Here is a 112,964-nt window from a genome sequence, read left to right as displayed (position 1 = left end):
TGGCTGAGGAATGTTAACAATGTCATGGGGTCTTTGGTAGAAGCAAAGCGCAGGAAAAAGATAATCGCGAGGTTTTCATGGGGTGAAAGCCACAGGGTCTGGCAAGTTATATAACTTGGAAGCTCCTTGGTGCACATTTTAGTTAAGTTAGGATTATCTTGTGTGTGTCGTCGGGGTTGTGATGTGCGTTCCAAAACTAAGACAAATGAGAAAAAGTGGAGAGATGATGAGTTGTAAGACTTTTTCCGTGGGGTCTCAAGTTTACTTTTAGGTATTGTTTATTGTGGTCTGTTGTTTGTGTCTGATGAGAACAGACGAACATGTTAGCATATTTTGAAACATATTGTCTTTTGGATCTCCTCAACATTAACCATCATCATGACTATCATGTTAGCATATCTTGAAACGTTTTCGTTTAAATTATTCAACTTTACATAAAAAAAAGAGAGAGAGAACACTGCAAAGAAAGTCTCAGATTGATTGATTGTTTTTTGGACAAAAAGAAAGAATAAAACAGATGAACAAAACATGATACAAAACTCTTTATGTACTCCTAATTTTATCCTCACTCACAAACAAAGTTTCATACATTTTGGTCTGAACCAAGATGTGCATTCTTTACCTCTTTGTCACATCCTTGGTTCAGAGTCCTTCATGTAATTGCACAAAACTGTCTCCCTCTTCAATTTTGGAGCTTCTTTTTAGCTTCCAATGAACAAAAAAAAGAAGTTTGTTGTTTATTACTCAGAATGAGAAATCCATGTGCTCATGTTCAGGTGTCCTGTAAGAAAAATCCATTGTCATCACTAGATCTTCGTTTGACTACACTTGCTCGTTGAACCAACCTCACCAGCTGTTGCACCACCTCTGACATTGGAGGCCTGAACTCTGGCTCCGGCTACAATTAACAACAAAAAGAGAAGAAGATGGTTACTTCACCAAAACAATTTCATTTTCTTAGAGATGGTATTAAGTTACCTGAATACAAAGAGCAATGATATCCGCAAAAAGAGACAGTGACTTAGCTGGATACATGCCATTAAGCGAAGGATCAACCATTTTAGACAAAGCATCTATATCATGTAGCTGCGGTGTCGCCCATCTCACTAATGATTGCTCTGCTCTCGTCCTCGAGCTATCAAACACACACACACAAAGCAAAGAAAACTGAATCAATGGCTCTTTTTGTGGGTTGACATTAGATTAAAAAAAAAAAGGAAAAAATATAGAACCTGTCAAGAGGCTTCCGACCAGTTAAGAGCTCAAGCATGACTACTCCAAAAGTGTACACATCACTTTAACAGTATAGATCCCAGACAATGCAAACTCTGGAGCGCTGTATCCAAATGAACCCACCATTTGAGTCGAAACCCGTCTCTCAGTGTTAGGATTCAAAGCAGCTAACCCACAGTCTGATAAGTGAGGGTTTAGCTCTTCATCTAGCAATATATTCGCTGACTTGAAGTTCCTATGTACAACTGAAGGCAAGCAAACCTCATGCAAGTACTCCAGAGCTTTAGCAGTCCCAAGCGCCACTTTAACACGCGCGTTCAAGTCAAGTTCATGCTTCTATCATCATTCAAGTGAAGCATATCGTCTAGATTCCCGCTGCCAACGTACTCATAGACCAGAAGACGTTGGCCGTGCTCGTGCAGTATCCAGCCAAGGGAACAATGTTCGGATGCCTCAATCTCGACATGTTGGAAACAGCTTCTAGGAAATTATCTTCTTCTTGTAACGAAAGCGCTGCGTTATCAATCTTCTTGATCGCCATTACCTTTCCATTGGGAAACTCTGCTCTGTAGACACGGCCTAGAGATCCTTCACCGATGATGTTTTCTTGGCTAAAGCTGTTTGTTGCTACTTGGAGAGAGGAGACGGTGTATGGTGAAGCAGTGATTGGAGATCTCATTCTGCTTATCTTCATTACCCGGTCGACCGTTACTTTCTCTGCAGGCGAAGACTTCAAGTCTTTAACCCTCTGCTCTTGCACTTGGTTGTTCCACTAAGTGGTAGACTTCTTTGAGAAGCTCTTTTTGTGCTTCCTCCAACTTTCTTTCTCTTCTTATGAAGGCATAGGTAAAGAACAAGTGCTATGATACCAGTAACAAACAGAGAACCGAAGACTATACCAGACTACTACTCCACCAGACAAACCCTTTTCAGAAGACTTTCCTTTAGCTTTAGGGCTGGTTTTGGGTTTCTTAGAACCAGAAGGTTTCCCTTTTTTGTCAGGTCTTTCTGGTTGAGGAGATGCAGGGGCATTATCAAAGGAGTTGCCATCATAGCTGTTACATATTGGAATGTGAAGGCATAAAAAAAAACTGAAAGAGTACTCTAAAGTAAAGAAGTAAACAGATTGTTATTGAGAACTTACATTAAGGTCTTGATAGAGGTGAGCTCTTTAGGTATGGATCCATTGAAATGATTGTTTGCAACATTTCTGCCAAAGAAAACATATAAGGATGGGGAGACAACACATTCGTTGCTTTTGTCTATCTAAAATTGAAAAACTTACAGAGTTGTCAAAGGCAAACCGGAGAGTACATCAATGGTACCTGTCAACTCATTGTTCTGAACATAGCTGTCAAGAATGAAGATATCATCATAATTATGAATCTCTTTTTTGCACTTTTTGATTCTTGTTGCAACAAAGAAAGTTTAAAAACACTCACAGAACGGAAAGTTTAGACACTGTACTCACAGAACTCGGAAGATCGCCACTGAAGTTGTTGTGAGAAAGATCCCTGAACAAAGCAACAATAAGATCAATGGCCGACTGGAACCAGAGATATCATTATCATAAAGAGATCTTACAAGGTTGAAAGTGAGTTATGATCAGCAAAGATATCTCCTATCGACATTGAAAGTGAATTACCACTTACATTCCTAGAAAACAACAATTTCAAAACGTTAATATACAAGAAGACTAATTATGCTAAGCCTCACAGTTTAAAAAGTCAAACTCACATGTAAGTAAGAGAAGCCATAGCAGATATGGAGTATGGAAGGCTACCACTTAAGTTGTTTCTCGCCAAGTTTCTGCATTGCATTTTCTTTCAGCTGTTAGTTTAAGACTGTACACTGAGACTAAGTACTATAAAGAATCAGTACAGGCTTGTGAGATTCGGTGGCAGTTGATATGGAAGTGTGTCATGGATGCTGTTTCCGCTAACATCCCTGTATCAAAGTGAAAGAAGTCTAATGTTATCAAATCAAATCCTCATAACAGAACAAAGATAACACAAACAAAAAACAAAAGACAGTACAATTTCTGAGTGACATAAGGTCTGAGAGCAAGTATCCAAGAGTGCCAGAGACTCCTGAATCCGATATGTCTCTGTTAAAACCCACAAGGGAAAACAAGAACATTACAAGACACTCAAGAATCATCATCATCAACCAATGCCAAAAGTGAAAAGAAACAAAAAAAAAAAAAAAAAAAAAAGGTGGTTTCTTTTACATAGAGACAACTGCTGAGCGCTCACAAGTAATCCCTTTCCATGACTCTCCACATGGATCACCACCTCCATTCTTCCAATTGGTTAGCTGTGAAGGACTATTCAGTGAAGTATACAAAACCTGAAGGGCTTGAACTGCAATAACACCAATGAAAAGAGAACAAACAACTCATGAGTCCATAAAACCCCAATCAAGGATCTTTCTTCAAGTTTACAACTTTATCTAAAGTCATCCACTTTCAGGAAGACACAAAGAAACCCAGAAAATCTCAGGTCTCAAATCATAAAGATCTCTAAAGAGACGATCACAATGAGGTAAAAGCAAGAAAAGGTAAAGTCACAAAAGTCATAAAGCTCAGTACTTTACCATCAGATGGATCAGTAACACAGTTCACAACGGAGAATCCAGAGATCGAAGAGAAGATTAGAAGCAAAACAGGGAACATAGCTCTATCTCCGGTAGCCATTGAGTGTCGGTGGTGATCACATTACATTGCAGAGAAACGTTGCCATGAAAGCTCTAAAAGGGGAAAGCAAAAGTAAAGAGAGTGACAGAGAAGAAGAAGAAGAATAGTTACAGTGGGTAGTTAAAAGCGTCGCAATTAAAGAAAGGTATATGTAGTGACTAGAGAGAGAGAGAGAGAGAGAGAGAGAGAGGGAGATTCCTAGCTTCGTTGAATTAATGAAGAGAGAGAAGTTATTATTATTTTTTAATTCAGGTTCATATTAATTTGATAAAACTTAGTTTAAGACTTCATTAGGCAAGATTTAATGATGATTGTATAAGTGTTCTCTTGTTTTTGACACTAAGTATTACACTAGATGTCAAAAAAGTATTACAGTATATAAAAATATGAGATGAAACTGTTGCTGAAGTTCTTGAGCTGTTGATGATTGATAGTATCTGACTATTGACCGGTGTTTGTGTCGGTGTGAGTTTGGAATTTTCTTTATATTTTTTTGTCCACATTTTGGAAGAATTAACTTTATTAAGCGTTTTAAAAGTGAAAAAGTTTAATTTTTGGGGAATAAAAAAAGCTAGCAAACATTTGACTCGCGTTCTTTATGGGCTCTATTTGCCTTTCACTCTCATGTTTAGTTGGCTTTCTCCAAAGCTCTTTCTTAATCTCTCTCTACCTGTGCCCACGCCTTTCTTATACTACACTTTTATGTTTCTGTTCGACCACGTTAACGAGCTAATTCCACACACGTTTGGTCACCATTTGTTTGGTACATATCGCTGTCTCTCATTATGCAGTATTTTCGAAGTTTGAATACCATTTATGTTTTCATTACCAAATCGTATTCGGTTACCAACCAATCAAAGACATTATACGACCAGGATAAATAAATAAATATTTTTTGACGTTGTGCATGCGTTTCTTTTTCCGATATATCATATCTTAATGGTCGATGGTAAGAACTAAATGGATTTGTAAAAATTATAAATTTAATATTGACAGAATATACACAACTAACTCTTAGGTGTAAAATCCATGATAAAAACTAAGAAATGTTACTTAATTTAACTGAAAATGTTAAGCAAAAAGGTTAAAGATAGCAGGATCAAACTATATTTGAATCAGAATTATTATTTTTTAAAGAGGATAAAGAGTGCTATAATTGCAACAGAAATGAAAACGACATGTATATTTTACAAAGAAACGTGGGATAGTTTCCAGAAAACGACTAATAATAGAATGCAGAGAGTGAAAAGTATTGTCCACTCATGAAAACACGAATATTGTGTTACCTTTTGGCATGTTCTCGTGTTATATTATTTTTTGTACTCTTATGAAAAATATTATTCCTCTCTCAAGATATATTTTAATTCACAATGAGTAAATATATAGAGATAAAAGGATTTATATTTAAAGCTGAAAGTGAAATCATATGTGTGGTTCCAATCTGGCTAGCTTATAAACCTGTTCAGCTGTTCTTGTCAGCGAAGAAGAACGAACATCAATGATTAGTTAATGGAAATAACTTTTCCATTTTTATTGATAATTTCATTATACGTTTTATATGTTTGTTAAATTTTATATTGAAGTTTGAATTTGAAGGATAGAGTTGTATAATAATGTAACATCCGATCTAATGTGCAGATGTAAAGCTAGGTTTGGTTTTGATTTCACTTTCAAAGAAAAGCAACACTAGTTGTCAAAAGTTTTTTTTTTGTTGAATTAATTTAACATTCTTAAAAAAAATATGATCTTGCCAATATATTAATTTCGTTGGACACAGTAAAACATATATGAGTTTCATATTCTATTGTAGTTTTATTTTATTTGTCACATTTATAGATTTTTTTTTAAGTCCCCAACGATTAATTAGACAGTATAACTAAAGAAACAGTTCTTATTTATCTTTTTGTATATGTCTTTGGAAGAATCAAGATTATCTCGATGGAGACTTTATTCTATTCTATGGAATGAAATCCCGTGATCTTGTTTCGATTCTTTCAACGTAAATATATTGAAATAGCGTAATTTCTGTCATAATCGAGCAAATAAAATACTAGTAATACAAAGTGTTGCTTTGTTTTGATGCAAGACTTCAGATGTATATTCACATGTATAAATTAATTAGGTGATGAGTAGTTAAGCCACTCATGTCAAACAATTGTATATGTAGCAAGCCAAATTAAATTCACATTACACGCAGGGGCGGACTCATGCCTACGCCAGGTGTGGCACGTGCCACAGGCTTCTTATAAATAATCTTGTTGAAAGGTATCGGCAATTGAGACTTCTTAGCTCTTCTGCCTTTAATGGTTGAGTGGTGCCTCATGTAACTCAAGTTCGAAACTTGAACTTGTTTTTGTTTTTAGACTTTTTTTACACACTTTGTTATATTTAGTCACCCTTTTGTAAAATAAATGTTCACTTCTCCTTTGTTTTTGTTATCTAACAGAAATGAATTTCTTTTCTTCTTTTATTTAATATTGGTTTTTACCTTTTTTAAAATAAAGTTACTTTATTTAAGTTTTATTTTAACAATTATTTTTATCAAGTTTATATTTTTCAACACTTAAACTAATACAAACTAAAATGAATACACGTTTTCATAATAAAATTATATATAATATTTATTTTTTAATATTACTGAAAATTATTTAGCACTATAAAAATATTTATCTCTTTTATATGACTCGTTTACAATAAATATTTATTTTAAAATGTAATTTTATAAAATATAACATAATATAACTAAACATATATTTTAATGAATAAATTAATTTATAATTAATGTATGTATATATATATTGTGCCCCATGTTAAATTATTTTCTGGATCTCCCCTGATTACACGTTTCATAAGTAAACCTTCTAACGAATTATGTTTGGAACTTTCATTTAGTGTTAATGTATCCAGGTGAATTCTACCAGGAATCACATTTAATGTTTGTATTTTCTTTGTTTTTCGCGAAAAGGTTACTAACTTAAAACTAACACAAGAAGAAAAATTATGTAAAATACATTGTTTTCCGGTAACGTAGAAACGAGTAATTGTATGTTTGTTTGGAAAGAAGTAATACGAGGTGTTGGTGTTGGTGTTGATGATTGAGTCTCTTGGAAGCTGTAGGTCTTTGCCCGGTGCTTCAAGGTTTAGGGGTGCTTTTCTCTCCGGGAGCTCACGGTAACCGAGAGCTTAGTCTACTCATACCTCTGCGTTGGACCATCGACCGCTACGTTACTTCCGGTCGTTCTCTTTGATCTTTCTTCTTCCGTTTAGAATCAGAATTTCTTATAGGTGCTCTGTTTAGTTTAATTACTGTTTTTCCGCTACTTGTCTTCTTCGTTCTTCTGTAAAAAATTAAAAATTTGGTATAATAAAGTTAACATTTTACCCAAAAAAAGAGAAGTAATACGAGTAATCTGTAAAATACTCATGTCAAAATGTAAAACCCTAGTGCTCATCAAAAATAAAAAAACCTTGTGCGATCATTTGCTTCCAGCTTCGAAGGATATGAAAATTTGTCAATCATAATATGTAACTCGGGCTATCTGGAAGGGGCCTTATTGGACCTCGGCCCAAAATAAATTGTTTGGTCACAAAACCGTTTTTAGAACTTTCTTTTCTCAATTTCGCAACATGTATCATGTCCGAAAAACTTCAAACCAACTTCGGACTATACCAATAAATTAGATGTGATTCTCATCATAATTTGTGAAGTCTGGAAAATATTTTAACAAATATAGAACATTGAAGCTAGTGGTGTTTGTTTAGTTGTAATGCTAATCGAATCTTTTGATATCATTTTCTATATGTTACCGAATCAATTGGTCTTTGGTTATTATATCAGAGTATATAGTGGGCTCCATATTCGAATCCAAAAAATCCATAAAAACATATTATGTGGTCGGGGCCACTGCTAGGCCATGTATTTTATTTACAAAATGAATGACAAGTTGCTAAAGTCTAATTCCAAAGAAATATTCAATCATTCAACCAAATCTGTTTAGTGGACTATGAAATAAGACACCAACTTCTTGAATAATTTTCAGCATAAAAAGCTAGGCCAAAATAATAGTGTTTTCTGCCACCACTCGCACGCTCAGCGCGCTACAAACATGTGCGTGTGTGTGTCCCCACGTTAAACGCATGTCTTACCAAATCTTGAATACTACAGTACAGCCTTAATATGGGCGAAGTTTTTGTAACATTTTCGGCCCGTTACAAAGTCTTTGTTCGACTAACCCCGTTAGGCTTATAGCTACCAGTCAATAAATTCTCACTAAAAAATAACACAAAATATCAACATCAACGGCCGGAATTCGCCAGAACAATTGTGCGTTCTCATTATAAATAGAATAATTATTTACACAAATAATACTAACACGCTCTCGTTTTCATTAGTTGACCCTTTTTAACCCGATAACTCTCTCAGATAGAATTTTTGTCACAAAAATATAAGTGTATATTTAAACCTCAAAAATTAAAATGACCAAAATAACATTTTTTATTTTAAAAATTTTAATTTTTTTAAATTTGAAATTTTATCCACAAAACCCCACTTCTCAATTCTAAATCCTAAACTCTAAATACTAAACCTTAAACCCTAAATTCTAATATCTAGATTAATTAACCTTAGGAATATAAGTGTATATTTAATTGTTTTGATAAAACATTTAAATCTATTTTGGTCATTTTTATTTTTAAAATCTATATTTGTGACAAAAACTTTTTTAGATCTATTCTAGAGAATTTCTCTTTTAATTATGAATTAAAAATATTTATTTATGTATCTATTAAAATAAAAACATTATTAATTATAACCACAATTCAATAATAAATCAATCAATATAATGCAAAGGATTATAAAATTTACCCAATTTTTTTATAGTTTTACATTAGAAGTCGAAATCACCATCAATTTTAGAGTATTTAATGATTAATGAACAAAGTACACTACCCGTAAAATAACATTATTGAAAGAGTGAGCTACACAATGCATGGCACAAGACTGTAGAAGAAGCAAACCAGAGAATGAATATCAATGGATTCTTTAATATAGACAAAGAGAACCACTTTCCACAATTAGCAGCCCGACTCATAAATAAACAAATACGAAGAAAAAGTTGTCGGTTTGCTGTCAACATCACAATTGATTTAAAGCTTAATCACAAAGGAAGATTCAGAATTACTAAACTGATTCTTTTCAAATTGTTTATTAGTAATTAGGTGAACGAACGTAAAGTAGCCTTTCACAACGGCACTAAAGAATTAAAAAGAAAAATATAATAAATAAATATAAATTGATAGCTTTTGGCAAAGCCAGTGAGCGTCACCAAGCAAAACTCTGGCCGTATTCTCTCCCTCCCATCTTCATCTTCGTCTTCTTCTTCCTCGCGACTGTATGATCTCTTTCATCACCCACTCCCTTAATAACTGCTTCTCTTATCAGTTCCCTCACCAACATTATCTCAAAGCATCATCATCATCACAAAATTTTAATAAAAAATATTCTGAAAAAAGTAACCTTTTTTTTTAAAATATTTTGGTTAGATTTTTGAGGCTTACGTTGTGTGTTTGCTTGTAACATAGCCACTGAAGAGGTTAAAGAGCAAGAAAGTTCTTTGCTTTTTAGATGAATCTGGAACTGATGGCTTGTTACACTCCTCATCTCTAGGGTTTCTCTCTGTTTCCTTCTTCCGTGTGAAAGTTGTAAACTTTTTCTCCTTTCTGGGGTTTTGAATTGGTCAAAGCTTTGACAATCTTCTTGTAGCTTCTTGAGATTGTTTCATGTCATTAATGCTTTTGCTGCTTCTTTGTAAATTTTTACAGGTTGACATCTTTTGGTTGAAGAAGCAAGGATATAAATAGATGGCTACACTTGTGGACATTGGTGTATCAGCTGGGATAAACATCCTGAGTGCCTTCATTTTCTTCGTAATCTTTGCAATTTTGAGGCTCCAGCCCTTCAACGACAGAGTTTACTTCTCCAAATGGTACCTCAAGGGTTTAAGAAGCAGTCCTACCCGTGGTGGCGCCTTTGTGCAGCGCTTTGTCAACCTTGACTTCAGGGCTTACTTGAAGTTCTTGAACTGGATGCCTCAGGCTCTCAAGATGCCTGAGCCTGAGCTTATCGATCATGCCGGTTTGGATTCTGTTGTGTATCTCCGGATTTACTGGCTGGGGTAATGTTTCCAACTGGAAATCAAGAAGCATAAGAGTTACTATTATGTTATATGATTCTTTCAACACAAAAATCTCTTATGTGTTCTTTATATGTGCAGGCTTAAAATCTTTGCTCCAATAGCAGTGCTTGCCTGGGCAGTTCTTGTGCCGGTGAACTGGACAAACGACACATTGGAGTTGGCTAACCAGCTGAGGAATGTAACTTCAAGCGATATCGATAAACTATCTGTCTCAAATATCCCAGAGTATTCAATGAGGTGCGTTAGACCTTACCACCATCTTGGGTCTTTTGTAAAGTTTTGAGCTACAACGTTTTGACTTTTTCCAGGTTTTGGACGCATATAGTGATGGCGTATGCATTTACAATCTGGACTTGTTATGTGCTGATGAAAGAATATGAGACAATTGCTAACATGAGGCTCCAGTTTCTTGCATCAGAAGCTCGCCGACCTGACCAGTTCACTGTAAATACTCTTTTTCGTTTATTTTCCTTGGTTTAATCTTTACAAGTCGTGTACAGCGATCTAATATCTTTGGGATTTGTAATAGGTTCTTGTCAGGAATGTACCTCCGGACGCAGATGAAACTGTTAGTGAACTGGTGGAGCATTTTTTCTTGGTCAATCACCCTGATCATTACTTAACACATCAGGTTAGTTCCTTTAGAAGTGTTTGAAATACAGTTATTAGATGCTTCCTCGTTTCTTACTTTTGTCTGCAAAACAATATGTAGGTTGTATGCAATGCAAACAAGCTCGCTGATTTGGTGGAAAAGAAGAAGAAGCTGCAGAACTGGCTTGATTATTACCAGCTCAAATACTCTAGAAACAACACTGGGAGAATCATGGTGAAGGTACTTGATATCAAATCTCAGTCTTGATATAGTTTATTTTGTTCTGTTATCTTAATTATCTTGATCAACCAGCTTGGCTTCCTTGGGCTATGGGGACAAAGAGTGGATGCAATCGAACACTACACTGCTGAAATAGACAAAACATCAAAAGAGATTGCTAAAGAAAGAGAAGAAGTGGTGAATGATCCCAAGTCCATAATGCCAGCAGCTTTTGTCTCCTTCAAAACTCGTTGGGCTGCTGCCGTCTGCGCTCAAACCCAACAGACCCGGAACCCCACCCAATGGCTAACCGAATGGGCTCCAGAGCCTCGCGATGTCTACTGGCCCAATCTCGCTATTCCATACGTCGCTCTCACCGTGAGAAGGCTGTTGATGCACGTCGCTTTCTTCTTCCTTACCTTCTTCTTCATCGTACCAATAGCTTTCGTTCAGTCTCTTGCTACCATCGAAGGGATTGTGAAAGTTGCACCCTTCTTGAAAGTCATCGTCGAGGAGTAAGTCTCTTCACATTCTCTGTTCTTGAATCTTGACTGATACATTACTATTGGATGCAGTGAGTTCATGAAGTCAGTGATACAAGGTTTCCTACCTGGTATAGCACTGAAGCTGTTCCTCATCTTTCTACCGTCCATCCTCATGATCATGGCCAAGTTCGAAGGCTTCACATCGATCTCATCCTTAGAGAGACGCTCGGCGTTTCGCTACTACATCTTCAACTTCGTGAACGTCTTTCTCGCCAGCGTCATCACCGGAGCTGCCTTCGAACAGCTCAGCGCTTTCCTCAACCAGTCCCCAAACCAAATCCCCAAGACCATAGGTGTTGCCATACCGATGAAAGCGACCTTCTTCATCACTTACATAATGGTCGACGGCTGGGCAGGAGTAGCCGGAGAGATTCTGATGCTGAAGCCTCTGATCATGTTCCATCTCAAGAACACGTTCTTGGTCAAGACTGATAAGGACAGAGAGGAGGCGATGGATCCAGGAAGCATTGGTTTTAATACCGGTGAGCCGAGGATACAGCTTTACTTCCTTCTCGGCCTTGTCTACGCTCCTGTCACACCGATGCTTCTTCCTTTCATCTTGATCTTCTTTGCCCTTGCTTACATTATGTATCGTCATCAAGTAAAGTTTCTTCTCTTGCTACTTACATACTTACCTTCCTTCAGTTTTTGGTTTTTGAAGGTGGTTCTTGTTTCTTGTCAGATCATAAACGTATACAATCAAGAATACGAGAGCGCTGCAGCGTTTTGGCCAGACGTTCACGGACGTGTCATAGCGGCGTTGATGATATCTCAGGTGCTTCTCATGGGTCTATTGGGGACTAAGCACGCCGCGTTAGCTGCACCGTTTCTCATCGCTTTGCCTGTGCTCACCATCGGTTTCCACCGCTTCTGCAAAGGCCGTTACGAGCCGGCGTTCGTCAGGTACCCTTTGCAGGAAGCTAAGATGAAAGATACGCTGGAGAGCGCGAGGGAGCCGAACCTGAACCTGAAAGGGTACTTGCAGAGTGCTTACGTTCATCCGGTTTTCAAAGGAGGTGAAGATGATGATGATGATGATGACTATGGTGATGATAAGCTGGGGAAGTTTGAGGACGAAGCTATAATTGTTCCCACCAAGCGTCAGTCCCGGAGGAACACTCCTGCTCCTAGCAAGATCAGCGGAGAGTCTTCACCGTCTCTGCCCTTTAGTGGTAAAGAAGTCTAGAGAGGCATTTTTCAAAAAGAGATGGTTTTACAAGTATATATATACATATGGTACTTTCTATATGTACATAGAGAGAGATAAGAGGATATGTGAGCTCAGTGTTTGCCTATGCATGGTTCACGAAAGACCTTAAGGGTTCTTTTGTGTTGCGTGCAACTTCAAATCTTTGTAGTCTTTGGACAAACCCATTTTTTTTACCATCAGATGAATGTGTCTGTGAAAGCAGTTTATGATCGTTACTAACGAAACTGGCAGAGCTGTTAGGCTATTTTCTTGACAAAAGAGTGATAAATAAGACAAAAACAGAACAATAACGTACATATTGACAACTAAACTATTGACAGCTGAGTGGCAACAAAGATAATGTGTTCAGTGCTCATGTGATGAAATTTTAAATAAAACAACAATCATAAAGTTGAAATCCAAAACAACCTTAAAAGGGAATAAGGGAATGTCACAAGAGTTGAAATTAAAAATTATATATATATTGAAAGCATTTAGAACCTACAATAGTTACTCAAATTCTCCACATAGTCTACAATGGTGCGACAAAAACTAGGATGCTTAAGCCCTCCCAGTCCTTGAATATAGACTCTTTTGACAGTGTTCCTCTCAATATTGTAGAACCAAAAGCAAGAGTTCCACGAGTAGACAAGTTCCCCAGTACGAGTCATTCCAACAAACTTGGTAGACACGAGTATCTTCTCCTCCAAAGGAGACGACAATACATAGCTATGCTTGGACCATTTATGATTTCCAGCATCTTCTAGTACCCACAACACAAGTTCTTGTTCAACCCGATGTGAACCTAGTTTATCTTTGTAGTTGAACAAAGTTGAATGACCAGTATAATAAGCACTAGGCTTTGGTAACATGTCTTCATCTTTGTTAATAAAACTGAACTTCTCTGACCTAACATCAAAGCAAACTATCACAAAAGACCCTTATACATCACCATCCTCCTTAAAATTGAATTCGGGTTCGAGCTTTCTCCACAAACGTTTTCAAGACTCCAATGTCAAAACCCAATAAGTAATGGGTGTAAAGAAGTTCATGTTCATATTCATACACAACACTTTGAACTGTTTTCCCATAGGATCATAGCCTAAGTATATTCTCCTGGGAGTGTCTTTTTGATATCTAGGCACTTTGGGTAATGCTCGGAATTTTCCCTTGGCAAGGTTACAAATCAGATGAAATTTCAGACGGGATTCTCTCTTTTCTTCTCTCCCCCACCGTTCGCCGTTCACTCGTCAAATCCTCTTTTGTCTTCGATTCCGGTGGCCGGCGGAGGGTCTCTACCCGTCGGTGACCACCCCATTTTCTCCCGTGTCCAGCCTCCTCCCTGTTAAGCTCTCTCTCTTCCCTTTTCCTCTTTGCGTATCACCTCTGGTTTTCGAGGATAGCGGTCGGATCTGTCGAACAAAAAGGTTTCTGAGCATGTACTCAGCAACCCCGGAGTGATAGCGAGGTTGTGGGTGGTCGGATCTAATCAGGAGGCGTCGATTTGTTGGTAGATCTAGGGTTTGACTTAAACGGATCTGGGTCAGATCTGTTACGGAGGTTCACCGGAGTGGATGAGTGTCGCTGCCTTCTCTCCTCTGGGTTGATTTCTGCCTCCTCTGTCCTCTCCTGCCTCCTCCTTCGACTGCTTTGTAAAGAACTTCCCCATCTAACCTTCGGTCCAAGATGTAAAGGCGAATCAGAGGCATTTGCTGGGGAATTCTTCTCCGTATTGATTTCTAAACAACCACCATGGCGATTGGGTATGTTTGGTCCTGTCTATGTGGCTTGAGATGGCCATGGGTTTCGTACCGTTGCTCTGTTCTATCTCTGGTCCATGTGACGGGTCTTTTATCGTTTTTGCCTGCTGATGGGAGCTCTAGCTTCTTCATACTTCAAAGCTTCAGAAGAAAGGAGACCGCTTGTTTCCTACCGACTCGATGCTTAGAAACTGGAACCTTTTAGTGCTCTGCTCGTGTGTGGGGACCGGAGTCGAGCCGATAGAACCTCCGCTTCCTTCAGCCAGTACTCACCAATGCTTATTCTATTAGCTCCCTCGCGTTGTGTTGGGTCAACAGGGTTCTGGCTCGTTGCCTTTCTGGAGTGTGTGCAGCGTCTGGAGTGGACTTTAAATGGTTGTGGTGGCCGGACCAGGACTTGGTCACTCCTGCTTCGCCTGTCCTCCGTTTGAAGTCGCCTTTGGGACGGTCCGCGGTGCCTCGGACTGTTCTCCGGTTGCCTACTCTACTGATCCCTTCTCTTGTTACAGGTTCCGGTAATGAGTTTCATGACGTGATCTACTGGAGCTTACTGGTTGTTCTGATATCTTAAACTTGCTAAGCTTTAGTCATATATCTAGAGATCGTGGCTAAACTTTCATTGTTCTAGAGAGTCTTTTTTACCTTTTTTTGTGGCTCTCTACAGCATCAAAACTTTGATTAGCCTCTTAGATATCTAGGATTTGATTCATCAAAACCTTGTATCTCCTTGTGTCATTTTGATTAATGAAAATTCACGTACTTATCAAAAAAAAAAAAAAAAAAAAAAAGGTTACAAATCACCTGCGCTTCTTTTCTTCCCCATCCCAGAATCAAGACCAATTCACATACCTGTTTACAGATATAAGTTGAATGGTTAAGAAACGTAGGATAGGGGATGGCCACAAGAGAAGAGTTATCGTCTGGATTATGAGGCTGAGGTGAAGTGTAGAAGAACAACTTGCCATCAGTTACGAATGTGAAAAGGAGCCGTGGACGAGTCAAAGACTTGGTCAAAAACAGCTCAGTAAAATCAGGACGACTAAAAATGGATGCCCAGTATTTTGATAAGCAACTAAACCTAGCTATAGACGTTGCCGGGACTCGAGAGAATATCTCGATAAGTAGATCATCAGGAATTGTCTTTGAGTATTCTCTTACCGAGTTTAATGATTGTGTTTCATGTCTGGATGTGCTTAATATTAGACCCTCTGGGAACTGATGATCCAAACTTTCCATGGCAAATTTTGTAAACCCTAGATGGGATCGCTTCAAAGCTTTAAGATGAACCAAACCCTTCGGCTTTTTTTTTTACCGACTTTATTATATACAAGAATCATAAACAAGATCGCTTAAGGCCCAAGACATATTAGGTCATAGCAATCCTGAATGGGCTACATAAGGCCGATACATACGAGGTGACAACGTGTTATGATTTTGCATGGCCTCTCTCACTCTTGGCCATCTCCCTCACTTCTGTTCTCCCTTGTATACACTGTTTTTGTACATGTTCACTCTTTGTTTTTGTTTTTTTTTTTTTTTTTTGACATCGTCACTCTTTGTTTTTTGAGTCGATTACCATTTAGGACAATTTAGGAACTGGTAGTAAATCTTTCTAATTCCAAAATTTTAGCACCCCTTAAAATAAATAAAATAATTTTAAAAGTTTTTGAAATTATAATTTCTATTAAAATAAATATTTTTAAAAAAATTAGGGCAATTCTCCATAATAGTCATTTTAAAGTTTTTGTCTCCAAAATAGCACTAGAAGGAGAAAATCACAAAAATAACATTCATTAGTAGACAAAATATCCATAATACCCCCAGTTAATAATACAACTAACAAATAAAAAAAGAAAAGAAAATGATTCTTCTTCTCTCTCGACAACGTTACGAAGAATCACCTCCTCCGACGAATCACCTCCGGCGACGAGCTGTTGATAATCTCCGGCGACGAACGTAACGAGATGTGTATCGGTATGCTTTAATCGTTATTATCAATGTTTTATGAAGAAAAGTTCAATTTTACTTAGGGTTTTCGACTTGAAATTTGGGGGTTTCAGTTTGTTGTTCTCCAGATAACACATTTGAACTTGTTTTGTTGTTTGAATCAAACAGAAAAGGCAGAATCAGAGTCGCAAAGAAGAAATTTCAGGAAGCTTTATTTACAAATAAATTTGGTTTACGGAAGAAGACGAGTTTGTGACTTTGCTTTTGGTAAGCGATTTTGAATGTTTTATGTTCATATTTCTTCTCTTATCAAGCTTTATTTATTTCATATTCAGATTTTTGACAGTGCTCGTGTGGAGTGTTGAGGAATCTCGTTGGTGTTGAAGAGATCAAGAGGTATATGATTGAAGAAGACGATACGATGACAACTTTCATTAAGCTTATTGGATCGAAGGAAGAGATTGTTCAGGTAAATTCTATTGATCTTTTGTTAGGTATGTGTTTTAAAGATGAACAGAAACGTGAGGTCTTTGTTAGACAAGGAGGAATCCAGGAGCTAGTAAGTGAATTATCAGATCCCAATCTGTTGTCCTCTTCCAAATCTAAGGAGACAGCGTTAAGGGCAATCGATAAGTTATGTTTCGGATCGCCCGGTTGTTTGAATGCATTGATGAGTTGCAAGTTCTTGGATCCTTTGCTGTATCTTCTAAGCAACAGGAGATCTCCGTTCAAGAATCAGCCTTGAAGGTTACGTCTAGGCTCTGTAGCTTACCAGAAGAGGTTAAGAGATAATGGGAGACACTCGCTTTATGCCTGAGTTAGTTAAGTTTCTTGACGCTGGCTTTGAAAACTGTGTGTGAGATGAGCCAGAAGAATTGCTTTGTGTTCCTCAGTGTGACTATGATGAGTTTGCTTCTGAAAACTTGTGCTTTTTAAGCTTAGCTTTCTCAAACAACAGATTGATTTTGATTTTTCCTTTAGATTCCACTTTTATATCCCTGCTGGCATATTCATTTGTTGTTTGTTCGCATCTATTGAATGTTTAGGGGAGCAGATCTTTATAGTTAAGTCAGGTGATATGATAATGTTTGAAAATTGTGTGCGTGAAATGAGCCAGAAGAGTTTGCTTGTATTCGTGAGTGTGACTGAGATGAATTTGCTTGGGAAAACTTTTGAGATTTTTTATTTTGGTTTTAGGAAGGCGTTTCATAGTTTCAGGATAGCTTTCCAGAAACTCTGATACTATTTGAAAAAATTTTTTGGTTTGGTTTACGTAGGACAGGGACACAATGGGAGTTTCAATACCTTAATTACTAGCTCTGCCTGAGCTCAAGTATCCAATTGGATCAGAGCCAAAGTGATTGAAGAACATGACCAATTTTGGTTTGGATCATCGCCTCCTCTCAACGTCATCGGAAAAAAATCAAATGCTGAAGCGACGAGCACCGATCAAAAGTTTTGTTCTCCGCTCTCTGAATCTGAGATCTACATAACTTCTCTCATTTGTATTTTTATTGAACACCTTATGGTCACAAATAAAGTTTATTCCAAAAGAAGTAGCTTGAGAGTCTAATATTGTTATTCCCGTTTGTTTTTTCTTGGAGACAAGTTCGGATAAAGCTTTGAAATTTAAAAAATCCTTTTTTTCTTTCTGCTCTCAAAATTCAGACCTTAATGACATTTGGTTTATAACTTGTCTCCATTTATTTGTGAGATATGTTATTAAGTTGCATGACATTTGGTATACAATAATGCACTTTTGCTGTGTGAATGAATAAAAATATGGTATCATTATAAAACACACGTGTTATCTAGGATAGCTTGTGAAATTTTCAGGATAGGTTTCCAAAACAAAATCGTGTAGGGAATGTTAGACGGTCCTTGTTCAGGATGGCTATCCTGAATTGGAACTTAATCGTCCAAAACAACAAAAACAAAACAACATAATCAAAATCTAGAAAAAATTCATTGGCTATAGAAATCACCAAATGGAGGTCATTGTCTACAAAACATGGAACACATATCAAACACATAACATAAAAATATGATAGCTTGAAGCATTTTCAATAATTATATCAAGAAAGTGTTAAATGTGGTATCATTATAAAACACACGTGTTATCTAGGATAGCTTGTGGAACTTTCAGGATGAACTTCCAGAAAAATAAAATGAGTGTGTTTTCTTGCATAAGTATGTTTTCGAAGAGAATCAAAAGCGTGTAAGGAATGTTAGACAGTCCTTGTTCAGGATGGCTATACTGAATTGGAACTTTATCGTCCAAAACAACAAAAACAAAACAACATAATCAAAATCTATAAAAAAATTCATTGGCTATAGAAATCACCAAATGGAGGTCATTGTCTACAAAACAGGGAACACGTATCAAACAGAGAACATTAAATAGGATAGCTTGAAGCATTTTCAGTAATTATATCAAGAAAGTGTTAAATGTGGTATCATTATAAAACACACGTGTTATCTAGGATAGCTTGTGGAACTTTCAGGATGGGCTTCAAGAAAAATAAAATGAATGTGTTTTCTTGCATAAGTATGTTTTCGAAGAAAATCAAAACCGTGTAAGGAATGTTAGACGGTCCTTGTCAGGATGGCTATCCTGAATTGGAACTTAATCGTCCAAAACAACAAAAAGAAAACAACATAATCAAAATCTATAAAAAAATTCATTGGCTATAGAAATCACCAAATGGAGGTTATTGTCTACAAAATATGGAACAGTATCAAACAGAGAACATGGAAATAGGATAGCTTGAAAGCATTTTCAGTAATTATATCAAGAAAGTGTTAAATGTGGTATCATTATAAAACACACGTGTTATCTAGGATAGCTTGTGGAACTTTCAGGATGAGCTTCCAGAAAAATAAAATGAGTGTGTTTTCTTGCATAAGTATGTTTTCGAAGAGAATCAAAAGCGTGTAAGGAATGTTAGACAGTCCTATCCTGAATTGAAACTTAATCGTCCAAAACAACAAAAACAAAACAACATAGTAAAAATCTTTAAAAAAATTCATTGGCTATAGAAATCACCAAATGGAGGTCATTGTCTACAAAATAGGGAACACATATCAAACAGAGAACATGGAAATAGGATAGCCTGAAGCATTTTCAGTAATTATATCAAGAAAGTGTTAAATGTGGTATCATTATAAAACACACGTGTTATCTAGGATAGCTTGTGGAACTTTCAGGATGGGCTTCCAGAAAAATAAAATGAGTGTGTTTTCTTGCATAAGTATGTTTTCGAAGAGAATCAAAAGCGTGTAAGGAATGTTAGACAGTCCTTGTTCAGGATGGCTATCCTGAATTGAAACTTAATCGTCCAAAACAAAAAAAAAAAAACAACATAATCAAAATCTATAAAAAAATTTATTGGCTATAGAAATCACCAAATAAAAGTCATTGTCTACAAAACAGAGAACATAGAAATAGAATAGCTTGAAGCATTTTCAGTAATTATATCAAGAAAGTGTTAAATGTGGTATCATTATAAAACACAAACAAATTGCTACATTACAGAGATCACGATCTTAAAGTGTCATAAAGGTAACAAGAGAAGAAAAAAAGTATTGAAAAGAAAAAGACTAAAAATACGATGGAGTTTAACAGATGCAAAGACAGAAGCTATATGAACTAAATCCACAAGCTTATTGCATACTATAAAGCTGGTCCAAATAGAGTTGTTGGTATGGAACTCACTCATCCTTATACTGTTGGATTTCACCTTCAGGAAAGTCTCCAGATGGGAAAAACTTCACGATAGGGATTGTAGGCGGATCAGTTTGTTGGGGCTTCTTCCTGCAAACATAAGCAAGAGACTGATCATTAAAGCAAACAACCAAAAGTGGCAAATCAAATTAAAAAAAGACGTAGAAAAACCATTACTTACTTGCTTTTATTCTTGTTTTTCTTCTTCTTTGTAGTTGAAGTCTAAGCTTAAAACAAACAAGAAGTAACTTATTAATCAACCATACACTCATGAACTCATCCATTCTCAATCTAAACCATAAGGCTATACTTTAAGTCTTAGAAAGCTATCAATAATCTAAACATTTAAAGACACCAATTTTCTACAACCTAATTAATCAGTAACACAGAGAGATATCAAAAGGATTTTTTTTTCTTAATGGGTGATTGAATTTGAGACGCAAAAGAGCTCAAAACTATGTGATCAGTCAGAACACTAAAAAAAAGTATTCACCTTTGTTTCCTTCTTCTTCTTCGTCGTTCTCCTCTTTTGCATTCTCTGAAATCTCGAGTTTCTTCGAAAGTTCAAACTCCAATGACTGTATGGTCCCAGATCCACATTAGACACATCTGGATTATAGAGTGCCTCGGATGCAGTATCTGGTTTTGTAACCATTTTCACAATTGACTTTTCACACAGAAATCAAACACGTTTAGCTCAATTACAGATAGATGGCGGAGATGATTACAGCGGAGATGATTACGGCGGAGATGAACGACGCCAGAGACGATCGACGCCTGAGACGATGATGGACAAGATGATCGATGCCAGAGATGATAAAGGCCGAGATGATTCATGCTGGAGATGATTGACGCCGGAGAAGAGACGAGCTGTCGTCGTGCTTTCGTGATTTCAAATTTCAGAAGAAAAAAATATAATTAGAGAAAGAAAGGGGCATAAGAGTAAATGATCCTCTTTAATGAAACCTATTTTTGTGACTTTGGGCCTTGAGTGCTAGTTTGGGAACAAAAACTTGGTTTGGGGCTATCTAGGCCATTTTCTCAAAAAATTATCCCGCGCTGTTATTGTTTATTCCTAGAGTTGAACCCGTGACTATCTGAATATTTTTTTTCACTTTATATTTTTTTGTACCAAATCGTATAATATATATTTGTAAATTAAAATGTATTAACTAATTGTTAGTATAACATTTTAAAACATACAAGTTTATTTAGTACTTTGAATAATTATATTTTTGTTATTTTAATCGTTTATTATATCACAGTGTTTCAAAAATTACTGGTATAATGTTTTCATATATATATAAGTCCAATAATTGGACTTATATATATGAAAACATTATACTAATAATTTCTGAATGGATTATTTTATATTTTATTTATATATTATTTAAATTAATTATGATATTTGGTTTTTATTTTATTATTTATTACTAATAAATATCAGAAAACATTTAATACGTTAAAATGAAATATATTAGGAAATCTATTGGAAAATCTATTTTGGTTTAGATCCGATCAATGAAATCTATAATTTAAATTAGGAAAATACAAACATACTTAAATATAGGTTCAATAAATATCTCAATGGCATGTCATTGTAAATAAGTGGTAAAATTAAGGGATAATCTAATTTTGTACTCCCTTTTTAATAGATTAGATTTGTTATATTAATCGTTTATTATATCATAGTGTTTCATAAATTATTGGTATAATGTTTTCATATATATAAGTCCAATTAGTTAATTGGACTTATATATATATGAAAACACTATACCAATAATTTCTGAATAGATTATTTATATTTTATTTATATATTATATAAATTGATTATGATATTGAGTTTTTACTTTATTATTTATTACTGATAAGTAATGGAAAACATTTAATATTTTAATACAAAATATATTAGAAAATCTATTGGAAAATCTATTTTGGTTAAGATTTGATTAAGGGAATTTATAATTTAAATTAGGAAAAGACAAACATACTTAAATATAAATTCAATAAATATCTCAATGGCATGCCACTGTAAATAAGTGGTAAAATTAAGGGGTAATCTAATTTTGTACTCCCCTTTCAATAGATTAGACTAGATTTTGATCCACACGCCCGCGCGGTATATTTCTTAAAAAATATGATGCTATTTGTTTTTTATGTCACTATTTAGGGTTGGGAAAAAAACTCGAATTCGAAGAATCGAACCGATCCCAATCCGAATAAGTTGTATCAAATGCGAACTGAAATTGATTAAATATCTGAATTATTCAAAATTTTGGCATTTGAAGAACTGAAACCTAATACGATCCAAAACGAAGTATTTATATACTTATACATATTAATTATTTTAAGATTTAATATATATAAAAACATCCAGAATATATATGATACTTTTAAGTTCGTTTAAATGCTTGAAAATATAAACAAATAATCAAACATAAATATCTAAAATAGTTAAAATATACTCAAAACTCCAAAAATACTTAAATAATTATAAATTGGTTATCCAAATCCGAACCGAATCCTCAAAGATCTAAACCGAACACAAAATCCGAAACAGATCCGAAAACGAACCCGAACGCCCACCCCTAACCACTATTATATATCTTATATGTGTCATCATAAGTAAAAAAATATGTGTTATCATATAATTAATCGTATTTTATACGCACCATCAAATACGTTTTCTTATAATTAATAATATTTTATACGTACAATCATATAACAATCACATATATTATATTTTAAATTTCAATGTGAAATATAAAAACCATAATTTAAGTGGGTGTTTGAAATTGAGCTCTGTATTGTATTTTTTTTATATATATTGAAAATATTTTTATAATGTTTATTGAAAAATATGTTAGTAAAAATCAAATTTTGAATAACTGTATATTTTGCGTACTAGGTAAATCCTATATGAGCTTTATTCCCCTTTTAATAGATTAGATTAGTCCCAGGTCACGACATACTAGGTAAATCCTATATGTTGTTGTAAAAGTATGGGGAAATTGTGTGTTTATTAATGAATCAGAAGGTCCCTTTATATAGGGATTATAAAGTATAGAAATATGGAAAGAGTACAAAAACCCAATCCAACTAGAATTAGGAAAACTACTAAAACAGAGAAAAGGAAAACTAGGCCTATGGCCGACTCTGAACTTCCATGTGGCCGACTGGGCTTTATCTTCCGGTCTTGGTTATGGGCCATCCACTTAATGATTTATAACACTCCCCCTTGGATGCCATAACCATATGGGTTTGTAACATGCTTAATGTTGCCTCATTAAAACCTTTTCAGGAAAACCAAAAACCCAATGAGGGAAAAATGGAAACCGTGGTTAAGGAAAAAGAGTACAACACATGAAACTCCCCCTGATGAATGCATCACCGAAGATCCTTCAGTTGGCGCATTCCTATCTGATATGTAAGGTTCTTGAATGTTGAGGTTGGCAGAGACTTGGTGAAAATATCGGCTGAATTGTCACTGGACCGAACTTGAACCACTTGAATTTCTTTAGCCTTCTGCAGGTCGTGGGTGAAGAAGAACTTGGGCAAGATATGCTTTGTCCTATCTCCTTTGATGTATCTATCTTTGAGCTGAGCTATGCAAGCTTCATTGTCCTCATAGATGACTGTTGGTGCTTCCTTTCCCACGGCTAAACCACTATCTACTCGGATGTGGTCGGTCATATTCCTCAACCATACAAGCTCACGGCTTGACTCATACATTGCTATGATCTCGGCATGGTTGGAAGATGTGGCGACAAGTGATTGTTTTGTGGACCGCCAACATACTGCAGCTCCACCATGTATAAAAACATATCTAGTCTGAGATCTAACATTATGTAGATCAGATAAGTATCCTGCATCAACATATCCGACCAAACTCTCCTTTGGCCGGTTAGTATAGAACAAACCAAGATCTTTTGGTCCTTGCAGGTATCTAAACAGATGTTTTATTCCATTCCAGTGCCTCTGAGTTGGACAAGAGCTAAATCTAGATAGTAGATTCACGGCAAAACAAATGTCTGGTCTAGTGTGGCTAGCCAAATACATTAAAGCTCCAATGACACTTAGGTATGGCACTTCCGGACCGAGTACTTCCTCGTCCTTCTTCTTTGGTCCAAACGGATCTGTCTCTGGGTCGAGAGACCTCACGACCATAGGACTCGAAAACGGATGAGCCTGGTCCATATTAAACTTCTTGAGTATCTTTTATGTATATGCCAACTGATGCACAAGGATTCCATTGTTTACATACTCAAGTTGTAGTCCCAAACAGAACTTAGTTTTTCCTAAGTCTTTCATATCAAATTTTTTCTTTAGACATTCAAATGTTTGGGAAATCTCTCCAGAGGTTCCTATGATATTCAGGTCGTCCACATATACCGACATGATTAAAAAACCCTTGTTGTCGAATTTCTTGATAAAAATACATGGACTTATTGGATCATTCTTATAGCCCTCTTTCACTAGGTACTCAGATAATCTATTGTACCATATTCGACCTAATTGTTTCAAACCGCACAAGGCTTTATTCAGTTTAATGCAATGCTGTTCTCGAGAACCTTTCTTATCTTTGAGCTCAATACCCTCTGAACTTTCATATAGATTTCATTATCCAGTGGACCATACAAATATGCAGTCACTACATCCATTAAGCGTAAATCTAAGTTTTCTTTTATGGCCAGACTGATTAGAAATCGTAATGTAATTGCATCCACCACATGGGAGTAAGTCTCCTCATAGTCTATTCCTGGTCTCTGTGAGAATCCTTGTGCAAAAAACTGTGCTTTATATCTCAATACTTCTCCTTTCTCATTTCTCTTCCTCACAAAGACCCATTTGTATCCCACTGGTTTGACATCTCTTGGTGTCACAATTATAGGGCCAAAAACGCCTCTTTTCCTTAATGATTCTAACTCCATGTTTATAGCTTCTTTCCATTTGATCCAATCTGATCGTTGAGTGCACTCATATATGGACGTGGGTTCTAGATCCTCATTTATATCCATGATCTCAAGTGCTACCTTGTATGCAAATATATCATCGATGTCGATATCTTTTCTGTTCCATTGTGTTCCAGACATTATATAATTTGATCGAGATCTCTTGATTATCGGACCTGGTGTACCATGAAGTTTAGCATCCCGAACCTCATTGTATGGCACAATTGGTCCAACCGGTTCAGTTGTTATGGCCGGCCCACTCGGCTCGACCAGTTTGGTCGGCACGGCCGGTCCATCAATGTCATGGACGGTTTCCTTAATGCCCTCGGATCCAGCACCTTTCTTGGACTTCCGAGGTTGCTTATCTTTGGAACCAATCGGTCTACCACGTTTCAAACGTTGTTTCGACTCTGTAGCAACTTGGCCTTGTCCTTTCTGGACTTCTATTCTTATTGGTGCATTACAAGCTGGTATGTATGACTTAGTCACTCTATTCGGGTCAGCAAATGAATCTGTCAACTGATTAGCTAGCTTTTGTAGATGTATAATATTTTGGACTTCCATATCACATTCTTTAGTCCGAGGATCTTGCCAAGATATTGATGGTCGAGACCATTCTATTCCTTTTACCAACCGGCTGTTATCTCCCCCTAAGGTCGGATATGTGGACTCATCAAAGTGTGAGTCTGCGTATCTGGCCTTAAATAAATCACCCGTGGTTGGCTCAAGATACTTTATAATGGTTGGGGAGTCATATCTAACATATATTCCCATCCTTCTCTGTGGTCCCATTTTAGTTCTCTGTGGTGGAGCAATTGGAACGTAAACGGCACATCCAAATGTTTTGATATGGGACACGCCTGGCTCATGACCCGTGAGTAATTGGGATGGTGAATATCTATGCTCACTAGATAGCCTGATGCGAATCAGTTCTGCTGCATGTAATACTGCATGTCCCCATGATGATACCGAGAGTTTAGACCTCATGAGTAATGGTCGGGCAATCAGCTGTATGTGTTTAATAAAAGACTCGGCCAAGCCGTTCTGTGTATGTACATGTGCCACGGAGTGTTCCACACTTACCCCCATGGACATACAGTACTCATTAAACGCCTGGGACGTGAACTCACCAGCATTGTCTAGACGTATAGTCTTTAAAAGAAAATTTGGAAAATGTGCTCTCAGTCTTATGATCTGAGCAAGCAGCCTTGCAAATGCCAAATTTCGTGTGGATAGTAGGCAAACATGCGACCATCTGGTCGATGCATCAATCAGGACCATGAAATATCTAAATGTCCCACAAGGTGGGTGTATTGGTCCACATATATCTCCCTGAATCCTTTCCAGAAAATTTATGATTTCCTTATTCACTTTGGCTGGTGATGGCCTAGTAATGAGTTTCCCTTGTGTACATGCTACACATGTGAGATTATTTGGGACAACTCCTTTGAATGTGTGCCCTTCAGAATTCATCATCAATTTTTGCATCATACTAGTACCGGGATGGCCAAGCCAGTTATGCCATAGAGTGAAATTTTCGCAGGCATTAGCCTCGATCATACTAATCTTTGCACAGTATAGAACAGTAGACATTGCAGGTGTAGTTTCTAGGATCTTTCTATTGACTTGTGTGATCAAAATAATGTTAAGGAACTCTTTACTTCATTTTTCCCATGTTTCAACGTGGTAACCATTTAACCTTATGTCCTTGAAACTCAATAAGCTCATTTTAGAGCTGAGGGAATATAAGGCTGGCTACACCCGCAATAGTATGTATATTGGCACTTTGCATTGTGAGATTTATGAAATATCTTTTGTCTCTAAGAATTGTGTGACTTGATCCACTATCCACCACAAGTATACTCATCTCATCTTTCATTCTATATGTAATAAGATTTATAATCTCAGAGACTTTTATAAAACTTTAAAATAAAACTTCATATTATAAATTCAAAACATCAATAGTAATGAAAAAACACAAAGCAATCATAAGACAATCAAACAAGATGTCGAATTAGTTATTAAGACAATCTGAAGTCTCATGATCCATAAGGTCATCCTTTTCATGGTCGAAATCATCAACAGCATCATACCCGTTATCATGAACCATATGGGCTTCCGGGTTCTTGTTCTTAAGGCTCTCTTGATAGAGTTCACATAAATGCTTAGGGGTTCTACAATTCTTGGCCCAATGGTTACTCATCCCGCACCTGTGACAAATGGATATGGTCGAGTAAGAAGGCTTGGATATGCCGCCTTGACCGCGGCCAAAAGTGCCTCTTCCACGGCCATAACTGGAACCACGACCACGGTTATTGTGGTTTCCATACCCACGGCCGTATGAGTAGTTGTCACGGCCACCACGTCCCTTGTACCCACCACGGCCTCTGCCGTGTGATCTTCTTTCATTATAGACGTGGTTGCTTTCTTTGGGATCTTTCTTTTCTTGTTCAGCCTTGTTGGCTTCTGGTAATGGTGCTGATCCGGGAGGTCTCATCTCACTGTTCTTCTTCAGGAGTTCATTATTAGCCTCGGTCAGATGTAGGCACGAGATCAGATCAGTGTATGTGGCGAAGACTCTCTCTCTATACTGATGTTGCAGCAACACATTTGTGGAATGTAATGTGGAGAAGGTCTTATCAAGTAACTCTTTCTCGTTACTTCTTCTCGACAAAGTCTCATCATTGAAACTATCTTAAACAATATGGAATTGTATTCATCCACAGACTTATAGTCCATGAATCTGAGATTCTTCCACTCATATTTAGCCTTTGGAAGTAGCACCGTTTTCTGGTGATCATATCGCTGCTGTAAAGCGGTCCAAAGGTCTAGTGGATTCTCCATGGTAAGATACTGATCTTTTAGACCTTCAATGAGATGGTGGCGTATTATACTTATCGCCCTATATCGATTCTTATCATTCTCATTGTTGCCCTTGATGATAGTATCACTGAGTCCTTTTGACCTCAGGTTGATCTTTGTATCTAGCGCCCATTGCAAGTAGTTATCTCCAGAGAGATTCAGGGCATCATAGTCTAGATTTGAGATTTTCGACATCTGAATCACATTATCAATCAGATTTAGGGTTTCATAATGTGATCATTCGACCATAAGACAAACAAGAATCTCGGCCATAATCAAGTCTTATGCGGCCATAAATCAATCAATAGTATTGACTATATAAAATCTACTTAGACCATGGTGCGAACAGTCCTAGTTTATGATTCTATATGTAACGAAGAGATTAGGCCACACGGCCATATAATGTCATGATGCAAAACTACACAAGTTATGAAATCTATATATCATGCTGGTCAAGAATGCAATTAATAATATCATTCAGCTTTATATGTTATGCAAAAAAATCCTAACAATCGGTTTTATTATGCAACAATATATACTAGGGTTTCAATTTAAACAATGAGCAGCCGGTTTTAGCATTATGAAATCAAGGTTTCAAGGCCTTTCGGATTTAAATTCGAGATTAGATTATTCAATCAATCTATCAATCCTAAAACCTCAGATCATCAATCATTCAAACAAGAACAATTAAAACCGGATTCAAACTTTAGGTTTAGGGTTTCGATTCCAGAAATTAGGGTTTCTTAAGTTCAGATCAGAACAATCAATAAAACAATCAACATGTTCTAATGAATCGATTTCAAACTAGTGGTTATAAGATGATTAGTTTTAAGGTATAGTTTTTTTTTTTAGGGTTTCATCAAGAACAATCGGGTTTCCATAATAATGGATTAGGGGTTTTAGGGTTTGATCATTATGTTCTCAGATTAATCAGTATACCTTTGTTTTGTAGGGTTGAACCGGACCACCAAAGATGAACGGACGAACCTCGAGCTGCACATGAACGGACGCGAGTTGGTTTCGGACGTCGGACGCGAACGGGGAACGCCTAGGAGCTGAGCTGATCGGATCGTCTAATGCTGGTGGCTTGGTTGGATTGCTTCACCGTGTGCTAGGGCTTTCACCGGAAAAAGGAATTTTGGATTGCCAAGTAAAAAGGAAATCCGGCTAGGGTTTTGCCAGAAAAGGAAAGAGCCGTGGAGGCATCTTGGTCGCCGGTGAGTTAGGGTTTTTACTGGTCGGACTTTTAGCTTTTGATTGCAGAGAAAAATCGTGCTGATAACGTGTTGTAAAAATATGGGGAAATTGTGTGTTTATTAATGAATCAGAAGGTCCCTTTATATAGGGATTACAAAGTATAGAAATATAGAAAGTGTATAAATACCTAATCCAACTAGAATTAGGAAAACTACTAAAACAAATAAAAGGAAAACTAGGCATATGGCCGACTCTAAACTTCCATGTGGCCAACTGGACCTTATCTTTCGGTCTTGGTTATGGGTCATCCACTTAATGATTTATAACATATGTGTTTTATTAAGGTTGATCCATTCTAGATGACATGACTTATCAGATCCTAAACAAGATTCTAGGTTCACTTCACCTGACTTATATGAAATCTGATCTCTTAAACTTTTCATTGGCTTGACTTGGTTCTTACTTCTTGAATCAATAATTGTTACTTTTCTAGTTTAGTCTATATTCTGAAAAATCCAAATCTGCGAAAATGATTATTCTTGTATTAAGCAAGCACCTTAAACAAACAGCCCCATAATGTATCCATATATATCTGGATAGCGTGCGTGCCTCCATTTAAATGTTGTGAAGCAGTCTCTATTTCTTTTTTTTTTCCTTCAAGGTTTATAATCGGTTATATAGTCTACAAATTATATTAATTTCACAGGGATATTCTCGCTATATTTGCCATATTATTTGGTGTCATGGGAGAGTAAACACATACATTCTTTATCAAGTATCTTGATTCCCACTTGTGATAATTTTTCTTTCTTACGTTGTGTATCGCCATCAAGTAAGTTTCTTTCATGCTACTACTTCCTTTCTTCAGTTGGGTTTGGTTTTGTTTTGAAGGTGATTCTTGTCTCTTCATGGTTATTACAAATTTTAAGGTTTCATGAGACTGAAGTCTAATGCCGGTAAATTAGAATAAAAACCTGTGCCTGATACAACAAAAATTGAAACTATTTTCTTTTCTTTATAAACGAACTTGAGTACAATTAAACAGGAACTTGAGCTGACTTGTCTCTCATTACTCCTCATTGACTTGACTGGTCAAAACCATTTTCTTTGTTTGTTTTACCATCAGATGAATGTGTCTGCGAAAACGATTTACAATCGTAAGTTCGTAACCAACGAAACTGGCAACGCTGTTGGCTATTTTCTTGACAAGAGTGATAAATAACACAGAAAAAATAACAGCTCAGTGAAATCGGCCGGGACAATGAAGTATAGATGCGCAGTATTTGGATACGCAGCGAAACATAGCTATAGACTTTAAAGGGGACAAGATAGAATATACCGATAAGCAGATCTTCAGGCATTGGTGAGTCTGAGTACTCTTTCACCTCTTACAGCATCTTTAAAAGCTATTAGGATCAAAATCTCAGCTGAGTTAAACCTTACATACTAAAAATATCTTATTTCAATGAATTACATTTTCACTTCCTAATTAATGAGTTTGGACTTGATCATCTCGAACAAGCCAACAGACTAGACTAGTGAAGGAGAATGAATTAAATTTGGACATCTCAAACGACCGCTTTCTTCTTTCTATATATTGTATGTTGCGGAGGAAAAACCACATGTACACACATAATAGCACCACATGGGGCAACCTTGAAGCGTACGGTAGCGGTTAGAATTGTCTTCAAGGCATATATATTTGTTCTTTTCTTATTTATAGTCTTCAAAGGCATAGACAGTTATCGACTCAATGAATCATTGTTGTATGTTATTTACAGGAAGCTAAGATGAAAGATACACTGGGGCTGCGACAAATCATACTAGATGAAAGATACAAACACTGGAGGTGCGAAAAATCCAAACAACCCTCAAAGGAACAATGTCAGAAGAGTTAAAAAAAAATCCAAATATAGTCTTTAAGTAACAATATATGAAAAAGCCTTTTTGAACACGCTTAGATAAACTTCATATTCTCCACATAGTTTACAAAGGTGTGACAAATTCTAGGATGTCCAAGCCCTTCCATTCCCTGGATATTGACTCTTTTAACAGTGTTACTCTCCAAATTGTAGAAGAGAAGGAAAGAGTTCCACGAGTAGACAATTTCACCTTTACTAGTCATTCCAAGCAACAACTTTTGCCTACCCATCCTGTAGTGCCTCATAGGAGAAAATACAAAGCTACGCTTGGACCATTTATGATTTCCAGCATCTTCTAGAACCCACAACTCAAGTTCTTGTTCAACCAGACAACGTGCACCTAATTTACCTTTGTAATTGAACAAAGACAAAGAATACCACATGTCTTCATTTGTGTTTATAAAGCTAAACTTTTCAGACCTGACGTCGAAGCAAACTACTATCTTAGAATATTTTCGGAAGTAAAAAACGCGGTCTATGCATATATCACCATTTATTTCACCGTTGTTCACAAAATGGAACTTGTGTTCGAGCGTTCTCCATAGACGTTTTCCAGACTCCAATGTCAAAACCTGATGAGTGTTGGGTCTTTCATCACGTGACCAGGTCATACACAACACTTTGAACTGTTTTCCCAACGGATCATACCCTAAATACATCCCTCCCATCTCTGTCGGGTTACTCTTAGCCTTCACTTTGGGTAAGTTTTTTTCTTTTAGAAGCACTTTGGGTAAGGTTAAGAACTCTCCCGTGGCAGGGTTACAAATCACTGGCACCTTTCTTTTCCATCCCTGAAGCAATACCAATCCACAGACCGTGCTACATATATCACTTGGAAAGTATTCTGGAAAAGACGTATTATAAGGGGAAGCTACAAGAGAAGAGTTATCGTCTGGATTATGGGGCCGAGGTGAAGAATAAAATAACAACTTGCCATTAGCTTTTACTGTGAAAAGGAACCGTGGACGAGTCAAAGACTTAGTAAGAAACAGCTCAGTGAAATCAGAACGACGAAGTAAGAATGCCCAGTGTTTCGATACGCAACGAAACCTAGCTACAGACTTTCCCGGGAAGCTCTTGTGCCTTTCAACTGAACAAACAACACATTGGAGTTGGCAACAAAGACAAAGGAAAACATTGTGTTCAATGCTCATGCGAAGCAGTTTAGATCAAAAACTATCACCAAGTTGAAATCCAAATTAACAACCGTAAAAGGAACAATGTCACAGGAATACAATCACAAGTAATAATACATGAAAGCCTTTTGAACACAGTTAATATAGAGAACCGTTTTTTCAAAAAGAGATGGTTTTACAAGTATGTATGCATATGGTACTTTCTATCTGTACATAGAGAGAGATAAGAGGATACATAAGCTCAGCGAGGTACCACAATGGGGGAGTTTCATAAAATATTTGTGCTTTGAAAGAGACCTTAGGGGTTCAGCAGTGTTATGTGCACCTTCAAATCCTTGTAGGCGTTGGAAAAATTATGGTTTTTTCTCGAGAAAACTGTTTATAATTGTTACCATCAGATGAATGTCTGTGAAAACTGTTTATAATTGTTACCAACGAAACTGCCAGAGTTGTTGTCTATTTTCTTGAGAGATGAATGATAAGACAAAAACAGAACAATATGTACAAAAACTATAATAAAGTTGTGATCCAAACAAGTCTGAAGGAAAAAAATGTCACAAGAGTTAAATAATCCAAAATATAGTGCCAAGTAAATAATAAATAGAAAGCCTTTTAAACACAGTTATATAAACTTCATATTGTCCACATAGTCTACAAAGGTGTCCATAAATCTAAGATGATCAATCCCTTCCACTTCAATATTGACTCTTTTAACAGTGTTCCTCTCCAAATTGTAGAAGCAAACGCAAGAATCCCATGACCAGTAGACAATTTCACCTGTACTAGTTATTCCAACAAACATCATTTGCGTAAGTTTCTCCCACTCCAAAGGTGACAATACATAGATATGCTTGGACCAGTTAAGAGTTCCAGCATCTTCTAGAACCCAGAACACAAAGTTTTGTCCATTCTGAAAATGTATACCTAATTTACCATTGTAGTTGAACAAAGGAGAAAAACCAAAAGACTTTGGTAACATGTCTTTATCTTTGTTAATAAAACCTAACTTCTCGGACCTTACATCGAAGCAAACTATCACAAAAGATCCTTCGAGCTTAACCTCGAAATACAAAATACCATTTATGCATATATCACTGTGTTTTTCACCATTCTCCTTAAAATTGAATTCGGGTGCGACACTTCTCCACAAACATTTTCTAGACTCCAATGTCAAAATCCAATGAGTATTGGGTATAGAGGTGTTCATACTCAAACACAACACTTTGAACTCTTTGCAGATAGGATCATAGCCTAAGAATATTTACTTGGGAGTGTTTTTTTTCTTTTCTAAGCACTTTGGGTAATGTTTGGACTTTTCCCTTGGCAGGGTTACAAATCAGCGGACATTGTCTTCTTTTTGCTCCCTGAATCAAGACCAATCCGCATACATGTTTACAGGTATAGGTTGGTTTACGGATAGAATTTGGTTCGAGAGCTAACGTAGGATGATAAGGGGTGGCTACAAGAGAAGAGTTATCGTCTAGATTATGAGGCTGAGGTGAAGAGCAGAAGAACAACTTGCCATTAGCTTCTATGGTGAAAAGGAGCCGTGGACGAGTCAAAGACTTGGTCAAAAACAACTCTGTGAAATCATGACAACGAAGTATGGATACCAATAATTTTGATACGCAACGGAATCTAGCTATAGACCTTGCTGGGACTCGAGAAAATATTTCCACAAGTAGATCATCAGGGATTGGTGGGTCTGAGTATTCCCTTACCGAGTTTGATGATTGTGTTTCATGTCTGGATGTGGTTAATACTAGAATCGCTGCTCCATATTTTTCATGGTAGATTTTATTATACCCATAGATGGAATCGCTTCAAAGATTTAAGACAGAACCAAACCCTAGATAAACAGGCTTTCTAGTAGGCCCAAGACATACTGTCAGTGATCCGAAATGGGCTTAATAAGGCAAGGTTACGTACAAGGTGACAACGATCCCTAGTGACCTTTATTAGAAGAATCCCGAAGTTAGTTTTCACGACCTTTCCGTTCATTAGACGATTCCTAGTAACTTTCGAGCCGACTTTGAACAATGTCACAAGAGTTGAAATCCAAATACAGCCTCAAGTAACAATATATAAAAGCCTTTTGAACACAGTTACATAAAATTCATATTCTCCGCATAGTTGTGAAGAGTTGTATAATGATGATTAAACTCTTCTAGTCCTTGAATATACTCTTTTAAAAGTTTTCGACACCAAATTGTATAAGGCAAATTGTATATACTTTTAATAGAGTATATTATAACGCCCTGACCGTCCACAGCTAGTGGTGGCTAATGGGCCACCACGTCCACTCTCTCGGCTCGTGAGCTCCATCGCGTTCCAAAGGTCGGTCTGTTAATTTTTCTGAAGGTTCGAAATTATTATTTGCTAACCATGCAATCACCACATGAATTTTCTTCGTGCTTTGGCCTCACTCACACAGTATCGCGAATCACTTTCCAATAGGCCACCTATCCACTACAAGAAAACACGCCGAATTCCGACGGAGGTTCCGACGGACATCAATGTTGACCAATTTCTGACGAAAACCAAAAATTTGAAGTCGTCGGAATTCCGTCGGCCATTTTCGACGGAATTCCGACGAAACATGGGTCGCCGGAATATACCAACGAACTTCCGACGACATTCCGATTAACAGTACAGTCGTCGGTATTCCGTTGGAATTTTCCGACGAATTTCCGATGAACCATGTGACCGTTGCCGACAAATATATATGACCGTTGTATAGCCGTTTGAGATTGGAAAATACCGACGGAAAGTCGTCGGAGGGCCGTAAGCAATTTCCTATAAATACAACCCCTCCTCATTCAACTCATTCACACTTCATTCTCTCTTCATTCTCTTTAGTCATAACAATTCCATGAAAATCATGTCTTCAGAAGTTTATTATCGTTCGTGGATGGATAAACCTCATTTGGATCCGAACACCAATTTGCTTACTGAAGAATACGTTCAAGGGATTGGAGAATTCATGAGGCTTGTTCAACAGCAACCGGATGCAAAAAGTGGTATGTTAAGATGTCCCTGCTCTACTTGCAATAATAATAAGGTTATAAAAGAATTTGATGTTTGGACTCATTTGTATATGAAAGAGTTTTCACGTAATTATAAAGTTTGGTACCTTCATGGGGAAACTGGTTATGAATATGGTAGTACTGGCGAACCTCAGCCTGTTAGTGAACTTCAGCCTGATATTAGGTTAGAAGAATCTAGAATGGATATAGATTATGGTGTAGATACTGAGCAGATGGTACATGATCATTATAGAGGGGAAGAACCAAATCCCGAATCTAGGAGATTTTTTGACATGTTGGATGCAGGAAAACAACCTTTGTATCAAAATTGTAGAGATGGTCATTCAGTCTTATCATCTGCAACTAGATTAATGGGTATTAAGACAGACTATAATTTGGCTGAAGAATGTATGGATGCGATTACTGATTTTGTCAAAGGTATTCTACCTGAGGATAACCTTGCACCGGGTTCATACTACGAGGTTCAGAAACTTGTTGCCGGTCTTCAACTACCGTATGAAGTGATAGATGTATGTATTGACAACTGCATGATCTACTAGAGAGCGGATGAGACACGGAATGTATGCAAATTTTGTGGGAAACCTTGTTATCAGGAGACGAGGGGAAGAGTTCCGATCCCATTCAAAATAATGTGGTATTTGCCTTTGACGGAAAGATTGAAGAGGTTGTATTAGTGTGAGCGCATAGCAAAAGCAATGAGATGGCATGCAGAGCATTCCACAAATGGTGAGATTAGACATCCTTCAGATGTGAAGGCTTGGAAACATTTCCAGTCAACATATCCAGAATTTGCGGAAGAGAGAAGAAATGTTTATCTTGGATTATCTATTGATGGTTTCAGCCCATTTGGAAAGCATGGAAGACACCGTACAACTTACGGCCGAGCTTGTGCATGCGACGAGAGTTTTTGTTTCTCTTAATTCTCGTCCCCGGGCCAGATCATCCTAAAAGATCACAAGATGTGTTTCTTCAACCACTGATATATGAGTTACAACAACTATGGGCGCATGGTTTTGAGACATACGATGTTTCGTGCAAAGAAAACTTTCTGATGCGAGCAGTACTTATGTGGACAATAAGTGACTTTCTAGCATATGGTATGTTATCTGGATGGACAACACATGGGAGGCTATCATGTCCATATTGTCAAGATGACACAGATGCTTTCCAACTAAAGAACGGAAGGAAAACGTGTTGGTTTGACTGTCACAGACGATTTTGACTGTCACAGACGATTTCTACCACCTGATCATCCATACCGCAGGAGTAAGACTTCATTTACGAAGAACAAGCAGGTGTTTGATGCTCCACCTGAGGAAGTTGGTGGGAAAGATTTGTTGAAGCAGTTTAGGTATTTTGATGCAGAAAGGACGCCAGATGTAGGTGGACATGAAAACATTCGAGTCAGTGCGGTTGGAGAGCTACATAACTGGCACAAAAAGAGTATTTTCTGGGATCTGCCATATTGGGAGAGTCATCTATTGCGGCATAATTTAAATGTCATGCATATTGAGAAGAACTTCTTCGACAACCTGATGAACACAGTCCTTAACATCCAAGGTAAAACGAAGGATAATTTGAAGTCAAGGTTGGATTTAGTCGATATCTGTGATCGTTCTGAACTTCACGTTGATGAGAACGGTACGGCCCCTTTTCCCATTTATCGGCTGGATGGTGCTAGAAAAGAAGAGTTCTTTGATTGAATTATAGATAAAGTGAAATTTCCTGACGGATATGCATCGAATTTGGGAAACTGCGTTGATAGAAGCGAAGGAAAGTTTACTGGCTTGAAGAGTCATGATTGTCATGTAACTATGCAGCGCCTCCTTCCGTTTGCTTTTTCAGCATTATTGCCACGTAATGTTCATGAAGCAATTGCAGGTATCTTATATTTTTACAATTTAATTTATTTTTATATTTAACAATTATGCTTATAAAAACTTAATACTTACGAAAATTATGTCTTTTATCTATGTAGGGATTAGTGTTTTCTTCCGCGACTTATGCAGCAGAGTAGTGACTGAAGAGGGTATTAATAATTTGAAGACAAACGCAGACAAACGCACCAGTCAGCATGTGCAACCTTGAGAAGATATTTCCTCCATCATTCTTTGATGTAATGGAACATCTTGCTATTCATCTCGCAAGAGAATTAGAACTTGGTGGTCCTGTGTAGTACAGATGGATGTATATTTTTGAGCATTATATGCATCATCTGAAGAAGATGGTCAAAAATCAAAGCAGGGTGGAAGGATCTATAGTGGCACAGGTGATCAATGAAGAAACTGCAATCTTTGCTGAAAATTATTTTCCACCAGAAGTGCATACAAAACACCGAAGAAACTGCTCGGCATGATGATAGAGGGGAGAGAGCAACATATCATGTTGCTGTCCCAAACATGTTCAAGGAAATAGGACGACTTAGTGGAAAATTCATGAAGCGGAGACTTACGGACACTGAGCACGCTCATTTGCAAACATAGTTGCTCACCAACTGTGAAGATGTTCTACAATATGAGAGGTAAAAATATTTATTCATTTATTGTTAGATTAATATTCAATAAATTTATTTCATATTGATAATATTTTTGTATATAATGTATATATGGCGGAGTTGCGTATGACTCACAGGCATGCAACAGAAGATGAGCTTCGACAACTTAGAGATAACGGATTTGCTGCGTGGCTTCGTAGTTATGTGAGTCATATATCATATTACCCTATGCAAATGATTAGTTTAAATTTAATATAAATTAATTAACTTTTCAATCATATATGTTTTTAATTTATAGGTGAATGATGGTTTGGCCAGAGGTCTTGTGTTCGATGATTGGATACGCGAATTTGTGCAAGAACCAAACTATGTGGTCAAATCATATCCTAAATTTTGTAAGCGAGGATATGCATTAACAAGGAAAGGTCATTCTAAGACAACATATGATGCTGGTGTTTCATCTTCTTCCGGTGACGATGTCTACTACGGCAACATAAAAGAAATATTGGAAATCCAATTTCCTGGAATGGTTGGATTGCGTTGTGTAGTATTCTATTGTGATTGGTATGACACCACCCCAGATAGAGGAGTGAAGATTGATGCGTTTGGTGTTACATCAGTTCATTCGCGGCGGAAACTTCAATATTATGATCCCTTCATTCTTGGTTCGCAAGCTGATCATGTATGTCAATCTATTCATAATTTTTTACCAATATAATTAATTAATGTTATATATTTTACTAATACTTGTATAATTGATATGTATAGGTGTGCTACATCAGTTACCCTCGGGTGACATACAGAGACGATCCATGGGTTACTGTAACGCAAATCAACCCAAGAGGACGAGTGGATGGAACTTCTGATGATGATGAACCATTGCAACCAGAGTCTACCAGCAACGCCCAGGCAGTTGAAGATTTGTAAAATGTTCAACTCGTTGAGAATTTGACTGTGTTTGGACATGATGCTGTTGTACATTCGGAGCCAGAAGCCGAGGTTGGGGAGTTTGATGAAGATTCAGAAGATTCAGATTAGTTTTTTTTTTTTTTATTGGTCTGTCGGAAATCCCTCGCAATATACCGACGACATAGCGACAACATTGGGTTTCATTGAAATTTGGAAAGGTCGTCGGTAATTCGTCGGAATATACCGACGACATGTGTTTCTAAAAAATTTCAATCATAAAAATCTATAAATTTAGATGCCAAAACTATGAAAATAACACATAATAAGTGTTTAGTATTAGATCGCAACAGTTCAAATATAACAACTCATTAAAATATTTATGTATGCATATCATTGTTTTCACAACATCTCATCTTAACATTCATATACTTATACAATCATATTCATATAAGCTTACACTACAAAAAAATGTTGTTGTGTAAAATCGTGTTATAAAACATTTTATTGTTAAATCTTTATGCAAATACTATATATATTATCAAAGATTTTGATTTTGCATTTAGAAACTTGAAATCAACACCCTAATCACTAAGTCGTCGGAATTCCGTCGGAATATACTGACGGACACAGTCCGTCGGAATATACTGACGGACACATTCCGTCGGAAATTCAATTTGCCCGGGAGAACCAAACCGCTTGAAAATTTTTGCGAATCAGCATTTGGTATATTTTAATTATACCGACGGAATGCCGACGAACCCGTGTCCGTCGGAATCTTCAGATATAATAACCCTTCTTCTTCCTTCTTCGTTATTTCCACCTCTCTCTCTCAAAAATCCTCTCTCTCACGGCGATTCCTCCCTCTACACCGGCGATTCCGGCCATTATCCACCTCCCTTCACCGGCGAATCCTCTTCTCACCCTCATATCTCTTCCCCAAACCCTAAATCATGTAAGAATCATCCCTCGCAATATACCGACGACATAGCGACGACATTGGGTTTCATTGAAATTTGGAAAGATCGTCGGTAATTCGTCGGAATATACCGACGACATTCCGATGAACTTGTCTAGTTCGTCGGAATGTCGTCAGTATATTCCAACGAATTACCGACGACATGTGTTTCTAAAAAATTTCAATCATAAAAATCTATAAATTTAGATGCCAAAACTATGAAAATAACACATAATAAGTGTTTAGTATAGTATTAGATCGCAACCGTTCAAATATAACAACTCATTAAAATATTTATGTATGCATATCATTGTTTTCATAACATCTCATCTTAACATTCATATACTTATACAATCATATTCATATAATCTTACACTACAAAAAATGTTGTTGTGTAAAATCGTGTTATAAAAACATTTTTATTGTTAAATCTTTATGCAAATACTATATATATTATCAAAGATTTGGATTTTGCATTTAGAAACTTGTAATCAACACCCTAAACACTAAGTCGTCGGAATTCCGTCGGAATATACTGACGGACACATTCCTTCGGAATATACTGACGGACACATTCCGTCGGAAATCCAATTTGCCCGGGAGAACCAAACCACATGAAATTTTTCGCGAATCGCCAATTGGTATATTTTTAATTATACCGACAGAATACTGACGAACCCGTGTCCGTCGGAAACTTTAGATATAATAACCCTTCTTCTTCCTTCTTCTTTATTTCCGCCTCTCTCTCTCAAACATCTTCTCTCTCACGGCGATTTCTCCCTCTATACCGGCGATTCCGGCCCTTATCCACCTCCCTTCACCGGCGAATCCTCTTCTCACCCTTATATCTTTTCCCCAAACCCCAAATCATGTAAGAATCATCACAAACCTTGTTTAATCTCAATTGTTTAGGGTTTTGGAAGTTAGATCTCGGATTTTATGTTGTTTGATTGAAAATTTTAGGACTGAATGGATAGTTTAGGATATATAAGTTAGGATTGTTGTTTGGATTGTTGTTTTAGTTTTTTTTTGAATTAATAAAACGTTTTTAAAACGTTTTTTGATTTTTAAAAACGTTTTTTAATTTTTAAAAGTGTTTTTTTGATTTTTAAAACGTTTTTTGATTTTAAAAACGTTTTTCAAGTTTCCAATAATAAAATATGTATAATAAAACGTTTTTATAATTTTTTAAAATATTTAACAACATTTTTCTACATTTATAAATTTTTTATAATTGTGTATACATATATATATATATATATATATATATATAAATCATGTATAATAAAAAATTTTAAAATTGTTATTATTTTTTATAAGTTTCCAGTAATAAACTATGTGTAGTAAAAAATTTTAAAATTTTTAGTTTTTTTAAAATGTTTATAAAACCTTTTGTAAATATATAAATGAAAACATTAAAAATAGAAATGATTTGAAAAGATTTTTGATGTATTGATTTTTTTTTAGGGCCGAGGATGAACCCCGCCCCGCAGCCCGTCTTTGACGTAGTTCGGTGAGCAGTTCCCGTGCATCGGGATCGTCTCATGAACAAAACTCGGTTCCCACATATATTCCCGCTCCAGCTCCCGCTGCCCCTCGCGCTGCTGCTCAACAGGATCCGGGGGTCATGCCAGTTGAACTATTGGTTCAACAACCAGGTCGAGAGCATCTCCTGGTTCTCCAACCTAACCCACGACGAGGACATAGCACTTGGTTAGTATTTTTTTTATTTGTAGCATTATGTTTTTTTCCATTAATTAACTTGCTAACTTGTATTTTTTTTAAAGGTTCATCAAGTCGAAAAATGGCATTGGCAGGAGCATCAACCAGATGATGTACTCCATGCTCCGTTTTGGATATTCAAAGTGGAGTGTGATCCCTTTCGACGAACGAGAGTTGTGGTTTCGTCAGTTTGCGGTATAGTAACTCTTCATTTTTTTAAAGTTTTTACATTTTTTTAAATATATTTACTTATTAAATTATGTTTGTTTTGTAGCAAGAGTTCAACTGGCACTCCGATCTCACGGAAACAGTCCGTAAGAAATTCAAGGAAAAGGCCATGGACTCTTATACGAAGCAGATAAACGCGTGGAAGACAGTTTGGCAGAAGAACAAGAGGCCACGGTTCATCAACGGGACGGTGTGGGAGCAGTTGATAGCTCATTGGGAGAAGGAAGAAACTGTAGAGACGTCTTCTAGGAACTCCAAGAACCGGAAGAGCGATCGTGGCGGGAAAGGTATGTATGTGCACAACCTCGACGCTTGCTCTATGTCTACTAAGGAGGATGAACTTGTAAGTTTTTTTATAATTTTTTGTCTTTATATTTTTTAAATAAATATTTTATATATTCTTTGGCTAATAATGGCGGGTTTTTTAGATCGAAGCAAATGACGGTAATCCCGTTGATCGTCTCCAACTCATTAAGGTGGCTCACACTAACAAGACGACGGGTCAAATTCAGGCCCCGTGATCAAAGGTGTCGTTGATTTGGTGGAAGCTGAAATAGTATCTCAATCTCAGCCTCTCTCTGATGACGGCGATTCTACGGGAGCTTCAACCAACTTGTCTCTATTGCAAATAAATGAGATGGTTAAAAAGGTAATTTTTTTTATTAATATATTTTTTTTATAATGTCGATTACTAACTTGTCCCTATTTACTAACTTTAAATATTTTTGTAGGCGGTTCCTAAAAGGAAAGGAGGCCGTTTAGTTGGGTTGGCCCGCCGTGCTTCTTCGTATCCGGCATCTTCTTCGCAAGTTCCGTATGCCGATCCCATGATTCTCGAAGAGCTACATGACAAAGATGAACGGATTGGGGCATTGGAGAAGCAGAACACCACTATCCTTTCTGAGAATGCCACTATCCTTGCTGAGTTGGCATCCCAGAAGAAGTTCAACACCAAGATAATGCAGAAGCTAGATCGTTTGATGTCTTCTAGTTCTTCTTAGTTTTTTTCGGCTTTTTAAAACTTTCTGAATGTTTTTTTTTCTATTTCGGTTTGTATGAATTTTAAACTTTCAGAATGTTTTTTTTTCTATTTCGGTTTGTATGAATTTAAATTCTATAATATTATTAGTTTTAAATTTCTGATTTTTTTAATTTTTTAATTAATTTTTAATATAAAAAAATATATAAAAATGTAAAATTAATTCGTTTTTAAAATTGGTATATTCCGACGAATTCTGGGCGTCGGAATATACCGACGGACAACGGTTCCTCGGAATATACCGACGAACCAACATCCGTCGGAATATACCGACGAACCAATATCCGTCGGAAATTTCCGACGAACCAATATCTGTCGGTATATTCCGACGAAACAATGTCCGTCGGTATATTCCGACGCCTAGAATTCGTCGGAATATACCGAGGAATCCACTCCGTCGGAATTGTCCGAGGAACATTTCCGTCAGTATATAGTTTTTCCGCTGAACTCTGGTCTCGTCTGTCTGCATCGTAATATCGTCGGAAGTTCGTCAGAATGACGTTTCTCGGTATTTGTCAGAAAGTCGTCGGAAGTTCTGACGAAATTACGACGAAATTTTTTATTTCCGACAAAACAATACCGACGGATAGGTTCGTCAGAAATTCGTCGGAATCGGTCTATTCCGACAAATTTCTGACGATTTCGGCCATCAGAATCCCCCTGTTTTCTTGTAGTGATCCTTCCATTACTCCAGTTCAAGCACGCTTAACTCTGGAGTTCTAAACGGATGTATGACGGAAAAAGTAAGTCAACTTTGGTGACATAGATAGCCAAATCAATTCTTTTAAGCCTTTCCATATATCACAACTCGGGATGTTACAATTCACTCCCTTTCAAAGAATGCAACTCCCTCGCTGCGCACCACGACAGGTTTCAAGACGCCTTTCGGGCCAGACCGAGGTGGCTAACCAGCACTGATACCACTTGTAACGTTCCGACCGCCCACGGCTAATGGATCACATATGCCCACCCTCTCGACCCGTGGGCCCCATCCCGTTCCAACGGTCGGTGCGTTAATTATTCGGAAAGCTCGAAATCATCGTTTACTGACATTGCAATCACCACCCGACTTTTTTCCATGTTTTGGTCTCATTCGCACGGTATCGCGAATCACTTTCCAATAGGTCACCCATTATTTCACTACTGCAGTCCAATCACACTTTTAATTCTGGAGTTATAAACTGACGTGTGAAAGTATATATTCAAGGAACAATGTCATAAAATCGAAATCCAAACAACCTTAAAAGGAACAATGTTATAAGAGTTGAAATCCAAAATATGAAAGCCGTTTGAACACATTTACATAAACTTCATATTCTCCACCGATAGAAAGGTGTCAAGAATTATATCATGATGCTTAAACTCTTTAAATCCTTGAATATTGACTCTTGTAAAAATATTTCTCTTCAATTTGTAGAACTATACGTAGAAAGGCTTTGATGGATCGTTGTATACAATCACCACACAATTTCACTTGTACTAGTTATTCCAACAAAGGAGGTAATTCGTATATATGCTTAGAAATCTATAATTTAAATCTAACAAAGTTTATATTTTCTTAAATATTATTAGAATTTATATATAATTAATTTTTACATATAAACTAATAATAATAAGTTTGGATATTTTGGCAATGTGAATGCTAACATACCTTCAAATAATGTTTCCAGAAACCATTAGTTGTTTCTGTTGACAAATCCATCAAAAACAGCAAGAATGATTTTTTTTTAAAAGGGCTTGCTATTAAATACTAGAAAGATACAAGAGAATGGCTCAGCATAGTGTTCAGAATAGAAGTGAAACAAATTGCAAGCAAAGCGCAACATAATTATAAAAGAAGGACAACGAAAAGGTGAAGAACTCAATGGTATTTGACTCTTAGTTGGAAGAACGAGCATGAGCAGTACCACCTCTTCCACGCCTTCCTTTTTTACTGATTGTAAACCATGCCATATCCTTTAGTTTCTGAGAAGGCTTTAAGCAACGATCACCACGTGATCTATGAGCCATATCCAAACTACAAGATCTTGAATTCACCACCAAATTGAAACCAAATTCATCTGGCACTTGCGAATTAAGATAGAGGATCTGACGCTGAAGTTGTAGATAACGGCAGTGAGGAGTTGAAGACAAAAAGTGAGTTAGTTGAAGACGCTGAACCAAACGGTAAGAATGTTTTACAATTGAATATGGTAATAGCTTTTAACTCGCTTTTTGAAAGCGCGAGAGTTTTTGGTTTGTCAAAAATATATAAAGTACACATAAAAATTATACATGTTTTATATATTTTAATCTTTCAGTATGCATAATTTATATTTCTGCACACATAAATAAAAAAATTATATTTATGCATTTATATTTTTGTTGTTTTGATTATAAGTTTTTATTAATATTATAATATTATTTAATTTTTTAACCATCACTTAACGTTTTCATTATTTTTAACTAAATTATTTAGATTAGATGAAAGAAATATTTTTAATATCCGTTTTGGATATGTGGTTACATCAATGAACCCAGTAGCTTGTATATAAACCGGTTAGATATAATGAAAAACTGTTAGTTAAAATTATGTTAATATCTTGAAAACTGCTATCAACCCATATAGGTTTTTAAAAAATATTGAATTTAACTTTTGATTTTTATTTTATTTTACGTGCATAACATTGAATAAACTATTTTATTTTTAATTCTTTAATTTTTGGAAAAAAAAATACTCAGCCACCAAAAGAGGATTGTGATATTAAATTAGATGATGTAATTTCAAAATTAATCTTAAAATATTCGTTATTTAATTATTGATTATCTTAATTTTTTGTCATGGTTACTATTTTGTTATAAAGATAGAGAAATTGCCACAAATACCACATTAATAGTACCACTTTTCATGTTTACACTAATCAATTTTATCTTCACTTTTAATGAAAGGTGAAAAACACTTATAACCCTAGGATTAAGTTAACTAATCTAGACTTAGCAGGGTTTAGAGCTGAGGGATGAGATAAAATTTTTGAAATGTAAAATTTACGATTCTAATAAATATATAAATACATACTTAAAAAATATTAAAAAAAATTAAAAATAGTTTCAAATATAATTTTAGATTTTCAATTTTTTTTTTGAAAAATATAAAAAAAAAATTAGAAAAAATAAATTCAAAAGAAAAAATTTATAAAAAAGTTCGAATTTGGAAAAGTATAATTCGAAAACATAAAAAAAATATTTTTATTTATTTATTTATTTAAATAATGATTTATCATATATAGAGAACAAGGGTATAAGAGTTTTTTGCCACTTAATGAAGAATGTATTTTTTGAAAATGTCATTTTAGTGAAGAATGTATTTTTTAAATTTCCCCATAAAATTATTCAGATAAAAACTGAATGTAAAACAAAATATAAATTCCATATTTATTGTATTTTATAAAAAATGTGTATTTATATTTTGCCTTATATTTTATGTTTTGTATTGTATTATATGTATATATATATATATACTATTAAAACAGTGTCTTGTCTTATAGTACATATATGTATATATTAAAATTTATTATGATTTTTATTTATGTCCGGTTTAGTATTTGGATTGAATTTAAAAACATTGGATAAATTAGTTTATGGAAAATTCTCTCAAATAGCTTTTTTAAAATTTTTTATCACAAAAAATAGCCTTCAAAAAATAAAATGACCAAAATAGCTCTTTTTATTTTAAAAAATTTAATTTTTATTTTTTATTTTTAAAAATTTGAACCCTTCCCCATAACCCAACCCCTTAACTCTAAACCTAAGTCTTGGATTAGTTAACCCTAAGTTATAAATGCATATTTACCTTTCAATAAAATCTCTTTTGGTCATTTTTCTCATTGAGGATTTATTTTGTGAAAATAAACTAAAAAAGCTACCTAAGAGAATTTCTTTTAGTTTACTTCAGTTTTTACAATGTTTAAAATATAATACTTTAGTTTTAGTTTGAATTAATTGTCTTAAAAATCTTATTTTTATCTACTAACGGATTTAATTTAAAGTAATATATATCTTGGTCTGCAAGTTCATAACTTTTTGAGAATAATATAATGAAGAATCTGTGTTGGAAATCTCACATTATTAAATTTCTGATCATGTACTCCACATAATCGAAATATAACATATTTAAATATAATTAATGTTGTTAGTCATAAATATATGAATGACTAGTTTAACCAGATGACACATACATAACCAAGACACCAAGTAGTGCTTAAATGTTTTATTTTTTCGAGATACTCATTAATTATCTCTCTTATCAAATCCATCACAAAAGGTAAGAATGTTATAAAATCCTTATTTTTAGCCAACATACTGTTATACCCCAGGGTCTCTGTGTGAAATTATCTTCCCGACTATATATATTTCCTACCAAATAAATCTGTTGAATATTTAGTTTTGTTAAAGAACCATGAAATCTACTTTGTTTTTGGTTTCTTGTGTTTTCATGTTCCTCTTTCTAAGTCACATCCAAGGTAATAAGCCAGTTTTTTGCTTTCATCAAATTATTTGTCTAATAAAAAAATCAGTATTCAGTGTTAACATGTTTAAAAACTATGTATGTTTTTTAGGCCATTAGTTTTAGAGTAATGAAGTATTAATTAATTAATTTAAAATAATAGTTTCACTATTTACAATACATATTTTCACGTGTATATGACAGAAGTGGAGGGGGTGAGGCCGATGGCCCAGTGCCCAAGGAAACAGATATTCGGCGGTGGAGGTTGCGGGAGCGATGGAAACAAAACGTGCATAAAAAGTTTTGCTAAACAAGGAGGTGATAACTGATAAGCCTATTAGTTGCGAGTGTGACGATATTGTCGACGAACATTTGTGTAGATGTATTTTTAATTGCTAATGTTTTTTTAAATCACTACAACTAATTAATATTTGAAATAAATTGTATCAAATGTTGTAAACATTTCTGATGTGGATCCGAATGAGAAAGATGATAAGATTATGATGTCCTAAATCTTGAATTATTCTATAGTAAATTGTACTATGTGAGTTTTAGAGATTCTCATCGCATCTTTCAAAACTCTCTGTTTATGGAATTTTTACAAGGGCAAAACCACCTTTCTTGGTTCCAAAGGCATCAAGCAATTGCAAGAACAGGTTATCTTCTGTAATGAATAAAATGGGAATCTCATCTTTTACCGGAGACCATCACGTTTTTCTGTTCTACTGAATTTAGACTACACGGCGGTTTTAGAGTTACTTAAGGTTGAAACACTTGTCATGTGCTTTTTCTCTTCTTAGTCCACGCTGGCTTACAGACGACAAGTGTTTTAGTTCTTGTCACACAAAAACAGAGTCATGAGCGAACAGAGAGATAGAGAAAGAGAGAAGTAATGAAATGAAAGGGGTTTTGTCACTGATTAGCATTTTTCTGGTTCTCGTTTTGTCTGGGAGATGCAGTGATGCATACAGCAGGAATGATTTCCCCAAGGGTTTCTCTTTCGGCTCCGCCACTTCTGCTTATCAGGTTCCGGTTTCGATTCCCAGCTTCTTCCATTTCTTCTCCAATATTTTATTATTCTCTGAAAATGAAATGTTTGTTGGTTTCTGAAAGTGGGAAGGAGCTGCTGGTGAAGATGGCAAAAAGCCTAGCGTCTGGGATACTTTCCTTCACTCTCGTAAGCTTTGTCATTTTCATTTTTTTTTTTTTGGTGTTTGGATCCTCAAGAAAATAATTCTAATTGGCAGGTAACTTAGATAATGGAGACATAGCATGTGATGGGTATCACAAGTACAAGGTTCTTTCTCTTCTTTTTTTTGAACACAATATCATTATCATAAAAGGAAGAGTTAGTTGGGAGTTATAAAAACTCCATCAACCACCAAGTTTTCGTCTGCTTTTAATGCAGTTTTTGCTAACAAATCGGCAAAGCCATTTCTCTCTCTAGGAATCCAAACAAAAGCTACAAATTCGAAAATAGAAGCAAAGGAAAGGATGTCTTCTAGGACTCCGTAGAGTTCCGGGATGATAGTTCCAGAGTTGATAGTGTTTATCAGTTGTAAGGAGTCCGCTTCAAAGCAGACAGTCTTCAGGTTCTCTCGAGCTCCAGTTTTCACCGCTTCTAGCAAGGCTAATCCTTCAGCCACTAGTACCGATGCCACATGGGTTGAGAGGCCTTTAAATTCGCGGACGGCTGACCCTGAATGGACGACCCATCCCAATCCTGCTGCAGGTCCTTGGGGGTTCCATGCTCCATCAGATCTAATCACTATAGTCCCCGGGGTAGCTGGAGCTGAGGTCTCACCTGACGCGACAGAGGGGGGTCCTTTGTCTTAGCTAAACTCCATTCTCTTGCCAGAGAAATTGCCACAGAGAGAGAGAGTCCTCAGGCGTTATCAAAACTCCTTCGAAAATGAACTTATTCCGCGCCTTCCAAATGTTCCAAAGAATCCGGAGGGCGAAGGAACCTGAGGTAACGCCAGCTGGGGGAAGGCACAACCTATTTGTTATCGAGGTCCAGTTTGCTACTAAATCTACCATTCTGCTGCTATCCATTTAACATAGGAAGGGGGCTAGTCTCCACACCTTGTGTGCATAATGGCAGTGGAAAAACAGATGAGTAATAGATTCAGAGCCTCCACATCTTTTGCAGAGTGGATTCACCTGAACATGTCGATCATTGAGCCGTTCACCCACCGGGATGGCTCCCTTTATCAACTTCCACGAGAAGAGTTTTATTTTTGGGGCGACATCGAGATCCCAAATATGCTTCTTCCAGCTAAAATCAGCTCCAACATGCGGCACAAGCCCATCTCCCATAGGCTCGACTGCTGTATAGTAACCCGACTTGGTTGAAAACTCCCCGGATTTTGTTCCTAGCCAAATAAGTTTATCCGGAGACCCAGTTTGATTTGGCTTTAAGCACTGAATCTTCTCTTCATACGCAGGGAGCTTAACCAAGGATCCTGCCAGACGTTAATAGACTGTCCATTCCCGACAAGCCAACCTAAGTTTTTGAGTAAGAGGTCTCTGCCTAAAAGTATACTCCGCCAACCGTGCGATGCACTGCATGATCAAACCAATCCAAAGATGGTGAAATCCGAGTCTCTCAAGCACGGAGGAGATGAAGTTCCATTCAAGTCTATCGTAAGCTTTGCTCATGTCCGTCTTCACCGCCATTGATACTCTCTGTTCCGCTTTTGACGTCTTTAGAGTATGGAGAACTTCATGGGTAATGAGCACATTATCCCCTATCGCTCGTCCAGGGACCAACGCCAATTGATTTTCCGAGATGATCTTGCCCAGTAGCAGTTGCAGTCTGCGTTGTAGTATCTTGGAGTAGACTTTGTAGTAGACATTGCATAAAGCAATTGGTCTATAGTCCGATACTCTCTGAGGGCTTTTGATCTTTGGTATAAGACAAACGTGTGTGGCATTGATTCCACGGGGGAGGATCCCTGTCCTAAAGATGCTTTCTACTTCCTCCAAAAGGTCCGGGCCTATCTCGTTCCAGTGGGTATGGTAGAAGCTTGAGGAGAATCCATCCAGACCAGGCGCTTTCTCCGCATTCACCACAAACATTGCCTCCTTTACTTCTAAGGCCGAGGGGATAGCAATTAGCAGCTCGTTATCCTCCGGGGCGATGATCGGAGTCAGCGCGGATCTAACAGTCTCATCACTGTCTCCTTGCGCCGAGGTGAACAGTTTAGGAAAATAACCCACCACCGTCTTCGCGATCTCTGCCTTCTTATAGACCACTTTGCCACCTTCATCTTCCAGCACTGTGAAAGCATTCGCTCTCTTTCTATTTTTTGGTGGCGGCGTGAAAAAAACCTGAGTTTCTATCGCCTAACTTGAGCCATAACAACCGACTTCTCTGTTTCCAAAATGCTTCCTCCGCAAGGTACGCTTCATTTAGCTTTGAGTTTATTTCCTGAATCAGTGCTGTATCATTCACCGGGCTGGTGAGAGCTTCTTCGAGTTCTCTCTGCTTTTGTTCAATTAGCTCCCTGCTGTTATGGTGTTGGAGTCTATTCCATTCTGCTAAGGCTTGCCTCGCTGAGGTTAACCTCTCCGAGATTTGCTTTGTCTGAGAGCTTGACCAGGATTCCCTGATAACATGTTTTGCTTCCTCATTCGAGTTGAGCCGACAATCATATCTGAACATCCGTCTGCACTTCACGATGGATGGGTCTATGAAGGTCATAAGTGGCTGATGGTCGGAGCCCTCATATTCCAAATAATGGCATCGTGCCGTCGGGTAGTTTTCCGCCCAAGAGCTATTTGCCACCGCCCGGTCTAGCTTGCATCAGACAAGATGTGTGCCTCTTTGTCCCTGCCATGACAATGGATCGCCTGAGTGGTGGAGGTCGTAGAGGTCTCCTTCCGAGAAAAAAGTTCTAAGATCAGAGAAGGAGCCCTCTGATCTATCCGGCCCTCCAACCTTTTCATCACTCTTAAGTAGATCGTTCAAGTCATCAGTTAAGAACCATGGGGCATCCCTGGCTTCTGCTGCATCTAGCAGCTGGTTCCACAATATATTACGTTGAACTCTGTCCGTAGATCCATAAACAAAACTAGCGTAAAATTTTTTTTCCTTCATGCTCAATCATTGTTTCAAGTACATTTGCATCTGAGTAAATCACAGTGAGTTTCACTTCTTGTTTCCATAAGAGGGCAAGACCTCCAGCCCCATGCCCTGTCGGTGCCACCAGATTATGTTCTTCATATCCCAGTTGAGCCACTTTTTGGAGCATGAAATCGTTGGGGTTTTTAGTCTCGATAAGGAAGAAAATATCTGGTCGGTATTTCTTTGAGACGTCGAACTGTCCGGGGATTCCCCAAACCCTGACAGTTCCAGCTCGGTATTGCTAAGGAGCTGGAGCGGACGGGATTCGAAAATCCGTCCTCTTCCTAGCCGACCTCGGGATCTTCTTACTGAATGGGATATTATCCGATGACTGTGAGTTTCCCCCAAAGCCTGCAGGCCTAGATGCTTCCCCTCGTGTTAACTCCTTGGTCTGTTTTGTGCCCATTCGGGCCTCTTCATTATTGAGCTTCCTGCGACAGATGGGAGGTTTCGTACTCTGTATCTTCATTTTTTTAGCACTTGACCCCCTAACCAGAGGGCTCATCTGTTTTGTCTTTCTACCTGGGGGGCGCCCATGTTTTGTTTTCACTAACATAGGGACCTCTCCTGCCTTAGACGGTTCTGCGTCCATGACTGGACCTAGTCTTTGAGACGCTGGGATCCTCGCTTGACTTGTAGGGGAGTTTGAGTGATCGCCTAGGCGAAGAGCTACAGGAACCCTTTCATGGGCGCTTACCCTTGTCTCTGCTCTCCTTATTTCAGAGTTCAGGAGTTGTTGTTGCTCCATTTGTCCCCGTCTGTTAGAATCTGAGATTCTGTCAGTGTGAGCAGGTCTCCTTTTGGGTCTCAAGATGTGCAGCTGATGGTGGAAACTGGCTTAGATGCCTTCAGATTCTCAATCTCTTGGTCTAGGCTTATACCGAGTAAGTCTTCATAACCATGCATTGTGTTTATGCCCTTTTTTCACTTGAAGGATGAATGAAGTTGATGAGCTCTTATCTCATTTAGATGGAAGAGGCCCTGTTAACCCAAAGGGTCTTCAGTTCTACAAGAACTTCATCAAAGAACTTGTAGCCTATGGTGAGAAAGATAGAGAGAGAAATGTCTTCAAATCCAATAACTATTTTTTTTGGCTTGGAGTTGAGTTTGGTTTTAGTTCCTACTAACTAACCTTGCTACAGAAATTGAACCACATGTTACATTGTTTCACTACGATCATCCTCAGCATCTTGAGGATGAATATGGAGGATGGATCAACAGCAGAATCATGTACGTAGGCTAACAAAAAAATGGCCTTTGCTTAGTTTCTTTACATATTTTTAGTGGATAACAAGAAGTTGATGTTGTCTCGTCAATACAGCGAAGAACTTTAGTGCTTATGCAGATGTTTGCTGATGTTTGCTTTAGAGAGTTTGGGAATCACGTCAAATTCTGGACCACTATAAACGAGGCTAATATATTCACTATTGGAGGCTACAATGATGTTGTTACACCACCTGGTCGTTTTTCCTCATCACCGGGAAGAAACTGCTCATCAGGGAACTCCTCCACTGAACCATATATCGTAGGTGTTGCCGATACGTATGTGATTCCTTGCTCTCTCTCTCTCTGATTTCACGATATCGATCTCTCTCTCTCTCTCTCTCACTCGTGTGTTTGATTCACTCATTTGTTTGCGATAAAGAAAACAAGATGAACACACAAGATTATAGAGTTCCCCGAATCACCCTGGGTACTTCTCTCTTCAGGATTCTCCTCCTGGAATTCACTATGAGCTTATCGGATCTGATCGTTTCTGTTACAAGAGATAAATCCCTCTCAACAACCTGAGATTGACCTAATATTAGCTCGCGTCACTCAGCTGTTCATCTCGCGAGCGTTCCGCTTAATGGGCTTCATCCATTATTACACCGGCCCATTATGCATAAGTCTTTATCGATCCGTATTTCGGCCCAGCCCAAAGGACTGCTCCCGCCTTTGCTCTTCTTGAGACTCAAGCAACGAACCACATTATCCCACAAACTCCACCTTGGTTCATGCTTACTCTCAACACTGTGTATCAACTCCTGATATACATGTAGTGAATTCTGAATCATGGCGCTCACAAGTTCTCTTTCTTGAACTTGTTTAATCCGACAGCTTTCTTGATTACAAGCCCCTGCTGCACCCGGGTAACATGATCAACTCTATCACCTTGATCACTCCTGCATCGTCTCATGTTCAATCCCCCGAGACGATACTTCAGCTCGATGTGCTCAAGCTTTCAAGACCTTTAGGGTCTTGATATGTTCTCTGAACTTTTTTCCTTGAAGCTATTTCGTCAACACATCTGCAGCATTCTTAGACGTGTGAACCTTCAACACTCTGACTTGACCATCAACCGCTACTTCGCGTATGAAATTATACTTCACCTTCATATGTTTAGTTCGTTCATGGAACATGTGATTCTTCGACAGGTAAATTGCATTTTGTGAATCGCAATGTATTTCCGCAACTTCCTGATCAAACCCCAAATCTTCACAGATGCCTTTCAACCAAACTGCTTCTCTGCTTGCCTCAGAAAGTGAAATGTATTCCGCTTCTGTAGTCGACAATGCCACTACCCTCTGAAGACAGGACCTCCAGCTGACTGTGTTACCGCCTACAAAGAAGACAAACCCTGAAATTGACCTGCTCTTGTCCTGATCTGCTGCATAATCTGAGTCACAAAATCCTCGAACCAAGAAATCTGAACCCTTTGTAAACGTAAGACCATACCCTGCTGCTCCTCTGATATACCTCATAATCCATTTTACTGCTGACCAGTGTTCCTTTCCAGGCCTACCCATATACCTGCTGACCAATCCAACTGCATACGCCAAATCTGGTCTCGACCCTACCATCGCATACATGATGCTACCAACAGCACTCGTATACGGAACATCCTCCATTTCTGAGCGTTGCTCCTCTGTTTCCTTCTTTGTTAAGGCCTTGAGTCTAAACTGTGATCCAATAGGAGTTTGAACTTCCCTAGACTCCTCCATGTTGAAGGTCTTCAGGACCTTTACAAGATATTGTTCCTGTGATAGAACTAAACTTCCTGCCTCACGGTCCCTGAAGATATCCATTCCCAATATACGTCTGGCAGATCCCAAATCCTTCATATCAAACTCAGCTTTTAACAAATCCTTCAACCTGTTGATTTCAGCTCTGCTCTTGGATGCTATGAGCATATCGTCTACGTACAAAAGCAGAAATACTCTTATCTCATTTCCTTTCGTGTAGACGCACAGGTTGTACTGGCTCCTCACATACTTCTCCCTGATCATGAATTCATCAAATCGATGGTTCCACTCCCGTGGAGATTGCTTCAATCCATATAGGGATTTTCTCAATAAGCAGACTTTATCCTCATGGCCCTTCTTAACAAACCCCTCGGGTTGATCCATGTAGATTCTCTCCTGAAGCACCCCATGCAAAAATGCAGTCTTCACATCCATTTGATCTAACTCCATATCAAAGTTAACCACAGCTGAGAGAAGGATCCTTATTGAAACGTGCTTCACTACTGGTGCGAAGACTTCATTATAGTCTATGCCTTCTATTTGAGCAAACCCCTTTGCTACAAGGCGTGACTTATATCTTGGTTCCTCTACTCCAGGGATGCATGGTTTCAATTTATACAACCACTTGCACCCTATAACTTTCTGATTCTTCGGTCGCTCCGTCAAGTCCCACGTGTGATTTTCCTCCAGAGATATCATCTCTTCTCCCATTGAACCATTCCAAATATCCCAATCCTTGCTCTGTCTTGTTTCTGCAAAGGATCTTGGTTCTTCTTGTTCAATGTCTTCTGCACTTGCCAGTGCATAAGCCACCAAGTCTGTATCCTCATATTTCGAAGGTTGCTTTATTTGTCTCCTAACCCGATCTCTGGCAAGAATGTAATCTTTTAGATCACCTTGTTGGCTGCGATCATCCTCTGCCTCTTCATCTGAGCTGCTAGATGATTCACACTTAACTTCCCCTGTTTCCAACTTTGCTCCACCTTGAACGGAACTCTCCGGTGAAGCCTCAACTTGATCCTCTTTAAAGGTGACCTTCTTTTTTGCCTTTATTGACTTCTGCACCTCGAGTTCTTGAACTTTCAATTCTTAGAAGTCCTTTTGCTTGTAAAGGTGATCTTCATGGAATATCACATCCTTACTAGTTATCACTTTTTCTTCATTCAGCAGCCATACTCTGAAACCTTTTGTCCCCTCCGCATACCCCAAGAAGATTTCCTTGGTAGCTCTCGGACTGATCTTGTCTGCCACTGTGTGTACATAGGCCACACACCCAAACCTTTTCAAATGATCATATCTAGGATCTGACCCTGTCCAAATCGCCTCTGGAACTTCAAACCCAATTGCTGATGCCGGTGATCTATTGATGACGTATACCGCTGTTGAAGCTGCCTCTGCCCAGAACTCTGCATCCAATCCTGTCTCAACCAACATGCTTCTTAGTTTATCCATTATAGTTCGGTTCATACGCTCTGACACCCCGTTCTGTTGTAGGGTGTAAGGGCATGTCATATGCCTCTTGATGCCTGATTCTTTGCACACCTTATCAAACGATGATTGCAGAACTCTAACCCGTTGTCGGTACGCAAGCACGTGAGTCTCTTCCCTGTTTGATTTTCCACTAACACCTTCCACTCTACGAACTTCTGGAACACCTCATCTTTTGTCCTCAGGAAGAATATCCAGACCTTTCGAGAGAAGTCATCTATAAAGGTCAGGAAATACTTGCTTCCTGATAGGCTGGGAGTCACGTTTGGTGAGCCCCAGAGATCCGAATGGGCGTAGTCTAGGATCCCCTGTGTGGTGTGCATTTCCTTTGGGAAACTCTGTTTGTGAGATTTCCCCATTGCACAGGCTTCGTAGAACCCAAGCGTGTTGATGTCTTCTCTCTTCATATAGCCTTTTCTGACTAATGCATCCATTGAGGACTGACTCATATGTGCCAATCGGGAGTGCCACTGACTTGTTCTATCTGTCACGTTACATGACGCCTCTACTTTCGCTTCTCTGACTGACCCTTGTAGAAGGTACGGTCCCTGATCGTATTTTCCTGTCAGTACCCTCTGATTTCCTTTGTAGAATACCACCTCAAATGCCTCTCCACTGTACCTGCAGCCTACCTGCTCCAACTGCCCATAGGAGATCAGGTTCCTTCGCATTTCTGGCATGTACCTGACCTGACTCAGAGTCACTATCGATCCATCTGGGTTGTCAATAGTGATTGTTCCCATGCCTTTGACCATGCAGTAAGTATTGTTACCCATCATCACCTTATTTCCTTCCAGCTCCACGAAGTCTGATAGCACCTCCCTTCTCGGAGTAATATGGAAAGTGCAGCCAGAGTCCATCACCCAGTCGTTTCTAGTTGACTGAAGACTAGCTGTTAAGGCAACTGTGTCTGGTAGCCTCATTGCCACGTTTACAGATGTGGAAGCCTTGCTGCTATCTTGCTGTTTTCTTTGTGGGCAGTCACGCTTCCAGTGATTCTCGTCGCCACATATCCAACAAGCTCTTATACTCGTCTTCGGCTTTGACTTTGATCTAGACCTATCGTAGTCTCTGCTCCTTCCCCGGTTGTTACGATTTTGATAACTCTTCTTATCTGGCCTTCCCCTTGATTCAACATACAGGCCCTCTATACCCTGTCTAGACTTGTTCAACGAGCCCTTCTGTCTCAGCTCAGCTTCTTTGGCATAGGCTGATGACACCACTTCATTTACTGTCAGTGTTTCTTTGCCTGTCCCGTACTTCAAGGTATAAACCAGAGGTTCATACGATGATGGGAGGCTCGTCAATAGTTGTATGGCTTGATCCTCGTCGCTTACCACAATCTTCAAACTAGCCAGATCAGCTATCAGCTTCAAGAACGTGTCTAAGTTCTCTTCTATAGACTTCCGTTCCTCCATATTGAAGCTAGCGAAGCTCTGCTTCAAGTAAATCCTGTTAGGTAAGGATTTAGTCTGGTAGTCTTGTTCCAGAGCCTTCCACATTCCCAGTGCTGTAGGCTCGTGCATTATCTTCCTCAAGATAGTGTCACTTAGGCATGTGCTCAGCAGATTCTTTACTCTCACGTCTTTCTCTGCTGCCTTCGGATCAACCTTAGCCTCCTTTAGCTCTGTACCGTCTTCGCTCTTAGTATCAATTGTAGTTGAAGGTTCTTCAATCAACACAGAAGCAAGACCTTGTATCTCCAACTGCCCCAGCAACTTATACTTCCATAAACTAAAGTCGCCTTTGCCGTCGAACTTTTCCATCACGAATCTCCCAGGTGTTGGGTCCATGTCGCTCGTATCTTACTCTGTTTGAGACCTGCAGATAACAAACAGATACACGAGGAATCAATAGTTATCTAATTCAACCACAGATCAACAATCTTTAAGAATCGATTTCTTGTTCACAGTTATAGTTATTATTCAAATGCGTAGTAACAGAATGAATGTTCAGAGTTCCTCCCCTTAACGACTTGAGACCTGTCAAGATCTATCGCTTTAACTCTTGAATCGATCTGATCTTTCTCGGTACCGTCGCGATTGTTGTTCTCGAACGATCTTTCCAAGATCTAGATGATCTTCCTTCGGTGAATGCCTCGTACACTTCCCGAGCCTTGAAACGCCTTAGTATCCACTGTCGCTACGTTAACCGGAGCTCTGATACCACTTGTTGCCAATACGTATGCGATTCCTTGCTCTCTCTCTCTCTCTCTGATTTCACGATATCGATCTCTCTCTCTCACTCTCATGTTTGATTCACTCGTTTGTTTGCGATAAAGAAAACAAGATGAACACACAAGATTATAGAGTTCCCCGAATCACCCTGGGTACTTCTCTCTTCAGGATTCTCCTCCTGGAATTCACTATGAGCTTATCGGATCTGATCGTTTCTGTTACAAGAGATAAATCCCTCTCAACAACCTGAGATTGACCTAATATTAGCCCGCGTCACTCAGCTGTTCAGCTCGCGAGCGTTCCGCTTAATGGGCTTCATCCATTATTACACCGGCCCATTATGCATAAGTCTTTATCGATCCATATTTCGGCCCAGCCCAAAGGACTGCTCCCGTCTTTGCTCTTCTTGAGACTCAAGCACCGAACCACACTATCCTACAGTAGGTCATAACTTGCTTCTTGCACACGCCTCGGCTTCAAGACTGTATATGCAAAAGTATAAGGTATATATCATCTATATATATGCTTTACATAACCCTCTCTTGAATGTATAAGTTGATAACAAAGGAGCAAACGTTTTATGTATAACGTGTAGGAGATGCAAGGAGGTTGCGTAGGGTTTAGCATATTTACAATAGGGTTTACTCCTTCTACAAGCTACAAGGATGATGAGATTGCAGTTCAAAGAGCCAAAGATTTCTTCTTCGGCTGGTGAGTCCAGCACAAATGGTTCCAAAAGATTTTTCAAATTGTGTCCAAGGTTTTGAGAAAGAAAACTTTTAATCCAGGATGCTTGGGCCTCTTATATTTGGAGACTATCCTGATGAAATGAAAAGAACCGTTGGATCAAGACTACCAGTTTTCTCTTTGGAAGAATCAGAACAAGTTAAAGGCTCATCTGACTTCATAGGAATAATTCACTACCTTGCGGCTTCTGTCAGAAGCATTAACTTCAAACCTTCTCTTTCAGGACATCCCGATTTCTACTCAGACATGGGCGCATCTATGACTTGTTGGAATCAAAAACTAATATCTTTTAAATCACAAACAAACACTTTGTTCTTAAATCTCAAATATTTATGTTTTTTTTTGTGTGTGTGCTAATCATCTCTTCTTGGTTGTACTGCTGGGGAGGAACAGACCTTGGGAATTTTTCGGCTTTCGAGGTAAGAGTTTTGAGGCAACAACATTAAGTTGCAAAAATGCCTAATACATTCCTTATACGATTAAATCTCCAAAGACATAAGTACTCCCTATGCATCTTATTTAGTTGTTTTGTTTTGTTTGGACAAGTATGTTGTTGCTCCATGGGCTATGGAAGTTGTCTTGGAGTATTTAAAGCAGAGCTATGGGAATCCTCCTGTCTACATTCTTGAGAATGGTCTCTTAATTCTCTGATCTCTCTCTCTCTTCCTCCCTTGCTTATTTTTGTCTTAGTCTGCTTGATTCTCTTCCCAACTCAAATTAATAGGTAGACCGCTGAAGCAAGACTGCAGCTGCAACAGGAGGATACACCGAGGATTGACTATTTACATGCTTACATTGGTGCTGTGCTTAAATCCATTAGGTAAGTAGAGTTTCTTATTGCAATATCTTCTCTGGTCGGTGCAATGATGAAAATGACATTATTACAAGTGTAGGAATGGATCAGACACGAGAGGCTACTTTGTATGGTCATTTATGGATTTATACGAGTTACTGAGAGGATACGAGTTTAGTTTTGGACTATACACTGTCAATTTCAGCGACCCTTATCGCAAGAGGTCTCCTAAACTCTCTGCTTATTTGTACACATCTTTTCTCAAGGGAAACACCACTTTTCTTGGTTCCCAAGCTACCATGCAATTGCAGAGTAACTTTTTTTCTTCAATTTCGTCGTAGTAGTAAATTTGTATTTACATCTTTTGATGAATCTTGTTCGGTTATGAGAGTTGTGCCGAATACATTTTTCCTCTTTAAGTATTCTATATTTACATATATAGTACTTCTTCTGTCTTTTATTACTGGACGTTTTATACATACAAATGCGCACATATTAAAAATAAATTAATTTTATACTTTAAAAAAAAAACATCATTAACTATTCTTTTAGTAATATTTTAATCAATAAAATAAAGAGTTATAAAACTTGTAAAATTAATAAATTTTGCATTGAAATCTAAAAATACCATCTAATTTGGAACCAAAAGTTCTCTAAAATGTCATTTATTAAAAACATAGAGAGTAACAATCATGAACAGTACTATAAATTCAAGATTCAAAACTAGAATTAATCACTCGTTTAGTTGTCATTGTAAAATAAAAATTTTGTTTCAAAATAAGTGTTCTTTTAAAATTTCAGTGAAAAATTTATTAAATTTATATGTTATGTGATTGTTTATATTCTCTGATCAATATTTTATTAGTTGAAATGTGCTTAGGTATATATATAATAATATTTTTATTTAAAAAATATATAAAATTAAATATTTATTTAATATGTTTGAACTAATCTAAAATACATTTAAAATGAAACGAATGAGTATTAAGATAGCACAAACTTTGTGTAGTTATCATCTATTCCACTAAAAACATATTTGGAAAGAGCTGTAGTAATTAATTAAGTGAAAACTATTTTAATTTAATTAAAATGTGTATATATATAAGTTTACAAAAAAAAAAATGTATATATATATATATATATTATAGAATTTGATATATCGATTCATTATTGATTGGTACACGTACATGGAAAACACCTGACCAATATATTAATCAATGTATCATAACTAATCAGGCAAATAAAATTATAAATTAGATTTTTCCATCCAAGCAAGTCGGCTAGAGAAATGTTCGTGGGGAAGCACACGCAGGTGTGATCTTGTGCAACAATACCAAAGTCTTACCAATACAGCTTTGATCTTTAGGCCAATTTTAGGACAAGATCGTGTTTCCCACACCTTCTCATCTTTCCGACAGAATCTCACATCTAACACTCTCTTAAGTACTTGTCAATCTTTTCTGATCCTTTCTTAATCTCCCTTCTCAATCCCTAAACCACGTACCATACCATGACTCTTTTCTCCAATATTTGTGTCTTCGTGGCACTATCCCTATGTCAGTCCTTGGTTCTAGCCATTAACAACGGCTATTACGGGTTTAACCCATCGGTCGCCAGCTACCTGCCGGAGAAACCTCAGAACATCATGAATCCAGTGGACTCGTGTTGGCGGCATAAATCTGACTGGTCCGCTAACCGCAAAGATTTAGCCGATTGCGCAGTTGGGTTTGGTTCATCTGCCTTAGGCGGCAAGAAAGGTAATATATATGTTGTCACAAACCCCAACGACAATGCAGCGAACCCTAAACCGGGTTCTCTGCGATACGGTGTGATCCAAGACAAGCCGCTGTGGATCACTTTCGCTAAAGATATGGTCATAACCTTAGAGAATGAGCTCATGGTGAATAGCTATAAGACCATAGATGGGAGAGGGGCAAAAGTGGAAATTGCGTTCGGACCGTGCATTACGATACAACAAGTGACGAACGTAATTGTGCATGGGATCAGCATCCACGACTGCAAACCGGCGAAGTATGGAATGGTGAGGAGTAGCACAACGCATGTCGGTCATCGAAAAGGATCGGACGGTGATGCGATCGCTATTTCCGGTTCGTCTCATATTTGGATCGACCATTGTTTTCTAGCGAGTTGTACGGATGGCCTGATCGATGTGATACATGCTTCAACGGGAATCACGATCTCCAACAACTATTTTACTCAGCATGTTAAAGTCAGTTCATTTCAAATTTCTATATAGATAATTGAATGTCTCCAGCAACTAATCCCTTTTTGATGATATTGGTCGTTATTTATTTACAGGTGATGTTGCTCGGACACAACGATAACTTCGTGCAAGATGTGAACATGAAAGTGACCGTGGCATTCAATCATTTTGGACCACGACTTGTGGAGAGAATGCCAAGGCAAATACTTTTTTTTTTAATTACTAATTACTTCATATATATAATTAATTTTAATGCAGACTTAGATATATAACCATGTAAGAAAAACTCTGGCCTGTAGGGTAAGACGAGGTTACGCTCATGTGGCAAACAATAGATACGATAAATGGATAATGTATGCAATTGGTGGTAGCGCCGATCCAACCATTTTCAGTGAAGGAAACTATTTCATTGCTTCTGATAAATCTAACAGTAAAGAGGTACTTTATTGTATCCTCCTAGTGATATACACATGCACATATAAATTAGGAGCCAAATCTGATCTCATCACTATTTGACCAGGAAAAATTTTACCCCTGTTTTTATATAAAAGAGCGAAGGTAGCTTATGACTGAAAATTTTAGAAGATATAGACAATCTAGTAAAAATTTAATAAAATATTTTTTATTAAATTTTAAGATTAATGTTTATGTGAATTATTTTAAAAAATTTGAAAGCCATAGACCAATGTTCCAGTTGCCAATGTCTAGGACCAATGTTCCAGATGCCAATGTCTAGGACCAGTTCTGATCGACATGTACACGACTGACTAAATATACATATGATTAATCAGTGGATGAAAATAAAACGGTAAGCATTGATACATTTAATAAACAGGTGACAAAGAGAGAAGTGAAAGGAGGGTGGAACAATTGGAGATGGAGAACTTCAAAGGACGTTTTCAAGAACGGGGCTTACTTCGTACCTTCCGGTTACGGCAGCGTTGATTTGCCATACAGTTCCGCTCAGCGATTCACAGTGGCTCCAGGGAACATGGTTCCTTCTCTAACCGCAGACGCTGGCCCTCTAAACTGCAACCGCAATCTCCCTTGTTATTAGTATAGAAGAGGTGAATGCGAAAACCAAAAGAAAATGTTACATGTGTATACATACTCTTTTCACGAGATGTATCTAATTTCTGGTAGATCACGTTACTTTTCTTTATTTACTTAGTTTAAATCGATTAATTATATGTTTTGATAGTGCTTCATTAGATGTGTGGTTAATGGTTATGAATGATGAAATACGTCAAGATCTGTTTAATCCACCGATATGTAAAATTCTTTGAAACTTTAAAAACAGCAATCTATAAGCAATCTATATTATAACGAGAGAGTTACTCTCTCCTATAACGATGAAATACGTCAAGATCTGTTTAATCCACCGATATGTCAACAAAGGTGGATCTCACTTAAAAAAAGCCTGAAAAACATGTTAATTCCATGGTTCGAACCGGGTTATTAAGATACAAACACCGATATTTATATCATTAAACTAAATGATAATTTGTACATTAATGGCTGAAACTAATATATATTTATGAAAGTCAGAAGCTCTTGCTTCTTCGGCTTCCTCTGAGGGCCGGACCTGCAAGTGTATTGTGGGTTTCATTTTTAAATGGGATTCATCACATTATATGAAGAAAAAAGCTCAAGTTTGAAACAATTATAATTTTCTCATATTCTAAACCGTCGCCGTTTAACATGAGCACTACAGGAAATCTGGATATTAATAGCATAACATGACAGCGTTTTTTTCGATTGTGCTATGATTGACATACTCTTACTTTTAGATAGCGTTTGCGAAAATGCAAACACTATGTTTAGTTGGTCCGATTTTAATTATGTAAACACTTTTTCGAAACATAATATATACTAGGCTTTGATCCGCGCGCCCGCACGGGTATATTTTTCAAAAATATGTTTTATTTGTTTTTCATGTCAATAATATAAGGGCTAGGCAAAATACTCGAATCTGAAAAACCGAACCGATCTCGATCCGAAAAAGTAGTACCAAACCCAAACCGAAATTGATTAAATATCCAAATTATTCAAAATTTTGGTTTTTGGAGAACCCAAACGGAATTCGATCTGAACCGAAGTATTTCGGGTACCCGAATGTATCTGAAATAGATTTACATACTTATATATATTATTTTTGTTAGATTTAATATATATAAAAACATCTAGAATATATATGATACTTTTATGCTGGTTTAAATACTTGAAAATATATACAAATAATCAATAGTAAATATATAAAATAGTAAAAGTATACTCAAAGCACCAAAAATACTTAAAATAATTATTGATTCTCTATCCAAATATTTGAACTAAAATAATTTATATGTTAAGTTTAGGTATTCTGACATATGTTGTTCAAATTTATATTTAATATATTATTTTGTTTATAGTTTGTGAGAAATTTAAAGTATATAAATATATAATGAATTTTAAATTTTTAAAAGTTAGTTAAATGGGTTATCCGAACTCGAACCGAACTCGCGAAAATCCGAATCGAACCCGAACTGAAATTTAAAAATATTAGAATGAGGCTGAAATCTTTACCTCGGAAACCCAAAACCCAAACAAACCTGAACCGAACCCGATTAGGTACTAGATAGATAGTTTCTCTTAATATAATGGACTTCCAAATTTTCTTAAAAATATAAGCCCATTACTTTTTTCTCTCTTCATATACTGATATCCATGTTTCTAAACAAAACTATTTTTTAAAACTACAATCTATGTTTCCAAACAAACCTATTTTTAAAACTGCAATCCATGTTTCCAAACAAACTTTTTTTTTAAAACTACAATTTATGTTTCCAAACAAACTTTTAAAAAAAATTGCTATACATGTTTCCAAACAAACCTAATTTGTACTTGAGTTTTAATACGATAGATAACATTTTTAGTTTTGAACCGCTATGCAAAACTAAAGGGGGAAAATCATTCCATTTTATCAGCCTCCAAAAATCCTAAACCCTATACCCTAAAACAAAATTTTTAAACACAATCCCTAAGCTCAAAACAAAACTTTAAACTCTAATATTTTAACATCAAATCTTAAATTAACTCCAAATTTCTTAAATATAAACTCAAAATTAATAGTTTTAAAATTTAATCTCAAATCTTAAATCAATACCCCAAACCTTTATAAACCTTCAACCTTCAAACCATGTACTCAAACCTTTATTCTAAATTTCAAGCTTAAAAACTAATCTTCAATTAATCATATACCCTAAACTCTAACTAAAAATCTTAAAAATCTAATCTTTTTTATAACTTAACTTCAAATCTAAAGTTTAAAATCTTAAATCTAATCCCAAAACATTGTGTTTGTACTTTACACAAATGTATTTAAAATTTATTTACATATGTACTTTACATAAATGCCTTTTTATAACATTTCTTATAAAAATGAAATCTAACCGCTTTGTTAAAGTTATAAATCAATATATCTCATACCCTAATTCTCCAACTTCATATCTTAATCATAGTCCAAACCCCTATAAAATTGAATCATAACTTAAAAATTTATAAAAATTTCAATCTATTTATTTTTTGAAACATTAGCCCCAAACCATAACTACATTAATTATGTATAAATGTTTTTGGTCGAAATTATATATAAAATTATCTTATATATATTTTTTTTGTCAACAACAAACAGACTCATATAGACTCTGCGAACCAATCCGATAGCTCTGCATCCATATGAACGACGAAAGACGATTGTTTTCTGGCACATCGTGCTAGACTATCCGCCTTTTGATTTTCCGTCCGGGGTACATGAATGATCTCTGAGTTAGTAAAACGTGTCTTCAGTAGCTTTATGTCAAGCAGGTAACTCTCAAACGCCGGTCATTCCTCTGGTTCCGAAACCATCTTCACCAATTGAGAACAATCCGTAGCAAAAGTAACATGAAACTGATGTAAATTTCTCATACATTTCATTGCTCATATCAGCGCTTCTATCTCTGCATGGAGGGGTGAAAGACATGCCCTAGTATTCCTTTCACCCATCAATCCCTGAAAACCCTCAAGTATACTATACCATCCTTGACCTGAATAAGGTTCTTTATCTTTCCAGGAATCATCGATGAAACACCAACGACCGACCCTCGGCTGACAATTCAAAACCTCCGTCTCTTCAAAGCCTGTTTAGTTTTCATCTCCTGAGCCTCAGCCCAAAGTATTGATTCAGTTTCTGCAAGCTTAAGTGTATATATTTAATTTAGGGAGAACCCTCCAGAAAAGATGATCCATATTCGTAAATAGAGAGCTCGTGTGTGACTTTTTTTAAAATGAACTTTCACTAGAAATCAGTTATATTCATTTATTACTAATAATATGGATTAATAATATATCATTTCTAATATAACATCGACTCCTAAAAACCCGGATTGGTTAACAAACTCACATTGATTCATGTGTGATATTTTTATTTGGATCATCATTTAAAATTTTATTAAATGTATTTTCTTAACGCTAATATATAATATTTTAACTACGTAAATCATAATATAATTTGATATCTTTTAATTTAAAATATAATATATATTTAATTTTTTTTTTAAAATGTGTTGAAAACACTATAACAATATCTTAATTATCAAAAATTGTATATAAATATTTTCACTAATTTTGTAATTAGTAATGAAATTAATGTTATTGTTCATTAATATATATATACTCAGTTATCTTTTATAAAATGAAAAAAACTATATCAAATTTTACTATTTTATAGTTATATCTACCATTTTAAAATAAACCATTGTATTTAACTAAATATGGTAAAATTATTTAAAACTGATAAATTAATATATTTTATTTTCACAAACATTAAAAATTAATGCTAGAAATATAATATATTGGTAGAACGGGTTAACATTAGTAAATTAGATAATTCATGTATAAAATTAACTTATCTAAAACTTTTATATATATAGATATAGTTATTATCTTAAATGAATAAACATAAAAATATTGATAAAGGAAATATAACGCTTTGAATTACGGTTCAGGATCATAATAATTGAATAAAAAATAGTTTTAAAATATATATAATAAAAAATACGAAATATATGTGATGATTTGAAATAATCAATTAACTTACAACATCAAAACTATCAAATTATTATATTTAAAATAATTATATTTAAACATTTAAATATATAAGTAACTTAAAAAATATATTCTAATTATGTAAAATATATATAAACATAAAAATTAATACCCGCACAACCGTGCGGGTCAAAATCTAGTATGTACAATACTTCGAAACTTTAAATCGCTGTAAAATGGGTCAAAGCGGTATAAAAATTAAAACAAATTTAAATCAATGTTTAACAGATTAAAATGATTAATTAGCATATTTCGTAATAAAAATATAATTTAAATCAATGTAAATAAATTATCTTATTTAGGTTCTTATAAATGTATAATTACATGTATATTAATAAATATTTTTAAAAATAAATTTTAGACCAACACAAATGGATAAATAAATAAAATATTTTAAAATTTAGTTATGAAAGTATTAAAATAAAAACAAGTCACTTTTTTCTTGTAACACAAAAACAGATCACCTAATATATGAATATAATAATGCAGTGTCGTGTGAGCTCCTTTTGGGATGTAAAAAATAATAAGAAAGTTTCTTGAATTTGGAGAAAGCTATTTAAGCTCTGTGATGTTGCCTATAGAGTTCTTTGGATTGAGGTCAAACACATCTACTTACTTCTGGTTTGATGACTGGCTAAAACATGGTCGCCTTATTGATATCACCAGAGCCACTGCCCACTGGTACAACATATCTTGGAGTAACTCGCCAATCAGATGTGATGCTGTGAATCAAGCTGGATGATGTATCAGATGTCGGAGAAGTCGTAAGTTTCAGTCTCTTTATGCTCATATTCTTGAAGAACCAGCCCCTGCGTTTGATCTAAGAAATGATGTCAATATATCATGCTCTGGAAACAGGGGCATGCGAAATCTTCTAAAGGCCTAAGGCAAAAAAAAATAAAAATTAAAAGTAATTTTGATATTTTAATTTGTTAAAATATATATGTTAAAAATTATAAACAATATTTAAAGGTGAAATGTTTTGCATAAGTCATATTTCTATAAACACCTTTCATAAATTTTTTAAAACAAAACTTAGTTAAAAAAATAGAAAATTTTGGTATAAAAGCAAATATTAAAAGCATTTTTAAAAACTAATTATTAAAAACTCTAATTATAACATAATAAAATTAGTTAAAAATTATTATAACTAAAATGAGGATTGAACTTATCTTGAAACTCTATTATAAGAGAATTTAAGTGGTTAATGAATAAAATTTATTATAATAAGGGACCCCTGAAATTTTAGATTATATGGGGACTTAAGAGCAGGCTTATCCAAATAAAACTCATATGAGTATCTAAAATAAAAACAATAACTATTATTTTAAGATAATTTAATTTTATAATTAGTTTAAACACATTTAAAAAGATTTAACCCACTAAAAAGACACTTGTGTCATTTGACGTTCTTAAGGATACAAAGGTGTACTCCACCATAGAATCCTTAGGAATATTTTAATAATATTTTTTTTTTTTGAATAGTTAAGGATTCTAATCAAAACTGTGTGACCGATAGTGTTCCCGAAGATGGAGTTCTTAGGAATAAAAAATAATATTTTTTAAAATTTTTTTTTTTTAAATGATATTGAAATTTTATTAATTGCATGATTAAAAATAAAGATACAATGATTAAATATAAAGATACACTAATTATTAATCTTCATCACCAAATTTGTTCCAAATATTTTCGATTAAATCATTTTTCAATCGTTCATGCATATGCCTTTCACGAAGATCATTCCGAACGCGAAAGAGAGTATTCAGATTTGTAGGCTTCTCGGTTTCCACCTGTGAACTTCTGCTAATGTCTCCTTCTTCAAATTCAGATATATCGTACCGCATGTATCGGCCTCGTTCATTTTCAACTATCATATTGTGTAGTATAATACATGCTCTCATAATCCTCCATATCTTTTCTTTGTCCAATGTAAGAACCAGGTTTCTCACAATCGCAAATCGAGCTTGCAATACTCCAAAAGCCCGCTCCACATCTTTTCGGGTTGCTTCTTGAACTTTAGCAAATAACTCTTGTTTAGGACATTGAGGGAGTGTGATAGATTGGATAAATGTTGACCATTTTGGATATATACCGTCTGTGATGTAGTATGCCAACTTATATATGTGTCTGTTGACCACGTACCATACCCTGGGAGCTCGACCTTCTAAAATGTCATCAAACACATGAGACCGATCGAGGACATTGATATCATTTAAGGTACCTGGAGGACCATAAAAAGCGTTTCATATCCAAAGATCGTGTGAAGCTACAGCCTCTAAGACAATTGTCGGTTTTCCTGATCCACGTGCGTACTGTCCTTTCCAAGCGGTCAGGCAATTTTTTCACTCCCAATGCATACAGCCAATGCTCCCGACCATCCCAGGAAACCCTCGTTTCTCTCCAATATCGAGGAGTCGTTGAAGATCCTCCGGTGTGGGTCATCGTAGATACTCATCTCCGAATAACTGTATTATTCCGTCAGTGAAATTATGTAAACACGAAAGTGCAGTGGTCTCACCAAGTCGGAGATATTCGTCAACTGTGTCAGCCGCAGAACCATAAGCAAGCATACGAATTGCTGCTGTACATTTTTGTAGTGGAGAAAGACCAAACCCCCCCGTTGCATCTCTTCTTTGCTGAAAGAATGAAATGTACTCTGATAGGCCATGGACAATACGCAAGAATAACTCCTTATTCATTCGGAAACGGCGTCTGAATAAATGTGGCGAGAATGTCGAATCTTCGCTGAAGTAGTCATTCCATAAGCGGTCGTGTCCTACTTCACGGTTTCGTTCTATATAAACACGTCTCCTTTGCTTACTGGTTTGGGCCTCGACTATGCTGTTGAATGTATCTTCGAAGATTTCGTCAAAAACTTCGTCGAATCTTTCTTCGAAATCATCGGATGAAGATGATGACATTTTAAGGTATCCTGCTTCAAAAAATAATAATAAGTTTTTTTAAAATTGTCTATAATAAAATTTCAGATTCCATTAATAATAATAAGTTTTTTAAAATTTCAGTTTCCATTAATAATAATAAGTTTTTTAAAATTTCAAATTATGTGTAAGTTTTATTTTTTTTAATCTATAAGATAAGATTAAGTTTTATTTTTTTTATTCAATATGATAGAAGTCTTAAAATGTCTATGTATAAGTTTTACAAGTCTTGTATTAATCTTAGTTTTGAAAGCAGTACTTGTGAATGAGAAACTAGTCTAAGATTAATACATTACTATCATCATAGGAAGCATTTGCACATAAAGAAGTTGTCTTCAAAACCAAACTCTTAATAAGCATTTGAATATAAAGGAGTTACCTACGCTGAAGTAATCTTCTTCGATTACAACTTGTTGGATTACACTTCGAGTTTGTAGCAACAAGATTACAACAACATTTTACAACTTCGCCGAGGTAGTACTAAACGGAAACAAAAGGAAAAAAGTTTGATAGAGAGGAAACACAGCAAAAGAGATAGCTAATATCCGGAAGCAAAGAGGGAATATTATACAGCTACAACTCAAACAGAAGCACCCGTGACTCGGTTCACTTGAGGAAAAAAACAAAACACTTCGCAACAATGCACCCGTGACTTGGTTCACATGTCCTACTGCTGGACCTGAAACAAGACAAAAGACTCGACACAAGGCTGGACAGAAGACTCGACACCAGGCTGGAAACCATACTCATCAGGACCTTGGCTACCGAACCAAGCAGGTTCGGGTGACTCAAGGTCAACTGAAGATTGACTATGCAGTAGATTAACAAACCCAGTCCTTTTATTCATGTTTAGATGATGGTCTATGATACTCTATTAGCAACACAGACCCTTAAGTAAGCGATAGAAAGCAAACATTTACTTTCGGAGTAGTAGGCATATTGAAAGCAAACTAGCATTTACCACCAATCAAATCAGACTAATAAGTTCTCTACTAGCTACACTTAAAGCTAACAAGTACGATTCTATCAAATCTAAGGAGTTAGGAAGCAATACTAGCATTAAACACTTCCTTCAGCATGACGACAAATGTTATTTTTTATTAAGAGAAATTATCTAACCTATATGTTTTTATTACTGAAACTAAAAGCAGTGAAAGTATCGTACCTGCCAAGCCATTCTCGAGTTGAGACACTATGGTTTATCCTCCGAAGCTCTTCCTTGAAACACATAAGATTAAACAGTTAAAATTTTTATTTTTTTCAAAGACATTACCATGACCGCTATAACCATGACCAGTAGACAAACTCCTTTGCAAACCCATATTTAACCACTGATTTCTTCTTACTTAACACACCCATGATCTTCTCTAGCTTAGCCACCTTCTGGTCACTCACAAAGAACTGATCCTTGAGCAGCCTAAGTTGTGTCTGCATGTCACGCATCTCTTCCATAATCGCCACATCCCACCATTTCCAGATGTGGCAGTCTCCATCGTCAACGTTGACGCATGTGAAGTACCTTCTCCCTGGATCTTTAGGAGTGTACGATGTTTCAACAATAGGCTCACAACCGCAATAGCATGTCCTCGGGAATCCTTCATCAGCCTCAGGTTGCGGTGGGTAGTGAACCACCTCCGCAATAGTGTAGCTACTCTCAGCTTCATCCGCGTAGAGATCAGCTTCTGCTTGAAGTAAAGAGGTCATGTCAAACTCCTCTGATGAAGAAGGCTGAGTGTAGCTATAGTCTTGTCCCATGGTTCGTTGACCTGCAAAAAAAAACAGATACTATGTAAGCGAAGAAGAAACACTAAACATTAAGAACACAGAGCAACAAAAGAGAGTAAAGAACACAGAGCAAGAAGCAGGACTAAACAGTTTACGAATCAGAAAACAAGATAACCAACTAAACCGTTTACTAGCTACACATAAAGCTAACAGAGGGATCGAGTAATGAGTTTTCGAGCTAAACAGAAAACAAGATAAGCAACACCAAACCATACAGATACGTTTTGTATAAAGCAAACACATATAAACCCGAGTAAAAGAAAACAAATCGATGTTGAAATCAATTGAAAAAAAAATGGTGTTTCCAAACCGTAAGAACAAACAAGAAGATCCCTAAATCGATTGAAACCGATAACATATTGAAACCCTAACTACAAACCAAAAGATCCCCAAAGCAATTGAAAACCCTAACTACAAACCAAAAGATCCCCAAAGCAATTGAAAACCCGGAAGCATAGAGGGAGACGAAAACAACAAGGAACCTAATCTAATCCTTAAATCTACCACAGAAAAACGAAGCATCGAGCTACGATTCAAACGGAAAAATGAAGCATAGAGGGAGACGAGAACAACAAGGACTCTAATCTAATCCTTAAATCCACCACAGAAGAATACGATTTACCTTTGAAGATCACGGAAGAACACGATCTACGACGGATCGAAATCGCCTTTTCGTCTCGAGCTCTGATTTTTTTTTCTCGCCTTCGGTCGCGAATGAATTTTTTTTCGCAAAACCAAACACAATAGCTCACCGAGCCTATCCTCCTCCGACACGTGCACTAAGGATCAAGTCCTTGATATCCTTATTTACGGACTGATCCGTTGTTATGTTAGCCAAAATATTATTATTATATTTCATTAATCATATGATTACCTCCTAAGGACTCTTCTTGGACCGCCGTTGCGGATGGTCTAAGAGGGTGTTATTGGGAGGATGATTCATGAAGAGTTTATGGATTTGAAAAGTTTATAGATTTTTGAAGAATTGGAAAGTTTTCATGGATTTTAACAAACAAGTGCATCCATATTTATAGAATCCATACAACTTTCATAGATTGTCTTTTTTTGAGCAACTTTCATAGATTGTTATGGATTCATAATTACATTAATTTTTTTTATTGTTTATATAAAATAATTATATAAGAATATTTTTCTAGAAAATTTTTCATATAATATGTGAATGATGTGTTGAAAATATATTGAATGTTAACAATGAGGTATATAAATATATATATAATATATCAATTTCTATGGTATTAAATCTTTGAAAGACATGTTATATGTATATGAAAAATCTGGGTTTTGTTATTTTATAATTTTTATGGCATTAACTTTTAGAAAGACATATTACATATATATGAAAATATGGATTTTGTTGATTTATATCAATTTCTATGATATTAACTTTTTGAAAGATATGTTAGATGTGCTAGAATGCCACCGTTCGGTCTCTTTTCTTATTATATATTTATATTTTTTTATTGGTATAATAGATCTATGTTTTTTATTTGACAATTGTTTTTTTTAATTTTTATCATTCAAACTTTGAAAATACCATCTATAACTCTAGTATTTTGAAAGTACTGATTGATGAGTTAAAATATAAAGAATCAATGTTTTAATAACGCAAGAGTTTGATAGAATTGCAAAATCTAAAAATACTCAACTTTTTGAATAACAAAAGATTCTACAATGAATTACAAAATCATTATAAGAATAACTAAGGATTTATTGAGAATTATAAAATTATCACACTAATAGCAAAAGGTTTGATTAAGACTTTAAGAATCACTAAACCAATAACAATAGAATCTTTAAATTTTTGAAGTCTTTAAAAGTTGCTCTCCCACTAACCCCCCCTTAAGATTATCTCAAATGAGAACTTTCTACCATTTTTTTCTCTTGCCATTTTCTTACTTTGTAGTATATTTTTATTGTGAGATAGATACTCCCTTAGATACTATTGATTGAGTTGCTCTAAGGCCATTGCCTTTTTCATTATACTATTGGCACATCTTTGTCTGGAAACATGGGGATAATGAGTGCCAAGTTTTCTACAGAAAAACGTAGAATCAACTCCTGACAAGCAGAGGTAAGGTTGATTGGAGCAGAGTGATCTGTATAGGTAGGGAGTGCCTCGTTTCTCTTTTATTTTTTGGTTGGCAGTCAAGAATATACTAGCCATAAAGGAAAGAATGCGCAAATATGGAATGACACAAGGCTGTGAACTGTGTGGAGATGCTCTAAAAATATGAAAAGAATACTATTAGAACATCTCCAATAGAATATGAAAAGACAATACTATTTTTCACACAGTATAATCATTATATCAATAACAATGAGATCATCTATTCTTTTCATGTTCATATTCTTATACTGTGTGAAAAATATTAGTCAATACTATTTGAGCATCTCCAATAGAAAATTCTCTCAATAGAATTTTCAGAATACATATATATATATATAAGTATGTATGCATAAATATTATTATTTAATTACGGATATTTTAAAATTACAGGAAATTCAATCCAAAATATCCTTATTTAAGGTATGTTGGGTTGGATTTTTCGTAATTTTGAGATATTCACAATCAAATACTAATATTAATATATACATACATATATATGTATTTTGAGAACTGCATAGAACAAACCTGGATTGGCACAAGACATTTGCTCTGTTAGACCACCCACAGTGGAGTGTTGAAATTCACTTTCAACAGTTTAAATCCTTGCAGCGAGGATGTTGTAAAAATGTGTTTGTCAACGTGGTATCAACGGATGTTGGAAAATTTCAACAGCTGAAAAAAAAATTTGTGGCCAACACTACCACATGTCGCTCTGTGGTTGGCCAAAAACATTTACTTGATTTCTTTTTTGTTTTTCTTTAAATCTCGATAAGATTTAAATGCTTTACTTTCATTGGTTGGGCATATTTCACTTGATATTTATCCCCACCCAATTATTCAAACACGTTTATTATATTAATAATTTTTTTAAAAAATATAAAAAATTATATCAAAATTCAAATTTTTTATCTATAAATAGAGACTACTCTCATTTTATTTGAATACAGAAAAATGACATTTTTCATTATAATAAACTATTTTAGTGTTTTAAACTTTTTTTTGGTTAAATGGATCCTAATAATAATCTTTTTAACAACCAAAACTCTTCTAATTTTCCGTTCAATTTCCAAATCCCAACAATTATCAATTTCAAAACCAAACTTCCAACCAACCCCAAAATATACCAAATTATGGTTTTCACCAAATTTCTTCATCCCATATCTGTTCTGAATTATCCTCCAAATTATGGATCGATGATGCAATATTTTTTTCAAACACCTCATCTTTCTTCTACTCCAACGAGTGATGAAAATGTTTCGAGAGCAACTGAATTTCTCGAATTTTTACACAAATAGCTCCTTGTAGCATGGACGGTGTCAGTGACTCCATTCCAGATGTAAATGTAGATGATTCAGTTTTAGTTTTTTTTTTGATAATATTAAGTTTCATAGTTCTGAATAAATTAGGTAAATATCTAACTTAAAAATGAATATGCTCTTAATTTTAATTTTTAATTAATATTGATTTTGGTATTATTTAAAAAATAAGCTTAGTATAATAATTTACAATAAATATTATTAAAATTTATTTTATTTTTGTTTTAAATAAATTATTAATATGCAATTCTTATATTTTAAAAAACGAAAATATGAATTAAAAGTTGAGGGGTAGGGTGTTGATTATTTTAAAACAAAACCATTGTAAAAATATAGAATGAAGTGGGTGTTGAATAAATGAGTTGGAAGAGAAAGAAGATGATGAGGAATGTTAAAAGGGAAAAATAAGGATTTTTAAACCATTGTATATGGTCAACAAAGCACTTGCGAGCTTCATGATGTCATCTAAATTTCATATTATTCCAAATTCAAACTCAAAGATCATATGATATATTTTACTTTCACACTTGCAAAATAAAAGAGACACAAGTCATTTAAAAGCACTGAAAAGATACAACATAGTTCAGATAAATCAATTTGGTACAAACCATCGAGCATCAGATGATTGAACGTTAGAAAAAAAACTTGGAGGTGGTCTTTCAATCTTGTGTGTGTCGAGACTATAGTTCAAGATATCTTTTTCACTCCAAACACGGTGAAATACATAGTCATGATGAATACCACTGAAATATATAGAATTTCTTTTTATTCCTTGGACAGCGTTTGCAAGCACGGTGGTACGTTGATCAAGAAGTATTGCCTCGTCCCCCAAAGAAGTAATCTCCTCCCACTCGCTTTGCGATGAATCCATCTTGTAGATGCGGAAGGACCAAACATCACCATCACTCTTTACTATGCTCTTTACTCTCAGGAATTCTCCTTTTACCGTGACTACAAGATGTGTATCCTTGATATCCCACACATCACCAAGCTCTGGGTAAACACGACGTGACATTCCCTTTGTGCAAAGTGGATCATGATTAACTTGCGTTTCAACGATTTTTCGTGGACTATCTCCAGAAAAATCAAAGACTTTGACATCACGTTTATAATCATACAAGTAAAGCTTATGCTCTTTGTATACCACGTCACCCGTGATCTTAAGGTCCGCTTGTTTCCAAAACTTATCTCCATTTTCAGCATAAGCCGTAACTCGGCCTTCAAGATAACAAGTAACAAAATAATCTTTGGTTTTCTGGTCAATCCAGAAGAAAGGCAAGTCAATGCGCAAGTCTTCTTGATTATATTTGTAACCAATACCTTCCTTAGATGTTACTAGGAACATATCATCCGTGGTTCGTTCGATCTTTAACATGCCAACTTGTGACTCCACTGACGGCAGATCGATCCTCTCACGGGTGAATAAATTCATAATATAGAGCTTATATCGAGAATCCCGCATAAAGAACCAACTTCCACAAATAGCCAAACAATGGCTATTTGCAAAGTTGACGCCAAGATCTTGAATTCGATATGTTTTATTGTTTTCCTCTGGATTAAACAAGAGACAATAATCTTTACCTTTTTCTGGAAATAGAATCATCCAGGGGATCTGATTGTTTGGTGCTGACTCTATGGATGCTGATCGCCAAAATGGACAAACAGATTTAGCTCGTTGAAAATCTGAAAACCCTAGACGTTCAAACAAGCTTGGACCACCTTGGAACATCGCAGGGTGGAGAAAGAGAATCCATCCAACAGAGAGTTGTCGGCAGCAGCGAACGTACACTTAGTCAGAAAAATTGATCAAAGAAAGTTGATCAAAAGGAAACCGTCCCTCATTTTCACCAATTATTACTGAAGAAATTAGAAACAAGAGAACACAAAATGGATGCATGTCCATAACATGAGAACACCCATTTAAATAACCCAAAGCGTATAGCATAGTCCAATAGAAAAGACATGTATCTGACAGTAGTCAACTCTTTCTTTATCTAATTAATAGCATATATGGAAAACATAGATAGGATGCATATCCATAATATATATATTCTTTTGCGTTGTATATGTATTAATAAAATAAACAAATTTACATAAACACCAAAATCATAACTTTTTCTTTTTGAAAATACCAAAATCATAACTCCATAGATGGAAATTGTAGGTTGATCTCCACTATATTTTTGTATTAGTTGAAATATGGTTAGATGTATCGGTAATTGTGTTTTTATTTTGGAAATATACAAAATCATATGTTTTATTAATCTGTGTGCATAAACCTAGAACGATAATTAAAATGAAACGGAGGGAGTATTACATTACTATTACTCTCGCTGTTTTACAAGTATTGTTATTCAACATTTTCAGTGTAAAATTAAATATTAAATCATTTTTAACGCAGATGAAATTTTAATATGTAAACTACATGAATTTCAATAATCAATATTATTAGATTTATTGCTTTGTAAGAATATTTAATAACTTCTAGAGAATTTTATTTTATTTCGTAACATCTTCTAGATATATTTTAATTATTTTAGTTTAAATAAATAGATACTTATATGAACATAATGGACTACAGATTGTGTCTAAACATAGACCATATAATCCAACTCACGATTCCAAATATTAAGATGATTGACAGGTGTGAGATTCTTGTCCGTTTTAGACTACTGGTATATGCACTGCACTTATTATGTTGTTATGAAATAGATTAAGATATGCGTCATATATGCGAATAAGTAAAATATTTTAGAAATAAAACTGATAGTTGCAAAATTATGATATACATATTTAGATTTAATTAAAATGAACCTATTTAAAAAAGAGGTACTGTATAATTTTGAAATATTTCTCTGTGTCAACATTCAATCGCTATATTTAAATTATTATCCCTAATCGCTACTTAATATGCACATATATATATATATATATATATATCAAGCATAAAGTTCTAAAAAAATCCTTTGACGTATATATAGGCTACAGAGGGCAACACAGAAGGAATTGAGGAAGTAAACGGCAGGAACTGCAAACCATGGTGCCGAAACACACCTGCGAAGATAGTTCATGGACCTGGGCCGTCTTCTGGCGCTGCGGAACTTGATGTGCAAGTGTTTGCTCAGAAGATGGTTCAAAGTCAGCTCTCTTTGATAGAACCTAATCTTTTCTATAGGTAGATCACATACAAAATCGTAAATGTTATTCTTTTCCCTTAAATCAATAAATTTTAAAACTATATTTATATAATTTTATATACATATATTATATTTGAAATTTTGTATGATGAGAGTTAGCGATTCATATATTATTTGAGAGGAGTGAAAAAATGTGATACAATAAAATGTTACGGTCCACGAAACTTCGTTTACTCTAATTGGATCAATATTTGGTTGTAGTTGCTCATACCAAACATTTTAGTTACTGTGTTTAAAAAATAAAAATAAATTTTGGAATCTTTTATCTTACAAATTTCTTGAAAGTGTGTTTTGCTTTGTTTTAGAGTTCATTACTCCCCTATTAAAGGATTATTACTCCCCTATACATGCATCATAAGCTTTTTAACTAAGTCAAGAGAGCAGTGGTTTGTAGTGTAGGTTTTGTTTTTAGTTTTCTATGAGAAAGATAACAATTTTAGTATTATGTATCGCCATAGGACTATCCTATGTTAACTCCATAAGTATATAGTGAATGGGAAATTCTGAGCTCTACTTTTTATTTATGTTGTACTCAAGCTTTAAACTTTTCCTTATTTGATTTTATAATAACTAGATCCTTTCTCCGCACTATGCGCGGATAATATATTTAAATTTGTTACATTTATCATTTTTATTTCTATGTGAATTTTTGTATATTAAATTATATATAACTAATTTTCAAATTTGATTTTTTTATATATATTTTTAGTTTGAAGTAAGTATTTCGATTATATGTAACACAATTAACTAATAAAATATGAAGAATCAAGTCCAAGATTTTAGAGTTATGTAAAAAAATATAATTATGTATAAAACGTAAATTATCTTAGTTTAAAAGATTGGAATCTCATCTCGAATAAATTAACGAAAAGAAAAAGTACTCCAATAACCTATTTAAAATATAAAACCCCCTTTTCAAAAACAAAAAGCGTACTTAATAATATTTTTTTACGTGTAATAGTTGAAAACTAACAATTGAATATCGATCTAGAATATTATTTTAATACATCTAATGGTAAAATATTAGCTGTAATAAAATTTTTTTGAATTTTGTAATATTACATGAATTAGAAGTCTTTAAAATCTAAAATCTATTTTATTAACCTAATATATTTTTTATTCATTTATTATTTTGACGTTACAAAATATTTCTTTAGTTTTATTTGTATATTAATTTTTAATAATTTAGTTTCTTTTTAAGTAATTTTATAATTATCAAGAATATAATATATTTAAAATTATTTATTTAAATATATCCAAATATGATGTCTCATTTTTATGTGTGTTTGCGTTGAGTATATTTAATTTGTAGTTTGTATATTTAATTACACCTTGTTGCGTGCCATTCTATGGTTTTCATAAATGTGTTGTCATTTCATTTTTATTACTACTAACATGATTTTTTAGTGATCAGTGATAATGTATTTTTAACGTTATGTATTATATTTTATCGTATAGTTTCTAACTCTTCATGCTGACACTTTTCTTAGAATCATTTTAATTAGATAATAGGTTTAAAGATGTAAATAAAACTGTGTATATTGTAAATTTAGACTTTTTAGTGTAACTGAGCACTATCAATTATGGAAATTGTATTACGATTTTATTTTACTAAATCTTTCTCTCTATGTATATTTTTTGTTTTATTTTGTATTTTTACAATTTTATTGTTTTATTCTTTAATTGCAGAGAATTTTTATTTTCAATTTTTGTTTCATATACCTTAAAAGTATTCGGTTGATTTTTATTTTTTTTCTTTCTCCGATTACAATGTACAGTTCGAGAATTAGTTGACTAAGCTCCATAAGCTTGGTGATTAGCTGCACCTTCTCCCTGTTCTTTTCGTTGAATGCTTCAAGAGCTTAAACCAATTAAACCAATTATTCAAACACGATCTCCAATTACTATATTCAATAATTAGTTGACTAAGCTCCATAAGCTTGGTGATTAGCTGCACCTTCTCCCTGTTCTTTTCGTTGAATGCTTCAAGAGCTTCTTTGTACTCTCGTTCCTACACACCAGATTAGCATCTTAATAATAATCCTCAACCAGACATATGATGGATTTGGTTATGTGCAATGGCCATACCTTTTTCTGAACAGTATGACCCAAAGGCTTTAACTCTTTGTTGACAGAATCAATCTTCTTCCTGACCAAAGCAACTTTTTTCCTCATGGGGTCAGCTAAACCTTCAAGTTCCTAAATATACAATTCAAACCATCAAGCTTCTTAATCATGGTAGTTTTCATAAAAAGGAAAGAACTTTGATCCACAAATCTCATTTTTACCAAATCGGTTTTACAATTAGTGATACAAAAGTGGAAACAATCACAAAAGTCTCAATCTTTACTTATAATTTAAAAAAAAACAAAAAAAAGCTATTTTTTGTTCAATGTAAATGTCAGATCTTGAAAATTTCAATACTTGGGGTCCTACAAATCTCCCCCTAAACATGAATCAAAACCACATAGCTTCACTGCAATAAACCCCCATATGTCCAATTTTTATATCTTAATTTGTTTTTTTCTATGTAAGAAACAAAATTAAAGCACAATTCTCAAAAAAAAAAAAAAAGATTAGGAAGAGAAAAATGCTATACCTCACGGATCAAAGCGAGACGCTTAGTCTCCTTTTCGACACGACCAAGCTGAGCTTGAACCCTTTCCCTAATCTCCATCTTAAGGAGAGAGGTGGAGACGATAATGAAGCAAGTCAAACGTTTATGTTATGAGAGGTTCAATTTATGGCTTAGATAGACTGGGGAAGAAACGTAGAAACCGGCGAAGGTGAAAAAGAGGAAAAGACGATATTATGAGTTTTGGTCGGTTTATTTTGGATTGGGCTTTTGGGCCAAATTTTACATCTTACGGATCAAGGAAACAAAACAGCTCATCCCCTGCGTGACGTGGATAAAAAACGGTTTCCCATTGGATGATTTCCTTGGCTTACGTGGACAGGCTATCTGATGCTCTTATTTTCCTTTTAGTTTTTAGTTATTGTATGATTATGCAGCATAAAATATTCTATGGTATTACGAGAAGGCAACGGAGTTGTTTTGTAACCTACCATTCAACTAAATTTTTCTATTTGCTTTATCAAATCTACACGTACTTGAATCAAATCATATTTACTCGCAAACAACAACGATAAAAAGCACGTTATTTTTAATATGTAATATGATTTGATAGAAACCAGGTTTATGAATTAAGATAATAAAAACGCAGATAATGTTAGGTCTATTATTGAATCTTCGCTTTAACATTAACCGGGTGAGATATTTGGTTGTTGTTGTCACGCCAACAATTTTAGTACTTGTGTTTGAAAGATAAAGCTAAGTTTGAAATTTGTGGGGTTTTTCTAAAATAAAAATCCGTTTTCTGTTTGTCTTCAACTCCATTAATACTCTATTCACTATGGAGTAACCATAAGCTTTTTTTAGCTTAGTTTAGATGCAAATTGAAACCAACCTGTTTCTATTCTAGCTTGATATTTATTAATTTTCACAAGTAGAGATTTCTTACAATTATATGAGCTCGGTTTTTAGAGTTATTCTTGGGTTCACCCCCTAGGGTGAACCTTTAGGTTCACCAACCAATAGAAAATTGTCATTTTAAATCTAGTATCTTTTAATTAAGGAAACCAAATAACTTGCAAATTATATTATCTTTTCAAAATAAAATTTAAAAATAAATAAAAATAATATATAAAAAACGAATTCAAAAAAAAAAAATGTTGTCAACAAAACACTAAACCCTAAGCTCTAATACTAAACCCTAAACTCAAATCCTAAACCCTAAATCTTTGGGTAAACCCTAAATCCTTGGGTAAACCCCTAAACCCTTGAAAAAACACTAAACATGTTGTCAACAAAACACTAAACCCTAAACTCTAATCCTAAACCCTAAACCCTTGGGAAAACCTTAAACCCTTGGGTAAACCCTAAACCCTTGGGTAAACCCTAAACGCTTGGGTAAACCCTAAACCCTTAGGTAAACCCTAAACCCTTGGAAAAACACTAAACATTTGGATAAATTCTAAATTATAAATCTTAAACACTAAACTCTAAATCTTAAAAATAAATATTTTTTTAAAATAATATTTTTTTAAAATAATATTTTTTTAGAACTATTGTTATTTTTATTTATTTAATTTTTAATTTTTTATTTTAAAAGCATAATATAATTTGGCAAGTTATTTTGTTTCCTTAATTAAAAGATACTAGATCTAAAATGACAACTTTCTATTGGTTGGTGAACCTAAAGGTTCACCCTAGGGGGTGAACCCAAGAAAAAGTCCGGTTTTTATATTTATGTAAAATTCAAGCTGTTATAAGAAATTCATTTATATTAAAATAAGAAATGATTTAAAAAATAAATAAATTCAAGCTGTTATGAGAAATTCAGTTACAGATATTACGTAACTATATAATATTAAAAATATGAAATATGAATTCATATCAGACACACATACACATATAAGATTATACATATAATGCATTCCCATAACTGATCGGGAGTGGAAGGTTACAGATTAACTCTAGGAAATATGTTACCGATAAAAAAAAAAAAAAAAAAAAGAAATATGTTACCGATGGCAACACATTCATTGATTTATCAATATATGTTGGCTTATATACGTTTTTATTAAAACAGTACATAATATTATCGGATGGTGACGTCAAAAAAAAAAATATTATCGGATGGATTCTAAAATCTGAACTAGGGGCGGGCACTTTACCCGATATCCGAAGCCGCGTCCAAACCCAATCCGAAAAACCCGAACCAAAATCTGAACAGAAGTAGCAAAATACCCGAACGGGTATTGAATTAGGAGAGATTGGATATCCGAACCCGAACGGATAATATCCGAACCCGAATGGATATCCGAAGATAACCGAACATATGTATAATTAACTATATATTTGTAGTTTACATCTCTCATTTTAGATAAAATGTTTATATTGATACTACACATACTTTAAGTTCATATGATATACATAGAATTACGGGAAAAATTATTTGCTACTCACTTAAAATGCAAGTTAAACTTTTTATTTCAAAAATTAACAAAAAGTTACATCCAAAATTTAAAAACAATAATCAAATTAATTTACTTTTTAGTTTCAAATGTTATGTCCAAATCTATTAAAAATAAAAAATTAGTTAAGTGAAAGTTATATTTTTAAATACAAGAAATGAGAAATGAAAAATTTAATTTTTTTTTTCAAAATCTAAATAACCGAACCCGATCCGAAATAACCGAACCTGAATTAAAAATACCCGAATCCGACCCGAAGTACAGAAATACCCGAACGGCTTATGTACCTCTATACCGAAATACCCGAAAATCCGAAATACCCGATCCGAACCCGAACATGTACCCGAACGCCCACCCCTAATCTGAACCTACAATTTACAGTACTCATCATATTATGTAAATGTGACATCTATCAACAATTATTTGTTTCCAAACCTGGGGATCAAAGCTTGAGACAAATATGACTAATTTATTGATCGAATATTTTAAACAATGTTCGGATCTTAAATAGAAATTTCTTAAATCTATCTAAGAAGAAACTATATGTAGATTAGTCAAAAAAAAGAAACTATATGTAGAAAAAATATATATTAATTTTAAAGAATGAAAATTAGGATAAAATTATATAAAATAATATTATTTAATTTAACATCATAAGTATAAAAGTTATAATTGGGTTAGATACAGATATTTTAACCTTAAGATCTTGGGACAGATTAAATCAAGACCGATTATATAGGATTGAATCTCTTGAATACTTGTTTCATGTCTAAGAGAAATTTCTAAAATAGGTTCGATGCTTTAGTTTAGCATGTAAAAAAGAAATTCATTTTTATTTTATAAGAAATATACATGCCCCCTAAAACAGATATTATGTAATTATATTATTAAAATATCAAATATTGAATCATGACAGACACACAAACATATAATATTATATGTATATAATACATACCCTTAGTCAAAAATATTTCGTATTATTGTTGTACGTCATCAATCATTCTTTGATGATTCAATCAAATTTGTTTGAGAGAATAAACGATACAAAAAAATGGATCGAACTTTGTTCGTAGTTGGCATATCAATAAATATATAGCACAATGGGAAATAAGCATGTAAGCAATAAGGAAATTCTTACAGCTATACTTTTTTTTTTTTTTTTGATAACTCTGGTATCTGGGCAGCTACATTCCCAACTATCTCTCCGAAAGGGGTCCAGCGCCCCAACGGAAGGGATGTTAAATCCGTTGTGGCCAAGGCTCGAATCCGGGTGGCAGGCAGTACAGCTGTACCTCTTTTACCACCAAGCTACGAGCGCTTGGTTTCTTCCAGCTATACTGCTTATTAATATTGCATCAAACTGTTTTAATTTTTTCCTACTTGTCTTTAAATAAACACTAGATTTTAACCTGCGGACATTTTTAATTTTATAAATGTATTTAATGTTATTATAAATGTTTTAAATATATAACTTCCATTTTAGTGTTATATATTGTGTAACTCTATAATATTATTGTTTATATTTCATATTCGGCATTATTAACATATAGTGATTTGTTTAATATATTTGAGTTTGGAAGATTACATGAATTTTGAATTTGTATTTTAATAACATTAATATATTATTTTATAAAAATATTTAAATTTTTGGTAATATTTTCTAAATTTTTCTCAGTAAATTTTGTTATAGTAAAAAAAAATTATGATTAAAATTGATTTGTCAATAATATTTTAAATGACTTATTAAAATTTCATAGTTTTCTAATAGCATATCTTTTAAATAGTATATGAACTAAAAATTATTATATACTATTATATTTTTTTATATAAATATTTTTACACAATACATTGTTGAAAGTTTCAAAATAAATAAAAAAAATAATATATAGTTGTAGATATTAAAAGTTTAACCTATGTTAATAGAACTATTTTTGTATAAATATTATATAATTTATGAATTTTAACCCATTTTAATGGTGAGTGATAATTTGTTTAAATGAAACAATTTAAAAAATAATTTTTTTTAAGTTTCCTATTAATATAATTTTCTCATATTTAATTCATATAGCACTTCTATTTTTATATAATACATAATATAATTATAGAATTTATTAAAAATAGTATAGAATTTATATTTTCTGGTTTTATAATAAAATTTTAGTTAACATTGATTTATAATATTATTATATTATCATGTACGAAATTAATTAATGTGTTATTTATAAAAATATTAAAAATTTTAAGTAAAATTTTGATAGATTTTTTCTCAACAGATTTTATTATAACTAAAAGAAATCAAATTTATAGTTAATTTATTATTAATGTAAATAATCAAATATGTTATATTAACTAAGCTTTATTTGGTCCTATTAGGACTTGTTAATAGTAGATAAAATAGGATTCTAAATTAATATAATAGATGGCACTTATAAATATTCTCAATATTAATAAAACTCAATAATAGGTTGGTAATTTTCATTCAATTCACTTCGTCTATTTTTTTTCACTACTTCTATTTGCTTTAATTTTATTTTTTGTAACAGGATCGGAGTTGCTTTAATATATTTGTATCTTCATACAACTCACTGAACAGAGTATTTAACCAACCACCCCCTCCCCCTCCCCCTCCCCTCTTACAGAAAAAAAATAAAAGAAGAAAAAACTATGATTCAGCGATAATTGGTAGGTTTGTTACACTTAAACAAATGACATAGATACATATGGAACGTGTTTAACTTGAAAATTTGATATTGTGTTTACGCGACGACCGAAAAAATGATCATGTCTGCTCGCGAACAGAAAGAAAACAGAGTATCCCTGTATATTAATTGAGAAGCATTTGAAAAATTAAAATCTTAATTTTGTATTAATTAAAAAAACCTTCAAATTTTAGGTGGCATTCTAAATGCCTTCTAAATTTTGTTTCACAGAATTCTAGAGCATTTAATATAAAGTATAGCTTAATCTAAAGGTTTCACATTATTCCATAACTATATAGCACTAGAGAACATTATATTAACCTAAAATAAAGGAAGTGTGTATTCTTTCCTTAAATAAAAGCTACGGAATTACCTAATATGATTTACATATATATGACAATTAATGATTATGAATAATAAAGATTTGATAACAATTTTTGCATCCTTCTTCATTTTTGTTTAAATTTATATTATTAAAAAAATTAAACAATCACATCAACCATATAATAAGAAAATTAGATTTTTTTCTTATATGTTATATTTTGAATTTCTTAAAATGACTTTAAATTACAAAAATGAGGAAACCTTATATGTTATTTTTTTTTTTAAAACGACTTTAAAATACAAAAATGAAGACACCTTATATGTTATATTTTTCTTATATGTTAGAATTTTCTTTATGTTATATTTTGAATTTTTTTAAAAACGACTTTAAATTACAAAAATGTAAGCTTTCCTCAAATATACGACTAAAAACATTAAAATGACATGTATCAATTCGATGGTTGATTTGAAAGCTTTCAAAACCATATGGAAGATAAAAGTCAAAATAATTTAACTGTGAAAACAATACTGTTCACTTTTTTCAAGAACGTGTTCGATGGAAAAAATAAGGTTTTTATGTCATAATTTGTTTAATGTCCACTAGAGAACATTATATTAACCTACAATATAAGAAGTGTGTATTCTTTCCTTAAATAAAAGCTACAGAATTACCTAATATGATTTACATATATATGGACAATTAATGATTATGAATAATAAAGATTTGATAACAATTTTCGCATCCTCGTTTATTTTTGTTTAATTTTAAATTATTAAAAAAAATAAACAATCACATTAACCATATAATAAAATTTTTTGATTTTTTCCTATATGTTATATTTTGATTTTTTTAAAATGACTTTAAATTACAAAAATGAGGAAACCTTATATGTTATAATTTTTTTAAACGACTTTAAAATACAAAAATGAAGACACCTTATATGTTATATTTTTCTTATATGTTAGATTTTTTCTTATATGTTATATTTTGAATTTTTTAAAACGACTTTAAATTACAAAAATGTAAGTTTTCCTTAAGTATACAATTAAAAACATTAAAATGACATGTATCAGTTCGACGGTTGATTTGAAAGCTTTTAAAACCATATGTAAGATAAAAGTCAAAATAATTCAACTGTGAAAACAATACTATTCACTTTTTCAAGAATGTGTTCGAGGAAAAAAAATAAGGGTTTTAAGTCATAATTTGTTTAATGTCCACTAGAGAACGTTATATTAACCTAAAATATAGGAAGTGTGTATTCTTTCCCTAAACAAAAGCTACAAAATTACCTAATATGATTTACATATATATGACAATTAATTATTATGAATAATAAAGATTTGATAACAATTTTCGCATCCTTCTTCATTTTTTTTTTAATTTTATATTATTAAAAAAAAATAAACAATCACATTAACCATATAATTAAAAAATTCGTTTTTTTCTTATATGTTATATTTTGAACTTTTTAAAATGACTTTAAATTAAAAAAATGAGAAAACCTTATATGTTATATTTTTTTTAAACGACTTTAAAATACAAAAATGAGGACACCTTATATGCTATATTTTTCTTATATGTTAGATTTTTTCTTATATGTTATATTTTGAATTTTTTTAAAACGACTTTAAATTACAAAAATGTAAGTTTTCCTTAAGTATACGACTAAAAACATTAAAATGACATGTATCAATTTGATGGTTGATTTGAAAGCTTTCAAAACTATATGGAAGATAAAAGTCAAAATAATTCAACTGTGAAAACAATAGTGTTCATTTTTTTAAAGAATGTGTTCGATAGAAAAAATAAGGTTTTTATGTCATAATTTGTTTAATGTCCAATCCGATCAACCCATGATGTATTAATTATAGTTTTGTTCCATTATTTTTAATAAAAATTGATCCGATCCATCGGAAAGAAATTATATAATAACAGCAAAAAATATTTTATATATAAATAAAATGATCAAATATATAAAAGAAACTATCGATAATATATACAAATAAACTCATCCTGCACAAGGCGAAGGTCTTATCCTAGTTAATTCTTTATAATGTAATATTGTAATGTAATCAAACGTTATTTTACCAGAAAATAAAATAAAATAAAATTATGACATACGATATTTATAACATCTTATGTATGCAGCATTTATACTATATATTACCCAAAGCAAGGAAACATATTTTATTGAATAAATAGGAAATGAAACTTATGACCATTGCTAATATATACGATATGTATATCTTATATTACACGTATTAATCAATAGGAAATGAAACTTATTACACGTATCTTATGTATATCTAATAAATAGGAAATGAAACTTATTACACGTATTAATCAATCACGTGCACACAAAAAGAAAATCGTGTATATATATATATATATATAAAAACAAGTTCATATTTTATGAAAATATATGGAGTTAGTGCAATCATAAATATAGCATGGTTGACGGTGTATATTTGAAGGAAAAAAATATGGAAGAAAGAGGATGAAATATTAAATATTAGTCCGACGCCGAGCCCTCTCTCATCTCCGAACCATCCTCCCTCATCTCTCACCAGCTCTATTAGACCCTGTTCGTTTGCTCACCCATATGATCCCACGCAAATCGATGCTCGTTTTGTGTATTATAATGTTACATCCAGATGGATCACTCAGCTGAATTTTTAAAAATTATCTCAAATTCTCACCCAAATGAATGTGAGTCTTGATGGTGCATCTGGATGCAAATGCATCTAGTTCAGTCCAAAATGATAAATGACAAAAATGACCTTTTAAAATCAAAATATTATTTTCAAACCCTAAATTCTATTCTTTTGCGTATACATTTTTCTGCATATACATTTTTCTGCTATAACCAAAAAATGCACTTTCTCACAAAAACTGAAAAACACATTTTCCCGTCAAAACCGCAAGATGCGTTTTTCCGCCAAAAAAACGTAAAACGCACATTTCCATAAAAACACATTTTCGGCCAAACCAGTAAAACCACGCTTTTCGACCAAAACCTAAAAAACGCATTTTCCCGTCAAAACAAAAAAAAAACGCATTTTCCCGCCAAAACAGAAAAATGCATTTTCCCGCCAAACTCTAAAAAGCATTTTCCGGCCAAAACCACAAAAAGGAATTTCTCGCCAAATTCTCGCCAAAACCGAAAAACGCAATTTTCCCGTCAAAACCGGTTTTTCCCGCCAAAACCAGAAAACACATTTTCCCGCCAAAATCGGAAACTAGAATTTTTCCGCCAAAACCGGAAAAATGCATTTTCCCAAAACTGGAAAACACAATTTCCCCCACAAAACCAGAAAATGGAATTTTCCCGCCAAAACTGGAAAAACGGATTTTCCCGCCAAAACTGGAAAACACAATTTCCCCCCAAAACCGGAAAACGAAATTTTCCCGACAAAACCGAAAACATTTTTCCGCCAAAACTAGAAAACACAATTTTCCCGCCAAAACCGGAAAAATTCATTTTTCCGCCAAAACTGGAAAACCCAATTTTCCCGCCAAAACCGGAAAACATAATTTTCCTCCCAAAATCGGAAAAACACATTTTCCCGCCAAAACTGGAAAACGCATTTTCTCGCCAAAATCGGAAAAATACATTTTCCCGCCAAAATCGGAAAAATGTATTTTCCCACCCAAAACCGGGAAAATGTATTTTCCGTCGAAACCGCAAAAATGCTTTTTACGCCAAAATCGCGAAAAATCTTTTTCCGCCAAAATCGTGAAAAAAAAATTTCACGTCAAAAACACTTTTCCCGCCATAACCGCAAAACACACTTTTCGGTCCAAACTGCAAAAAACATATTTTTCTGCCAAACCCATAAAAACGTATTTTCCGTCAAAACCACAAAAATGCACTTTTTTGCCAAAAACACATTTTCCCTCAAAAACCACAAAAATATTTTCCGCCAAAACCGTAAATATGCTATTTTTCTGCCGAAACGTAAGAAATTATATTTTAATCATTTTATTAACAAGTCCGCCTGGATTTAGATGGAAGTTAAAAAATGAAAAGCAAACGAAAATAGTTGCATTCAGATGATTCATCTGGATGCATGGACGAAATGAAGAAACGAACAACACCAGATGGAGCATCTGGATAAGACATCTGGATAAGACATCTAGATGAACCATATGAATGCATCTTCCAAATGTACAAACGAACAGGGCCTTACTATAAATACAACGGATAGCCAGTGTCTTAAGTTTCACAGACAGAGAGTGATAATCAAATTAGAATTAATAAAAAGGAAAAAATGAGAGAAGGGATGGGTAGCTTGAAGTTTCTTTTCCTTTCCCTTGTGTTCCATTCGCTAGCAGGTATTTAAATTTGTACTTAAACTAAGGTCTTGTTCGTTTGTAAATCTGGAAGGTGAATCCAGCTGATCCATCTGGATGTTTTATCCAGAAGCTCCATCTGGATGTTTTATCCAGATGCTTCATCTGGATGTTGTTCGTTTGTACATTTGGAAGGTGCATCCAGATGAAGCATCTGGATGCAGATGTGTTCGTTTGATTACCTTTTTTTGAATATGTAGTTGCATCCAGATGCATTTGATGATAAAATGACTAAAAAGGACATGTCTTTTAATATTACTCTTAACTCATATTTATTATTTTTATATTAATCATATTAATTTTAATATCTTATCTAAATTATAATTACAACAAAATCATTTTAAAATTATTATTTTAACATTCATAAATTTATTTTCAAGAAAATATGACAATGAAATTATAAAAATGACTATAATTTTATAATTTTGATTATAATATTTAAATTAAATTCCAACAATTATTTGATGATAAACTTTAACATAAATAGCAAAAATAGTTTCTCATAACTTTAATAAACTCAAACAACAGATTTTCACAAATTTTAAAATACACTAAAATCCAACAATAGTTTAATGATAAATAGAAAGTCATTATGTTGCATTTGAAATTCAAATCTTCGGTCGATGATATGAAGATACTCCACCTAAAACCACATACAAGCTTCATAACAAAAAATTAAATCAATATCAATGTGCTTATAAGTTAATGTATATAAAAGCAAATATGTAAAAACAACTTACATTTAGTATGGAAGTCGACGTCCTCTCGCCATCTCCTCAGTAATGGAATCTCGCATAGCTTCCATAACTCTATCTCCAGCTGGTATGTATGCAACATGATCATCATTCTCTGTCACTTCATCCCCGCGATGTTCATATTCTTCCACTCTTTTCCAATGTGCAAAATCACAATCCTCATGGTTTGAATCTCTGATAAAATTGTGAAGAGCCATTGTTGCTGTCATAATCTTCACCCATTTCGTCAGATCATACTTAGGGTGCTTGTGGTCAAGAACCCTCCACTTAGACTTCCATATTCCAAATGTTCTCTCAATTACTGAACGCAAACGAGAATGCTTTCGGTTGAATAATTCTCTGCTGTTGGCGGTCCTCCTCTAACAAACTGATCCAAGTGATATCTAGTTCTACTGTGAGGTCCTAAATAACCAGTTCTAGTTGGGTATCCAGAGTCTACTAGATAATACTTTCCAACTGGAGGATGAGGAAAAGAAGCTTCTTCCTTAGCACAATATGTCAACACTTTTGTATCATGTGCTCTCCCAGGAACCCCCACATAAGCATATATGAATTTCATACTGAAATTACATATAGCTAAGACATTCATAGTTGGTTCTCCTTTTCTACCTCTGAATGGTTCGACATTCACAGAAGGAGGACGAACCGGCATATGAGTTCCATCTAGAGCACCTATGCAATCCTTAAAAAAAGGGTAATATTGCGGATCATCTACTAGAATAGGACTAACACTTGCAAACTCATCCCTTCCAGGTTTCACAATGTCTGCTGCGAGTTTCAACAAAGAACTTAAAACCTCATCTAGCTTCCTTTTCACTGTGCCAGATGAATGCTGGTATCTCTCAGCCAAAGCCCGTACGGTTAAATCTTGTCCAACCATCTCTAAGAACATTGCTACACTCTCTTCTAGGTAAACATGAACAGACTCTACTAGCTGATACTTCTCTGATAGTAACTTACATAAGCTATTAAATGTTGACTGGTTCATGCGAAGAATGTCATAGCATTGTACCTCTGATTCGTTCATGAAACGTTGCACACGACGCCAACCTCCACCTCGGTTTGTCCTCACTAACTCTTTGTTAGTATTAACTTCTGCCACTCCATACGTTTCTTCTGTAAGAGCAAACATGTGTTTCTCCTCATCTAGTATCAGATCCATGTCCTCATCTTAAACTAAGAACCTAAACGTGTCCTGAAACCACATAAAGCATACAACCAGATATAGCCTTTTAATAAAACGTATGTCACATAATGTAAAGCACTCAACATAAACGTGTCCATTTATCACATGCCAAGTTTACCCAAAATTGTTTAATGCTTTTTTAACTTTCTACACAAATAATAAGGTTAGAATAAGTTCAAACGTGCATGCATATATGAGACACCAGCAGGTTTAAATTAATCTTATACATAATACGACAAGCATAGTTCTAATATAAAGGATTAGATGAACATAAAATCTTATATGCAAAGCACTTATAACAGTGCAAAGCTTTTATAACCACATACCTTACTATTCATTGTATCTTGGAGACTTTAAGCTAGAAGTGTATAAGAGCTGCTACATAGGAACAGCTTATCCACAAGAGTTGTATTGCCACTTCAAAATAAAAATAAACATACACATTTCAGTAAGGTGAAACTCATAAAATATTGTCATAAACATAGTCACTAAAACATTCATTCTAGAGTTCATACTAAACTAAGACATAGGCAGACATAAACATAAACAGCTCCTCAATGATCTCTACTTTCACCAGTTGCAAACTCCAAATAAAGAACCTTGTTCTCATCATCTCCATAAAACAAGAAAGTCTGGCGGTTTGCAGCATCTTCTTTGAGATGGTTAATTGAAGCTTTGTAGAGAGGAGACCACATCCTTAGGGCAGGCAAGGAGCGTAGAACATCCATAGCTCGAAGTTGACTACAACTAAACTCAGGATGATTCTCTATTAGATGATTCTTGTGGGAAAGAATCTTGTCTCGAGACTCAACACTCTTCCTAATCACATCAGCCACAGCTCGTCCTGCTTGTACATTCCTTGATCTTTTCCTATTAACCTTTGACCTAGAGGAAGAAGGGCCAGCATTCTTTGTTCCAAAATTTCTTGATTCAGACGCAACATCAGTTTCTTGAGTAGGGACACCACGCCTTGATTCAGCTCCAACATCTTCTTGAGTAGGAATGTCACGCCTTGACTCAGCGTCATCTTCACCATCAATATCATCATCATGATCTGAGTGCTTTGTGTCTAAAACACCTTCACCTTGCTGAGCAGACCAACCTTCTCCTCCACTGATATAAACTGCGCCAAATACCTTCTCCATCAAATCCATATTTGCTACCGGCTTGTCTTTAAATTTTCTAACACCTGGCCACTCCTGAAACAAGAACAAAATTCAAAGTGAGAACACTGTATTTTCATAGAGACACAAGATAAAACAATACAAGTTATTTGACAGTAACAGAGACACAACTATGATCTTGTTTCAACTAAGGACAGTAACAGAGACACAACTATGAGCTTGTTTCAACTAAGGACAGTAACAGAGACACAACTATGAACCAGTAAAATTAAGAGGATTAGAACTTGTACCTTACATCGCTCATTCCACCAGTCCTCACTCATGTTGATGAATCCGGTTGAATCAAAACCAAGCCCCGTTCTGTTCCGAGTCAACTTCTTAAAAGACCCATACTGCTTCTTGCAAGTATTGCACTTTATCCCAAATTTTCTCCATGGAATTTTTATACCAAATGCCTCATAGAACTTATCCATTATCGTCTGTCTCCCAGCCTCATTAACCATCTGTTTTCTTATGTTTCCTTTCAGATTCTCATCAAGTCTTAGTTGAAGAAAGAAACGTGTTTGTTCGTCACTCCATGTAAGATTCTTATTTGAAGATTCAAGACAATAAGAAAAGCATTTGACAAAACCGAGATCAAATAAGAGATTAGAGGGGAAGATACTCACATCAGTTCCAGGGATGGATGTCATTGTAAGAGAGAGACAGAGAGAGGCGGAGAGAGAGACTGAGAGAGAGAGGTCTCCGGAGCCTGAGAGAGAGAGAGAGAACCTGAGAGAGAACAAACACAAAGACTACTCAAAACCCACAACATAACTTATAGGATATAGAAACTAGAGCTAGAAACTCTTACCTGAGAGAGAGAGAGAGAGAGAGAGAGCGTCTGAGAGAGAGAGAGAGAGAGCGCCTGAGAGAGAGACAGAGAGAGCCGGAGAGAGAGACTGAGAGAGAGAGGTCTCCGGAGCCTGAGAGAGAACCTGAGAGAGCAAACACAAAGACTACTCAAAACCCACAACATAACTTATAGGATATAGAAACTAGAGCTAGAAACTCTTACCTGAGAGAGAGAGCGCCTGAGAGAGACCGCCTGAGAGAGAGACAGAGAGAGCCGGAGAGAGAGTCCGAGAGAGAGCGCCTGAGAGAGAGAGAGAGAGAGAGAGAGAGAGAGACGAAGAGAGAGAGGTCGCCGGAGCCTGAGAGAGAGAGAGTTCACCGGAGAGAGAGGTCACCGGAGAGAGAGATCGAAGAGGTCGACATGAGAGAGATCGAAGAGTTCACCGGTGAGATGTCAGAGGAGAAGAGATTGGCCATCAAGAGAGAGAGAGAGAGTACGTGAGAGATGAGAGTGAAGCTTTAGGGTTATGTGTAGCAGGGTCATTTTTGTCATTGACCGTTTTTGACTGAATCAGCTGCAGCTGGATGCATGTTGAAGACTCAGCCAATTTTAAAAAAAAAGTTCAGCTGAGTTTTCGAAGCTCACCCAGGTGATCCATCTGGATGTACCGATTAATTACACTAAACGAACACCGACATTCACCTTCACCCAGATGGATCAGTTGACTGAGCAAACGAACAGCGCCTAATTATATATCTATATGCTTAGCAATATATTAATTTCTTTCTTTTCTTTTAGTTCACGCAATTGTGAGGATCAATTTAACGATGGATACTACATCAACGAATAGTGTGATGTTACATAACTCGTACGATAATGCATACTACGGAGAGATTCAAATCGGGAGCCCTGGGCAAAACTTCAAGGTCTTTCTTGATACTGGAAGTGCTGACCACTGGATTCCGTCACAGATTTGGCCTAGGGGTCAATTCCCTCACCCTAAATACGACTCAAGTGCGTCGAGTACGTATAAAAGAGGCAACGGTATGTAACTGGTATTTTCTTACAGAAAACATTGGTGTGAATTTTTTGTTGTGTCTGGATCTCAAAATCTGAAAATATTTCATATGTGTGCAACAGGAAAAAGGGTAGATATCGGTTACTTGACAGGATCTCTCAAGGGTTTTGTAAGCAGTGACACAGTGGAGATTGGTGGGATTGCTCTCGCCGGACAATCCTTCGTATAGGCTACTACAGCTCCGCATGATGATCAGATTTTTAAGGCCCGTTTCGATGGTATATTGGGACTCCGCCTAATCTCTCCCACAGAAGGGATCACTAGTCCCGTTTGGAACACGATGATAAAGCAAGGGAAGGTTAAAACCAAAGTATTTTCAATTTGGCTTGGAAGGTACTCCGACTCTGGAAAGAAAGGTGGCGACGATGGTGGGGAGATAACGTTTGGAGGTATCAACACAAGGCACTTCACCGGGACACATACTTATGTTCCTGTTGAAGGGAACAAAAACCTATTAAGTATGTACAACATTTTGGTGGGTAAAAAAGACACCAAAATCTGCTCAACAGGATGCAAAGCTATTGTTGACTCGGGAACTTCAAACATCCTTGGTCCACCGGTAAGAATAAGTCTTTAATTACCAATTTTTTTTAGATTATCTCTCATTTGCTAATTAACTTTATTTTAATGTTAAGGAGTTGATCGCAAAAATCAATCAGGGCATCTTTGCAGCTAGAGGCTGTCTGGACCTCTCGAAGCTACCTGCGATTACCTTCACAATCGCTGGAAAGCTTTTCCCTCTCAAACCAAGTGATGTAAGTCCAGCTAACAATTTTCATTCTTCTATTAATTAATTTCCTTGTTTTGTAACTTATTTTCTCGTTTATTATAGTATATACGTCGAGAAATAATTGGAAAAAAAAGAGGTGTGCACGACTACGTTCGTTGATGGTGGAAACAATTAGTGGTAAGTTGTGTTTTTCTTAAAAAAATCATTCTTTACCCTTTTTTATTTCAAATAATACAAATCTTTTTCGCTGCTTGTGGTTTGACTGTAGGATATTGGGTCAGCCATTCATGCGAGCCTTTCACACTGTTTTTGACTACCAGAATCCGTCAAGTGTGAAAGTCGGGTTCGCCAAGTCCATTTAGTTACTCAGTTTATCTGACTGGTGTTCTTAATAGCGACAACGTTTTTAAATAACAAAAATATTAATAGTGACAGGAATCTCTCTATAGTTTTTTTGTTCATGAATCAATTGATGAATGAATTGTATAAGCTATCAGAGAATAAATATATTTTTTATTAAAAGATCCGACCTGGGCAAGTGATTGCTTTTTTTAATTTCTTTTCTTTTCTTGCATGCTTATTGTTATTATGCTACGTGGCAATTACGATCAAAGTTTAATCCGGCTAAAATTAAATTGATATTTCTGTAAACCCTGAATATCGTATTTATTATTTTGAATACATTTCCTGATCTCCATCACACAAGTAATTAGTGAAATTCTAGAAAAAAACTTACTCATAATATATACACATTAACCCAATACAAAGTAAATTTATATTTGAGTGAAGCTAAACGTTTGATATTTCTGAAGACCCTCATCTAGTGGTTATTACCTTTAGTTGTTATTTTCATATAAATATATATTAACTAGTTAATATATATATATATATATTATGTGTAGTTTTGTATACTATCAACGAAATTCTTAAAATGGGATTTACCATAGTTTTCCACACCTTATTGAGTTCATCATGGGCAAAAAGCTAGTTCATCCAAATATAGGTTTATTTTTCAGTGGGTTCATCATGTGTATCAAAATCATAAATATGTTTTACATTATCATGGGTTAACTTGCGTAGTTGCGTGTACTAATTAATTTGCACTTTTGTAATTCAATCGATATGTTTGTACCGTGCAAGTCAAACAAGGATGGACTAATCTAGCGTTTAACTCTCAAAACAAATCAATAAATGTACTGTCTATGTGTCTTAAGTCTAACTACAAGAGCTCGATCCCACACTATATATAGACAAGCTTCTCTTAAATTTTATCTTCTCTCTGCTATGTTCTCGCTTATTGTCGTGTTGCTCCTTTCTTTCAAGAGAGACAAGAATCTGGCAGAGTTTCTATGCATCTAAAGAAGGACAAGTCTATGCAAAATAGACCGTGCTTAGTTTTCCAGGTGTCTAAGGCCAAACTTTGAAAACAAACTATTTACCACAACCCTTATAGAAAACTATTAAAAATTATGAATCTTTTAATTCAAATAATTCTATTAATTTATAAATTTTATTTGTTGTATACAGCATATAGTTTTATCTAGTAGTGTAATGAAAAAGGCTAATTTTTGGTTTGTTAAAACTCTTTATATAGGTAAATTGAATATAAAATATTTAATATTAAAATTTTAGATGTTCAGAATTTTGTTGAAGAAATAAGGTGAGTAGATTTAAACTTTAAAATCAAAGGAAAACAAAAAATTAATACATAAAATGTTATAAAAAGCATAACCAATAAGCTCACATAAATTTATAGATAGTTAATTAATATGAGAAACATCCTCAAATTTTATTTCAAAATAACACACAAGGCCAAAAATCACAAAATGACATTTATAAATACAATTATATTCATATCTAACTATATGATTAATTAAATATAATAAAATATATTTAAAAAATAAATATTAAATCATAAACAAATAAATATATATATATATAATATTAAATTTTAGTATTTAGGGATGAAATCACACTTACTTATTGTTTAGGTCTAAAAAAGCATGACCGAAATTGTACGTGTTGAAATCGGCAATTTTTTTTTAACCGACTAAGAATGGTTTAACAGTTGACTAACGATAAGTTAGTCAAGTAGGATTTTATGTTACGGAGTCAAGTTTGGGTTGAAATTTTGAAATTTTTAAAAAATCTCTTCAAGAATGATTTCGCACTTATGTTTTGTCTGGGTCTAAAAAGGCTCGACGCAAATTGTTGGGGTCTAAAAATGCCTTTTTCCCCGCCAAGTACTGCGTGATGATACACTAGTAAGTTTTCACTTTGGTCGTTCACTGCATTTCTCCCCAGAAAATATGATAACAAATCATCTTTGCTTATATATGTTTGGGTTTTTTTAATTTTTCAGGGTAGTCGAAGTGTTATAGGCATAAATTTTCAGCTGGGAAACGAGTTGAAGATAAGTGATGGAGCCTTTGAAAGAATGTCCAATGTCCAATTCTTAAGATTTCAAAGTGATTTTCTTCACCCCAGTCCATACGTACTAGAAAGTCTGAACTGGCTACCTCGAGAAGTTAGATTACTGCATTGGATAAAATTTCCGATGGCATGTCTGCCTTCTAATTTTAATCCGGAGTTCCTGGTGGAAATAAATATGAGATATAGCAACCTTGAGAAACCGTGGGAAGGAAATAAAGTAAGTACAAATATTTATATCTCTAAGACTTTGTAGTTTGTATACTTCCGTTTTATTCTAATCTATTACTTGGCTTCTAGTACAATATATTTTAGTAAGAAAGGAAAAAAATGATAATATCGGCATGATTGCTAGTAAATTTGTTGCATGAAATATGTATCGACGTCTTTTTAAGGATGACTTTGTTTTTTTTTGTACAGACGATTGGAAATCTCAAGTGGATGGATTTGTTTGAATCCAGAAATCTAAAGGAGCTTCCTGATCTTTCAACTGCCATTAATCTCCGAAAATTGAATATTTGTAAATGCTCTAGCCTTGAGAAGCTTCCCTTTTCTATTGGAAATATGACTAATCTCCACGATTTAGATCTCACCGATTGCTCAAGCCTTATGGAGCTCCCTTTTTCTATTGGAAATATGACTAATCTCGAGAAGTTGAATTTATATGGATGCTCAAGCCTTCTTCCTTTTTCTATTGGAAATATGACTAATCTCAAGAAGTTGAATTTATATGGATGCTCGAGCCTTGTGGAGCTCCCCTCTTCTATTGGCAATATGATTAATCTCAGAAATCTGGATCTCGAAGGATGCTTAAGCCTTGTGGAGCTCCCCTCTTCTATTGGCAACATGACTAATCTCACCAATCTGGATCTGGAAGGATGCTTAAGCCTTGTGGAGCTCCCCTCTTCTATGGGAAATATGACTAATGTCAGGAGTTTGTATCTCACCGGAAGCGCAAGCTTTGTGGAGCTCACTTCTTCTATTGGGAATCTTCATAATTTGCAATACTTGTGTTTGAATGGTTGTTCAAAGCTAAAGGCCCTTCCTAACAACATCAACATTAAATCTCTTGATGAGCTTGATCTCAGTGACTGCTCGTTATTGAAAAGCTTTCCTGAGATTTCCACAAACATTAGAGTTTTAACGCTCAATGGTACTGCAGTTGAAGAAGTTCATCCATCAATCAGGTCATGGTCTCGTCTTGAAAGGTTACATATGTCATACAGTGAAGACCTAATGTGATGATCTCAACGATAACTTATGAACTCAAAGATTATAACTCACGCTTTATTAGCTTAAGAAAATCTCTCAAAATTCTCTCACAATAATCTCTCAACTCATAAGTTCATGGCACACCTCACCATCTTCTTATATCGAGACTTGTTTCCTAAACTCATTAGGAAACATTATTATTCTAAACATAATATAACTAGGATAAGGATGACTTGGATCCTAAGCTATCTTCAAGTTTATCTCCAACAATCACCCACTTAAACTTGAAATCATAACTTCTCAAATCTTTCACTCCAATCAGTTCTCTCATCTCCTTAAACTTGATGCGTCCCAAGGCTTTTGTCAAAATGTCAGCCTTTTGAAGTGTCCCTGCGACATGCTCTACCTCCATCTGATCATTGTCTATGCATTCCCTTACAAAGTGATATCGTTTATGGATATGCTTACTTCGTCCATGAAAGACCGGGTTCTTGGTTAACGCTATTGCTGATTTATTGTCGATCCGAACCACAACCTTTTCACACGGCTTCTCTACTATCTCAGCTAACAACTCTTGCAACCAAATTGTTTGTTTCGCTGCTTCAGTGGCCGCCATGAATTCAGCTTCACAGTATGAGAGGGCAACAGTTTCTTGCTTTTGGGAACACCAAGTGATGAGACAATCATTCAAGTAGAACATATGGCCTGTTGTACTTCTTCCATCATCGACATCCACATTGTGACTACTATCAATGTATCCTATCAGCGTTGCATTCTCTGATCTCTTGAAGTCAAGCCCGTAAGAGTAAGTTCCTTTCACGTACCGGAGGACTTGTTTTAGCGCCGCAAAATGTGACTCCTTAGGTGAATGCATATACCTGCTCAGCACACCAACAGAATAGGATAGATCAGGTCTTGTGTACAGCAAGTAACGCAAGCATCCTATAATCCTTCGGTTGTTCTTTTCTTCAACGCTTGATTCTTCTTCTGACTTCGAAAGAACCAGACCGGCATCCATGGGAAATTGCGTTGCGTTACACTCAATCATGTTTGTCTCTTCTAATATCTTTTTCGCATATCCCTCTTGTCTTATAGAGATTCCTCCATCATATTGTAGTACCTCAATACCAAGATAATAAGTCAAAAAACCAAGGTCACTCATCTCAAATTTTGCTGACATATTCTTCTTGAAATCATTGATTAACTCGACCTGAGATCCTGCTATAAGCAAATCGTCGACATAGAATGCCACAAGCAAGAGGTTCCCGTCCTTCCTCAACCGGTAAAGCGATGGCTCTTTAGTACACCTTTCGAATCTTAACTCTCCAATAGCTTTGTTTAACTTCTCATTCCATGTCCTAGGAGCTTGCTTCAAACCATATAGAGCCTTCTTCAACTTATATACCTTACTCTCACTTCCTTTAACTTCATATCCTTCTGGTTGGCTTACATAAACGTTCTCCTTTAAATCCCCATGCAAGAAAGCGGTTTTGACATCAAGGTGATGCACTTCCCATCCATTAGAAGCGGCCAAAGATATGATTAGACGTACGGTTTCAATACGAGCTACAGGAGCGAAGACTTCTTCATAATCTATATCGTGACGTTGAATGTAGCCTTTTGCTACTAGTCTTGACTTATGTTTGCTGATGGTTCCATCTGAGTTCCTCTTGATTTTGAAAATCCACTTCAAACCAATTGCCTTTGTTCCTGGTGGTAAGTCTACTAAATCCCATGTATTATTCTTCACTATACTCGATATCTCATCATCACATGCCTCTCTCCATACTTTCTCTTCTACGGCTTCAAGAAACTCGCTTGGTTCTTCATTCAGCAACAGAAGTAGTCTCTCACCTTCTATCTCTGCTAACAACACATAATCTTCTAGATAATCAGGTCTTTTACTTACATGAGTTGATCTTCTCACTTCGGGTAGAGTATGCTCTGTATCAAGAGCCACCGTAGGTTCGTGTTGTTCCCTTTTATCATCGTCTGTCATTATATCATCATTATGAGTACTCTCTGTATCTTCATCTTCTTCTATGCCATTGTTTCCATATTCACTAAACTGAACTTTGAAAGTACCCGAATCATTCATACCATCCTTCGCTGAAGTATTCCAGTTCCAGGTTTTGCTCTCATCAAACACGACGTTTCTGCTTACAACTATTGTTCGGTTCAGAGGATCAAATAACCAATAGGCTTTAGAGCCTGGTTATGTTCCCAAGTGAACTAGAACTCTTGTTATGTCATCTAACTTTCGCAGATGTGGTGTGTCTGTTTTGGCATAACCTATGCAGCCAAACACTCTAAGATGCTCGATGTTAGGCTTCCGTCCTCTTAGAGCTTCATAAGGTGTTTGCGTAATCAAAACTCTCGTTGCAACTCTATTAATAAGATAAGTCGCATGCCTTACTCCTTCACCCCATAGGTAATTTGGAACTTTCGTATGCTTGAGAATACTCCTTGTCATCTCTAATAGGGTTCTATTTCGTCGCTCCACTACCCCGTTTTGCTGAGATGAGTACGGAGCAGTCAGATGTCCATTGATGCCTGCGGTTTCACAAAATGATCTGAACTCATTTGATGTGAATTCACCTCCTCTGTCTGTTCTCAGAGTTCTGATTGTCTCTTTTGTTTCTCTTTCAACCATAGTCTTGAATGTTTTGAACTTCTCAAATGCCTCGCTTTTCTCTTTCAAGAGTATTGACCACATGTATCTAGAATAATCATCAATAAGTACAAATATGTATCGATTTTTGCCGGCTGTTGGAGGTGAGATAGGTCAGCATAGGTCACCATGAATAAGCTCCAATGCTTTCTCTGCTCGGAATGAAGATGAATTTGGGAAGGGTCGTCTGACTTGTTTCCCTAACAGACATGATGAACATGTTCCATTCGCGACAGTTAGCTTTGGTAGTCCCAACACCAGTTGATCTTTAACCATTGATTTCATTGAGTTCTCTCCAATATGCCCTAAACGAGCATGCCATCTGATAGATTCGGTTTGAGCGGTTGAGAGAAAACACTTTGTCTCAAATATATCCATTAATACTTTGTAGAGTCGATTCATTGATCTTTTAGCTTGTACAATGAGCTTTCCTTCTTTGTCATGGAGTGTAAGATACTCTTCTTTCATTCTGACTTCACACCCGGACTCGGTAGCTTGTCCTAGACTTATGATGTTGCTTTTGAGATCTGGTATGTAGTAAACATCGGCTAGTACCTTTTCTGCTCCATTCTGGCTTATGAATAATATTGATCCTTTTCCTTTAATGTCTATCTTTGAGTCATCGCCAAATCTAACCTTCCCTGTTATCGTCTCATTAATAGTCTTGAAGTAACTTCGCTTTCCCGTCATATGGTTGCTCGCGCCATTATCTAAGTACCATATCCTATCGTTGTTGGATCCCGTCTCAAAATCCTTTGGTTTTACGTTCTTCTCATTGAGATAAATGACCTCATTCATCAAGAGCCCATCTGCTTCTTGTGTGTCGTCGATCTTGTTGTTTTCATACGTTTCTTGCAGCTTGAGTAATCGATCGGGACACCCTGAAGCAAAGTGGCCATTCTTGTCGCAACGAAAACACGTTATCTTCGACATGTCAAACTCACGATAGTATCTTCCACGTCCTCGTCCTCTTCCATATGACCTTCCTCTGCATCCTCTGTTTCGGTAATCTCCATTATAATCACGATTTGACTGAGAGCTTTGATTCTCTGAGTGAGCATACATTAGCTTGTTTTGCTCATCATTACCTTCCCCCTCATCTTCAGCGATCCGTTCCTCATACGCCTTTAAACGACTGATTATATCCTCAAAGCTAGTGACGTTTAGATCAAGGACTTGCTCTAGAGATGCCACTATATGTATATACTTCTTCCTTGGCAAACTTGACAAGAACTTCTTAACAAGCTTGGGCTCTTCTAAAGTCACTCCCAACGCCGCAGATTTTGACGATATTTCTGATAGCTTGCCGACGAAGTCATCGATTGATTCGGTTTCTTTCATCTTCAAGCGATCGAATTCCGCCATTAGAGTTTGCAATCAAGCTTCTCTAACCCTATCTGCACCAAGTTGGCGTGCCTTTATAGCGTCCCATACTTTCTTCGCGGTGTCTAATTCTCCAACTTGTAGTATAAGTGCTTCTGGAATGGATTGAAAGATAAGAGCTGTGGCCAAATTATTCTTGTCGATCTCGTTTGTCTCAGTCTCCACAATCTCCCATACCTTATGAACCTTAAGAAGTATCTTCATCCGGATTGACCATACTGTATAATTTGTCGTGCTTAACATCGAGCAATTTATGGATGAGGATCCCTCCTTAGGTTTTGTAACCACAGTCGTCGTTATATCACCCATAGCTCGATGAATTTGATTTCAGAATTTGATTTTGCTCTGATACCAATTATTGACCTAATGTGATGATCTCAACGATAACTTATGAACTCAAAGATTATAACTCACACTTTATTAGCTTAAAAAAATCTCTCAAAACTTAAGCTCTCACAATAATCTCTAAACTCATAAGTTCATGGCACACCTCACCATCTTCTTATATAGAGACTTTTTTCCTAAACTCATTAGGAAACATTATTATTCTAAACATAATATAACTAGGATAAAGATGACTTGGATCCTAAGCTATCTTCAAGTTTATCTCCAACATGCGTTTGACCTCATCACGGAGCTTCACTTGAGCGACACACGAATACAAGAAGTTGCTCCATGGGTCAAGGAAATGTCTTGTCTACATAAACTTGTAACGAAGGGATGCACAAAGCTGGTTTCGCTCCCACAGCTTCCAGATTCATTACAAATCATAGATGCAGAAAACTGTGAGTCTCTAGAGAGACTAGATTGTGTGGGGAAAAAATATGGACACACGACACGAACGCAGCGGAATGTGATCGATCGTGTTCCCCTGACCTTGTGTGAACCTGTGAAGAAAATACTTCGACGATGGCAGGATATAGTATAAGCAATAACTAAATAAGACAAGCACTTTTTACGTGTTGCCTACATGGAACCTTAACCACTTGCCTTAATGGCTAGTTGATTGGGCTACAAGAAACCTCTTACACCTGTCTTACCTCAGCACAAATATATGTTGCAAGGTTTTCAAGGAAGGGAGACAAACCGTTGGTCATCAACAAGAATGCTCTTTCCTACAAGTTCCAAATTCACCAGGGATTTGAACGATTGGTGTCTTTGAAATCGTAGTACTCAAGTGTTTAGGCAAGAAAATCCAGTGAAAACTCCATCTTAGACAAGATGCTTGTGGATACAACCACTTTTTTAGGAACAAACTGATAATATCTAAACTAGCAAATCATCATCATGAAATCCATTGATTATGTCCACATATTACAAAGTATATCATTTCTTCCCATCGTTCGACTCTTAAAAAAAAAGAAGAATACTTTTAAGTTATGACTCAAAGGATCTTGACTGAAACTGACCACTCGAGGTAGTACCTCGGCCTGGGCGTTCGGTTTCAGTCCCGGTGATTCGAATTTTTGGTGTTATGCTCAGAATTACCATTCGGATTTTACTAATTATCGGATCGGGTTTGGTTCGGTTCCTTCCGGGTTCGGTTCGGATCGGATGTAACCAATGTCTAAAATCGTCCAAAAATATATTTTTTAAACATCAAAAATTGACAAATTTTTTTCAAAATATATAAATTGTTTACAAATCTAATAAAATTTAGTTTTTTTTTTTTTTTGTCGTCTACCCAACTAAAAACTAAATCAATTGGAGATCAGGCGAGTCGATCCTCCTAAGAGCATCTCCGTCTGTCTGGGTCTGATTTATGTGGGAAAAAAAGTAGCCTCTGGACCGTGCATTCTTCGCCAAAGCATCTGCGCGTCCGTTACGACTCCTCGGAATATGAGAGATACTCACATCCTCAAAGCTCTCTTGTAGCTTCCGAAGTTAGTCTAAGTCTGTCGCAAAGGCTGGCCAGTCCATCGGGTTAGCCGTCATCTCCACTAGATCCATGCAGTCCGTCTCAAAACGCACCGATGATATCCTCATATCGCGCAGGCACGAGGCAGCCCATAGTAAGCTTTCCATCTCTGCCTGAAGGGCAGAAAGACTCCTGTGGCATGCCCGTAATCCGAAGTGTTCTCGGTCCGTACCATCCTTGAAACACCACCCTAAACCACTGACCCTGCCATTGTTGATCCATGAAGCATCAATTTGGCAGGTAGGGATTCGGGATATCCAAGGAGGCACCATCATAGTTTCCGAGGATAGCGGGTCGTCACGGCCATCCTCCTCTTCCTCCTTTTCATTAGCTTTTTTCCAACATTCAGCCTCATTGGAGGCATGACGAAGGGTATCCATGGGTGAAACATCTTTCCCATTGAATAACTTATCGTTTCTAGCTTTCCAAATGAACCAGCAGATCCAAGGGAAAATATCGAATTGTGGACTCGACGGAGCCACCTCTTTTCGCTTCCAGAAAAGGAAGTTCATGTTTTGATAGATAGATGTACTCAGGAAGTAACCCGGAAGGGACGGATAGTCCGATAAAGCCCAAACCTGAAGGGCGGGGGGGGCATTCAAATAGAAGATGATTAATCGACTCCACTGGGCCAGCACATCTAGGACAACTCCTATTGGTGCCCAGGTATCTATACGTGAGTCTTTCGGCCGTTGCCACACAACCGGAGACTGCTTGCCACAAAAAATGCTTCATTTTGTTGGGGGCCTGGATCTTCCATGCATGGCTCTGAAGGCCTGTGATATTCGGTTCCGAAGCACCTTCTCGTGAATGACTTGACTTGTGTGACCGTATAAGGTCATAGCCTGTTTTGACGGAGTAGACCCCTGATTTTGTGTGGTTCCAAATAAATCCATCCGGAGCATCCGAGGGTGAGGGTTTCAGTCCTAGTATCAGAGGTATATCATCAGGATGAAAAAAATCTCGTAGAAGTTGTGTATCCCACTCCTTGGTATCATTCCTAATAAAGGACTGAACAGGAAGCTGGGGGAGTCTGTACACTATATGATCCGCAGGTTTAGGTGCTCGGGCAACTGTATCTGGGATCCAAGGTTCTGACCAGGCCCTTTTGTCTCCACCCGTGCCGATCGTCTTCCGTAGTCCTAGTGTGAGAAGGGGTTTTGCTGCCATGATACTACGCCATCCATAGGATGGTGAGTATGACTGGTGGTCATCCAGTGGAGAGGTATGTCTGTAATATCTCCCTTTAAGAACTCGCGCTAGCAAAGAGTCTGGGTAATGGATCAGTCTCCATAGTTGTTTAGCAAGAAGCGCTATGTTGAAATCATGGAGATCGCGAAAACCTAGTCCCCCTGAATCTTTAGGGGTACAGATTTCATCCCATGCTATCCAATGTAAGCCTCTGCTGTTCTGGTTGGAACTCCACCAGAAGTTTGATGTGGTACTCCTCAATCTATTAGTAATGCCTTGTGGGAGTAAGTAGCACGACATCACGTAAGTCGGGACCGCTTGGGCCACAGCTTTGATTTGTACTTCTTTTCCCCCTTTAGAGAGAAGTCTTGATGACCAATTGTTGATCCGTCCATTAAAGCGGTCTTGTACGTAGGAGAAAACCTTCATCTTTGATCCGCCAATAAATTCTGGTAATCCAAGGTACATCCCCATCCCGCCTTCACTGGGGAGAAGCCTAGGACATTTTTTATTTCTTGTTTTCGGGAATGCTCCACTCGATTTCCAAAGAACATCGATGATTTAGACGCATTTAGTCGTTGTCCTGATGCATTTCCATAAGTCTCGAGGGTGTCTATGATCTCTTTGCATTGGCTTGGATCTGCCTTACAAAAGAAAAGACTGTCATCGGCAAAAAGGAGGTGAGAAATCCTAGGGCTTTCGCGAGAGACACGGAGCCCCGTTATTTTATTTTCTCCCTCCGCTCTGTTCAAGAGTGAGATCAGAGCCTCTGTGCACATGATAAACAAAAAGGGGGATAAGGGATCTCCTTGTCTTAGTCCTCTCTTCGGTATGATCTTTCCCTTTGGTTGCCCATTGACTAAGACTTGATATGAGACAGATGTGACACAACACATGATGAGGTCAACCAGTCTTTCATCAAAACCCATCTTTAGCATCAATGAGGATAAGAAGCTCCATTCCACGCGATCATAAGCTTTGCTCATATCTGTTTTGATTGCCATGAATTCCTCGCGGCATCGTTGATTCGTCCGTAAGGCATGGAAATTTTCTTGTGCTATTAGGATATTATCGGTAATCAAACGTTTGGCCACAAAGGCTGATTGTGTCTCCGATATCAAGTGTGGAATAATTCTCTTTAGTCTCTTGCAGAGGAGTTTAGAAATAATCTTATAGCTGACATTGCATAGACTAATAGGTCTAAATTCAGTCATTTCCCGTGGCTTCTTCTTCTTTGGGATGAGGCAGATATTGGTCTGGTTCAACAGCGGGTCAAAGCTACCAGTTATGAAGAAATCACGGACAAGTTTGATAATGTCTTGCCGCATCTCTCGCCAGAATTTCTGGAAAAACTTGCTGGTCATACCATCAGGGCCTGGAGCTTTATCCGGGTTTATATCAAAAAGGGCGTTCTTGATCTCTCATTTCGACGGTTCCTCTAAGAGTAACCTATTGTCGTTATTAGACACCTTTTCCGAGATAAACCGAAGAGAGGGGTCTAACTGTGTTGGCAAAGAGGTGGAGAAAAGATCTCGAAAGTATTGAACAGCTACATTATCCACTTCGATCTCTTTCTCGACCAGCCTGCCATGTTTATCTTTAATACTAATGATCCGGTTTTGGGCTCTTCGTTGTTTAGTAGTGGCATGGTGGAATTTTGTATTTTTGTCACCATGTTTGTGCCATTGGTCTCTGCTTTTTTGTTCCCAGAAAGTATTTTCATCTCTAAAAGCCATGGTCAGTTGTTTTGTCAATGCTTCCATTTCTTCTGTTGTAGTGGAGGCATCATCGTTGGCCAAATCAATTTTTTCTTTCAATTCTTTTATGAGCAGTGCTGAATTTGTAGGGTTTTGTCTCTTCCATGAACAAATTTTCCTACGGCATGAGGTAACTTTTTGATGAAAACTCCTTATTGGAGTTTCATCAAGATGTCCCCATCCCGAGGTCACCGCTTCTTTAAAACCTGGTTTTCCAATCCATCTTTTGTCAAATCGGAAGTTTTTCGTAGATCTTCGAACTCTCGATTGAATCCGAGCTAGGACTGGTCTATGGTCCGAGCCCCATAGCTGTAGAAATTCTACAACTGAGTGGGAGAAGAAGGCATGCCATTCTTCATTTGCAACTGCTCTATCAAGTTTGCATTTTACTTTTCCGGATCTTCTCTTTCCCACCCACGAGAAAGAATTTCCTTTATAGGGGAAATCCAGCATCCCACAGTTGTCTAACATAGTGCGGAACGGGAGGAAAGAGCTTTCTAAACGACGTCTTCCTCCCCTCTTTTCATGATTACCTGTGATCTCATTAAAATCTCCAATCATAAACCAAGCTTCGTTTCGTGTGGTGCTCATGCGAGACAACCGTTCCCAAACATGGTCTCGGTGTCTTACTACAGGGTTACCGTACACGAAGGTCATATAAATTGGGTGTCCTTCCAAGCGTGTCTCAATGTCAATCATATTTTTATCCGCATATAAAATAGTAACTGGCGGATCATCCATGTAAAAAAGTGCTAATCATCCACTCCGACCAACCGGATCAACAGTACAAACATGATCAAATCTGAAAGTAACTTGCACATCTTGTAAAATGGATCAGTTATTTTTTATCTCCGATAAAAATAAAAATCTTGGCACGAAACAATAGTATAATTCATGAAGATGTTCCTTCGTGAAATCGGCACCCACTCCTTGACAATTCCATGAAACTATATTCATCTTGTAAGAGTTATTGGCCTCTAAAAGTTTATAGATATACTGAACACATCAACACCAGTTAAAAAACTAATGTGATGAGCCAAAACCAAACTGCTCGTGTATCCGTTTGCTCAAACAACACTCTGAGACAGGGATGTGAGTTGATCCGGAACTGAAAACTCCAACTTTCTAATAAAGATTCTCCGTGCTTAGGTATCCGACTTGTAAATTCTTTTGCCGCTACCGTAGTATTATCAGAGCTCCTTGATTATCCAAACTATTTGAAGCGCTTGAGGAATGGAGTACAAATTCAAAAGCTGATAAAGCAATGTTTCCTTTTATTTTTTAATAGAAGTAGTTGTATATTTAATTTATCAACATCAGAGAATTCTAATGTGATAAACCAAAAACAGACTACTCTGAAAGTGTAAAACCCTTCGATTCTTCTTTATTCCTCTCCTTTTTCTTCTCAATACTCCTTAAGTAACTTTGGTTAAGCACATAAGTACAAATTCCTCAGACAAAAGTGGAGCAAAGGCGGGCACAATCAAAGACACAGCCAGTCGTCAATCTTAGTCACTATGAGTAGTTTATTGGATACTATCAAACCGATAAGAAAGAGCCAACTGGGGCAGAGCAAGCCTCCTTTTTCAGCTTAGGAGCCCGTATTGCTTACTTTCGGAGCGACTGGATCTGTTACAAGTGGAGAAGCTGACCGTAGGTCCGTAGCAGAGGAGCTTTTGGTGGCCTTAGGGAAACAGGTCTCTTCGCTTAGGAGTCGCGTTTCTTCAAGCCGTGGAGAAGCTCGCCGGAACAGAGGTGACGTCGCCCTTCAGAAACGTATACGCCCAAGCCTTTCAACCAAGATTCCCAGATCTCGAGAAGAAAGGTTCAGATGTGAGATGTTTACATCATTGTTAAGGCAGATGTGTTGTTGACTTGCGGTCTGTTGGAAAGGAGTTTGAGAGAGAGAGTAGCGAAGGGGAAGAAGAACAGTAGTCGTCCGTCTAGAATCGTCCTGTCTAGGAGCTTGGACCTAGACAAAGAGAAGAGGAGCTACTGTTCTAGCACAGTTGCAGTGGGAGGGAGGGAAAAGCTTTCAAGATTTGGAAAGTAAACATTTGTAGATCTCTTCCAAAAGCGCCATAAGCTGATACCGATGTAAGCATAGAAAGAATCAGTAGCTCAGGAGCTTCCCGGATCTGTAAATCGTAGTTGAAAAAAACTCTTCATGCCGGAGCCGTACATAGTCCGTACAGTCGCCTTACATGTCGCCGGCCTAACGCTTTACTTGATGTTGCTGATGGTTTTCTATTAATCTATAGATATCAGAGTAATCGTCTAAGACAATCAGGAGTCTATCGTAACTATTTGATATTCTGATTGGTAGAACACTTGGTATGGTTTGGTGCATAAATTAGTTAAACTATCTAAATTAACTAAAAAGTATTCAAAATAAAAATTAAAACAAATTAAAAACAATATTTTGAATACTCTAAAATATCTAATTCATCTTAAAATATATAAAAACATTAATATATTTAACTAATTTTAGATATCTTCGGATCCTAGTTTGGATTTCGGTTCGGTTCGGGTTATAACCAAACACCAAAGTACTAAGCTCATAAGTCCCGTTTGGATATTTTTTTATAACAGTTCCGATTCGGTTTCGGTTTTTCCGGTTCGGGTTTAAGTAGGTACTTTGGGTTGAAGTAAAAACGCTCAGGCCTAGTAGTACCAAGTCAGAAAAAAAAACCCTACAAAGATTTGAAATGTTTTTTTTTTTGCTTAACAAGATTTGGAATTTTTTTTTAAACTAAACAAGATTTGGAATGTTGATAGCTGGAACGTGAAAAAAAAACTGTGGAAATTTTTTTTTTTTTGATAGACCCTATCGGCTGATCTGATCTGTCTCGGGAGGAACGCACTTAATGCTACAGAATGGACTAGTCCGAAAGTGTACCATACTGCATGACCCGAGTTTGGAATACATTCTGACTAATGCCAGGAGATGGACCAATCATCTGTTATGGTCCACCGTGTAAACCACTTGGACCGAAATTCAAGCCCAGACTGGCCCAGGTATTGATAATTTAGTTCCCAGACCGTGGAACTTCGACTGTATTTACATTTTGCTTCTGAATTTAACAGATTTGTCTGAGCAAAAGAAGAGAAAGTGGACGAAGAAAATTTTGGTTTACTTATTAGAGACAATCCAAATTCAGTAGATTTGAGCGTTCTCAATCTTTACTAGCTAGTCATAAATCCTCAGCTTGAGATCACGATGCATGCATCACACCCATGAAATGGCATTTCTGCACAAACGGGCTTTTACGATCAATCATACGGAATCAAATGGGCTTTTATTTACCAAACGATGCCCAAATGCTCTGAAAGAAAGATTAGTAAGAGCAAGGCCTTGATCGGTATATCATTAACATTAACATTATATTCTACATTATCCTATCAATAATTGTTAGAAAAGTATTTAGAGAAGCATTTACTAAATGTTAATATTCTCCAAATGCTATTTGGTAAATGCTCTCATATGAAGCTTTTAAAAGAGCATTTGCATTTATAATTTATAAAATTAAGGAAAATATATAATTAATTCATTTATTTTATTTAATAATATCATAAAACTATTTTTATATCTAAAAAATAAAATTTTGATTTCTAAAATTAATTTAGAGTAAAATATTTTTTTTAAATAGTATTTCACATTTAAAATATAATTTAAGTATATAATTTAATTTATTTTAAATGCGAAAAATATTTTCAAAAATAGATATTTTAATTATAAAATTTATTTTAAAATAATATTTTTTGACATAAACATATTTTTTTAATTATTAAATAAAATAATTAATTATATATCTTTTTAATTTATATGTTTATATATATATATTAGAAATATATTCATTAAAAATAAATATATTATATATTATATGCTAATTTTATAATGAAAAAAATATTTTTTGATTTCTAAAATTAATTTACAATAAAATATATTTTTTAAATACTATTTCACATTTAAAATATAATTTAATTTATAATTTAATTTATTTTAAATGCGGAAAAATATTTTAAAAGTTTGATATTTTAATTATAAAATTTATTTCAAAATAATATTTTCGATATAAACATAATTTTTAAATTATTAAATAAATTAAATAATTTATATATCTTTTAATTTGATATGTTAGTATATATATATATTAGAAATATATTCATTAAAATA

At 35.6% G+C, this 112,964-nt stretch overlaps 11 protein-coding genes, 1 long non-coding RNA gene and 3 pseudogenes across 14 annotated transcripts; 6 read left to right on the top strand and 9 right to left on the bottom strand.

Moving 5' to 3' along the window:
- Positions 1 to 564: 564 nt before the first annotated feature.
- LOC125583888 lies at positions 565 to 3,234 on the bottom strand (annotated as a pseudogene).
- On the bottom strand, positions 3,098 to 4,101 carry LOC125583278 (protein STRUBBELIG-RECEPTOR FAMILY 8-like). The gene is made up of 4 exons (XM_048749913.1): positions 3,829 to 4,101; positions 3,464 to 3,596; positions 3,270 to 3,340; positions 3,098 to 3,180 (listed from the first exon to the last, which is right to left on the bottom strand). Exons 1-4 carry the CDS (start codon positions 3,926 to 3,928, stop codon positions 3,098 to 3,100), a joined length of 387 nt encoding a protein of 128 aa, XP_048605870.1. The 5' UTR covers positions 3,929 to 4,101.
- A 5,078-nt stretch (positions 4,102 to 9,179) lies between these two features.
- LOC106389931 (calcium permeable stress-gated cation channel 1) lies at positions 9,180 to 12,907 on the top strand. 3 transcript variants are annotated; one of them, XM_048751430.1, is made up of 9 exons: positions 9,180 to 9,318; positions 9,749 to 10,101; positions 10,201 to 10,359; positions 10,431 to 10,566; positions 10,652 to 10,753; positions 10,835 to 10,954; positions 11,027 to 11,448; positions 11,509 to 12,079; positions 12,161 to 12,907. In XM_048751430.1, exons 2-9 carry the CDS (start codon positions 9,788 to 9,790, stop codon positions 12,662 to 12,664), a joined length of 2,328 nt encoding a protein of 775 aa, XP_048607387.1. In that variant the 5' UTR covers positions 9,180 to 9,318; positions 9,749 to 9,787; the 3' UTR covers positions 12,665 to 12,907. The 3 variants fall into 3 exon arrangements, with proteins under 3 accessions (XP_048607387.1, XP_048607386.1, XP_048607388.1); XM_048751429.1 differs by lacking the exon at positions 9,180 to 9,318 and adding an exon at positions 9,326 to 9,594; XM_048751431.1 differs by lacking the exon at positions 9,180 to 9,318 and adding an exon at positions 9,374 to 9,628.
- Positions 12,908 to 16,234: 3,327 nt separating this feature from the next.
- Positions 16,235 to 17,930, top strand: LOC125583887. Its single transcript, XR_007320917.1, has 3 exons — positions 16,235 to 16,641; positions 16,721 to 16,843; positions 17,652 to 17,930. It is a non-coding gene; the product is annotated as an uncharacterized LOC125583887 (long non-coding RNA).
- Positions 17,931 to 27,064: 9,134 nt separating this feature from the next.
- Positions 27,065 to 27,547, bottom strand: LOC125583277. The gene has a single exon (XM_048749912.1). It carries the CDS (start codon positions 27,545 to 27,547, stop codon positions 27,065 to 27,067), a length of 483 nt encoding a protein of 160 aa, XP_048605869.1.
- Positions 27,548 to 31,066: 3,519 nt separating this feature from the next.
- On the bottom strand, positions 31,067 to 32,185 carry LOC106384729 (putative F-box protein At1g53360). The gene has a single exon (XM_048749911.1). The coding sequence runs from the start codon at positions 32,183 to 32,185 to the stop codon at positions 31,067 to 31,069; it is 1,119 nt and encodes a 372-aa protein (XP_048605868.1).
- LOC125583886 lies at positions 32,164 to 34,258 on the bottom strand (annotated as a pseudogene).
- A 12,140-nt stretch (positions 34,259 to 46,398) lies between these two features.
- Positions 46,399 to 55,617, top strand: LOC106389934 (annotated as a pseudogene).
- Positions 55,618 to 57,548: 1,931 nt separating this feature from the next.
- LOC106389933 (beta-glucosidase 3-like) lies at positions 57,549 to 59,822 on the top strand. Its single transcript, XM_013830288.3, has 7 exons — positions 57,549 to 58,346; positions 58,439 to 58,554; positions 58,632 to 58,855; positions 58,984 to 59,009; positions 59,137 to 59,224; positions 59,315 to 59,410; positions 59,484 to 59,822. The coding sequence occupies exons 1-7, from the start codon at positions 58,332 to 58,334 to the stop codon at positions 59,543 to 59,545; spliced, it is 627 nt and encodes a 208-aa protein (XP_013685742.2). The 5' UTR covers positions 57,549 to 58,331; the 3' UTR covers positions 59,546 to 59,822.
- Positions 59,823 to 60,854: 1,032 nt separating this feature from the next.
- Positions 60,855 to 62,925, top strand: LOC106386806 (probable pectate lyase 16). The gene is made up of 4 exons (XM_013826622.3): positions 60,855 to 61,613; positions 61,703 to 61,806; positions 61,907 to 62,045; positions 62,443 to 62,925. Exons 1-4 carry the CDS (start codon positions 60,894 to 60,896, stop codon positions 62,662 to 62,664), a joined length of 1,185 nt encoding a protein of 394 aa, XP_013682076.2. The 5' UTR covers positions 60,855 to 60,893; the 3' UTR covers positions 62,665 to 62,925.
- A 10,987-nt stretch (positions 62,926 to 73,912) lies between these two features.
- Positions 73,913 to 78,721, bottom strand: LOC125583885 (probable F-box protein At4g22060). Its single transcript, XM_048751428.1, has one exon. The coding sequence runs from the start codon at positions 76,630 to 76,632 to the stop codon at positions 75,496 to 75,498; it is 1,137 nt and encodes a 378-aa protein (XP_048607385.1). The 5' UTR covers positions 76,633 to 78,721; the 3' UTR covers positions 73,913 to 75,495.
- Positions 78,722 to 79,819: 1,098 nt separating this feature from the next.
- Positions 79,820 to 80,867, bottom strand: LOC111204117. Its single transcript, XM_022698322.2, has 3 exons — positions 80,700 to 80,867; positions 80,189 to 80,299; positions 79,820 to 80,111 (listed from the first exon to the last, which is right to left on the bottom strand). The coding sequence occupies exons 1-3, from the start codon at positions 80,775 to 80,777 to the stop codon at positions 79,917 to 79,919; spliced, it is 384 nt and encodes a 127-aa protein (XP_022554043.2). The 5' UTR covers positions 80,778 to 80,867; the 3' UTR covers positions 79,820 to 79,916.
- Positions 80,868 to 91,259: 10,392 nt separating this feature from the next.
- On the bottom strand, positions 91,260 to 92,434 carry LOC125583276. The gene is made up of 2 exons (XM_048749910.1): positions 91,586 to 92,434; positions 91,260 to 91,544 (listed from the first exon to the last, which is right to left on the bottom strand). Exons 1-2 carry the CDS (start codon positions 92,432 to 92,434, stop codon positions 91,260 to 91,262), a joined length of 1,134 nt encoding a protein of 377 aa, XP_048605867.1.
- A 578-nt stretch (positions 92,435 to 93,012) lies between these two features.
- LOC125583275 lies at positions 93,013 to 94,085 on the bottom strand. The gene is made up of 2 exons (XM_048749909.1): positions 93,873 to 94,085; positions 93,013 to 93,657 (listed from the first exon to the last, which is right to left on the bottom strand). Exons 1-2 carry the CDS (start codon positions 94,083 to 94,085, stop codon positions 93,013 to 93,015), a joined length of 858 nt encoding a protein of 285 aa, XP_048605866.1.
- Positions 94,086 to 95,775: 1,690 nt separating this feature from the next.
- On the top strand, positions 95,776 to 105,066 carry LOC125583274 (disease resistance protein TAO1-like). Its single transcript, XM_048749908.1, has 5 exons — positions 95,776 to 96,054; positions 96,131 to 96,250; positions 99,076 to 99,893; positions 104,513 to 104,732; positions 104,986 to 105,066. Exons 1-5 carry the CDS (start codon positions 95,776 to 95,778, stop codon positions 105,064 to 105,066), a joined length of 1,518 nt encoding a protein of 505 aa, XP_048605865.1.
- The last annotated feature ends 7,898 nt before the right edge of the window (positions 105,067 to 112,964 follow it).

Source organism: Brassica napus, chromosome C3 (genome assembly GCF_020379485.1).
Source record: "Brassica napus cultivar Da-Ae chromosome C3, Da-Ae, whole genome shotgun sequence".
NCBI lineage: Eukaryota > Viridiplantae > Streptophyta > Magnoliopsida > Brassicales > Brassicaceae > Brassica > Brassica napus.
The sequence above is the reverse complement of the archived record's forward strand: the minus strand, read 5'-3'. Positions and strand labels throughout refer to the sequence as shown.

Coding starts and splice junctions, on each gene's coding strand:
- LOC125583278 (XM_048749913.1), bottom strand. CDS start 3,928: ATGGCTACCGGAGATAGAGCTATGTTCCCTGTTTTGCTTCTAATCTTC. Junction 3,341..3,463: donor CGCTCAGCAGTTGTCTCTAT/GTAAAAGAAACC, acceptor GGGTTTTAACAG/AGACATATCGGATTCAGGAG. Junction 3,181..3,269: donor CCTTATGTCACTCAGAAATT/GTACTGTCTTTT, acceptor ACTTTGATACAG/GGATGTTAGCGGAAACAGCA.
- LOC106389931 (XM_048751430.1), top strand. CDS start 9,788: ATGGCTACACTTGTGGACATTGGTGTATCAGCTGGGATAAACATCCTG. Junction 10,955..11,026: donor CTGGGAGAATCATGGTGAAG/GTACTTGATATC, acceptor TTGATCAACCAG/CTTGGCTTCCTTGGGCTATG. Junction 12,080..12,160: donor ACATTATGTATCGTCATCAA/GTAAAGTTTCTT, acceptor GTTTCTTGTCAG/ATCATAAACGTATACAATCA.
- LOC125583277 (XM_048749912.1), bottom strand. CDS start 27,547: ATGAGACCTCCCGGATCAGCACCATTACCAGAAGCCAACAAGGCTGAA.
- LOC106384729 (XM_048749911.1), bottom strand. CDS start 32,185: ATGAGCATTGAACACAATGTTTTCCTTTGTCTTTGTTGCCAACTCCAA.
- LOC106389933 (XM_013830288.3), top strand. Junction 58,856..58,983: donor CATGGGCGCATCTATGACTT/GTTGGAATCAAA, acceptor GGGGAGGAACAG/ACCTTGGGAATTTTTCGGCT. Junction 59,411..59,483: donor GCTGTGCTTAAATCCATTAG/GTAAGTAGAGTT, acceptor TTACAAGTGTAG/GAATGGATCAGACACGAGAG.
- LOC106386806 (XM_013826622.3), top strand. CDS start 60,894: ATGACTCTTTTCTCCAATATTTGTGTCTTCGTGGCACTATCCCTATGT. Junction 61,614..61,702: donor ATTTTACTCAGCATGTTAAA/GTCAGTTCATTT, acceptor ATTTATTTACAG/GTGATGTTGCTCGGACACAA. Junction 61,807..61,906: donor CTTGTGGAGAGAATGCCAAG/GCAAATACTTTT, acceptor TCTGGCCTGTAG/GGTAAGACGAGGTTACGCTC.
- LOC125583885 (XM_048751428.1), bottom strand. CDS start 76,632: ATGTTCCAAGGTGGTCCAAGCTTGTTTGAACGTCTAGGGTTTTCAGAT.
- LOC111204117 (XM_022698322.2), bottom strand. CDS start 80,777: ATGGAGATTAGGGAAAGGGTTCAAGCTCAGCTTGGTCGTGTCGAAAAG. Junction 80,300..80,699: donor GTCTCGCTTTGATCCGTGAG/GTATAGCATTTT, acceptor TTGTATATTTAG/GAACTTGAAGGTTTAGCTGA. Junction 80,112..80,188: donor GTCATACTGTTCAGAAAAAG/GTATGGCCATTG, acceptor TCTGGTGTGTAG/GAACGAGAGTACAAAGAAGC.
- LOC125583276 (XM_048749910.1), bottom strand. CDS start 92,434: ATGGATCTGATACTAGATGAGGAGAAACACATGTTTGCTCTTACAGAA. Junction 91,545..91,585: donor ATTCAACCGAAAGCATTCTC/GTTTGCGTTCAG, acceptor GGAATATGGAAG/TCTAAGTGGAGGGTTCTTGA.
- LOC125583275 (XM_048749909.1), bottom strand. CDS start 94,085: ATGGTTAATGAGGCTGGGAGACAGACGATAATGGATAAGTTCTATGAG. Junction 93,658..93,872: donor GGTGGAATGAGCGATGTAAG/GTACAAGTTCTA, acceptor TTCTTGTTTCAG/GAGTGGCCAGGTGTTAGAAA.
- LOC125583274 (XM_048749908.1), top strand. CDS start 95,776: ATGATAAAGCAAGGGAAGGTTAAAACCAAAGTATTTTCAATTTGGCTT. Junction 96,055..96,130: donor CAAACATCCTTGGTCCACCG/GTAAGAATAAGT, acceptor TTTAATGTTAAG/GAGTTGATCGCAAAAATCAA. Junction 96,251..99,075: donor TCCCTCTCAAACCAAGTGAT/GTAAGTCCAGCT, acceptor TTTTTTGTACAG/ACGATTGGAAATCTCAAGTG.